At 52.3% G+C, this 137,102-nt stretch overlaps 5 protein-coding genes, 1 long non-coding RNA gene and 1 other non-coding gene across 17 annotated transcripts; 4 read left to right on the forward strand and 3 right to left on the reverse strand.

Moving 5' to 3' along the window:
• Positions 1–11,635: 11,635 nt before the first annotated feature.
• Positions 11,636–32,681, forward strand: CUNH1orf167 (chromosome unknown C1orf167 homolog). Its single transcript, XM_057305503.1, has 22 exons — positions 11,636–11,946; positions 12,036–12,142; positions 13,976–14,126; positions 15,150–16,360; positions 16,567–16,610; positions 17,092–17,299; positions 17,956–18,092; positions 19,399–19,493; positions 19,912–20,098; positions 21,827–22,002; positions 22,565–22,751; positions 24,372–24,531; positions 24,643–24,797; positions 25,528–25,967; positions 26,540–26,762; positions 27,680–28,062; positions 28,131–28,912; positions 30,762–30,849; positions 30,960–31,104; positions 31,326–31,461; positions 31,750–31,860; positions 32,332–32,681. The coding sequence occupies exons 3-22, from the start codon at positions 14,057–14,059 to the stop codon at positions 32,506–32,508; spliced, it is 5,115 nt and encodes a 1,704-aa protein (XP_057161486.1). The 5' UTR covers positions 11,636–11,946; positions 12,036–12,142; positions 13,976–14,056; the 3' UTR covers positions 32,509–32,681.
• On the reverse strand, positions 30,108–47,038 carry MTHFR (methylenetetrahydrofolate reductase). Of its 8 annotated transcripts, none has more exons than XM_026519835.4 (12): positions 46,973–47,038; positions 44,126–44,371; positions 42,182–42,420; positions 41,239–41,349; positions 38,599–38,792; positions 37,634–37,884; positions 37,225–37,359; positions 36,856–37,036; positions 36,405–36,587; positions 35,371–35,472; positions 34,348–34,467; positions 30,108–34,045 (listed from the first exon to the last, which is right to left on the reverse strand). In XM_026519835.4, the coding sequence occupies exons 2-12, from the start codon at positions 44,356–44,358 to the stop codon at positions 33,830–33,832; spliced, it is 1,965 nt and encodes a 654-aa protein (XP_026375620.1). In that variant the 5' UTR covers positions 44,359–44,371; positions 46,973–47,038; the 3' UTR covers positions 30,108–33,829. The 8 variants fall into 8 exon arrangements, with proteins under 8 accessions (XP_026375620.1, XP_048077721.1, XP_026375617.1 ...); XM_048221764.2 differs by having other exon boundaries at positions 42,116–42,420; XM_026519832.4 differs by lacking the exon at positions 46,973–47,038 and adding an exon at positions 44,646–45,971.
• Positions 47,039–47,139: 101 nt separating this feature from the next.
• On the forward strand, positions 47,140–76,875 carry CLCN6 (chloride voltage-gated channel 6). 3 transcript variants are annotated; one of them, XM_057305170.1, is made up of 23 exons: positions 47,140–47,440; positions 48,227–48,286; positions 52,390–52,455; positions 52,804–52,869; positions 55,170–55,236; positions 58,249–58,355; positions 58,934–59,060; positions 59,695–59,762; positions 60,981–61,039; positions 61,861–61,993; positions 62,611–62,724; positions 63,038–63,204; positions 63,750–63,876; positions 66,023–66,149; positions 66,422–66,575; positions 66,679–66,838; positions 66,928–67,034; positions 68,066–68,252; positions 69,103–69,260; positions 69,437–69,593; positions 71,260–71,367; positions 71,494–71,619; positions 71,807–71,995. In XM_057305170.1, the coding sequence occupies exons 1-23, from the start codon at positions 47,354–47,356 to the stop codon at positions 71,957–71,959; spliced, it is 2,685 nt and encodes an 894-aa protein (XP_057161153.1). In that variant the 5' UTR covers positions 47,140–47,353; the 3' UTR covers positions 71,960–71,995. The 3 variants fall into 3 exon arrangements, 2 of the variants coding, with proteins under 2 accessions (XP_057161153.1, XP_026375611.1); XM_026519826.4 differs by lacking the exon at positions 71,807–71,995 and adding an exon at positions 73,858–76,875 and having other exon boundaries at positions 47,150–47,440; XR_006411769.3 differs by lacking the exons at positions 71,494–71,619; positions 71,807–71,995 and having other exon boundaries at positions 47,150–47,440; positions 69,471–69,593; positions 71,260–71,359.
• Positions 76,876–79,205: 2,330 nt separating this feature from the next.
• Positions 79,206–81,038, reverse strand: NPPA (natriuretic peptide A). The gene is made up of 3 exons (XM_026520155.2): positions 80,783–81,038; positions 80,355–80,681; positions 79,206–79,513 (listed from the first exon to the last, which is right to left on the reverse strand). The coding sequence occupies exons 1-3, from the start codon at positions 80,900–80,902 to the stop codon at positions 79,502–79,504; spliced, it is 459 nt and encodes a 152-aa protein (XP_026375940.1). The 5' UTR covers positions 80,903–81,038; the 3' UTR covers positions 79,206–79,501.
• Positions 81,039–89,389: 8,351 nt separating this feature from the next.
• Positions 89,390–90,964, reverse strand: NPPB (natriuretic peptide B). The gene is made up of 3 exons (XM_057305364.1): positions 90,664–90,964; positions 90,173–90,428; positions 89,390–89,600 (listed from the first exon to the last, which is right to left on the reverse strand). The coding sequence occupies exons 1-3, from the start codon at positions 90,787–90,789 to the stop codon at positions 89,584–89,586; spliced, it is 399 nt and encodes a 132-aa protein (XP_057161347.1). The 5' UTR covers positions 90,790–90,964; the 3' UTR covers positions 89,390–89,583.
• Positions 90,965–129,772: 38,808 nt separating this feature from the next.
• On the forward strand, positions 129,773–129,889 carry LOC113270713 (U5 spliceosomal RNA). The gene has a single exon (XR_003321912.2). It is a non-coding gene; the product is annotated as a U5 spliceosomal RNA (small nuclear RNA).
• On the forward strand, positions 129,773–134,438 carry LOC130542300 (uncharacterized). Of its 2 annotated transcripts, XR_008956756.1 has the most exons (4): positions 129,773–129,982; positions 130,155–131,442; positions 133,527–133,712; positions 134,157–134,438. It is a non-coding gene; the product is annotated as an uncharacterized LOC130542300 (long non-coding RNA). The 2 variants fall into 2 exon arrangements; XR_008956755.1 differs by having other exon boundaries at positions 129,773–131,442.
• The last annotated feature ends 2,664 nt before the right edge of the window (positions 134,439–137,102 follow it).

Raw genomic sequence — 137,102 nt, forward strand, 5'->3', positions numbered from 1 at the left:
AATGAGGTCAGAAAGGCAGCAGGGACCAGGTAGCAAAGGGGTAGTAGGTCATTTTGAGGACTTGGCTTTTCCTGAGTGAGATGGGGGCCACTGGAGGGCTTTGGGCAGAATGGGACACGGTCTGACTCACACTCTAAAAGGACAATGTTGGTGGCTTGGGCTGGGAGGCAGAGATGGGGGTGGTGACAAGAAGCCGTGTTGAGCAGAACGCCATGCACCAATGGTCCGTTCCAGGGAGGGACATCAAGCAGTGCTGCCCACTGTCAGAATGATCAGAAGCACCAAGGAAAGCCATGCAGTCAGGCACTGGCTGGACCACGCTTTACTCACGCCGAGAAAAGACCAGACCCGCCTTGGTGGTGGGTGTCGGTCCCCCGTGGCCAGCAGTAACTGACGCAGGCCAGTTGGCTTACTCTCGCCTCTCTCCTGCCACAGCGGGAGGACACTCCCCTCCCTGCAGAGGACAGACACAGCAGAGGGGTTGGCCAGGTGCCGGGTGACACGCATGCATAAGCAGAACAAAAGAGCGAACCCTGGGCTTGAAACAAGGGAAGATATTCCCACACGAGGTGACAAGGTCAGCAGAGGCTGTTCGGGCTCTTTATCTCCTTCGTAAGGAAGTGTTCCAGCCTCAAGGCCCATTGTTACCCAGCCAGTGGGTTTGAAAGCAAGCAAGCGACTGCCTTGCGCAATAGGGTCGCTCTTGGATATGTTCTGAAGGCAAGGCGGCAGGATTCACTCGTGGACAGGATGTAAGAGAAAAACACGAATCCACGATTGCAAGGTTTGGGGCCTGAGCAGTCCGGGCTCTAGCTGCCACTGACATGGGAGGGAGGGCGGCAGGAAGGCCAGGTTCAAGGAAAGGCCAGAGGAGCCACACTGAGGAAATGGGGCTTCCCATCAGACCTTCTCACCACTGGGGGGCCACCTCTTGTAGACACTTGGAGGTACTCTGTATTTTAGCCTATAGTGTCTGCCGTTTCAGAAACCATCATCCACAGGAAGCAAATTCCCCTTGCCTCTGGTCTCCTGCCGGTGAGGGCTGAAGCCACTTGTCTAGTTCCCAAGTCTTGTGTTTCTTGTTTTCACAAAGCTGAGCCTCCCAGATGAGGGAGCCAGAGACAAGCCCTTGTCCCAGGAGAGGTCACTGTCTTCTCCTGTTGGCCAAAACTGGACCAGAGCCGGTCGTACCTGCAGGAGCCCCTGCCTTAGGCCCATCCTATGAGTCCCCAGAACATCCTGGAAATTCCAACTCTCCCAGCCTCCCTCCAAAACGGCCCTAGACCCAGCAAGCCTTGATAAATCCCTACTGCACCCTGTGACTGGCTACATAAGAGACAGGACAGTCTCTTAATCTCACTGTGACTCAGTTTTCTCATCTGGAAAGTGGTAACACTCATAGGGCCTGACTCAGGGATTAGTGAAGTCTGGCAATGTGTAACATCAGTGTTTCTCATTCCCTGTGTTACCGTGTTAATTATTCAGAGAGAGGGGGAGGGGGTGGTGAGTGTAGGGGAGGAAAGAGTTTTCCTCAGCCCTCTTAGGGTCTGAAAATGAAACTGACAAAGATTAGCAGGGGAAAAAAAGCCCTTACGTTTTCTCGAACTTTTGCATGTGTACGAGAACTTTCACAGAAAGAAGGCCTGGAGAAGTGACAAGAGCAGGGAGCTTTTATACCTTTCACACGAAGAAACAATAAATGTGTGAAAAATTGACAAGACAAAGGGGTCTGGGCTGGGGTAGTGAATGGTGAACAAGGAACCAGGAAGGTAAGAGCTAGTTTATCAAGGTTTATTTATACAGATTTCTTGGCTATCAGTTTCCTGTCTCTGGTGATAAGAATTATCCTCTTTTACTCCTGGTACAGGGAGGATACTTTTCACATAGGAGATTTAAAAGACCAGTTTCAGGAAAGGACAGGGGGTGCGGTCAGAGTGACTTTCTTCCTTTTGCCATTTTTTCAAACGCTCGGGTTGAGATGTTCAGTATGCCACAGTGCCAAAATTTGGGGGTAGCATGTCCTAAGCTCCATCGCCAGTCTGTCTGACCATCCACTCATGTATTCATTTATTATCAATTTTATAATAATTTATTGAGTGCTTTCTACAAGTTTTAAAAAATTGTCAGGAAGGAAAACAAAGGTTTTCCTCACTGGCCACAGCAGAACCCTGAGGGTCCAGTTCTCCAGGTAGTCGAGGGTTTGTGTTCATACCTATGAATCTAAAAACTATTGACAGATTCAACGGGTTATTATAAAACATTATCGTATCGAAGATCAACCCTCAGATTTGCAGACTTGAACTTGAAGGGAGCTTAGAGCACCCGCAGCCCAGCAGTTTGAGACATTCTTTATTTCAAACCCTTGGTTCAAAAGAAATCTTACCCAGGGTATAAAACAGAGCAGGTCTGACAGGGCATGCCACCACCGCCACCGCCACTCTGAGGTAGGGCCCCCAGGACACAATATGAAAATTCTCCTACATCCACCTTATTTCACAGCTCAGGACGCGGGCCCACAAAGAGGAGACGTGGCCAAGGGCACCTGGAGTCTTCTTGATTTTAGGGCCGGAATGTGATAATGTGGAGACTGGGATGCCAGGTAGCATGTAAAAGGAAATAAACAGAACTTCTACAAATGGACAGAGACTCAATGGATGGGTTAATTCATAGAATAGATACACCGGAAGACAGAATCAGTAGCCTCGAAGATAAAGTTGAAGGAATTACTCAGAATGGAGCAAAAAGCACAAAAGAAGAGAGGTTAAGAAACAAGGGATAGCATGAGAAGCCCCGATATAACTCTATTGGAGTTCTGAAGGAACCCATGGGAGAGAGGCAACATTCAAAGGAATAATGGCAGAGAATTTTCCAAAATGGAAAGACACCAAACCTCAGATTCAGGAAGCCAAACAATCCCCAAACAGAAGAAATCCACGTTTAGGGGCACCTGGGTGGCTCAGTCAGTTAAGCATCTACCTTTGGCTCAGGTCATGATCCTGGGGTCCTGGGATCGAGCCTCACATTGGGCTCCCTGCTCAGTGGGGAGTCTGCGACTCCCTCTCCCTCTCCCTCTGCAACCCCCCACCCCCGCTCATTCTCTCTCTCTCAAATAATATATAAAATCTTTTAAAAAAGAAGAAGACGAAATCCACATTTATAGTCATCATATTGGCACTTTGGTCAGCATTGCTTAATCTCTGGCACCTGGAACAGTACCAGCACCCAGAAAGTGCCTCATAACAAATACAGAACGAGGGATGCCTGGATGGCTTAATTGGTTGAGCGTCTGCCTTTGCCTCTGTTCATGATCCTGCGGTCCTGGGATCCAGTCCCTATTAGGCTCCTTACTCAGCAGGGAGCCTGCTTCTCCCTCTGCAGCTCCCCCTGCTTGTGCTCTCTCTCTCTCTCTCCCTCTCTCTCTCTCATTCTCTCTCTCTTTCTGACAAATAAATAAAATCTTAAAAAGCGAAACAAAACAAAAACAAATATAGAATGAATGGTGCAGACCACCACAGATGAACATTAAAACCCCCAAGGCAGGGGCGCCTGGCTGGCTCAGTCCGTGGAGCATGCTACTCCTGATCTCAAGGTCATGAGTTCGAGCCCCACGTTGGCCCCATGTTGGACCATCGAGATTACTTTTAAAAATTACTTTAAAAATAAAAATTCAAAAATCCCCAAAGCAAGCAGGTAGAAAAGATGTTGTCCTAAAAGAAATGACAATTACACTGGCAACTGAGGTCTCAACAGCAACAAAAGGAGTCAGAAGACAGGCGAATGATATCTTCAAAGTGGTGTGAAAAACAACCGGTGACCTACAATTGTGCGCTATGAGTTAGCTTTCAGGAATGAAGACGATAAAGGCCTATTCAGAGAAATGACAGCAGAGTTTATCACCAACAGACCTTTGCTACAGAAACATCTAAAGAATCTTCTCGTGGAAGAAGGACATTTTTCCATAAAGAACATCTGACACACCAAGGAAACAGTAAACGTGTGGTTTAATGTTCAAAACAACACTGGTACATTTCAGGGGGAGCTGGCCAGGCACAAATTGTTATAAAGTCCTTTTCTGTCTGGAAGGAGGGTAAACACTGGATTTAGACTTTGCCAAATTAATGTCTTGGAGAACCACTGAAAGAATAGAAATAGAATGTGTCATTTCCAAGATAGTGTTGGGTCTGTGAGGGGGGGAAGGGAGCCTTGATGCACTCTTTTGTTGTTGTTTGATCAATTCATATAAAGCCAAGAAAAGAGAAAAAAGAAACATGAAGTTGGACCATTGGCAAACACAAAAAGAAGATGGTTTTTATATATACATGCCATGATCATACTTTTGTAAGTGATTTTCTAGAAACTTCCAGCCCTATTGTGTTTCTAAAAGACACACCTAAAATATACAGACACAGGAAGGCTGAAAGTACAAGGATGAAAAAGTTAAACCACGCAAGGGTGCCCGGCTGGCTCAGTCCGTGGAGCACAGGACTCTTGATTTCTGCAACCTGAGTTCGATCCCACATTGAGTGTGGAGTTTACTTAAAAATAAATCTTAAAAAATAAATAAATAAATAAAAGTCAAAGCAGGCAAAGAGAGCTGGTGTAGCTAAATTAGTATCAGACCAACTTGCCTTTAAGGCATCAAGTAATACTTGCTGCACAGAGCACCAGGATCTAAATAACAAAATGTTCGATCCACCTGATTTAGGAGACCTCAGATACACAGACTCAGGAAGAAAGTAGTGATCACCCCCTCCTTCAAGAATTGCTTTAGACTTTAAGCGGCTCTTTGGCATTTATTCGTTAAGTGTTCACATCTAAGCTGTGAGAGAATAGAGAAGGTGTTACCACCCCCCGTTTGCAGATGAGAAGCCTGAAGGTCAGAGAAGCTAGGGATTTGCCTAAGGCACACAGCGGCAGAACGAGGGCCATCACAGGTCTTCCGACCCCAGGCCCCAGGTCTTTCCTCTCCCAGTTGCAAAGGGGAAAGCAGACCATCTGGACAGAGGGTGGAAAGGCTTGGCCGGGCTCCATGGGGAACAGCGTGAGCAAAGGCTTGGCAGCTGGGTAAAGCCTAGAGGGCACTGTGGCTGGGCCGAGCACGCCACATGGGAGGAGTGGGTAGGGGGTTTCAGGGGGACTCCACGGCGAGCTCCTCGCGTATCTCGCACGTGCAAGAAACTTGCACAAGGCCACGACGTGCTTCGCCACCGCATGCGCGGCAGGGCCGGGGCCTGGGCCGTCGCGGAGGACCGCACACTCGGGTGGACACCTCCGCCGGCGCCCGGCAGCCCACCGGCGGCCACGCTCGCGATTCCTGGAGCCACCGCGCGCACCTCCAGGCTCCGTGGCCGCTGGGCTGCGCGTTCTCTGCCGTCCCCCCACCCCACCCGCCTGGGTCGTTAGCCCTCGCCCGACGTCCCCTCCAGGTTCAAGCCCCACGGAGTGAAGAAGGACTCGAGGAAGACAGATGCCAGAGGACCGGCCCGGGAGGCCAGGAAAACTGACCACCGGTTCTTTGGGTGGGAAGAGGAGGGAGGCTGTGATGTCCTTAATTAGACAGGGATGGGGGTGTCATGGCCAGGGGGCAGACCAGATGGCCAGATGCGCCCAGGCACGGGGTGGGGGCACCGAAGGTAGGAAGGGATCCTGTGGGTTGAGCTGTCTCATGTCTCTTTTGGAAAGAGGTGGGGGGTGTGGGTGGGTCCTGGTCTGAGCATGCGCTGTGGAGCTGGTCCCCTTCCTCCCTTGGCCCCTCTGCAGCCACAGACCGGCTGCAGGCCTTGGGCTAGGGAGGTGGCCCCTCTAAGCTCCAGTTTCCTCATCTCTGAAACAGGGACCTGATGCTTAGGGCCACAGTGTAGGTTTGACAGGGTGTATCCTAAAGTCTGCACGGCGTTTACCGTGGTCCCGGGGCTCAACTGGCGCCGTGTTGAAGCCCTTGTTATAAGCCAGGTACTAGTCCCCGCGCTGCAAATACTAGAGGGGGAAAAAGACAGTGGCTCGTAGCCCCCAGAGGGATAGGAGCGAGCTATACTTTCTTTAGTCTGTTAGGCGGTGGCAAGTCATAGAGAAAAATCATGCGGGGTAAAGAGACGGCAGAGATGTGGGGTTCGCGAGCGAACAGTGAAGAAAGAATTCTTGAGATGTTTTCGGTGTAAAAATGTGGTTTTATTAATGCGCGGGGACAGGACCCATGGGCAGAAAATGCCGCCCTTGTGATTCTGAGCAGTGACTGCTTATATACTTGTAAGTTTGTGGAGGAAGTCGGGGTAGAGATCAGGGAAGTGTCTCAGGAATTCTGATACGCTGAGAGCAGGGTCTACAGGACCTTGAAGGTCTGGCTATTGTCAAGATAAGGTTGCTTTTCGTCTCTAGTAAAACATCAACACGACGCAGCCAAGTTCCTTGGAGAAGGTCACGCTCTGCCTGCTCCCGTGTTCAGCAGGGGCCGCGGGCTGTAGGATATAATTTAAGCCACATCTCTCTTGCTTTTGTTCTCCTCATCCTTCCCCCGCACCCCCCCCCCAACAATTTTGACCTTAAATCTGTAAGGTTGCTGAGGGAGGAGGGTCTTCTCTTCTGTAACTTCTTCCTGCTGAATAGGGGCGTAGAGATGTCCCTACCTTTGGGTCAACATTGGTCAGTTGGGGAACTTTTATATAGAGAGGACTTACCAAAGGCACAGTCAGCCAATCCAAGGAGACAACACGTACGAATCTCCCTGAGTAGAGAGGATCGTCTGTCGGCCGGAAGTTACGGCAGTGAAGGAGTCTGGGCACCAGGCAGGGGCACCAGAAAACAAAACAAAACAAAGGAAGATTAATATTAGTATATGAAAGAGAAGCCCAGTAAAAAAGGCCTTTGATAGTTGGCCAAAATTTTGCTCCAGTCCTTCATTGTGGTTTGAAGAGAAGTGTGAGTCCTTCCTCAGGTTCACAGGAAGAAGGCGTGTTAGCCGGCACTCTGGACTCCTGTGAGGAAGCTGCAGGTTTCATTCCCAATATGGGAGTCCATGAGGAATGGCCTTCTAAGTTTATGGCCGTGGGAGAACATAATACCACCCAGGAGGGGCCCTTCCACTGTGGACTTAAACCACCTGCTGCATTAGACTTGAAATCCTTGAAATAAACCATGTTCTCCTGGGGGGGTTGCTAGTAACTGTCAGACCAAGTGTAGGGAGGATATGGTCTGTGTATTATTCCTTTAGCTAGATATTTGAGGAAGCCAGAAGTATTCAGAAAATAGTATTAAAATCTAGTATCCACAAAGATGTTATTGAAACCCACTTTCTCTCTATAATCACCCTCATTTTTTATCAAAGACAGCCAAATCAAGACTAATTCATTTGAAAAAAAAGTCTCATTTTATTTTATTACATTATTATTATTATTATTATTATTATTATTATTTAGAGAGGTGGGGAGAGGCAGAAGGAGAGGGAGAGAGAGAATCTTAAGCAGGCTTCACACCTAGTGTGGAGCCCAACGTGGGGTTCGATCTCATGACCCTGAGATCATGACCTGAGCCAAAGTCAAGAGTCAGACGCTTAACTGAAGCGTGCCCCAGAAAGTCCAATTTTAACAAAACTGTCCTAATTATTTACATAAGCTCGGCAAGAATAGTGATTGATCACACAGATCTTCTAAAATCTGCTTTGCTGGAAGATTTATAAAGAATCTCAGTTGAACTTTCAGTAGCCTCTCCAGGCCAGAAGCCAAGCCAAGTGCTTCCCTTCAGACATGCCTGCAGTACCTGTAGATTTGGGTGAGTTCCTCTTCTCGAGGTCCCCAAATATCCTGAGGCTCCTGCACCTGCCAGGAAGTGACATCCTTTACTCACCTGGTGAGGCTGCTGGGATCTCTGTAAGCAAGGTATCAGGCCACCAGTTCCAAGGGGCTCTGTTGTCTCCATGTTTCATAAAGTCAACCCCAATTCCTTAAAGCTGTTTGGTCCTATCTGAGTCTATGCATGCCTCTCAAATACGACATTCCAGTCACAGCCTTGGGAAAATAACTGATGTTCCCAAGGGTGTCCTCTTACAAGAACAGGTTCTTAGTGAACTTCTGCAAATGATTAGGATTGCCATAGAAGAAAGAATGTTCACTGAGAGTTTCTGAATTTCAGAGGGTTCAGGTAGAGAGAAATGTTAAAAACTTCAAATTGTTCACGAAGCAATATTTTGTCATATTTCTGTAAGTCATGGATATCTCAAGAGAAAGTTCCCTTAACATTAGAGAACCAGCGATGTTTCAACCAAGAGTCACAAAAACGATAATCTTCTTCCTCAGTTCATTTAGTCCCATGTTACTAATTCTTGTTCAGTTTGAAGGCAGCTTTTTTAGTTAGTTCTGGAAATTCTTATCCATTTCAATTTTATGATTTTAAAGATATCAAAATCCTGTATCTGTCAGAAGCCCTTTTTTTAAAAATCTCTTTGAAGATGAAACACATTTCGTAAGAAAATAAGAACAATAACTATAAATGACAAAAGACTCAAAAATGGACATTGTTCAAGGTCTGATGAGAGTTCATTGTAATAGAGCTAACAAGGAAATTCTGTTATTTCTGTGACATCTAACGCTTCAATAATCAGAATATTAAGCGATGACCTTAGAACAGAACAGAACATCCCAAATAAACCAGCATAATTAGTCAAAGAGACTTCATTTACGACCTGAATCTCAGGGAAGTTGATGAAAACCTCAGAAAGTTATAGAGCCCACACGTAAATACGGCGACAGATCATGACAAAACTTAAAACTTAATCATTTATTTAACCAAGGTGGCAATAAGAGATTCCTTGGTAGAATAAAAGTTTTATATTTAATGCTGATAACTCTAAAGACTTGTCTTAATTAAACCAACAAACTTAAATTTAGTTTAAATGCTGAATATGTTGCTCCTGGGTCCACTTAAAAGTCAATCAGTTTGCTCCCCATTGCCAAGTTTTACCTGGGGCAGTGGTGGGGAAATTGGAAGGGGGTGCTGTAAGTCCAAGGGGGTGCTCTTTGCTCGCTGTTAGCGAGGGGAGGAGCCGGAGCCGGTGGGGTGGAGGCACTGAGGATGGTCTAGGAGCCCCCTCTGCAGGCCACAGCCAAGATGGTGCAGAAACAGGAAGGGTGGGAGGGGAGGGCAGAAGAGGTGAGATCCCTCCAGGAAGGCTGGAGGTGGGTAAAAGCCCACAGGGCAGAGAAAGAGGCTTCCCAGTCCTAAAGCCCATCAGCCTGGACATATAAAAAGACAGGTTTTCTTTCTACCAACAAGTGGAAATAGGCAGTCCCTGTTGGGCTGGAAAAGACAGGGAGCTTCCCCAAAACAAAAGGAATTTTGGCAGCTGCTTGGCAATACTCCTTCAGGTGCCCACCCCAAGGTAGACTAACCAGAGACAGTTGGCTCCAATTATCGTAGCCACGAGCCCAGGAAATGCATGAGGGGGAAGCCCCCACGTACAGCTGGAGTAGCTTGGGTCTATCAGGAGGAACAGAGAGAGTCAGCGTCCCCTTTGTCAGGGTGGCTGGTGTTTCCTCCAGCAGCCTGGGTTTATTCGGAGGAAGCCTGTTTAGACGATCATCATCCAATATATGGGGAGGGGGGTTTCTAGACTGCTTAGTGGCCAAACACATTCTACAAGAGGCCCTTAGGTTGGGATCCCGATTTAGGGCCATGAAGCACTGGACATAGGGTACCTGTGTCCACTTGCCCTGTTTCCTGCAGAAGAGATCTAACGGATAGAGCCTATTGAAGCTTAATGTCCCGTTAAGGAGCCATTTTTCCTCATCTCTTTGTTTTTGTTTTTAAGATTTTATTTATTTGAGAGAGAGAGAGAGAGAGAGAGCATGAGTGGGGGGAGGGGCAGAGGGACAAGCAGACTCTCCATTGAGCTCCTTCCTAGGACCCTGAGATCATGACCTGAGCCAACATCAGCTGCTTAACTGATTGAGCCACCCAGGCACCCCTCCTCATCTCCTAAGGAGTGCCGAGGCCATGCAATGTTACAGAAGACCAGTCCTTTCTTAAATCTTGCAATCCAAATCGTTTCCAGTGGGTAAAAGGCATTCCAAGGGCAAGTCCTTGGGCACTGAAAAAGAAGCCTAGAAGGTCCATTATCAAGAAAATCCTCCCTCGCCCCACTCCCGGGTGTCGTCCCACATAGGTATATTAGAGGCTCCTGGTGTCAAAGTGACCCAAGGTATCCCTCTAAGGAAATTGCTAAGACCACCACCCTGCCCTGTAGGAGAGATGCTGGTGTCCCCAACCCCTGCCCCCACTTCCCCCATTGCATCCTAGTCTACAAATGGGTTCCAATGAATGGATCAAAATTCCATGCCGTGCCTTGCCTTGCCATGCTATGCTATTGAAGAACCCACAGTTTTTAACCCGTGGAACACACTAGAAAAGTTTTACAAGGGGAAATTACCCAATGTCGTAATTTAAGTAGGTCATCAGGGTCTAAGCAATATTCCAACATATACAGTACTTACAGCCGGCTTCCCTAGGAAACGGTCCCAGCTGGGTTTTCGTTCAATCAGCCAGCTTCCGGAGGAGATCTCGCAGCCAGAGGTGGCTGGACCAGAGATGTGAAGGGGTCCCATTAGACCCGATGGGGAGGAAAGCTCACCTAGGAGTCTTAGGATCCGCAGCCTTGCTAGTCACTTAGGTGGCTGTCCTGTGCCCAAGACAACTTTGTATAAGAATAGGAGTAAAGAGGGGCACCTGGGTGACGCAGTCGGTTAAGCGTCCGACTCTTGGTTTCGGCTCAGGTGGTGATCTCAGGGTCATGAGATCAAGCCCCGAGTGGGGCTCTGTGCTCAGTGCAGAGCCTGCTTGAGATTCTCTCTCCCTCTGCTCCTCCCCCCAGCATGCGCATGCGTTCTCTCTCTCTCTCTCAAATAAATACATAAATCTTTAAAGAATAGGATAGAATTTTGGGGACATTTTTGGTGCAAAAATGATGGTTTTATTAAAGCGCAGGGACAGGCCCCATGGGCAGAAAATACTGCGCTCGTGGTCCCGAGGAGGGACTGGTTTTATACTTGTAGGTTTGTGGATGAAGTCGGGGTAGAGATCATGGAAGTTTCTCAGGAATTTTTGTCCACTGAGAGCAGGGTCTACAGGACCTTGGAGGTCTGGCTATTGTCAAAACAAGGTTGCTTTTTGTTTCTAGTAAAATATAACAAGACGCAGCCGTGAGTTCCTTGGGGAAGGTCACGCTCTGCCTGCCTCCCGTATTCAGCAGTGGGCTGCGGGCTGTAAGATGTAACTTGAGCCACATCTGTCTTGGCGTTTGTTCTCCTCATCAGGCAGCTGCTACAGTCGGGGAGAATGGTCAGGGAGGGCCTCACTGCCTTGGTTGAGGCCGGCCCTGAAGGAGAAAGGGAGAAAGAGTTCCAGGCAGAGGGGAGAGCGGGTGCAAAGGCCTTGAGGCGGGAACATGCAGAGCATTTTCAAAGGACAGCGAGGAGGCTGGTGGGTTTAGAGCAGAGAGAGCAAGAGGGACTGGGGGGTGAGGTCAGTAAGGTAACGAGAGCGGGGGCAGATAACGCAGGACAGGGGGTCAGCAAACGTTCTTAAAGGCCAGAGAGTAAATGTTTTAGGCTTTGAGGTCCGTAAGGTCTCTGTGGCAATTACTCCGCCATTGTATCAAGAAAGCAGCCAGAAACGAGCCGTAAATCGATAGAGGTGGCTGTGTTCCAAGAGAGCTTTACTTACATAACAGACAGGCTCCCTGCTATTGGGCCTTGAAGGCGAGAGCTCAGAAGAGGAGGAGCCAGCAGAGGTGACTGGGAAGGAGCTGGCAGGCAGGAGGGAGGGAAGGAAACCCAATCAAAACCCAAACTCTGCATACCAAATAAAACAAAGCGGAAAGACTGAGTCATTGCAAGGCTCTCCCCCTGCGAGCCAGGAAACTCAAGGCTTCGGGAGCAAGGAGTTCCGATGGCTCACAGAGTAAGGGTTTTTTATGGGATAAATACGGAAGTTATCTGACTTTTGGAGCTGATTGGTCTAGAGCTAATATCTTTCTTATTTGGATTCAGGGGACTTCAAGGGAACAAGAAAGTCCAGAGAGAGCGCCAACAGACGCTTGGTGGTCGGGGATTGGCTGGTGTCCTTGGCTGATTTCCGGGAAGAGCTGCAAATTCCTGTAAGGTTACGTTAAGTGTCCTTTATGCACCTGGGTTGGGCATCTCCACTCTATCCTTGACACAAGTGACTCCATTTTAGTTTGGTTCCACACCCGAGAAGGGGGCATCCTGGAGTTAGGGAAGAAAGGGCTCCCAGGAGGATGAGGTCCTCTCAGTAGGACCCTCGTCGTACTGCTGCTGCTGCCTCCAGAAGGCCCACGGCTGCGGGCTGGCCAGGTGTGTGGCATCTCGGGGATCACCTGGAGGAAAGCAGCTTTGGGCAGGTGGGGATGCGGGGAGCCGATTGCAGTCGGCAGAGGTGGAGAGGGGAGAGGAATTGGGATTTGGGTGTGGTGAGAGCAGGGGAGGTGATCTGGAACCAGGAGGCTCAAGAAGGGTGGCGATGGGTTTTTTGGTGGTTTTGCTTTCCGTCTTTTAAAGTTGGAAGAAATAACCACCTGCTTAAGTGCTCATAGGAATGATTCAGTAAAGAAGGGGGAAGTTTTGGTGGGGGAGGGGGTGGTTTCTGGAGCAAGGACATCAAAGCCTGTGTCCCGCCCCCCAAGCTCTGCACCCTGGTTCAGACCTGAGTCTGCTGTGGGGCAGTGGGGGTCATGGGTGCTTTTCCTGATTCATAGAATGGCACCCCAGAGGCCAGTGGTGGCCCTGGGTGCTGTCCTTGGGGACGCAAGATGGGATGGCCCCTAGAGTTCAGGGGAGGGTCAGGCTGGGAATGGGACTGCACGGGATGGGGGGAAGGGCTAGGGGGCTATGGCCTGGAAGCTGGCTGGTTACAGGAACACACGGCATTTCTCTTCTGATCGCCCTATTTTGTGAGTGCAACAGAAAGAAAAGTCCGCTGGAGGGGGTGAGGGGAGAAGAGGTGGTGGCAGGGGTTTGAGGACAGAGGAGAAAGTGTGAATTGGCATCTAGGAGGGAGGAGGAAGGGAACTAGACTCTGATTCTCCTGCAGCCTTTGCCCCCACTTGGGATGGAAGGTGGTCATTTGGAGTGAGCTCGTCAGTGCAGCAGTAGGGTGAAAACCACTTATCAGCGTTGTGCAGAGAGAGGAGGGGTGCGGGGCCAGGGTGGGGGTGTGCCAAGGGGTGCTTATATGCCAGATGGTTAAACTGTGGAAGGAGAGGTGAGACAGCAAGCAGCAAGGGACAGTCCGAGGGTGGCAGGGCCAGAGAACGGGGGGATAAACCATCGCGTTGGGTACTAGAGGATGGGGGTGGGCTCTGGAACTGAAGTTATGGAGTGGGTGCCGTTATTTAGGATGACCAAGCCTGGGGGCACCATGGGAGCAGGTGGCTGAGGTGGGACAAAGGGTAAGATGGTGGGAAAGGAAGAGAGATCAAGGACTCCGCACACCAGCAGTGAGAGGTGTCAGTCGTGTGGATGGTGAGATCGCCAAGAACTGTGGTGTGTGTTGGAGACTGCAACAGAGAGTCAGAGCTAAAACCTTCAAGGAACAAAGGGACAGGGCCTGGACTGGTTTTGGGGCCTGCCTGGAGCTTCGGGCTGGAGTGTTCTGGAGAGGGGAGAAGGTGGAAAGTGGGGACAGGAAGCAAAGAGGGCCCCCTCTCCCAGCCCAGTGGTCTGAGAGAGCCCCCACCTGAGTGGGCTGCCTGGGAAGCAGGGGCCACAGAGAGTTCTGTGGTCGGTGTTAGAAGGAGCAGGTGCTGGAGGACATGAGAGATTTTCAAAGGAAAGGGGATGGTATGGGAGCCTGACCAGGACAGCTGGGGTTGGGCCCCAGGGCAACCAAGGGGTGCTGGTGAAGGGTGTGGTGTGGACCAGGGCTGGGGTGTGGCCTGGTGGGAGTTGGGCATCCTGTCCTTGCCCTTCAGAACCCATCTGATCGAACAGGCCAGACTGCTGGCTGTGGTGTGGACCAAGGACGCTGTCGCCTTGGCTTTGCCCTGGAGCCCATGGAGCTGAGACCTGATGCCAGCCACAAGGAGAATGTGCCCCCCAGGCCTGTGACACCCCTGAGGCCAGGCAAGAGGCTTAATGGGTCTGGGTTGGATGTGGCAGGATCCCCTCTAGCTATTGGCCCAGAGCTCCTTTCCCATCAGGCCAGCCCAGGGCCTCACTAATTCCGGAGATTAGCTGGACAGGGCCAGCTGGGCCAGGACAAAGTCCTCCTAGCCTGGGCCTGAGGGGGAGTCAGGAAGTGAGGCCAGGAACAGGCGGACCAGGAGTGGGCCTGGCTGGGACCCCTGGCTGAGAAGGGACCGCCCCGCTCCCAGGGCGGTCTGTGCCGGGGTAGTGGCTCAGGCACTTGGGGGCTTCAAGAAGGTTAGAGAGCTGGTACAGCCAAGGACGGAAGCAGCCCCCAAACAAATTCAGATTCTGATTCACATGCCAGTTTCTCCAAGTTCTAGCTGTGTGACTGTGGGGCAAGTAGCCAAACCTCTCTGAGCTTTAGTTCCCATCTTCAAAGGTGCAAGTCTTCTGGTCCATTCCAGATGCCAGGTCCTCCCAGGCACTTCCCCAGCCCCCAGGAATCCTAGTCTCCCGCTGTGGAATGGCCTTGGGGGCTGGGGAGACTACACCCCACCCCGAGTCCCCCAGAGCCACTCCCTTGCTGCTGTTGGACGTGTTGGGTCTTCTTCTAACCTCCAGGGCTGTCCCCCATCACCTCTACCCAAGCCAGAGGTCAGTCATCCTTGACTCTTCTCTTCCCTTCACCCCACCTTCTGAGCCTCCACAGCAGATCCGAATCTGTCTCTGAATTCCCGCCCCAGTCCCTGCCTCCCCTGATCCCAGCCCTGTCCTCTCTCACCGGGGATTACCTCAACAGCCTCATTCCTGTCCCCCTGCTTCCCTCTGCCCTCCTCCCCGCCTGCGCCCCAGCCCTGCTCCCTGCAGCCAGGCACCAAGTCACACCACCCCTCAGTCCACTGGGGGAGTCCTGGCCCCTCCCACCCGAGGCCCTGTCTCTGACCAGCACCCCCCAATGCACCCGAACACTGACCTCCAGCTAATCCCCCAGGACACGACCATCTCTCCTCTCTTTAGAGCAGCGGAGATTCCTGAAGAGCCGAGGTGTCGGCCTGGGCAGCAGGCATGGCCAGTGGGTGCGCGCGTGCCAGGCGCAGAGCGGGAGGCCTGCCGCCGCCCCCTCCCCAGGGGCCGTGCTGCGCCGGGAGCCTTGCCAAGGAGTCCAGACCAACCTGGCTGGCCCGAGCCCCGGCCTGAGCGTCGTCCTGAAGGACACGACCGACCGGCAGATGAACTCAAGCTTGCAACAGCAGAGCAATGTTCAGCCCCCGGCTGACAGGCCACAGCGGAGGGCCCGAGAGTTCGCCATCCAGCAGAGTAACCTCCGCATGAGGGGGACCAGCTCGGCTGAGTGCAGAAGTCACAGCAGCCCCCGCCTCTGGCCCCACACAACACCTCAGGGAAGGCCTCGCCCCCGAGGATCGCTGGCTTGCCCATCCTCCAGCCTGAGCCAGTCCGGGCTGCTGGCTACAGACACCCCTGGCCCAGACGTCCAGCCTGCTGCAGGCTTTGGTCCTTTCAATGGGCACACGCAGCCAGGCTCCAGACCCTGGTGTGGCCTGGGGAGCTGGCCCTCGAGGTTCAGGGGGGAGCCCCTCACCCTGGAAGACCTGACTGTCCCTGTCCAGAGCCAGGCTCGGACCCCATCCCAACCTGCCATCCACCAGCTGCTGGCCTCCGTGCGACACCTGGAGCGTGCGGTCGCCCATCTCAGGTGCCAGGCATCCCAGGAACCCAGCAATGGCCAGGCACTCCCTGCCCACCCCCAGCCCAGCCAACCCGTTCTTGCTTCCTGGGATGGGAGGAAGAAACACCTGCCAGGTCTCCGGGAAACTGCGGATTTCCCAGAGACACAAGGGACACAGGCTGGCCTCTCAGACTTTCAGGCAAGCAGGAAGCCTGCGTCCCTGGAGACCACACTGGGGATCCTGACTGGGGATTTCCTTGACCCTAAGCAGGGCATCCGTCTGGCCAACCCCCTGAGGCAAGGAGAGAACTTCTCCCCGGGGCCAACATACCGCAGTGGGCAGAGGGGAGACCCCCAGACCTCTCGAGGGGCGGGCAGTAGGGAGGCCAGACTCTGCTCTTCGGTCCGCTCCCATGCTGCCCGGGGCGGTCAACCCAGGCGGGAAGGAGGGGAGGTGACTCTGCAGGAGCAGGTCAGCAAGGAGGAAGAGAGGACAACTTCCTGCCCACCTGACGCAGCCCCAGCAAGGAGCACTGTGCAGGTAGAGGCCAGAGGAGGCTGAGCGTGGGAGCTGGGGGACCCCAGGAGGGCTCCTCCCAGGAACTCTCATGGCCAGCTGGCTGCCACTACCCCGTTACACCCCCTTTCCAGGAAAGGGAGGCCTTGGGCAGGGAAGCTGGCCGGAGGGTGTCCCGTCCTGCTTGCTTCTCTGTCTGAGAACCGTGTCATGTCCTTTTGCTTTCCAAGGAGAAAGCCCGAAACGCAGTGAGCCTGGAGTCCAAGACAGCCCGGTGAGGCCATGGGCTGGGGGGTGGGGGCCGGCCACCCTCCTGGGACAGCTGCTCCCCCATTTGCCTGGGCCATTGGAGACCAGCCCCTGATGGAGGCCAGGCCCTGGTGGCAGATCCACGCAGGACTTCCAGGGGAGGGGACTTCCTTCATCCTGTCCCTGCTGGGGAATACGAGGGGCCTCCTGGGCCCCAAGGACAGGGACATGGAGACTGCTGTTGCTGCTGGTTGTCTCCACCTTCTAAGGCTGCCTGGCACTCTTGGCCATCAAGGGGGCATTCTGCCGCTCCAGGAGCACTCTTGTCTGGGATTTCCCAGGCTGGCCACCAACAGAGGGCAGTTCCTCCAGTCTGTAGCTGGTCTTCCTGCGGCAGCATGAGGCCCGGGGGCTGGACAGGTGGCGTGGGTGGTGCCCGGCCCCCAGCTGCTTCCTGGGGCCAAGGGGCCAGGTCCATCCCCTGATCAGATCTGGTCTGGCCCCAGCCGGCTGTGGCTGTCCAGATGTTTCAGAGCCTGGTGGCACTTGGTGCAGAAACGGCGAGCAGCGGCTGCAGCAGAGGCACTGGGCCCCCGGCAGCCGCTGCGCCGAAGCCTGTGGGCGCTTTGCCAGGCGCCACGGCACCAGGAGGCCCAGCTGGAGGCGGTGTGGAGGCGACACACTCAGGCCCTGCTGGCCCAGAGCTTCCAAAAGGTCAGGGGCCTCCCGGTTGGGCCACGGGGCAGTATGTCTGGGGAGGGGGGTCCTCTGGGGCCCCTGTTCTGTACCTCCTGAGTGAGCCACGGTAGAGCGGTGGAGGGCCACCTGGACACCTGAACCAGCTCTGCTCTGGTTCACGTCCCGTCTCCGCTCCTTTCTTTTTTCCACAATTCTTGCTGTGTGGCTTTGGGCAGGTTACTTAACCTCTCTGCGCCTTAGTCTCTTCAGCTCCTAAATGGGATAATAATAGTAGTACCTACCTCTCAGGTTGTTGGGAAGTGAAATTAACACATAGAAAGGACTTAGGACCCTACTTAGCACATAGCAAGCCTCTACCATACAAGCAATTGCTATCTTTTACTACTGGGTAGCCGGCCAGGACTGCCAGGACACGTCTGTGTTCTTCCCTCCTTGGGGAAGGGGTGCTCTGGGAGGGCCCAGCTCCAGGTTTTGCCTCCCAAGGAAAGCGCTGCGTCTTGGGCTCCTTCTCTCCAATCATTCATTCATTCCCAAAGGGGCTGGACAGTCTCCAGGTTAAGACCAAAGGCTTTGGAGTCAGACATTTCTGCCCCGCACCCCACCCTGGTGCCCCCTCTTGGGGCACATTTGAGGTTGCGGCTGACATCCTTCTTTTCCTCTCTCTTCCCCAGTGGAGAAACCGGACTCTGCAGCAGAAGCAGGAGCAGCCCCACATCCAGGCTGGGCCAGGACCCCCACCCTCTGGGGCAGGACAAGGCCAAGTTCCCTCAGGAAGGGAGCCAGTGGTGGACCCCACCAGGAGAAGCAGGTAGTCCGGGACACCCTAGTGGTCCATTGGTCAGTGTGGCCTGGGCAGTGCTGGTGGCCTCCCCTCCCCCGCTTCCTGCCTCGGTGTCCCCCCTCCCTGCTCCCCCCACAAGAGAATGAGGATGAAACCCGCAGATGTGGGCAAAGATTTGTGCCAGAGTATGTCCATGGCGGCATTATTTCTACTGCTTGTAAATACTTCAAAACGGCTTAAGTGAGAAAATTATGGTTTAATGGAGGAACATTTAGCTACCGTTCAAGACAATGTTCATCAAGACTTTAAAAATTCCCCCCCCCTTTTTTCTTTTTAGTTTTTCATTTCAATATCTGTATTGGTGTTATTCCTAATTTAAAACAGTAATGCGTGCTTGATTTGAAAAAACACTCCAAATTGTTGAATGTTTCACCCCCCTCCTGTATCCATCTTCCTAGAAGTAGTTTCATGGGTATTTGCATGGAAATTTTAGTGACAAGGAGAAATGGGTCTATGTTAGATGGGGGGGGGAGGCTAAAAAATGGCGTGTAAGGTATTTTTCATGCACGTGAAACGATACAGAAGGAAAAAGAGTGAAATATAGCACAATCACTTAGCACTACCGAGCCACTCAGAGATGGCTAAGACGGTTAAGTTTCATGTATTGTGTATTTCACCACTGCTCAGAATGAGAATCAATAAATATTTCATCTGTAAAACACGCTGAAATAAGCAGATAGTGCTTATCTCTGGAGCAGTGAAATGCAAGTTGACCATTTCCTCTCCATTCCCTCAATCATCCACTACAGCAAAGTACGGGTTTTGTTGCTATTTGTAAATGAAACAAATGTGTTCAAAATAATTATTCAAATGCCATTTGTTTGAATACATGTTTGCTGTAAGAATCCAAATAGTATTGAAGAGAATGAAACAGGGGCACCTGGGTGGCTCAGTCGTTAGGCATCTGCTTTCAGCTCAGGTCATGATCTTGGGGTCCTGGGATCAAGCCCCACATCGGGCTGCCTGCTTAGCAAGGAACCTGCTTCTCCCTCTCCCTCTGCCCCCCCCACGTTTGTGCGTGCTCTCTGTCAAATAAATAAATAAAATCTTAAAAAAGAAGAAGAAGAAGAAGAAGAGAATGAAACAAAAGCAGAAACTCCCCCCAGATCGCTTTGATAATCAGCCATGACATGGAGAGAACGGGCTGGGAGAGGGGCAGCTCAGCGCACCCTTGCACCTGCCATGGTGGCGGCCGGGTGGCCAGGTTGGGACTGTGCGCTCTCCCTCCGCCCAACCCGGGGCATCGCTTCTCTCTGGGCAACTTCACTTGCAGTCCAGGGAGTCCAAGGGAGGAGGCAGGAGCCTGGCCGAGACCAGCTGGAGACAATGGCGTAGAGCAGATGCTGCAGGCCTTACAACAACTGGCCGGTGAGCTGTGGGCCCCAGGAAAGCAGGGGAGAGGGAGCGGGGCTGGCCCGGAGCACCCTCACTGGGCAGGGCAGGGGGTCCTGAACGAATGAGTGCTTACTGAGAGTCTACTTGGACAGCTTCCCAGACACGATCTCATTTGAGTCTCATGGGACCTGGGCAAGGCTTTGTGCCCAGTTTACAGATGTGAAAGTGAGGCACAGAGAAATTAAGTGACCAGCTCGAGGGCACACAGCATGAGAGGCGCACATCCTGTATTCGTGTGCCATTGAGGCTAGCACAGGCCCTGCAGAAGCCTGAGCGTTTGAACCGGAAAGTCCCTCAGGCATCACTCACTTACAGGGAAACTGAGGCCCAGAGTCGGGGAACGACTGAGCCTCCCTACTCTCTCTTCTCACTCTCTCTCCTCACTCTACAGTCTTCCTCTTGTGGTGCCATCAGAAGGAATGGGCCAGGCAGGAGAAGGGGGTCCAGGGAGAGGTCTCCCAGGTCACACTGAGGACTCAGAGGAGGCAGAGGCCCCCCCAAGCCTGGCGCTCTCCTGCTGCAGACGCACCCAGGGAGGCATCGCTGGACACTCAGCAGCGGGGAGCCTGGCTCTGCAGGTAGGGAGAAGTGGAAGAAGGTGGGAGTGGGGACCCCCTTTCTTGAGGCAGAGAGATTTGGCCCTAAGCAGAGCTCGGTGCCGGCTGCCCCCCAGCCCCCATCCTGGCAGCACGGCAGTCACAGAGGCTGTGCGCCAGTACCGCCGGAGTGAAGCATTGTGAGGGCAAGGAACACAGACCCATCAGAGGGTTTCTCCCGTGTTAAATTTTATGATGGGACATTTACATCTTACACAAAAGTAGAGAAAATAGGTTCTAACCCCCAGTGTCCCCATCACCCAGCTTCAAGAAAATCACCTCCTGGGGGGCGCCTGGGTGGGACAGTCGAGTAAGCGTCTGACTCTTGGCTTCAGCTCAGGTCATGATCTCAGGGTCCTGGGGTCAGGCTCCGAGTCAGGCTCCGCGCTCAGCATGGAGTCAGCTTGAGATTCTCTCTCTCCCTCTCCCTCCGCCCCTCCTGCTCGTGCTTTCTCTCTTTCTCTTCCTAAAATAAATAAATAAAATCTTTAAAAAAAGAAAAAAAAAATCCCCTCTTGAAAACCTTGTTTCACCTGTATCCCAACTGCTCCCGCTACGTTGTTTTCAGGCAGGTCCCCCACATCCTACCGTTTCACCCGTAAATACTTCCGTAGCATCTCTAAAAATAGGGACTCTTTTCCACAGCATAACCACCGTGCCGTGATCACGCGTAAAAATGAACATTAATTCCTTAACACCAAGAAATATCTGGTCAGCCTTGACATTTCCAACTGTGTTATAGGAACACACTCTGTTACGGTTTGTTTGAACCGGGATCTAAACAAAGGCCTCCTGTTAAGGTTGGTCGATAAGTCGTTAAAGTCTCTTTGAGCTCTGGGGTTCCCTCTGGTTTTTTTCTTTGCAATTTATCTGCAGAGGAAACCAGGTTGCTGGTTAAGTAGAGTTTCCCCGGGTCTGCAGCCTGCAGCCTGCATCCCCCAGTGCAGTTTCTTTTTTTTTAAGATTTTTTTTTTTTTTGAGAGAGAGAAAGAGAAGGAGAGAGAGGGAGAAGCAGACTCCCACTGAGCAGAGAGCCCCACATGGGGCTCGATCCCGGGACCCTGGGATCATGACCTGATCCCACGGCAGACGCTTCACCGACTGAGCCACCCAGGTGCCCCCTGTGCAGTTTTCTAGGAGAACTTTGAGCGAAGGTTGCTGACCTTGACCATGGTTCCACGGAGATGTGAGGATGGGTGCTTGGCCCGTTGAGGGAGAGCCAGCAGGAGAGCACCAGGCGAGGGAACTGCCCAGGCAAATGCCCGTGACAGGGGAGTGTGGGAAACTCAAAGGACACCCTGGTAGCCTAGAGTGGGGGCCGGGGTGGGGGAGGGTTTAGGATGAAGATGGCAAGGCGTGCCAGGGCCAGATACACATGGCCTTGTAGGCAGTGCCGCGGAGTTGACATTGTCCTAAGCACAAGGGGGCGCCGCTGGCGGTTTTCAGCAGGGGAGTAAGAAGACTGCATTTGAAATGGGAAAAAGATCACCCTGGCCGCTGAGCAGCCACTGCCTGGAGGGGCCCCGAGTGGATGCGGGAGGCCAGGCAGGAGGCTGCTGAGGCCATCCGGGCACCCAGCGGTGAGGGCGTGGTGGCCGGAGCAGGGTCAGGGAGTGAAGTGGCTTGGCCAAGGCCTCCGCACAGCACGGGGCAGGTGGCTGTCGCTGTGGTCATTACTACTAGTACCAGCACCTTCTCTCGGTTCCCCAGGTGCTTTGGGGCCTGGCAGCAGTTCGTGCAAAGAGCGGCCCGGTACCGGGCCCGCCTGGCCCACTGCCGGGCAGGGACCCTGAGGACGTGTCTGCAACAGTGGGTGTGGATGAAGCGGCTCCGGGCCTCAGATGGAGCGAAGGTGACCCAGCTGGCCCTCTGCCGCCGGAAGGCGGGTGAGCAAGCGAGTGGCAGGCCGAGGGGCTCCCTTTCCCTCCCACCCCAGCACACAGTGTCACATAAGCTCCTTTTGTGGTGGGCCCCGGTGCAATTGATGGTTTTTTGTGATGGGTGGTGGTGGAACCCGGAGCATTCTGGGGGTGCAGTCTGATAGTCCAGGAGGGTCCAGGAGGGGTCCCTGGAGTGGACAGGCCTTGGCTGGGCCCCATCCTCACTCCGGGTCACGAGCTTCTCTAGGCAAAAGACTTTGCTCCATCTTCCACTAGGAGGGGACGTGGTCCCTGCTCTCGGAAGCTCCTGGTCTGGGGGATAACACACAGTCCTTGTTCCCCCAAAAAATATTTGCTAGGGGAAGATGGAATCTTTGAGGTGTCTCGGAGGGGAGGATTTGGAGGCAGTGGGTGGGGGCAGTGCCTGTGAGGGGAGTTCCTAAGGAGGGGTGAGGCAGGCTGAGGCAGCAGCACACACCGTCCGTGACTGCCATGGGTTCCACCGACGGCTTTGGGTGGAAGGAGCTCACTGGGGACATGGCTAATTCATCCTTTGCCTGCTTCTCAGGGAATGTGGCTCTCTGCAGCTCAGCCCCTGGAGTGGCCACAGCACATGGCCTGGGGGTAGTGGCTCGGGCCCAGGGGCGGCCCCCGGAGCAAGGCGGGGGCTCCCTTCAGAAAGCCTGCCGGACACTGGCCCTGCACCGGGCGCTGCTGCTCTGGAGGACACGGCTCTCCCAGCACCAGAGGGCTGAGTAGGTGTCCACGAGCCTGTGCGCTGGGGTTGGCCCCCGGGGGGTACGTCCAGGGTAGGCGTATGAGCAGTGCTCAGCTGGGAAGTGTCCCACGGGGGATGGGCCTGTCCTGCTCTTCCCTGAGGCTCCTGCGGGGACCCTGGCATGCTGAGGTCCCCAGCAGGTGCAGGGGAGGGGGGAGGTGGCCCTGGGACCTGGAGACAGTGATTGAGCAGAGAGAGAGCTGTGGGAGCCATGGGGTAGCCGGGGACACAAACACAGACCTCTACCAGGGGGGGCTGGAACCTGACAGGAGAGGCTGCTTGCTCCTCTCTGGGCTGGTGGGGAGCCCTTGGTGGCAGGAACCATGTCCGCCTCACCGCGGTCTGGCATGTTAGAGGCGATGAGAGATCCTGTAAGCGAGTGAGTGCCCCCGTCTGCCTCATTATACAGCTAGAGAAACTGAGGCTTGAAGCGTTGAGCAGCTGGCTCTAAATCACACTGTGAATTAGGAGCAAGAAGGTCCCTTTTGCTTTTCTACAAGACAGTCATTGCTGCGACTCAGAGTCCAGGCTGATGGCTGTGGTGGGGAGAGCGATGGAGGTCAGGAGGGGCCAGCTGAGCTGATGAGATGTCAAGTGGAATGTAAGCCAGCAGTTTTAGGGATAAGAATTCCATCACTGAAAGCCCCATACTAGGGCGCCTTGGTGGCTCAGTCGGTGGAGTGTCTGCCTTCAGCTCAGGTCATGATCTCGGGGTCCTAGGATCAAGCCCGCATTAGGCTTCTTGCTCAGTGGGGAGCCTGCTTCTCCCTCTGCCTCTGCCCCTCCTCCCCCACGCGTGCTCTTTCTCTCTCTCAAATAAATAAAATCTTAAAAAAAAAAAAGAAAGAAAGAAAAAGCCACATACCTAGGATCCATCATCCCATGCCGCTTGGTCCACTTGGACCCTCAGTCTCTTTTAATGAAACCCCTAAAACGCCTGGGAGAGTCAGTTCACCATGATCCCTCAGAATATAGCTCTCCTCCAGTCCATTCTCTAGCCTTTGGGCATCAGGGAACCGTCAGTATCTCCCAACGTAGCTGGGGCTGCCCTCGATCTAAAATAAGTATTTGGATCCCAAGTCTTCTGCTATTTGGACTTTGGAGAAATGACCCTCCACCAGGCCTCAGTTCCCCTATCTTTATAACCGAGCAGAGGCAGGAGTACTGATGTGGCCATACATGTGGTCTCCTGAGACTGGGGTCCTTGGGTCTGGGGCCCAGCTCCCCCTCCCATCAGGAGTGTGGCAAGGATCGGCCAGGTGACACAGGTGTAGACAGCAGTGGCCTCAGCCTTAGGTACTCTCAAGAGTCACTCTGGGAGCTCTGGAAAAGTTAGGAAGCCCAGGCCGCACCTAGACTGCTAAGTCAGATTCTCTGGGGATAGGACCCCAATGGGCATGAGTACGTCGCAGAGCCCCCGGGAGTTCCATATGTGGCCAGCTTGAGAGGCGATGCTCTAGCCCGGTGTTTGGCATGGGCAGCTCCCTTCCAGATGAGCTCTTTGGAAGAGACCCTGCTGGGGAAAGTACCTACTTGGCAGCCCTGCCAGCCAGGGGGTGAGGCTGGGGCCCAGGGACTCACCTGCCCCTTCCTGCAGCTCCTTCCTCCGGGGCACACGGCAGCAGCAGATTCGGGGTATCCTGAGGGCGTGGCACTTGAAGGCATGCGGTCCGAGCACCCCGTCAGACAGTGCCAGGACCACCTTGGCCCCGGAGCCGCTGCTGGGCTGCAGCCCGCCCCGAAGCTCACTAGAGAAGGTGAGGGGAAGGGGGTGGGAAGGGGCTAGGGAAGGTAGGGGGCAGGTGGGAGGAAAGAGTGGGGACGGGGCAGGGGCCTGGGGATCATGGACTCCATCCCTCCTTCCCCAGGCTTCCAGGGCCCCCGCCTTCTTGGATACCCTCCGGCTGAGCTTTCTGTGGGCATCTGGGCAGAGGCTGAAGGCACGGTGCCTTCTGCTCTGGCAGGTGCGGGCCCAGCGGTCCCAGGGTGCAGCAAGGTGGCACCGATGCACTCTTCAGAGGCGGTAGGGACCCCTCCCCATGCTGGGTGAGCCATGACGCCCACCGCTCCGTGGACATCCGGTTTCCCAGCCCCCTTCCCATTATTCCTTGACCTTCACAGCAGCATCCCGTTGGGGTCTGCAGCCCAGAGGGCTCCCATCTCACGCTCCAACCCGTTGGTACCCAGACTCAGGTTCTCTGGGCTTCTCCTGCCCTCCTAGCCTGCCCTGCTGACAGGGCGGGGGCTTGAGGCAGTCTACAGGATAATCGTTTCTCCCAGAGACTTCGCAGCTGTGGCTCATTCATTTATTCATCGGCAGCACAATACTTAAGCGTCGGTCTGCCTGGGTTCTAATCCCAGCCTTGCCCCTCACTAGCGATGTGATCTTGGGCAAGTTGCTTAACCTCTCTGTGTCTCCATCTCTCCATTTGTATGGGGATAATAACAGTAGTCACTCCATTGGGCATCAGCAAGGTAGGGGCACATAATCCCCTTGCTTAGTACCTGGCACATAATAAGCACTGAGTTCATAGCAATGTTTATCACTAGTGCCTGAGCTCAGGCCTTGGCACTGGGGTCTGAGATCCCATCTCATCCCTAACCTGTCACTGTGAGCATTCCAGCCCCCAGCAAGCCACGCTCCCCCTGCTGGAAACAGGGAGAAGAGCCCCCTCAGGCTGCTGAGGGCGGGGATGGCTGGGAGAGCCTGGGGTGGCAGGGACCATGCTTAGGGTGGACGCTCCCCTTCCTAGCATCCTCCTCGGTTGGAGCCACTGGGCCACAGCCCAAGGGGCCCAGAGAGAGCTGGCTGTTGGCTGGGCCTGGGACCGGAGCTGCAGGGCCACGCTGGGCTTGTGGCGGAGGCGGCTGGCGCAGGGGCGAGAGGTGGAGCAGTGGGTTCGGGCACGGCGCCGCACGCTGCTTCGAGGCGCCCTGCACCGCTGGCACTCCTGCTGGCAGAGTGAGTCAGGGCCTGGGTCCAGGTCACTGAGGGCGAGGGAAGGGCCAGGTCCATCAGGGAGACCCAGGGTTTTGTGTCCTTTAACACAGAGTCCAGGAATGGGACCCCCACAAAGCACACCGGACGGGGAGGGGGCAGAGCTGAACCCAGGGGCTTGGACATTGACCGTCCACTCCCTGGTGGTGTGGAACTTACACGAGCTACATAACCTTTCTGAGCCTCAGCTTACTCGTCTGTAAAATGGGGATCCCAGCAGCACCCTCCCTGTAGGGGATTGTGGGGAGTCTCTGAGACCATCCACGCAGTGTTGGCTCAGAACCCAGCTCCAGTAGGTGTTACTGTCATCATCATCTTCCACATCCTCATCCTCATTACCCTCACCTGGCCTTCAGGAGTCATGGGCATGAGCACTGAGTCACGGTGTCCGCAGAGCCCAGCATAGGAGGTGGGGATCACTGGGGGCCACTTTAGAGGCTTCCCACTACACCAACATAATGAGCTGGTGAGTGGGGACCTGTTCTGGAAAGTTCGTGTCCTGTCCAGTGGGGACAGCTACTTCTCCAGCCCAACTGCTGTCCAGTTGTGCTGACCCAGTGTTGCCAGACCTCATTTTCAAAGAAAAGCTGGAAATCTAGATTTTTTAATGTGAATTTTCCTGATTCCTAAATGTTTTCAAGAAATGAAAAATGAGTTGGGTTGGCCTGGTCATCACAGGACACTTGCAACCGAAGCATTTAAACCCAGATGGTTAGGGGGTCTCCTCTATCCCTGCTTGGGTTGAGCGCAAAGGGCTGGCTGAGGAGGGGCCCACAGTTACCCAGGGCGGAGAGACAAGGCTGGGGTGCACGCCCGGGGCCATCTCAGCCTCTCTCTGGCCACAGGGCAGCAGGCCCTGCATGCAAAGTACCAGAGGTGGGTACAGGTCCATCTCCAGGCCCTGAGGATCTCCGTGTTCTGGGACTGGCGGCAAGCAGCAGCTCGTCGGAGACGCCCAGTGGATCCCCCAGAGCAGCTTCTACTACACAGGTGGGTGGACCCGGGGGTGAACGATGAGGGTCATCCCTGCTGGGGAAAAAGCAGAGAGAGAGTCCAGGGGACCTAATGAGGAAGCCACAGAGCCGTGACCACCCGCCTTCCTTTACCTGCTTTGTTCGAGTGGTGGGGGGTGGCAAACCTTTAACCCTGCCTGATGCCCTGATTAGCCCCAGGTCTCCAACTCCTGGCCAGGTCAGTCCTTTGGTTTGAGAGGCACAGGAAGGATGGGGGAAGTCCACGCCTCCAACATCCACCATAACGTGTGTTCCAATGTCTTGTCCGTGTCTCGTTGGAGCGCAGGCAAGTTCTACTCTATACAGTTGCCAAGAGTGAAATCTTCATGTAAATAGAGATGTTCTAGTAAAACGTATATAGCTCATTCGTGCATAGTTAAAAGCAGTGGGGACAGAGGCTGCTTCCTCCCACCGCTCAGCTACAAACTCGCACATGTTCACGCTGTCCCCCCACGGGCGGCTGGCCACTGACGGCAGGGCGGAGATGCTGTGCTTTCACAGCTCAACAGTGGGCACAGTTTTTTTTGCCCCTCCCAGAGTGGAGGACACTATGCTCCCCTCACCCACCTCCTGCCCCCTAGTGGGCTGGTGAGAGGAGACCAGGCCTGGCTGCTCCCCCGGTGGCCGTGGGACTTGACCCCACACCTGCTATGTTCCCACGACCTCCTGGGGAGCCAGCACCTGCCCGCCTGAGTCCGTCTGCTTGTGTACAGGCTCTAACCACAGCCGGCACTTTGACCCGTTACACATCAGTTCCTATGTTCTGACGGCACAGGGCTGCGCATGCAAAACCACCTAGCACACTTTGTGGGGGATTTGGGGGCGCGATTTGGAATAAATGGGACTTTTGACTCCGAAAGCCAGGTGGGCCCCTCCTCTGCTTCTGTTTTTCAGCCGCTTTCAGGCCTGGTGTGGAGCTGTGAGAGACACAGGGGTGGTCCCGGCCACGGGAGCCGTTCAGGATGGCCCGAGAAAGGCTGTGGGGGCCACATTTGCCACAAGGCAGGATGTCCGAGCAGCCAAGGCCTGGGCACAAGAGCAGTGTGTGGCCCGGGCCTCCGTGGTCCGCTGGAGGAGCCACACGCAGGGGAGCCGGGCGGACAGGCAGCTGAGGAGGGCCCGGGCCCAGCAGGCCTTCATAGAGTGGCGAGCAGCTCTGGGCCGGCGCTGCAAGGCCCGCCAGCTGGCAGAAGAGAGACTGGCCCTGTGCCGGACACAGTGGATGCGCGAGTCCCGCCTACGCCGGGTCAGCAGAGCCCGTGCTGCCCAGAAGCTGAGTGCCAGGTGGGTGTCTGGGGCCGGAGGGCAGCCCCACATGCGGCTTGCAGCTCAGTCTGTTTCTGAGGCCTTGAGCTCGTTGTTGGCAGAGATCGAGGGTATTTGGTGGCTGGTGACAGGGCTCAGGAGGCTGGGGTCAGAAGGAGAGGCGATCCCAGCCACTGCAGCTCGTCCCGGGGTTCAAGTCCAGACCTGCACTTTCCAGCAGTGCGACCCCTCTCTGAGCAAGTCTTTGAAGGTCAAAGGAAGATAACAGGCCTGCCTTGGAGAGAGAACACAGGCGAGCACTCAAGCACTTGGCTCAGGGGCCAGAAACACAGCGGGTTCTCATCAAACAGTGCTCTCGTGAGGGAGGGCGAGGCAAAGCATAGCGGCAGGACTGCCTGCTCTCCGTCCCCTCAGCAGGACGCTTGCCGCTGGTGTGCTGTTCTACGGCTCTCTGGGCCTCTTTTGACCAGATTTCCCCGGGATGAGGGGAGGAGCACCGGAGTGGGCTTTGCCTGGAGGTCCCCGTCCAGCAGGGAACCGGCGGCGAGGGCTGGGAAGGGCTCCCTATGGCCCACCACCCATGCGGGCTCCTCCCTCTCTCCCAGGGTCCTAGAGGCCTGGGCGCAGTCAGCCGCCAGGGGCCGTGTCCAGCGAGCCGCCATCACCCCGTTCCAGCAGGCTGGGTCCAGACGCCTCCAGTGGACCCACTGGGCCCAGTGGCAGGCAGCGCTCCTCAGTATGCGGTTGGAACTGCAGGCGGAGGCCGGAGAAGCCCCCAAGGTTGATGTCAGGCAGTGGCCCAGGGTGGCCAGCAGAGGGCACCTCCTAGCGCTGACAGACACTCCAGCCCCGTGGAAGCAGGTGAGGCAGCCTAGGTGGGGGTGGGAGGTCCAAAAATGACCTGAGGGCCAGTGGCCTCAGAATCAGCTTGCTTCAGCCCACGGTGGCAAGTGTGGCTGGATGCTTATCTGGGGGGCCCATTGGCCTACGGACACTACCCCCACCAGGTTCTAGAACAGCCTCCTGGCTCTGGAAGACTGCCATCTTTGGGTCCATCAGCAAACGTTTACTGAGCACCTACCGAGTGCCAGCCCAGCACAGGCCCGCCACAGAGACAAGTGCCATGGACACAGTCTATTAGCAGACAGACACCCAGATGCATATGTATCCTGGTGCCGCCTAGGGTCGGGTACGTGGGGAGAGGAGCAACTGTTTGCCAAGTCCCTTTCATTTCTTACTGGAAAAATTAAACCTGCTCAGTACGGGAAAATCAGAAAGTATACACGAAATGTTTCCTTCATAACTCCCTCCACCCAAAGACAACCACCAGTCCTTCTCCAGACCAGAACAGTTAGCTCTGAGGCGCCTGGCTGGCTCAGTCGGTGGAGCACGTGACTCTTGATCTCAGGGTTGTAAGTTCAAGCCCCACGCTGGGGGTGGAGACTACTTAAAAATAAAATAAAAATCTTTAAAAGAAAAAAAAAAAGCAGTTAGTTCTGACACCCGCAAATGGTGACACGAGCTTGATGGCAAACAGGACTGAAGAGGCCACGATGAAAGCCAGGCACAAGAAGGGACACCACACAGCAGTCTAGGGACCTGTCCTTGAAGGGTACACAGCCTGAGTTACTGGCAGACCACACAGTGTTCCTAAAGATGAACTGGAATCATCCAGAATCCTGTTTCAGAATGCCAGGAAGCATCTAATAGATTCTGGAAACGTTCTTAGATAAAAAGATGAAATTTTGTTATTGTTGTTGTTAAAGATACTATTGAGAGAGTGCACGCAGGCAAAGCAGGGGAGGGGCAGAGAGGGGGACAGAGGGAGAGGGAGAGAATCCCAAGCCAACTCTACACAGCACAGAGCCCAAAGCACGGCTCAACCTCACACTCCTGAGATCATGACCTGGGCCGAAATCAAGAGTCAGACCTTTAACCGACTGAGCCCCTACGTTTTTTAAAACAGAATGGAAAGGACCTAGCTTTGGTTACTTGCAGGATCCATATTATTCACACACGGGGGGCTATGGCAACAGAGCATTCTGGGGAGTTGGTATTTTATTTCTAGATCTGTGTCACAAGACAATTTTATTTTTGGTCTGTTTAAAAATGTTAACATTCTATTCTTATCAGCAAAGGCAGGTGGGACCCCATGTACAGGGGAGGAGCAGAGGCATACTGAAACCATAAGTAAATGGCAGAAGGATAGCTAGGGTGCTTGGCTCCAGGCCCCCCCTTTCTACCACACGCACCCAGCCAGCCCTCCCCGAGCAACACAAGCTGGTACCCTGCCTCCTCACGCCACAGAGGCCCTTCGAGAGCCCCTGGTCTGCTGGAGAGCAGTAGCGGGCTCTGGAGTTGGAGGACTCCTGAGACAGGGGGCCTCAGGCAAGTAATTTCACTTTGTAAAGCTGAAGTGGGGAGAGTAATACCTCCTGGCAGGCACAGGTAAGCTCTTAGCAGGTGGTGGGCATTCTTCCTGAGTCTCCAGCCACGCTGGGGGGACCGGGGAGGAGGCAGTGGTGAGTGCTGACGGCCCTACTACTCCCAGGCACCTTCCCCGCCTCCTCCGGGAGCCTTGGGGCCACACAAGAGGCGGCGGCCCTGCTTCTGGTCAGGGGCAGGATGGGAATGACCCTGCCACGTTGCCTGGGATGCAGGGGGTCCAAGCCCATCCGGTTCAGGTTTTCCTCTCTGGCTGTTCCCTCAGACCCATGGCTACGGGACACTGCCCGGCCCAGGCCAGCACGACAGCCACGCGGGACAGAGGAAGCAGAGAGAAATGTCCTGGGCTCAGAGTAAGGAGACCTGCCCCTGGGGCGAGACATCTCACATTTGCCTGGAAATCCACTTCCAGCAAGTGGCAAATCCGTTTTACGTAGAGATTTTGTTAACCTCTTCTTTACAGGCGACAAAGGGCCCCCTCTCCGGTGGCAATGGCCTGGATGTGCCAGCAGGGTGCAAGGCCAGCCCCCTACAAGACCAGGAGGGGACTGCAGCTCTGAGGCTGGAGTCCTCAAAGGCCAAGGCGAGGCCGCTAAGAGAGGACTAGGGTAAGAGCTGCTGCACATGCGCCTGTGAGTCGGGTGCGCGGGGTGAGTGGGGCCTGGGGGCTGGGGGGCTGGTCTGAGCCAGGGCAGGAGCTGGGCCGGCTAGGGCCGGTGCCCAGTCCTGGAGGATCCCAGGGGATCTGTGGCTCTGCCCTTCATCCTGATCATAAGGGGTCCTGGTGCTCTTGGCTATCGGGGTGCATGCCAGGGCCTCTCCCCACCAGGAGGAAATACCTACAGCGCTGGCACCGTGAGGCGCTGCTCCGCCGGCTCCAGGGCTCCCAGCGCGCCAGGCGCCTGGCAGCTACGTGGCAGCACTGGGTAGACGCTCAGGGCGCCGAGCAGCTGGCAAGGACGCTGGTGAGTGGGGGCCGCCCCTCCCCAGCCTCAAGCTGACCTCGCAGCTCACCTTGTCCGCAACCCTAACCCCTCGAAACGGAGTCTCTCAAAGCATCTCGGTCTCTGTATGGACCAAGTCTGAAAGCTTGGGGCCAGGTGCAAGGACCTGCATTAACACACCTCAGGGGCCCCCTCCCTTGTCACAGCCCCTGCCTCCTGGGGCTGCAGAGCTGTAGGGGGAAGACGCAGCAGAAGGGCTGGGGGGCAGCAGCGGGCCGGCTTGGGGCCTCTCACCACTCACCCCCACAGCTGAGGCAGTGGCACCTGGAGCGGGCCTGGCGTGTGTGGCGGCGGCGGGTCCTGCGGCTGTGGGTGGCTCAGCGATCACAGCAACAAGAAGGAGCTCGGGTCCTTGCCCAGGTATGGGGGTGGCCCCCAGCCCCCAGCAGGTCTTCTCAAACCAGCGCCACACCTGGACACTTTTCAGCTGGGGCCCCTCCGTTTTCAGGGGAGGGGTCAGTTCCATTAGAGAAAACACAGCTTGGATCCTGATTTAGCTGGTGATCCTGTGCTCAGCCCAGTCCTACCCAGCCACTCGGTGTGGGAACGAGGCTTGGCCACAGCACGGCTGCCACTCACACTAGCCCATGTTGGGTATCGTTCCCTAAGTGCCCCTCCCTTATCCGCCCTACTCTGCGCATAGCTTTCCAGATCACAAGTCACATCTGTTCGGAGCCTATGCATTTGGCCTGGGGCAGAGCTGGCTGGCTGGCTGGCCGGCCCAGACAGAGGGAGGGGTCTCCCATTCCCTCTAGGGACAGAAGCAACTGGGCACCTAACCAGACCTAGGAGGAAGCCAAATAGCCTTTCCTTCCTCCTCCCTGATTCCAGGCCTTTGAAAAGTGGCGCCAGCACCTGGCAGCCAGGGGATGGAAGAGAGGAGCCACCAGCGGCCTGATACCCCTGAGCCAGGCAGGCATCAGGAACCCTGGGAGCAGGCTGGAAGCTGCTGGAACTCGTGTGTGTGGTGGACGTTGTGTGGAGCAGGGGACCCAGCTGCAGCTGTGACTTGTTCCCATGGAAAGAAAAACAATACTGGCCCCAGCCTCCTTGAGGAAGGAACCACGCCCCACCCATGAGGGCAGTGCAGGCCCAAGCCACCAGGCACTCACCCCACGGGCTGGTGACAGAGGGGCCGGCTCTCTGAGCTCTGAAGGACAATAAAACACCGTCCTTAGTCCTAGCTGCTTCTCTTGCTCAGTGTCTCCTAAGGGCTGCCCCTCTGCCTCGGTCAGCCACCCTGGGAAGGAAGGGAAGAGGGTACACCCATGACTCCCCTGCCTCTTCTACCATCAGGCTGCGCTTTGGACACCTACCCCCACCCTCCTTCTGCTGAGCCAGTGAAGACCAGCAGGCAGGGACCGGGACCAGGACAGGGAACAGCTTCTTTGCATCTAGCAGTCACTGTCCCTGGGCAGTGGGGCTCGAGCGCGGACAGCTTCGGGAACAGGCTGAGCAGAGGGGACGGAGCGGCTGGCAGTAAGAGTTCCCATCTAGAAAAACGAACCAGGAAGAAGTCAGCCCCGCTCGGTTGAGCCTTATCTTTGCCCTTGACATTAACAGGCAGGGTATCCCTCCATGGCCAGGGGGGAAAAAGGGCAGGCCAAGGGCTCCACCAAGTATAAGGGTTCAGATGCCTTTAACCTCTACGAGGCACCTTCCCTCCTAAACCACCAGAATACAGAAATAGTTCTTTCGAAAAGCAGCACAGTAGAAAGGGGAAAGCCCGGCTGGCCCTCAGGCAGATGGGAGCAAGAAATGCTTGCATCACCAGGTTTCAGGCCAAGGCCTGTCCGGAGGCCTGGCGGGCGGCCTGCCAAGCAGGTGGGCAGGGCAGGGGTCTGCCCCTCCAGCCACAAGTAGGACGTGCCAGCAGTCACCACCTCAGAGATGAGCTCTGCCAGTCTCTTCGGCAGCACAAGTGCCTGCCACCCCGGTTCACTTTGCTGTCCCCGCAGGTCCCAAGTGCAAGGTCACTGGCAGCCCCCAGGCCAGCTCTCAGGGGCTGCCCTGGTTCAAGGGCTCAGTCAGCAAGAACGGCCCCCTCTCCTTCTCAGGGAGGTGCAGAAGGGAGGTGCTCCTCGTTGAGAGCAGAGTCGAGGCTGATCACCCGACACCAGGCTCCCCTGGCGGAGGGGGGGCGGGGGCTGACTCCGGTCCGGCCAGAGCCCGCAAAAGCCTCACACCAGTCTAGCTGCCATCATCACGTGAGGAGTGGAGGCCGGGGCTCAGGGAGAAATGGAGGAGAGGGGTCCCCAGGAAAACCAGGACTGGGGAGGAGGAAGACAGGACACCTGTGGCTGCAAGCTAAGGACAGGAGGGTGCAGGATCACAGAGCCTCAGTCTCTCCCTCTGGCGCGGGCTGGTTGAGAAGTTCAAATGTGTCTTCGACCACCTGCCACAGGCAGTTTTCCAGCGGAAACTCATTGTCCACCAGGTTGACCAGGAAGTAGTTGTCGTGGATGTACTGGATGATCATGCGGGACGGCGACTCCTCCTCATACAGCTTGCCCCACTGCTCGATCCACAGCGCGAAGGCTTCGTCCTGCGCACGCACGCACGGGCACGCACACACAGAGGCAGGCAAAGTGAACAGAGCTGCCCTTGGGTCAGGGATTCGTGCTCAGCGCCCCAAGGGCCTCTAAGCTGCTCAACAGGACATTTCCAGGAATAGAACAAGGCCCACTGCCAAAGTCGCCTCCCATCCCCCAGCCCAGAAATCAACACCCTGAGTCAGAGTCAGGGCACTGCCCGGAAGGCGGAGCCCACCAGCCCTGGGGCCCCAATGACAAGGCCTGCCTAAGGTTTGCGGGGTGCTCAGGGCAGGCCCGCTCCTGGCCCCCTTACCTTCCAGAACATGAAGCTGACGGGATCGACCACGGTAGGCTGGACGATCTCTCGCCCAGGGAAGATGCCCCAGGTGACTGCGTTGGGCTGCAGCTCAGGGGCATTGGTGATGTTTTCACCCTGAGGGCAGGTGGGGGGCGGGGTCAAAGCAGACCTGGACTAGACACAGCAGTCCTTTCCTGGCCTGGGAACTCGCAGGGGTGGGGGTGGGGGTGGGGGTGGAGCAGGGCTTTGCTCCCTCCCCTCCACTGCCCCTCCTAGCCCAGCAACTCCATGAAAGGCCGAAAGGCTGGGGGCTGGGCACTTCCTTTCTCCTCCCGGTACTCCAAGCTCCACATCCCCCACATCACATCCCCCACATCCGGTGGCTCCTGCTGGCTTACTCTGTGATCTGTCCCCACGTGTCTGCCCAGCCAGGCCACTCTGCTACTCGGATTGCCACAGTGGCCTTGCATTCTAGTCTTACCTGGTCCTGTTATCCACACCACTGTCCACTGTGACCTGCCTATGACAAAACATGGAGCCAAGCCACCACTGCTGGGAAAAGCTCTCTCGCCTTTAGGGGAAAACCCAAATTCCCAGCAGGACAGTCAAAACTTTCCAACTTACTCTGAACCCACTTGGCAACGTCCCATAGGCTGGGCAGACAATGCCTTTGCACACCCTCCGCCCTTTCCCTGTGCCCTCTCCTTGTCCTCAAAGATTCCAACCACATGGGACCCCGCCAAGCCTTCCCTGACCTCCCAGATTAGACAGACGTCCCTTCCCTGGGTCCTCAGCATCCTATAGTAAATCTTACTGTTGAAAGTGCAACAGGATTTGTAATTACCCACGGACTGGGCCCCCTCCCTAGACCAGGGACCCTCTGAGCTGAGGGTAGGGGCCTGGCTCTGGGCATACGTTTCCACCATGCCTGACCAGGGCTGGGTGCTCAGCTCTTGCTAAGGGGGGAGGAAACACGGCACCTTCGGCCCAGGACTCTGGGCCTGCTGAGCACTGTCTAAAGCCCGGGAGCCGGCCTACCTTGACGTCCACGATGTGGTAATTAACCCGGAGCTCGTACTTCTTCAGCACCTGCAAAAGCGCCCCCACTGTCTCGCGGGAAGTGAAGAACTCCAAGTAGGCCTGTGGGAGGGGGAGAGGCACCGCCACATCAACCCCAGTCCTTGCATGCCCCTGCTCCTTGTGTGCCGTGACAATGGACGCTGGCCCTCCGGACCGCCCCGGGGAGGCACCCACGCAGACACGCATGGCAGGACTTGAGACACTGGGGCTAGTGTGGCCACGTGGATCGAATCATGAACTGAGAGCTGGCGAATGCAAGCAAGGGGGACGCGAACAGGTACATGGGATTTCTCGGTCTGGAGAGCTCTAAGGGGCATCGGCCACCCTTCTCCGAACCAGGGAAGGCTCCAAGGAGAAGCCACTTCGGAAGCTGGACCAGAGACCCCGTTTGGTAAGCCAAGACACAGGAGAGAGACCTGACACATCCCGGCCTCTCCACTCACTGGAGGCTGACACGGACACCGAGGGCTTCTCCAGCACCAACTGTCTGTCGGGGATGAGGCTGGGTTCCTAGCCCACAGGGGGAGCACTATTACCCCATTTCACAGATGAGGAAACTAAGTCCAGAGAAGTTGAGCAACGTGGCTGCACTGAAGGTAAAAAGCAGAGCTGGGACTCAAACCCAGGTCTTTCAAATTCCAGAGCCCACAAGCTATAGTTCTAGAATGTCGTTTTAACTCCAGCAGTCCTAGGAGAAAAGTGTCAACTTGGGGGCACCAATAGCAGTTCCATGTAGAGAATGCTTCCTACGTTCTTCCCATGTGCCAAGCATTTCACGTGCTTTGTCACATTTAGGCCCCAGAACGTGATGGGATCTATCCCCATTTTACAGAAGAAAGGTCTGTCTGACTAAAAACGTGAGCTCCTATCCAATCCGATCCTCTGCCCCTCAGAACAAAGAGACCCCAGGGAGGAAGGCTTCTCTGTCCCCATCCCCGGGGAACCCATGGGTGCCGGCCGAGGTGGGGCAGCCCTGTGTGTCCCTGCCGCACCTTCTGGAAGACATAGCCCCCACTGGGGCCCCAGCCCACAATGGGGTCAGAGGATGGCTTCCCATTGATGTTGGGCTGGGAGTTGATGGTGAGGATGCCCTGCCGGTTCACTCGCAGCAGCTCCTCCTTCATCAGGCTGGTCTCGGCCGCCAAGGGCTCGTCATTCCAGGGCAGGCAAGTCACCTGGGGGAGAGGGCAAGCCGGGCTGGGGTAGCCATCACACCGGGCACCCTGGGCTCCCTCCCTCTCCAGGGCTCTGCCTGTGCGTCCACCAGCCCTTCTAGGCACCCCAGGTAGGGACTTCACAACTCATCCTTCCCTTTGCTGAGGTGCCACATCCAGACAGAAAGAGGGGAGGCTTGGGGTGGTGTGAGTCACAGCCCCGAGGTCTGGCCCACAGGGAGACAGGGCGGGGGATATAACTGGGGACCCCCACCCCAGCACCACTCACCTTGTAGCCTTGCTGGTTGGGCTCTCCCGAGAGGTAGTGGGCAAAGACTTCAAAGACACTTTCTTCACTGGTCAGCTCCTCCCCCCACATCTTCAGTAGCTCTTCCCTCGGGGACTTACTCTTCAGGTAGAAGAGGTAGTAGTCCTTCAGCTCCCCGAAAGCTGGAGAGGAGGAATTGCCCCTGGCACAGGAGGTGCCCAGAGGGCAAGGCACACTCCTGACCTGGGGCTCCTGGCATCCACTCTCCCAGGGGGCATTCCTGTGACTCTTGTCCCATGCAAAAAAGCAGGCAAATAAGCAGGCAAACTCCCTCTGCCTCCCTCCCAAGAAACAGGATGCATTTGCAATGGGTTGCCTGCAGGTGCTCACCAGCGGCCATTAGGGAATTCATCCCACTCCTGCGTGCGGTAGATGTAACTCTTTGGTCTGGAGGCCCAGAAGATAGGACGTACATCTTCCTCCCGGCGCTTGGGGTGGGCACTGACAGCCCAGGGCAGGGGACGCCTAGGTGAGAATGGAGTAAGAATGAGTAAGGGACTGGCTAGAGGAACCAGAAAGGGCGGGGGTGGGGGGGGACACTGAGTTCTCTGACTGTGCATGGAGTTTCCACTGAGACAGAACCCTAAGGGTACGACTAGCCATAGCAGACATCCCTCTGTACCTCCGTGGTGGTCAGCACTGCTAGGGCGTACTCATTTTGTGACCTCTTTCTAACTTCCCTGCCCATCTTACTTTCCTCTGTGCCTCCCGGGCCCAAATTCAGGGCCAATGGCTTCACCTGGGGTCCTCAATCCACATGCCGAGACGCTTCAGCACCTCTGTAGTGGCCATCTCACGGTTGAGGGTGTAGAAATGGAGGCCTGGCACCAAGCCACTGGTCAAAAGCTGCTGGCACAGGCTCACAGCCTGCTCAATGCCATAGTTGCGGATGGCAGCATCATTGTCTTTGATTGGCTCAATCACATCCTTGATTTGCTGTGGCACCTCCAGCTTGGACAGTTTCACAAGCTGCCGAAGGGAGTGGTAGCCCTGTATGAGACACAAGAAGCTGTGAGGTGCCATCTCCCAGCCTGTCTCTCCCCTGAAATACTTACCACCCTTTCCATCCCCACCAGGCCTCCCGGCCAACGGCAGTGTGACACAGAGTGACTCGGGAGAGTCAGTCCAGATTGTAGGAGCACCCCTGCCTTGTCCTCCTTCTTCCACAGAGTCCAGCAGCTGCCTACAGCATTCCTGCCCTCAGGCTGAGCTAGCCCTTCTGCCCCTAGGTGCATTTATTGATAAGCCGGTGGGCATCAAGGCCAGTGGCTCCCAAGCTGCACTGCTCATCAGCACCACCTGTCAAACTTAAGAAATAATATGCAAGTTCCCAGGCCCCACCTCAGACCTATTAAATCAGAACCTCCAGACAGGGGATCTGGAAATCTATCTTTCAAAGAAGTTTTTCAAATGATTTTGATGACAGTCAAGTTTGGGAAACATTGATTTTACCAAGATTTATAATGAGAGTTATAATCCCTCTTAGCGACACTTGTTAGCAAGCCCCTCCAACAGACACTGTTGCTGTTTTGGGTGCGGGAGGGTGGATGAGAGGTGACCAAAGTGGGCTGGCCCGTTGCAAGGACTGGAGCATCTGTCCGAAGGGAAATCTACTGAGCATCAGAGATTGGCATTTCACCCCCAGGGCCCTGGCCTGTGCTAGGAGGGGGGTGAGGGAGTCCACGGCCCTCCTGGGACCCTCACCTGAATAGGAAAGATTCCGGGGAGGATGGGGCAGGTAATGCCTATCTCGCTGCAAGCCTTAACAAACTGGAAGAATGTGTCAGCCTCAAAGAAAAGCTGGGTGATGATGAAGTCGGCTCCTGCAGATACCTTCTCCTTCAAGTACTTCAGGTCGGCCTCAAAGCTCCCTGCGTCGGGGTGGCCTTTGGGGTAACCTGCCGACAGGGATGACAGTAGGGAGAGGCTGGCTCCCAAGTTCTCAAGGTGAGTGAGGAAGAGACCAGAAAGCTGGGAGCAGAGAGCTCGCTGCCTCAGAGGTTCTGGACTTGTCCCTTGCAATACCGCAGCACGGACAGTCCGAGACGGTGAGTGGCTGAGCTCAGGACGATGCACTTCTCACTCTGGACATGACCCTCAGTGAGAGGTGGCCTAGGGCCACCCGCCCAAGAGTTGGGGGCTTTGGCACCAAACTGCCCATGCTGTCCTGCCTCAGGTCTGTGGCAAGCAGCCGGGCAAATCAGGCCAGCACACTGCGGCCACAGAAAAGAGAAAATGCCACGTGGGCTCCTGGGCTGGAGTCTGGGCACTGGACTCAAAACCGTGCTTTTAATTTAACATGAAAATTACTCAGGGGTCCAAGAGAGTGAATATTAGGAACCACATTACCCAGGGAAGAACTGAAGAAGGTGGGGATGTTTCACCTGAAGGGGAGAATGGAGAGAACACCGAACTACTTCCAAAAGCCCAAAGGTCTGTCGCAGGGGAAAAAGGATTCACGTTCATGAAGTTCCATATGAGTCCTAGTCTGTGTTGCTTCAGATGACAGATAGGATCGGTCCCACTGGAATGAGCACCCCGCCACCCCACAAGTCACAAGCTCCTGGAGCGTGAAGCACTGGGGGCTGCTGGGATGACCACGTGCCGGGGAGGCCAAGGATGGGATTCCAGAACTGCCTGGCAGGCGGGACCGTGGGTCACCTGGGCTCCTTACTAGCTCCCTAAACCTTACGACTGCTTCCTTCCCTGAGCAACTGAACTCACGAGCAGCCATGTTTGCTGTCTGCAAAGGACGACCGTAGGCCTTCAGGAGGCTATAGCAGAGCGTTGGCTTCCTGAGCCTGAGCCCTGGGCAGGACCCCGAGCCGGGCTGCTGCGGAGCCAAGCTGCTTTGCTGTGATAAGGCCCTTCTGTTCTGCAGAAACCCCAAGTCATCAAAAATGAATATAAAAACTCTTGTCTCAGGGGGCGAACGGGTGGGAGGACCGAGCACCACCATTTCACTTTCAATAACGAGGCTATTTTTCCAGCAGGAATTTCAAAAACAAGGAGGTTTTAAGAGCTGAAACCGTAGCCCTAAAGCCTCAATATCACCAAACACATGTAGCGTTGGCTCACGTTTAGGTCTTGCCCTGTTTACTGTATTTTCTGTCACACCCAACGTGGTGTTTCTCGACCCCGATCGTCGTGCTCGTCCACTTTATGACAGGCTAAGCTCCAGACCCCTCAGCAGCTGCAAGCTCACAGCTCAGCCGGTCTCCGCGCACGACCCCCTAATGCCTACGGCACATGTGCACATTCCCCAATTTACTAACCAAATGGTGGCCCGTGTATGAACAGGCGGAAATGCTATGTCCCGAACTCCTCATCGGGGCCTCCCAGACTCACCTAAACGCCCCCATTGACTGGGATGTGTGGATATGCACATGGGAGCCTGGGACTAAGTTCGAAGCCACTGGCAACAACTAACTTCCCTGAGGCCACATGGATTAGTTTTTTAAACTCACGCCACTTTGACATGCTACTCCAGAATGCCGCCATGTTTGTTTTAATATAAGGATGATACGATTTCCCCAACAAAATTTTGAGAAAAATTGTCATGCCGAGATGACGGGTCATAGTAATCCCTGGACTTCTTGCGTCCCTGGTGCCTGCTGCCTCACCACACCCGAGCCCCGGCTGGAGAAGCTGAGGCCCGATCCCAGTGAGTGGAGTGGGAGGGAAGGCCACCCCATCCATTTTGAGGTGAACCTTGCCTCTTGCCTGTAGCCCCTGGAACTGGAGCTGAGCCGATCCAATGCTCTCTCCTGAGAATTTGGAACGGACGCTGAGGCCTGTCAGTCCGTCAGGACTACTGGCTGGAAGTGACCGTGTACACTCAGGAGCAGGCGGCTGGTCACGTGTGTGCAAAAGTGTGCGTATCAGGGCTCCTAGAAGCACGGAGCATGTGCGCAGTGGGAGGCAGAGATGGGGGGCCGTGTGGCTCCAGACAGAATGAGGGAGGCCTTGCTTTCTGACTGCTTCCTGGTCCAGGGCCTCGTGAGGTCAGGTACCATTTCCTGATGGGGGTTCTGAAATTCCCTGGCCCCCCTGTCTTAACAAATATCCTTTTTTTGTTTAAAAAAAGAATAGGGCTGGGAAGCAAGCTAAGAGAGAGAAAAACTTCAGGGCTGGCGGCAGCCTGGCAGGTGGCAGGTGACAGAACGGAAGCAGGGGCACAGTGTGATGCGCCTCTGAGCCTCCCTCCCCTGCCACAGGCGCGGGCCCACGGCACCCTGGGTCACCGGGTCCTGAACTGAATGCCAGTGGGCCCTCTGTGCCTCTCTGGGCATGTCACGCCTTCCCTTCCCTGTCCCCCTGTGCTGGGAAGGCCCAGCCACTCACCTGCCACACAGATGTCAAAGTAGTCCCCGAACTCGCTTCGGATGTGCCTCACCAAGTCTGCGGCATAGCTGAAGCCTCCCTCCTCCTCTTCCCACTGGTCACCCACGGGGTCTGCAGGGGTGGCAGAGGCCACGGTCACTGGCTCGCCCCCACGCTCCAGACGGCCTTTTTGTTCCTTCTCCTACCGTACCCCAGGGGCCACGGTCTCCTCAGAGATGGAGCCTTGATTTCCTCCAAGTGTGTGTCTCCTCCTCCCAGCGTGGCCCTTGGCAAACGGTGGCCGGGAAGACAGCAGCCATCCTGTCAAGCACTTACCGAGCACCAACTCCTCGGGCAACGTGCTGGCAGCGCTAAGCAGGGGACAGCTGCTGCTCTGCCGTTAGCCTGGAGCATCTGACGTCCCTTCCCAGTCTCAGTGTGTTCCGGCACCCTCACCCAACCCCACTGCTCACTCTCCCACCCTCTTGGAGCTCTTGCCTCCGGGGAGAATTTTCTATTCAACTCAAGGGAGTCCTTATGGGGAGCGCGAGGCCACAGAATCCCACCCACCCAGGTCCCTCTTCCCACACTCAGGTGCGTGATGACACCAGGTACCAGAGGCATGAGTAGCTGCCTGCCCCTGGGATCAATGCCAGAACCACGCTCTTTGATTGGGCCCAGAGCTGGGGCCGGCCAGCAATCGATGAAGCTGTGTGTAGCCAGGGCAGAGGCTAATCGGGCAAGGCTGCATTCCTGACTGAACTCCTATGCTGAGGTCAAGAGGTCAAGAAATGGCTCCCTCCGTGTGGTACCAACAGCGCTCACTACCCACAATGCCTCCTGACACTACTGGCTGGGAGGGGACGCTCAGCGGGGGACCCAGAGAAAAGTAAAGGACCGTTCCAGAAGACAGAGGGGCCTTGGAGGAAGGAAGATCCCAGACAGTAGAGGGCTGGCTCCACACCTCCCCTCAACGCCAAGATGTTCTTCAGGCCCAGCCGCCTGGCCTTCTGCAGGTAGCCTGTGATCTGCTCCCGGCTCTGACAGCAGCAGGTCATGTGCAGGATGGTCTCCAGGCCGCAGTAGTTCACGGCCGTGCTGGCGATCATCATGGAGGAGGTCTCCTTGTCTGAGCCGGGGTCCCCTGCTGGGTGCCAGGTCACATCTATGAAGAGGGGGCCACCTGCCCCCATCCGATCAAACCTGTAGGTAATTTCTTTCTGAAGAGGGGCTCCTGAGAGCACATCGCCCTTCACCACCTTCCCATGGGCTCTGGGAGGTAGGGAAACATCACAGGCGGGTCGTAATCAGACGACCTACATTCATATCCGGGCTTTGCTACTTATTAGCTGTGTGACCTTGGGAAAACTACTTAATCTGCCTGAGCCTCAGTTTCCTCATTTCAAAAATGTGCCAGAGAACAGTACCTACTTCATAATAATAACACTATGGAAATATTACAATAGATGGCTCCACAGCCCTGAGAACAGTGCTTGGTACGCACTGAACACTCAATCAATGTGAACTCCTGTTACGATGATGATTTTTTTTTAAGGATTTTATTTGAGAAAGAGAGAGAGAAAACTAAGGGGGGTGGAGGGACAGAGGGAGAGGGAGAAGCAGACTCCCCGCTAAGCGTGACCTGAGATCATGACCTGGGCCAGTATCAGACGCTTAACGGACTGGGCCCCCCAGGGGCCCCAATGATGATTATTATTGCAGAGATAACTGATATCAACAATGCAACCCTATGTGAGAGAGCAGCCCTGCAGCCTTTCCAAAGTGCTTGCACATGTATTATCTAGAGTAAGACATTTCGATGGTCAAAGGTACCGGGAACCCTCAGAGTGGCAAGCAGAGGCTCACTTTAGGAAGAGGAAAAAGAGGGTCAGCAGACACAAGTTTCTTTCATGTTACCCCCCCCCCCGTCCCCGCCCCCAGTGCAGCAGCCAGCAGCCTTTGAGAACACGGCCACAGTTCCTGAATGAGACTCAAGAGCCACAGGTGTGCACACGCACCTGTCTGACCAGCTATAACATGGTATTTAAACACCCTGTGCTGGGGCGCCTGGGTGGCACAGCGGTTAAGCATCTACCTTCGGCTCAGGTCATGATCCCAGGGTCCTGTAATCAAGCCCCACAGTGGGCTCCCTGCTCAGTGGGGAGCCTGCTTCTCCCTCTCCCTCTGCTGCTACCCTTGCTTCTGCTCCCCCTTCTGTCAAATAAATAAAATCTTCAAAATAAAATAAACACCCATGTGCCTTTAAACTTCAAAACTTTCAGAGCGATGCATGAAAAATACAAATAGTAAAACGTATAAACTTTTTAAAAAAGGAACTGCAATTCATAAGGCGCTAACGTGATTCATTTGGCATTTCTAGATTTCGAGAAGCATTTAAGTTGAATTCCTAACTTACTGAAAATGTTCTCCAAGCTGCTGTTTTATGACTTCCTAAACTGTATTCATGCGCCAGCCCCAAGTTCCGCCAAAGAATGCAGCCCGAGAGGACCAACACTTTTAACCCGTTGAAGAATGCGTCTAAAAATTCCAGATGTGGGGCACCTGGGGGGCTCAGTCGGTTAAGCATCTGCCTCCGGTTCAGGTCATGATCCTGGGGTCCTGGGATCGAGCCCTACATAAAGTCTGCTTCTCCTTTTCCCTGCCTCCCACTCATGCTCTCTCTCTCTCTCAAACAAAAAAATCTTAAAAAAAAAAAATCCCAGATGCCTGCAGGGACTTTTGCTGACAGCTGAGAAGTTGCGGCTCCAGTGGTCTACCCTGCTCTTTTCCACCCCCTCTGGCTGCCTTTTCCTGCCGGGTCAGAGTGCAGCCTGGCAGCAGGGCTGCGGCTTTGCCTCCCCCAGGAGCCCCCTCACTCTGACCCCACTCGCCAACTATATCAACTCACCTTGAGATGAGATTGACAGCTCCCTCAGCCGTCCGAGGAGGGAAGAATTCTAGGGAAAACCACTTGTCACCAGAGTCCATCCTCCGCCTCATCTTCTCCCTGAGTCTGTCGTGGCGCTCAGGGTCCAGCCCGGGTGTGGAACATCTCGAACTCTCCTTGGAGCTCTCACTGCCACTGCTGCTGCCCTCCGAACGGGGAGGGGGGCCGCCATCCCCTCTGGGTTCGTTCACCATGGCCCGGTTCCTGCTGCACAGAGTGGGGGCAGGAGTGTCTGAGGGCAGGCAGCCAAGTCCCGGAGTGGCAGGGTCAAGTGAGATGCGGTATTTCCAGCAGGAAGAAGGCCAGGGAGGGTAAAGGTGACAGTGCCCCCACCCAGTTGCTCCACATACCACAGCTGTGACTGTCTCTCGCTGCCTCCCTCAAAGCTTTGCCCTCCACAGCCGCCTGGCTCCAAACAAACCAACCCCCACCCCGCACAGAAACATGCTCCTTCAGCCCAGGGATCCTCGGTGTCAGCTACCTGATGGAGGGTGGCACTGAGAACCTCACCCTGCCGGCCTCCAAAGCCCACATTCCTAGGGAGGGGCCGCGGGGTCTGGCTGGGAGAACCTTGGGTGTTGGATGGTCCATTTCTGCCAGCAGGGACCCAGAGTGGGTGGGGAAGAAACAGGAGGAAACTTCCCCAGCGAGTGTGTTCCTCTGGGTAGAGGGAGCTGTGACAAGGGAAGAGCCCAGAGCTAGACGAGCTGGGGCCCTGCGCAAGGGGGCGGGGGCAAGGCTTCCAGGCGAGAGGGAGGGCTGAGGCTCTAGTTGCAGACGCCGGATGGAAGGAGGGGGATGTTGACGGGAGACTGCAGGGGTTGGTGGGTAGGAGGCCAACAGACGTTCAGGGTCACTGGATTACTCTCCAAAGAAGGCAGAGCCGCCTGGCCCTGCCTGGAACAGCTCCTGTTACTTGGAACAGTCTGGATGCAGGAGGGAAGGAGTGTAGGCATGACGAAGCAGCCGGATTTCTCCTGAGTTCATGCTACTCCAAAAAAGACCCGGTCGTGGGTTAGAACTTGACACTGGCTGGGTTCCACAAGTAACCGAACCCAAATTCAATCAAGGGCATGAATTTGTGTCCTACTCAGAACAAAAGCTGTCCCATCTGTGCCTGCCTTCCAGGCTGTTCTCCCTATACACACCACCCAGGTCAGTTAATTATAGCGACTGCACAGCCACCACATACGAAGCCCTGAGCCATGGCAACCACACGCAGGCCAGCAGAGGGCACGGACTCACTGGCCAGTTTGGTGGGGAAAACAAAACAAATACTTAAAAGCAAGACAGAACACAACTCTTGTACAGCAATGTGCAAACACACATTTTTAGTAGTGAAAATCCAATGTGTGGTGACATGGAGTATCAGAGGAACAACCAGGCGAAGTTCATCCCTTTCAGGGAACAGCCACTGCTAAGCCTGGGTTCTTAACTATTTTGGGGTCCTAGACTCCCAAGAAACCGATGAACTCCACTGCTCCTCTCCCCCGAAACACACAAGCGCACATAACTCCAAAGTGAAGGAGTTAAGACCAGAGTAAAAATATTTGTACCAATGATTTTTCTTCCTAGGGATGCCCATTTTCATCCTGACCTAAAACTCTAGCTTCTCAGCAGGGATGGCCATCGCGAGTAAGGAAAGGGAGAATACTGGGCGCCTGGGTGGCTCAGTCGGTTAAGCGTCTGTCTTTGGCTCAGGTCATGATCTCAGGGTCCTGGGATCGAGCCCCGACATCAGGCTCCCTGCTCGGTGAGGAGCCTACTTCTTCCTCTCCCTCTGCCTGCTGCTTCCCCTGCTTGTGCTATCTCTCAAATAAATAAATAAAATCTTAAAAAAAAAAAAAAAAGGAAAGGAAAGGGAGGATATCAAGATCAGCCTAACTGGCCTTTCTTCTGAATTCAGAGAGTGGTTCATTAACTGTCTGCTGGAACAAAACCAAAAGAGAGGGGGAGGAAGCCGAACTACCTACCTGCCCTTTCATTTATTTAATAAAGACTTATTGCATTCCTAGTTAAGTGCCAGGCGCGTGCCTTCTTCAACCTCCTTTCTCACATCGCTGCTTACCCATCTTAACCTGGACTCCCACAGCACCATAGGGCTGCAATCCTCTCCTACCCCTCAGTTCCCTGAGACCAGGGCCCAATATCCTGCCGGTGGCATCCCCCATGCCTGGCACACAGTCGTCACAGCCAGCACTCAGTGAGCGCCAATGGGTCAAGCGCTGTCACTCTGTTCTCAAAATAACCTTCTGCCATTTACCGACCACTTGCTTAATCTGTGCCCTGCACCGTGCAGTGCGCGAATACGAAACCCACCCCGCCCAGAAGGACCGGAGTGGACACCTGGGCGCAGCCCGATGCAGTGGGCGCCAGACACTGCGGTGCTCGGCTGGCAGGCCGGTTTAAAAGGCCAGAGCCGGAAAGACGCCTCTGGCATCCGGCTCGAAGACCACGAATCGAGTCACCGGGTCACTGGGTCAAGGTGGGGGCGGGGACGCGGGCCCAAACCCGGTCCCAAGGGGGCTGGGTCACCACCCCCGTCTCAGGGCCGCCTCCTCCCCGGGGTCCCCTCCGTCCAGGCCGGGGACTGAAAGTGAGTTTTCCCTTCAGGGCTGGAAGTCACCGGGGGGGTCGCACCCATTAGAGGTTACACCGGCCCCCCCCCACCCGAGGGATCGCGCGGAGAGGCGGAAGCCCACTACCTCTGAGAGGCGGGCCGCCCTCCCTCGCTCCCCGCCCCCGGGTGGGTGGTCCCCCCTTCCCGGATATCCCTCCCTGGCGACCCCACGTCTCGCCTCCACTCACCCTGCCGTCACGGGTGACTCAGAGCGCGCGCGCCCGCAGCAGCTGCTTGACCAGTGTGTGGGCGCGTGCGGGGGGCGGGGCGTGCGGGGGCGGGGCGCAGGTGTCAGGTTGCAGAGGGAGGCGGGACGAGAGGACGGAAATCATCCTTGCGGGCGACCGGAAGCTCCGTCCCCAACATGGCCGCGCCCAGAGGTCTGTTGGAAAGCTGGCCTTCCACCGTCATGTGACGCGGGCCCTCGCCCCACCCGTCTGCAGCCACTCCCTGTCTCCGTCCCTAGCTCCAGAGGACCACGTGACACTGTCGGGCCCAGTCACGTGAGGCGCGGATTCTGGGTGGGAGGGGGTTGGCGGAGGGTTCCAGAGTGGCAGTAAAGGAGGGAGATGGCGGGGTGCAGGGGGTCCCTGTGCTGCTGCTGCAGGTGGTGCTGCTGCTGCGGTGAGCGTGAGACCCGCACCCCCGAGGAGCTGGTAAGGAGCGGGCGGAGCCCTTCTGGGGAGGGGGCGGTTGCCAAGGGACGGCGAGAGGCGTTGCCGGGGGGTGGGGCCGGGCCGAGCTGGGGCCGCAGGTGGCAGCGGGTGGGGCCTGGGCACCGCAACCTAGGCTCTCAGAAGCATCTGCCGCGCTTCCCGTGCCCAAGTCCGGGGTCTTTTCTCATATCCCCTCCCTGGAATCTGAGGGAGAATCCAGGCCCGCTCCAGTTAATCCCATCCATGTTTTCTTTTATTTCCATGTGAAAGGAGTTTTGAATGAAACGAGCGTTTTCAGAATGAGCCCCTTCACTGGACTTTGTGCTTATCAAGCAGCTGGTTTAGTTTCTCCAGCCCTTTCTCACTGTATCCCTCACCTTTTCTGGGTCATTGATAATCCAGCTTCCCTCTGCAAAGCACCCTGGGAAAACTTGAGTTGCTGTGTCCCAGAGTTGACAGGTCCCTTCTGTTTTCACATTCGGTACATTGTCCAATGGAAGCTGAATGTTTTTCCCCTTTATGTGGCATGGGAGATCTTTGAGGTGTCCTGAAGACAAGAGTGGATATTTGGTGAACGTATCAGTAGAAACGAAGGGCTCAGCTGGATGACTATAGCCACCGACATCAGCCCCATCCCAAAAGTGTTTGAGATCTTATTCCCATTTGATAATAGTTCCAGATGATTTGGAAATTAGCAACAAATTTCAATAAATACTTCTGTCTCTTTCTACTTTTAACCATTTAAGTATTTAACCGTTTAACCATTCTGTGGATCTATTTTTCTAGACCATCCTTGGAGAAACACAGGAGGAGGAGGATGAGATCCTTCCAAGGAAAGACTATGAGGTGAGATTCTTAGTTGCTGCCTGGGTTGACAAAGGCAATGAGTGAGCTGGTCACTTCAGACAGAAGCATTAGATTCTAACGAGAGATGCTCTTTGTCTCTCCCACGGGGCGAATGGGTAAGAGGTAATTTCCCTTTCTGAAATGGACTGTTTAACAAGCCCTTTTCTCACCATGACCCCAAAACAAGGTCTGGTCTGTCTCCATGTGTTCATAGATCTGTGGCACCTTAACCTAGACAGAGCATGTTTACCATTAAACTATTTGGTTTTACAACCAGAGACCCAGAGTGAAAGCCACTGATTGCGCGCTCCTAACAGGTGTGGGACAGGAGACCTTCCTTCTCTTCTTAGAGAACTTAGTTTTCAGATGATTGTTTCCTGCCCAAGCAGCTTTTCTCTGAAGTGCTCTTGATTGTAGTTCTAGTTCAAGTATGGGATTTTAAGAGTGTGTCTGTGTGTTTACTAAGGCCAGTGCTGCTGGAGTAAAACCAAACAAGTTTGTTTTTTTGTCATTTAATCAGTTCCTGATAATGTTTCCTTGATTTTTGAAATAACAAAAACAAGCCATCCGTTCTGATAGAGAATTCTTAAGCCGTTTACAAAAAGAAGTTAGGAAAAAACCCATAACCCCACTGATTAAAAGATAACTGTGAACCTCACTGAGTATCCTTTTCCATGCTTACATTCCTGCTTTTTTGAAATAACACAAGTGAGATTCTGCTACATATACTATTTTAACATGTTTTCTCCTCAACTTGAAAGCAATCTTTGTATTGCTAAATACATTTCTATAATATCTTTTTAAATAGAGGAATACTCTTTTATTATGCCACAGTTTATTTAATCTGATTTTTCTGTATGGTGAACTAGTCTTGACTATCCTTTCTTCTTCATCCGTAATGAGCAATTCCAAGAAGTGTGATTAATTTTGTATGCCTAATGCTTTTTTGAAAATGTCATGTACAGGGGCGCCTGCCTTTTTGGGTCATGATGCCAGGGTCCTGGGATCAGCCCCATATGGGGCTCCTTGCTCAGCAGGGAACCTGCTTCTTCCTCTCCTTCTGCCTCCTCCCTCCTGCTCATGGTCATGCTGTGTCTCTCTCAAATAAATAAATAAAACCTTTAAAAAAAAAAAGTCACATAGACTTTTAAAATTCAGTATTTTAGGGCAATAACATACTCAGACTAATTTTCTTTTTTAATATATTGTCTTTTGCTGTAGAATTTGGTGGAACTATTAGCATTTATTACCATAACATGGAATTTTTTTAAAACTTTCATTAGAGAGAAATTCAAACATGAAGAATGGACAGAATAGTATATTGAAACTCCCTGTACTCATCAGTTTTAACAGTCATTCAACTCATGGCCAACCTTGTTTCATCTGGCTCCCATCCCCTTCCCATATTATTTTGAAGAAAATTCTACACATCACATCATTTCACCCATAAATAATTCAACGTGCATCGCTAGAGGATGAGGATTTTTTTTTAGCACACTACAATACCATTTTCATACCTAAGAAATGAACAATAATGCCTTGATATTAAATACCCAGTGTTCAGATTTTCCAGTTGTCTTATAAATGTCATATGATTTTTTAAATGTCCTATGATATTTTAATAGTTTGTTTGAATCCAGTTCCCAGTGAGGTCCTCACATTGCATTTGTTTATCTTTTAAATTTTTCTTAAACTTTTTTTTTTTTTTAAGTAATCTCTACCCCCAGCATGGGGCTCAAACTCACAACCCCAAGGTCAAGAGTTGCAAGCTCTACCAACTGAGCTCATAATAATAAGGTGCCCCCTTAAACATTTTTTTTAATCTGTAGATTCCTCCTTCGTCTTTTTTTCCCCTTGCAGTTTACTTGACAGAATAATTTTTATGATTCGGCAATTTGCCTATCGCGCCACCATGGTATAGCTTAATATGCTAAACTGATGGGAATGCTTTTAACGAATCAAAATCAAAAAAAGCATGGTATCTGTTGATGTATTTCCCCATATTTCTAAAATATTTGTCTCCTTGCACATAGCTGAGAGGTTTGCAAGAATTAGTATAAGAAGCCCCATATTGTCCTGTCACCTTACACTCCCTCGTTGAGCCCAGTAATGTCACCCTGACTGTGTGACCGTGACTGGAGCTTTCTGGCAGCCTTCATCTACTCCCTGGAGCTCACCATGGCTTCTTTGCGCCATTGACCTTGCTGTTCCCAAGACTCCTTCTCTCCTTTTACTAAATTCCACTTGTATTTGTAATGCATTTGTTTTCATCTGGTATGCATGTTTATGTAAATTTCACGGGTTAATGTCGTACGTGAGTCATGAATATTTCTCAATTAACTATTTTCAAGTGTGAGTTTCTTTAGAACGTTTGCTTTGTATAAGCAAATTTAGCTAGATGCTTACTCTGAAAAGTCTGCTCAGATTTTACTAGGGATCAACTAGAAAACACTTCTGTTGAAAATCTTTCTAAAATGTGTTTTCTCCTTCCTGCCCTACTAAGAGTTCACTGTACCTACTTGACTGTTCTATAAGTCGGGGGTCTTACAAGATGTTAGAATCCCTGGTTTGACATCCCTTCTCATTCTAGATGGTTTGAATAACAATAACCCTCTATCTGTGGGATGGGGCTGTTAACCGTGATGTTTTCATGCGGGTCACAGAGCCTGTGTTGCTCTTTTGAATTAGAAAAAGGCATCCCTCAGAGCAGAGGACCTATAATAAAGGGCCTCTCCCTCTGGGCCACAGCGATTCCCCTAGATCAAGGCCTATTGAGGGTGCTGCTCCTGCGAGCACTGAGGTGCCCCTCCTGGTTGAACTTGGGCTTCCTTTCAGCCCCACTTACCCCTGTGGCCACACGCCATTTGGCTCATAACCTTGGGCAGCAGCCCTGCAGGACACCTATACAAATTTTATTTTTTTATAAAGTTGTTAGCGCCCCGAACCAAAGAGCAGATATACAGCAGAAATAAAAGGAAGTTAGTCATCACAAAGGAGAAGTAAACTATCTGGTTTTGGTACATGTTTACAAAGTGTAAAATTCAATTTTAAAAAAAGAAAAGATAGATGTTATGGTGTTAGGCACCCCATTCTTTTACTTAATAATTTTTGCACATTTTCCGCATCTGTCTCTGTGGACCTATCATAATTATCTTATTATATAGTCTCCCATATTTGGATGTTTGATCATTGATTTAATAAGTTGCCTGCTGATGCCCCAGGACCCTTTTAAAAAAGGGATTTGGACTTCAGGTATAAATACAGATGGAAACATCGTCACATGTCACACCTGTGTTTGGCTGACTGCTGACTCTGGCACGGAGCGTGGCCATCGGGCCAGTGCCTAATTTGTTCACCAGCTGATGTGTGGGTAGCAACAGGTTTAGGAAGGCGAGAACACAACAGCAGACCATTTTCCTTTGTTGCCAGACTGCTGCTTCTCTTAGACAACAGAAGAAATAAAATGAGTTGCTGTGGCGTGTTTCTCGAGATGTCTCTGGTGCAAAGGCCGACTTTTTGCAGAGTAGCTGTGTTCTGTGAAGGCAAGTTGAAGGAACCCTGCTGTAGATGTAGTTTTAGGAGCTGTGTCAAATCTCTGCCTCTTCCTAACATGAACTGAACGTTGCTTTTCAAAATAATCTTCACGTTGGTTTGTCTTGTGAATAACGTCTTTCTCATAGAAGCTAACTACAGAAGATACTTACAATTAACCAGTTTTCTAAATTAATTTTGTTCCGGTTAATTGAAACTTTTATTCATGTAGTAGGATAAGATGGGTCACGCTGGTGGTAGCCAAAGGTCTTTTCAGGTTTTGCAGAAGCAGGAAGTTCAAAGCTCGGTTATTGAAAGCTTTTCCCCAAGCGTGAACCTCCAGCAGCCAGCCGCAGAAACATTCTTGTGCCCCAGGCACAGGCTCCCTCAACCGAGGCAGGTCAGAAGGTCCGAGACTCTGCATTTCTAACCTGCGCCTCCCCGGGGGCTCCAGGTCCGCCGCCCTGCCCACCCACACTTCGAGTAGCAGGAACCGGAAGCTTTATCCCTTTCCACGTTTCGGTACTTGTTCCTATATGATTGTGACCTTTTTACTCACGTTTCTCTTTCAGAGTTTGGATTATGATCGCTGTATCAATGACCCTTACCTGGAAGTTTTGGAGACCATGGACAATAAGGTGAGTCCCTTATTGACCTCTTGGCACTGAATCGATCTTACAGCGGCTTCTTTTTCCCATCGAAATGCTCCTGTAGATAGCCTTACCCCCTGGCTTTTACCCCTTTCGGGAGATATCAGCGTATATTCCACCGCAGAGTTTGGCTGCGGTGCACCGCTGCCGGTGCACCTGGCCCAGGCTCTTAGAGCTCATCCTTCTGGCATCCTAAAGCACCTGCCATACTAGACACCACTACCATGCTTGCTGTCTCTGTGGAATTTAGCCTAAAACTGGCTGGCCCAGATGTGCTCCTTCCCTGCTGCCAACAAGACCATATAACAAACTGAGTCTCTTTCCCTGTGTGAACAGAAGGGTCGCAGGTACGAGGCGGTGAAGTGGATGGTGGTGTTTGCCATTGGAGTCTGCACTGGGCTGGTGAGCAGGCGGGGCGTGGGGCACGGGGGGGTGCGGTGGGGGCATCGGGGGGTCAGAGGGCAAGTGATTTGTTTGCCATGCTAACAGAGACTGCCTTTTCTTTTTCCTTTCTTTTTTTCCCCCAAATAATAATCCTGACACTGTTTTTCACACCTTCTTGCTTTCTCTTGATGAAATGAACCCTATAACACTGTACTCTTTAAAGCACTCAAAGCCTTGGTCAGAACCGAGCTCTTATGATACGGTATGGTCCTGTCAGGTGGACAGCATAGTTGGGGGAGCACTTCATGGAAATTTGAGGTCACTCTGTAGGGAAAAAGCAAAATAGTGCAACAAAACCAACCAATTACAGCCTTTCCTTCAGTTTGGCATGCCGGTAAGCAGGACGCCATCAATCTCAGTGAATTTACTGTGCTGTCTCGGGCTTCTTTCCGGCGTACTGCTTGTGTTGTCTAGAAGGTAGGGTCGGTGGCTGTGGATAGAGGAATATGCCTGAACGCACGGCGTTCTGGGGTCAGCTGCTCACAGACGAATCACAGGCAAGGAAAGATTATGAAACCCTGCCAAATTGTGTGGTAGCACAAGGCCTGGAATCCTAACTGCTGACCTAACCACACTTACAGCTGGGGAAGAGAAACTGGAAAAGTCAGCAGACGGTCAAAATGATACATGTCACATCTGATTTTCTGTCATTACAGTGTTCAAATAGGCTGTCTTCGTCCGTTTGGGCTACTGTAATAAAAATATCATACACTTGCCAGTTGCTTAAACAACAGATGTTTATTTTTCCCAGTCTCGGAAGCCAGAAACTCAAGATCAAGGTGCCAGCAGATTTGTGTCTGGTGAGGGCCTGCTTCCTGGCTCCTGGCTGTGTCCTCACAGGGCAGAAGGGGGCAAGAGCTCTCAGGGGGTCTTTCATAAAGCCAATGATCTTACTCGTAAGGGCTCCACGCTCAGGACTTAATCACCTCCCAAAAGGCCCCACCTCCTAATGCCATTCTAACCTAGGGGTTAGAATCTCAACAGATGAATTTCGGGGGGGGGGTACGCAAACCTTCAGCGTGTAATAGGTTATATATATTTCTAAGCAGTGGCCCGTTTCTCTCACTGGAACGGATTACGGGTCTCGTTCTTGACCCTGCATGATATACCCATGAAATGTAAGCACGCATTTAGTATAATCTAGCCACAAAGGCTGACCAGTTTTTATTTTCCTGGCATTTGTCAAATGTTTACTGTAGTAAATTCAGAGGTCAAGGAACATTTTACTAGTTAAGACAAATGGCATTCAGAAGGCCTCTTTGGTAACGTTCTCGGGTGGGGGGATCTTGGGTTGATTTTACTGTTCTATTGCAGTTTCAGAGTGTCTGTTTTGCTATGTATGTTTCTGGTTGCAAATTTCCCTGTAGTAACCATAAGCGTGAGCCATTTACTTGTTAGTGTTTCTGCTGCTTTCCTATCACACTCCTTTGAACTGCCATTTATCAATGCTAGCAACTTCACCAGTCCCCTCATGCTGCTGGAAGGCAGACTTGCCTTTTTAACTTAGCAACCAGCTCCTCTTGCAACTGGCTCTCTTATCCTTCCATCTGTCACAACCTATTGCTTCAGTGTTTAAAAGCCTCGGGGCATTGGCTTGAGGGACGGCCAGAGTTAAAGGCCTGAAGCCTTTGATCCTGAATCCACCAAATCACAAGGCTTCCCAGCTCTCCGTGAAGCCCAGAGCAAAGACTTGGGGCTTAAAGTGGACTGGTGGAATATGAGTGGTTTTCTCTTACTTACCAGGGTAACCATTGGCTGCAAATCAAAACTGTAATATAAAGTATAAATAGTAATAACAAACATGTAAAAGCCATATACATCTGAGTAAATGTTTTTCAAAGTAATATCTTCAGCTATGTGCTTATTCAGCTAAGTAACACTGAAGATATTATCGGAGTTCTTCTGAAACTGTCTCCAGAAAATGCCAAGCAGCCCCTCACACGATTCCGGGTGATTTCTCTAGTCACCAGACAGTCTTCCTTGGTTTCACATCTTTAGCCTTTCCCTTTGTTTTACGCTCCTTCTCTCAGCTTAGCTGTGCCCCCTTCCTTTGTCCTCTGGAGGGGTGGTGGGGCCAGGCTGGCAGGGAATCTCCTGGTGTGTCAGAGTGACTAGCAGGAAACCCTTTCACTTGTTGCCTCTTGGTGACGTGGGTGCATATGCCAACCGAGAAAGGCCGGGGGGGCTCACAGCTTTTGAGCGAAGTGCCTGGGCCACAGTGGGGAAAAGCTGTGTGACGCTTTGCTTGCTCTTCACAGGTGGGTCTCTTTGTGGACTTCTTCGTACGCCTCTTCACCCAGCTCAAGTTTGGAGTGGTACAGACGTGTATCCTTTTCGTGGTTCTTGGTGTTCCCAGATGTCAGCAGTTTCTGACCCTGCTTTCTTGTCTGGAGAATAGGAGACATGATCTAGTGAAGAGCTATTTATTAACCACTTGGCTTAAGTTTTTAATTATCATTGCAGGATATAACAGGAAGAGTTTAAGAGAGAGAGACTTGTATTCAGGTTGATAAGACACAGATACCACAAAGATGCCTCTTCTTTCCACTCAGCTATAAATTCATTATAGTTCTAATCAAAACTCCAGTAGAGTTTTTCGTGGAACCGGAAAATTCTCTTCCTAAATTTGTTGGGAAGAGTAAAGGGCCAAAAGTAGTTGAGACAGTTTTGAAGAAGCATGGCACTTGCCCTACTCAATGTCATAATTGAAGATATAGCCATTGAAACCATGTCATACTGGTACAGGAATTCCCATTTAGGCCAGTGGAAGATAACAGAGGAGCAAAAATTGGCCTGTACATACAGAGAAGTAGGGTGAATGACAGAATTAATGATAAAAGTCAGTGAGGAAGAGATGGACATAATAAAAGATGCTGGGACATTGGTTATCCATCTGGAAAAATATAGATTTCTATTTTGTACTATAAATTAATTCATAATGGATTGGAGATGTAAATAGGCAAAACAAAACTCTAAGAGACTATGTGATGTCAGGAGTAGGGAATAGTTTCTTAAAACTCCAGGAGGCACAAAGTGAAAGGGAATAAATAGATCAAAAAACTTGACCATGTCAAAGTACGTTTATTTTTCATACAAACAAACAACAAAAAGAACCCCTAAACCACAACAGTAAAACACCACAGAGAAATGGAAAACAAGTCCACAGCCCGGGAGAGGTTACTCACTGTGCATTTAAGAGACAGATAATTAGTATCTAGAACACTGGAAGAACTGCAGCTGAGTAAGAAAAAAGCCCAGACAGCCCAATCAAGAAACGAGCAGAGGATGTGAACAGGCAATTCTCAGAAGAGGAAAACGGAATGGTCAATAAACCATTAGAAAAAGGGGCCCCTCTCACCACTAACCAAGGAGATGCAAATTAGATAGATAGCAAGGTACGCCTCCCCTGATCCCAAGTCCCTTTCTCATGCAGGCCTTGGACATGTACAAAGATGTTCATACAGCTTTGCGATTGCAAAAAGGTGAAATCACACCAAATAGGAGAATGGAAAAATTGTAATGTGTTCATACAGTATAATTTTGTGCAGAAGTTACAATGAATGGACCAGAGCTGTGTATATCAGCATGGTTAATTCTCAGAAACTTGAAGGAGAAAAAAGGGAAGTGTAGAATATGCATAAAGTACAATCCCATTATTTTAGTTTTAGAAACACATACAACAAATGGCTACGTCAAAAATACACAGGGAATGGGGCGCCCAGCTGGCTCAGTTGGTAGAGCGTACAACTCTTGATCTCGGGGTTCTGGTTTCAAGCCCCACATTGGGTATAGAGATTACATAAAAATCTTAAAAAAAAAAAAAAAAAATCCAAAAAAAAATACAGTAATTTCAGGTTAGTGGTTTTTCCAGGGGAGAGAGAGACTAACATTTTAATTTTTAAAAGCGGGAGCAAATATGGCATAATGTCAAATTTATTAAAGCAAGGGATTGGGGTGAGGGAGGGGGTTTGTTACTTAAAAATGTTTGAAGTTTGATTTGAAATGTAGGGGTCCAGGAGCAAATGGTCAGAAAGGATTCCTGAGACATTTTCAGTGCAAAAAATGGGGTTTTATTAAAGCACAGGGGCAGGGCCCATGGGCAAAAGAGCTGTACCGGGATTGTGAGGAGTGGCTGAGGATATACTTTTAAATTGGGAGGGGTTAGGGATAGCGTTAAGGAATTTGGAAAGTAAGGTTCACAGGACCTTGAGGGTCTAGCTGCTGTTAAGAGAAGGTTATTTAGGGGCGCCTGGGTGGCACAGCGGCTAGGCGCCTGCCTTCGGCTCAGGGCGTGATCCCGGCGTTCTGGGATCGAGCCCCATGTCAGGCTCCTCCGCTGTGAGCCTGCTTCTTCCTCTCCCACTCCCCCTGCTTGTGTTCCCTCTCTCGCTGGCTGTCTCTGTCTCTGTCAAATAAATAAATAAAATCTTTAAAAAAAAAAAAAAAGGTTATTTAGTACTGTCTAGTAAAACCTTAGTCTTGAGAACCTTCAGTGGATATCAGTGGGCCATATGCTTGGAGGATGATTGCTAACCTGTATCTTTTGGTGGGAGGGTAGAGATAGAGGAAGTTTCCAAGGGGATTTTCATATGTTAAAGAGGACTTAGAGGATCCTAGAGGTGCGGCTATGTCAAGCTAAGGTTGCTTTTCGCCTCTAGCAAAGCATCAACATTGAGGCAGTTGAGCTGCTTGAGGAAGGCCACTCAATACATTGACAAGTATTTGTCAATGAGCTGCAAGTTGTAAGGATATTTAATTTTTTCTACGTTTCTTTTGCCTCTGTTCTCCACATCCGTATTTCATAATTTAAAAATAATTCCTAGGCACCTGGCTGGCTCAGCCTGTGGAGCATACAACTCTTGATCTCGGGGTTGTGAGTTTGAGCCCCACATTGGGTGTGTAGAGATTATTTAAAAATTTAAAAATATTTAAAAAAAATAAATCTTTTAAGTGGTTCCTTATATAGAAGACCTCTCAGACAGGTTTTTGGGTTATTTTTTTAAGATTTATGTGAGAGGGTGGGGGAGGGAGGCCCGGGGGAGGGAGAGAGACTCAAGCAGACTCCCCGCTGACCATGGAGGTGATGTGGGTCTCGATCTCACAACCCTGAGATCATGACCTGAGCCGAAATCAAGAGTCATGACTGACGCTCAACTGACTGAGCCACCCAGGCACCTATCAGACAGGTTTTTTCTTAAATTTACGTAGGGAGTGTAGGAAGATGTACGGTAAGCAGCCAACATGTTTTAGAAGAAGAGACGCTGCACCGTTTCCTACCGGTGATGGTAGGAATGCCCCCCACTGGCGAGCACGTTTTCCTTAACCCCGGTTCTGTAGCGGTGGAGGAGTGCAGCCAGAAAGGCTGCCTTGCCCTGTCCCTCCTTGAGCTCTTGGGTTTCAACTTGACCTTTGTCTTCTTGGCAAGCATTCTTGTGCTGATCGAGGTGAGGTGGTGTGGGTGTTGCCTTTTGGCTGATGAGGTTTGGATTTCCCCATCTGCACTTCTGGAATGTCTGGAAACGGAATTAGACTTGGGATATAGATTCCTGCAGAAAGCAGCCTCTCCCACACTTAGAGCTGTTTCTGAAAGTAAAGGTTTCTGCCTCTGGTGAGATGACGGAGGAAAAGTCCAGATGAGGAGGGTGGTTCTCAACCTCGGCAGCACATTAGAATCACCTAGGCAACTTTAAAGAGGACTTTATAATTTTAAAATACTTTAAAACTGACTTAAAAATGGCTGCCACCCAGCTCGAGGGAATGAGATCAGAGTCTCCGGAAGTGGAGCGCCCGCATTGGTAGATGCGTGGCCCCCGGGTGACCCCAAATCACCAGGACTTGATAGGAACGCGGCTGAGTCAGAAACGCAGGGTGGGGCCCAGCATCTGTCTTCATAGGCCCACCAGGTGATGCTGACACTGTTAAGGAGGAAGGCCCGCAACCCCCCTCGTCAGCGGGGTTGTGGCGCGTAAGCCACAGAGTCGGTGGATTTCGGGTTCACGGGCATCCTTCTCTCCCCCGGCAGCCAGTGGCAGCAGGTTCCGGGATACCCGAAATCAAATGCTATCTGAATGGTGTGAAGGTGCCCGGAATTGTCCGTCTCCGGACGCTGCTCTGCAAAGTCTTCGGAGTGCTGTTCAGTGTGGCTGGAGGTGAGGGGGGTCTTTCTGACTTTTAGCCTTCCAGGTATTCCAAGGGGTGAAGGTGACAAGAAGCACTGCATATGTAAATTAAGTAGATTTGGATTTGAAGGGCCTGCCCTCAAACAGATCTCTGCAGTGTTTGTTGATGGGTTATTTTTTAAACGTAGATACTGAGTTACCCATCAGAGATACAGGACTAGCACACATTTAGTTTTGAAGTGGAATGATCGTTTAGTTTGTGGAGTTGGTTTTCAGCAAAGTCAGCAAGCTTTTTGTGTAAACAGCCAGACTGTGAAAATTTTAGGCCTGATGGGTCAAGAGGCAAAATGGGAGATAACGATGTAGGTACTTAAACATATATGACCACTTGAAATACATCCATGTGGGATCGTAAAAACCATTCTTAGTTCTCGGGCTATAGAAACAGGCATCGAGCCTGTCTTGGCCCACAGGCCATAGTTTTCTGACTGGTCATATTAAGGTGTATTTTTTCTGATGTGATGAGAATTGGACTCTGTTTCTTACAAAGTCATGTAATCATCTCTGCTGTACAGTTGTCGAAAGGTCTACCTAGCAAAGGTCTTCTAAGCAAGAGAGCTTTCTGTGCTGACTGATGGTCTCCCCCTTTTCCACCTGCTCCCAGGGCTCTTTGTGGGGAAGGAAGGCCCCATGATCCACAGTGGAGCAGTGGTGGGAGCCGGCCTCCCCCAGGTAAGAGCTGATGGGCTGGGAGGATACGTCCCTCAGAGTGGGCCCTTGGTCGAGGCCGTGTCCATGGTTGAGCTTGTAACACATCCATTGGGAGCACCTAACATGGCCTTGGAAGCTGATGGCCATTTGGGTTGATGTGAAACTGTTCCGTCACTCAGCAGAGAGGGTAACTGGCACCCCCAGGTTTTAACAAGGCCCTTCTGAGTACTCGGAGCAGCGATGGGACATAGAGAAAGTCTGTTCAAATGAAGTCCCCTGGTGCTCCCACAGCCAGTGCTGAGCTCTTGCCCATCAGGCCGTCGATAGATCACTTCCTCGTGGCCACACCCCACGGGGCTGGAAGCACCGACCAAGGCGGTTCCGGGCCCAGGTCCGTGGCAAGGCCATTTGCAGGAGCGCAGGAGTACTCGCTGCTGCTGTTTGCCGATGTGCTCTCTGCGCCAGACTCTGTGTCCCAGCTTCGTTCGTCTTTAAAGCCACCTCACGGGTTTGGCTGTCCTCGTCCTCCCCGTCCTCAGTTGAGGAAGCCGAGGCTTAGAACTGTCCCAGGACACCAGAGGCCCCCTTCTAAAAGGTTTCCCAGACTCCCTGGCTGCAAGTTCGAGACGTCTCTTTGAACCGCCCCTTGTGGACGGCTAGCTCGGTTAGCTCTCGTGCGCTGAGGGGAGCAAGTCACTGTGGCTGCGGGTTGTCGGTGCAAAGGAGAGAAGACTCTTTCCTCCAGAGCCCATCCGTTGGTCCCTCTCTTGTTACTGTGTCCCCTCCTTCACATCAGGCACCTGGCCTCCCGGAAGTGAGCCGAGAGGAAGAAGGAGGCCAGGCGAGGCCGTGGCAGCAGCGTGAGAACTTGCTGCGCTCACTGGAAGCTGGCCGTTGGGGCCCCTTCTGTCCCGACATGCCCTGAGCAGAGCCCACTCCATCTTCTGTGGCAGCTTTCAGTTCCTCCCTCCACCCGCGGTTTCCCTTTTCTCTGTCTGACTTGTTGATATGTACCAAACGTGATTTCCAAAGATCCTAGAAATCTGAGGGGCAGGAATAGAAGTTCCTTCCAGAAGTAACATCTTTTTTTCCCTCACGTTGCAGTTTTGGCCTCTTCCTTCTTGCAACACATCTGCCTGGATGTGCTCAGGCAAAGGGGACTTTCTGGTGCCCGGGGTTCCTACAGCTCTGGCCCCTGTGGGGCCGCCCCTCCCCTCACTGTGTTTTCTCTTCCTCTAGTTTCAGAGCATCTCCTTACGGAAGATCCAGTTTAACTTCCCCTATTTCCGAAGTGACAGGTACGGAAACCGAACCCAGTTCATTGTTCATTTGCTGACACTCAGACCCCACTCCCGTCACCGTAGCTGGCTCGTGGGCTGCCCTGCTGGGCAGGCTTCGTGCGGAACCCAACTGTCAGAATGGCGGGGGGTTGGAATGCTTCTGAAAATAAGCATGAAGGCCAGGCTGGCATCATGGCTTCTATTTTGTCATGACATAAGGCATAGAACCATCTCAGGCAATGAAGAAGATGGTCCGGTATTGAAAACGACCAGGGAAGTCCACAAGCGTATGATCAAGAATGTGTTTTATATTCCAAAGTGATGTACTTGGTCCGCCACCTTTCTGGGTTGGAAGGTGCTCTTCTGGGTCCTTTTTCGCCCTGTGGGATTCATGTGGGTGACTGACGTGCACACCCCGCTTGCTCGGCCTTCGGAATCGGGGGCCCAGGTTCAGAGTCGTCTACCTTGTCCTGTTGGGATTCCTGCGGGTCACAGTTACCCGCTCCTGGCACTTTCACTGCTGCCGTGGCTTCTGGGAGAAAGATCTGGTGAGAGTGCGGCTCAGCAGTGACTGACGAAGTCTGTGCTCTGCCTGCTGAGCTGGTGGCTGAGAGCCCACGTTCAGAGCAGACTGATGTCAGGGAGCCCCTCCGACTACCGAGAGTGTTTGGCCCTTCGGGAAACTGTCTGTGCTGGGGAGTCTTACCAGACACCTGCCCGTCGTAAGCCCTGACTGTTCGTGGGTCACAAGTACGATGTTGGTGGACAAGGAAGTGAACAACTGCCTTTTGGGGCCTGAGGATTGTTTTTTAAGTAAGTCACCTCTGTTCTCCCCTCAGAGACAAGCGGGACTTTGTATCAGCAGGGGCGGCTGCCGGAGTTGCTGCAGCTTTCGGGGCCCCCATCGGGGGTACCCTGTTCAGTCTGGAAGAGGGCTCGTCCTTCTGGAACCAGGGGCTCACGTGGAAAGTGGTAAGGAGGACTTTTAATGAAAGCGACTCCTACACTTAGCCACCCCCTCGCCCCCAAACTAAACTGGACATCTCTGACTCGGTACGGTCACCTGTCATTTGATGAGACCGAGAGGATTGACTTTCTCAGAAATTCCTTTGCTCTAGACCTGTAACCTCCAAACGGTTGACTTTTCTGTACTTTTCATATCAAGGCCCCCCATCTGCACATCAAACCGCCATTGTCCTCTCCTGAACCATCTGGCCTGAAAACAGGAGACCGGCTGGAGTCAGAGGCAGGCAGTGGCAGAGGCTGGACTTGAACCCGACCTGGCCGCCTCTCTAGACTAGCGTGTTCCTCCTCTTGTGGTTACTGTTCCTTTTTGGGCACACGGACTAGTCCACAAGAGGCTCTGAGTAAAGAGGCTCTCGCAGTAGGCCGTTGAATGCAGACTTCTCACAGCCCGACTGACAGTTTTCGCACCTGCGGAGTGCTCGGTGCAGTGGTTACCAGGGCTCTGTGTCCAGACCTGGAGGTGCGGGTTTCTGCAGGAGGCCGTGGGTTTTCTGAGGCCGCTCCTGGGAGAAGGTAGGACTTGTGACCCCTGAGTGCTCTCATCTTTGTCCCCTGTCTCCTAGCTCTTCTGTTCCATGTCTGCCACCTTCACCCTCAACTTCTTTCGTTCTGGGATTCAGTTTGGAAGTTGGGGTTCCTTCCAGCTGCCCGGATTGCTGAACTTTGGCGAGTTTAAGGTATGTTTCGTCCTTTCTTCCACAGGTTTTTTGGGGTCTTGGGGGTTTGTTTTTTACTTGACCCATGAAAATTGTTTTTAAGTACCAGAGAGCAGTGGTCAGAAGGGTAGGCAGAGCTTCTAGTGGGGTCTCTCTGGCCCGTGAGTGTCCTGTGCGTGCTCAGTGCTCCGTGTGGGCAGGCTTCCGGCTCTGCATTGGCTCTTGTAGATGGAAAGCAGACTTGCCTCTTATTTCTGTCTTCTCTGCTTCTGGCCCTTCCTGTTCTCATGGGCACTCTGGTTTTTCTCTCTCCCTCCCTTGCCCCTTCTCTCAGTGCTCTGACTCTGATAAAAAATGTCATCTCTGGACAGCTATGGATTTGGGTTTCTTCGTCGTGATGGGGGTCATTGGGGGCCTCCTGGGAGCCACGTTCAACTGTCTGAACAAGAGGCTTGCAAAGTACCGCATGCGAAACGTGCACCCGAAACCTAAGCTCGTCAGGTACCGGCTCGCCTCCCCCAGCCTGCCGTGGCTCCCTGAGCTTCGTGTGGACCAGGCCGTCTCTCCCGAGGAAGGCGCTTGTGGGAACGGACTCTACTTCCCACGCCGGCTTTGATTTCCTGTCTAAGACTAAAAACGGAGACAGGGTCGTAGATCTCTATTTGTCAGACGGGCCGAAAGGCTGAGTCTGAGCTTAATTGACATCCGAGGTGCTGGTCGCCTCCCAGCCATGAGGACACATGACAAAGTCAGAAGGGTCGATGAGACTCTCTGCCCGGGACCTAAAATGCAAGGCCATTTTGTTCCTCAGAGAGAGGTGCTGTGGATGTAGCAGCCCACGTTCCTGGCTCCCCACGGTTGACGTACAAATTGCTAGAATGGAGCAAAGTCGCTGACAAAGTCTGCACGTGTCCTGCCTGACTCGGGGCTGCTGTGCATGCTCTTTGGGGAGATGAGGGTTGGAGGGAGAGAGGGTTGTGTTGTTTAGTGTCTGAGGCCGGGGTGTCTTTTTTAGCTTGTCGTAACCTCCATGCTTTGCTTCCTAGAGTCTTAGAGAGCCTCCTGGTGTCTGTGGTAACCACCGTGGTGGTGTTTATGGCCTCGATGGTGTTGGGAGAATGCCGACAGATGTCTGCTTCGAGTCAAATCGGTAATGACTCATTCCAGCTCCAGGTAACCCCTGTGCACCTGCTGCCTTTGTCCTATCCCCACAGAGAGGAAGAATCCAGAACTGTGTGACTTGTCTCTGCTTAGGGCTAGTAGATGTTGTGTTCGTTGCTCTACACCTGTGTCCGATTGCTAAGAGAGAGAGGAATCTGTAGGAGCCTTTTCACTGAAGAGAGTGTGTGCATGCTCTTTTTCACTTTTATGAAGAGTCATGGCCATCATAGAGGGGAGCTCCTCTCTCTCTCTCTCTGTTGAACAAAATTCACTGGAGACAAGCTCAGGAAGCTTCTGGCATCTCCTGGTTCTTACTGGGTTTAGGCCATTTACTACCTTATGTTCTTGTTCCATTTCTCCTTCTCTCTTCTTAGGAAGATGTAGTATTTTCTAGAACCTTTCCCTGAAAGAGCAGGGGCAGTGAGGGAGGCATTGGAGCTTACTCTGCCCTGCAGTTTTTTGGTCCAAGCAGTTTTTGGTCCAAGCCGGTGGGTCTGAGAGCCGCATGTGGTCAGCCAGATGCATGGTTCTGGCCTCTGGGGTAGAGGCCCGGGGTGTTCCCTAAGTACCCAGTCTTCTTGTTACCCCTGAGTAGCCGCTCACATCCCTCAGGGCCTTGTTGGGGGCTTTGTCTTGGATGGCTGCCCCTTTGGCGTCCCCAGGAACGTCCACGAACAGCAGTGTGTAGATCAGGGCTGGGCGAACTGCGGCCCGTGGGCCAGGTCTGACCTTTGGCATCTGCTTGTTTCTGTGTAGCCCCAAGCTAAGAATGGTGTTCACCTTTGTAAGAGTGTTTAAGAAAAAAAGGAAGAACGTGCAACAGAGACTCTACGTGGCCTACAAAGTCTAAAATAGTTACTGTGTGGCCCTTTTAGAAAAAATTCACCAACCCCTGTTACTCATTATCCCGAGGCTACCTCGTTACCAGACCAGTATTTTCCAAACGTGTTCTGCGGAACATGGATACCTTCGATTCACAAACAAATAGAAAAGAATCCTGTGGTCTAACGGGTCAGCCGGAATTAAGCGAGCTGCTCTAATACAGGATTACCGAGGGCGCTGAAAGTTCCATCTGTGTTACGGGTGTTTGGGTGTTTGTCGTGTGCCCGCCGTTCCACGAAGCACCTCGCGGACATGACTTCATTGAGTCCTTGCCACCGCCATGTTCGCTGGTATTATTATCCCCATTTCACAGGGGAGAAAACAGACAAAGAGAGGTCTTTTTTTTTTTTTAAGATTTTATATATTTATTTGAGAGAGAGTCAGAGAGTGAGAGAGAGCAGAGAGAAAGGGAGAAGCAGGCTCCCCACTGAGCAGGGAGCCCGATGCGGGACTCGATCCCAGGACCCTGGGGTCACGCCCTGAGCCAAAGGCAGATGCTTCACCAGCTGAGCCCCCAGGCACCCCACAAAGTGAGGTCTTGACCCGATCTCTCAGCTGGTGGTATACACCGTGAGGTCAGCCTCACTCGCATTTCACAGGTGAGGCTGAGAAGCTTCACGGGAGGCGCCGCTCCCACACTCGCTGGAGGGGGGCAGCGTCAGAGGCAGGTCCGTCTGATGCTGGAGCCTCTGCTCGGCCTTCAGCTGGGTCTCTGATCTCCAGTAAGGGCTGCGAAGCGTCTCAGCACATTCACCTGCAGGACTCTCTCCAGGGAGCCCTTGGATCTACATAGCTGGGACATACCGCATGTGTGGATCATTCCGACATCGCCTCACACCCGAGCCACGCACATTTCTGTTTGGCAGCTCCTCCCTGCCAGGTTCCACCAGCAGGGGGCACTGCCCTGCTTCCCTCGGCCGTCCTCACCCACACGTCGCAGTGCAGGGGGCTCTCGGGCCAGGCTTCCAGCAGTATCACTCAGAAGATGAGCCTGGCGAGAGGGTGCAGAGCTGGATGCATGGTGAATTTCACCGTCATAACTCACGAGCCCTCGCCCCGGTTCTTTCCTTCTCAAAGCAAGGGAATACAGTATCACGATTGGCTGCTCTGGGCTAGAGAGCGATTTTTTTGTGATCTGTTTCATTCCCGGAGAAAGGTTGCAAGCCAGACTTTCTCCACCTTACCGGAGACCTCCTGCTCTAAGAGTTGAGCGCCCTGGTCAGGTTTACTGACGTCGTAATGACCTCGTACTGATTTTCTGATTGCTGTGTCTTAGGTTACATCAGAAGATGTCAACTCAAGCATCAAGACCTTTTTTTGTCCCAATGAGACCTACAACGACATGGCCACGCTCTTCTTCAATCCCCAGGAGTCTGCCATTCTTCAGCTTTTCCATCAGGATAGTGAGTATCTGTGAGCCCGCCTGTTCTTGGGTGATTGATTTTTTTTCTGCAGGGAACAGATGATGATTCCTCTGTCCCTTCTGTTGGCCCACGGACACAACCTCAATTCTGTGCAAAATAGGGCCTTTTCTTTGTACTAGCAGCCCAGACAAGGCCGGAGTCTGCCTCCAGTGAACTGGTTGGGGTGTGGAAGGACCTGGAAGGGGCCAGGGCAGCCCGGCAGGCCTTGGTGGTGTCTGGTGGTGGGACTCAGGTCGGTTCTTGCCTCGCAGGTACTTTTAGTCCCATCACTCTGGCCTTGTTCTTCGCACTCTATTTCTTGCTTTCATGTTGGACCTACGGCATTTCGGTGCCAAGTGGCCTTTTTGTGCCCTCCCTGCTGTGTGGAGCTGCTTTTGGACGTTTAGTGGCCAATGTGCTCAAAAGGTGAGTGTGTGCGTATCCGTGCGTGAGCACGCCCGGGTGTGCATGGGCACAAGTGTGCGAACTTGTGATTCCAAGCCGTGGTCTCGGCTTCTTTCTTGCCCAGCTACATCGGCTTGGGCCACATCTACTCGGGGACCTTCGCCCTGATCGGTGCCGCAGCTTTCCTGGGCGGGGTCGTCCGCATGACCATCAGTCTCACGGTCATCCTCATCGAATCTACCAACGAGATTACTTACGGGCTGCCCATTATGATCACTCTGATGGTGAGTGCTGCCCTTCCAGGCCTGTCTCCGGTACAGGGCCAAGTTCACACCCCAGCCGCCTCTTTTCAAGTCTTTGTTTTGTGTTTCAGGTGGCCAAATGGACAGGGGACTTCTTCAACAAGGGCATTTATGATATCCACGTGGGCTTGCGAGGTGTGCCGCTCCTGGAATGGGAGACGGAGGCGGAAATGGACAAGTAAGACCGTGTCTTCTTTCTCTTCTGTTCTAGTTTCAGAGTTACGATCTCGGGCCTGAGGGGTGTGTGCATCAGGGTGGGAAGTGGTGATTAAGATTCTGGGGTGGGCGTCCAGTGAACCAGTAGATAACTACCGGAAGGAGCTGGGTGTGGTGGGGAGCTGGGAGGGCGGAGGCCGGCGGCTGCTACATGGTTTGGTGCGGCTCCCAGCGCCTTCTGGTTCCGCGTGAAAGGAGGTCTGGGGTCAGGTCTGTGTTATGACTGCATGTTTCCGCTAAGGGCCTGCTAAGCCCCGTGAGTGAGAACCAGCCTGCCTCACACATGCCCCATGAAATGTCATGCTGTCAGTGGCGATTATTCTGGGCATAATCGCCAGTTTATCCATCCGCCCGCAGATGGTTTGGGCCTCCTGTGTCCAGGGACCCCACAAGGCCCTTATGGTCCAACAGAGGGACCAACAAACTTCTGTAAAGGGGCGGATGGTAAATATTTGCAGCTTTGCAGGCCACGTGGTCTCCGTTACAACTCCTGTGCTCCGTCACTGCCGTGTGGATGGAGCCAGAGCCGGAGAACATATGTAAATCAGCGGGAGAGGCCACATTTGACCTGGGCCCTGGGGTTGCCACCTGCTTTAAAGGGACAGCCCAAACTTTTTTTTTTTTTTTTTTTTTTTTTTTAATTCTAGTAGTACCATCAGTAATTCAGTGGTGATACGAGGGATGTACCATGGAGGGCTGAGGAGGGGATGGCTAACCACCCGGGCAAATAGATGGCGTTTGTGGTGAGGGGACTTCTTGTATTGAGCTGAGGAAAGGCCCACCAATTCGGCAGAGCAGGGAGGGGTGTTCCAGGCATGGGGAAGGGCTTTTGCCCAAGGAGAGAAGTACAGAGGAACGTGTGTGTTCAAAGAACCGCAGAGCTGGCTCAGAAGAGGGAGCTCGGTGGCCCGGACCATGCGGGAGAGCCAGGACTCGCTCCCGGGATACTGCGGGCTCTCTCATGAGGCGGGACGCCTTTCCTTCCTCCCCCAGACTGAGAGCCAGTGACATCATGGAGCCCAACCTGACCTATGTCTACCCGCACACCCGCATCCAGTCTCTGGTCAGCATCCTGCGCACCACGGTCCACCACGCCTTCCCAGTGGTCACGGAGAACCGGGGTAACGAGAAGGAGTTCATGAAGGGCAACCAGCTCATCAGTAACAACATCAAATTCAAGGTACAGCAGCCCGAGGAACGGTGGGCAAGAAATAAGCAGTTCCTTGACGTACACGCTGACGCAGTGCCTGCCACGCCCTGTCGGTGGGGGCGCTGGTTGGCTCTCAGGGAGAATCTGCCTCTTCGTTATGTGCGGCAGTGAGTGTAGACGGGATAGCGAGTGTGGACTTTATTTGGCCGTCAGGATATGTGTCCATTCTCACTCCAGCAAGCGTGCAGATGGATTTTTTTGTTTTAATCAACATGATTTATGGCATGTAAGTGGTATCGGGAGGTTTCTAGAGTTGCCTGTGACAGAAACGGACTTTGGCCTACTTAAGACAGAAAGGGAAAGCTGCTGGAAGCTGCAGGACTGACAGGAGAGCTGGAGGACCAGAGCGGCCCGCCGGGCATGCAGGCGGCTGACAGACACCCTGAAGGGTGTTAGGGGGCGTGGGGGCCAGCCCTGCTCCTGAGTTGAAATGCCGGCAGAGGGAGAGCCCCTCACTCCGGCCATGAGCCCCTGTGGCTCTGGGGGGCGGGGCACGTACATTGTCAGTCCCACCATGACATGACGGCGGAGAGGGATTCCCCCTGGAGAGTTGAGGTGCTGTCCCCAAATCAAAGGAGTAGAGAAGTTGGGCTGGCAGAAACCGCAGGATCTACAGGCCCTGAGGCTCAGAGAGACTCCCTTCAACCCCAAGCCTGGAGCCATTGCAAAGATGCCTTAAATTTCCTGTGTCGGCATATACTTGACCCCACTGTCACCCGAATCCTTAAGCTGCGTAGATGCCGTGGTGGTGTGCCCGTGGCCAGCAATCCGTGGCCTGCCCGGTAGAAACTTCTGTCCCCATCACCCTCTGCACGCACAGAAATCCAGCATCCTGACGCGGGCTGGTGAGCAGCGCCGACGGAGCCAGTCCATGAAATCGTATCCGTCGAGTGAGCTGCGAAACGTATGTGATGAGCACCTGCCCTCCGAGGAGCCGGCCGAGAAGGAGGACCTCCTGCAGCAGATGCTGGAGCGAAGGTGAGAGCACGGCCCCCCGCACACCCGCCTGCAGGGCTCACGAGGGGCCAGCAGGCTGCTCGTAAGCAGCTCCTGAGCTTCCGGGGGGTCTGGGGAGCTGCTTGGGGCCGTGGGGGGAAAGCAAGAGGCAATCCTGCTGAGGGTATGCTAGGCAGCGTCTGGTTTTTATGTAACAGATACACTCCCTACCCCAACCTATACCCTGACCAGTCCCCGAGCGAAGACTGGACCATGGAGGAGCGCTTCCGCCCTCTGACCTTCCACGGCCTGATCCTGCGGTCACAGCTTGTCACTCTGCTCGTCCGAGGGGTTTGTTACTCGGAAAGTCAATCAGTGAGTCTCTCTGCTCTGCACCGGGGTTCTGGAAGGCACGAGGGTGGTAGGAGCGCAGTCCCTGTGCCTCGGTGGGGACAAGAGCCAGTACTTGGGGAGTCCGTGTGCCAGTGGGCGGCTGTCCAGGGGTGCGTGCAGCCCTCGGCCCCCTCTGCTGCGCTTTGTGCCTCTCGGGGACAGTACGGTGGGGGGACGCCCCAGTCACCCTCCCCTTAGTATGTGTACTGCTTGTCAAGTGTCGTTTTCGCCTGGAGACTTTTAATGTAGTTTCTACACTTTGATTTCTGGTATAAGTGAACTTTTTTACTTTTTTTTTTTTGTTTTGTTTAATGCTGCTTTTCCCGTTAATTCCCTTTTCTTTTTCTTTCATTTGGTATTTGTGGAGATAAGCAGGGATGGTTGGGGTGTGTTGTTCAAAGTTGTTCAAAGATGCCCTGAAGACCCACTCATCCCCACATACTTCGCCCCCTTTAGAGGGAACTTGAAAAGGTGGCCCAAAGGCCTACTTTCCAAACGGACTCTCTGGCTCAGCTCTGGCCCACGGAGGCCAGCCCTGCGGTCACTCGTGGTCCTGCTGGCCTGTGGAAGAGCAGCCAGCATGGGGCGGACAAAGGGGCCACAGGTGAAGTGGCCGGGCCTGGAGGTGTGGTCTTTGGTGAGGACAGCCTGACTGTTCGTGGGTCGAGGCGGTGTGTGGGGCACAGGAGGGGTGAAGTGGGCTGGGTTGCAGAGGCCTTGCCTGAAGGCAGAGAGCAGCTGGAGCTGGCCTCATGAAGCGCTGGGACCTGGGTGCCACTGGGCAGGCAGTGGGCAGGGAACACAGTGTGCGGAGAGTGGAGTCGTGGGGAGAGCGATCGGGGCTGAGCAATGACCGGCACCTGCGGCCACTGTGCCCGGCCTGAGAGCCAGTGAGGGCTGAGGGGAAATCCAGAAGACTCGGGATGCAGGGATGGTAATAAAGCTGCTGTGTCCAGTTAATTGCCACAAACTGGGGGGCTACAAACAACAGAAGTCTGTTCTTTTCACGGTTTTCAAGGTCCAAGTCCACACGCCAGCAGGGCCTTGCTCTCTCCAGAGGCTCCAGGGGAGAATCGCTCCGTGCCTTCCTCGTTTGTGGAGGCCGCCAGCCATCCCTGGCACTCCTTGACCATAGACAGGTCCCTCCAGTCTCTGCCTCTGTTGTCACATGGTCTTCTCCCTGTGTCCTCTCCTCTTCTTAGAAGGACACCAGTCACTGGACTTCGGGCCCACCCTAGTGCAGCCTGACCTCATCTGAACTTACTTATATCTGCAAAGACCCTGTTTCCTGTATGGCCACGTGCACAGCGGGAGTTAGGACTCAGACATGTCTTTTGAGGGACACACGTCAACCCATGAGACCTATTAGCTCTTCTCCCATTTAGACTCCGGCACAAGCCATCTCCATTTTATAGACGAGGAGAAACAGGTTCAGAGAGATTAGGAGACTCGCCGAGGGGGGCACAGTGAGGCCTGGCTGGGAACTGGCTTCAGACCAGGGCGTCTCACAGCAGAGCCCCCGGTTCTGTACCGTCTTGCGCCGGGTGAGGCCGTGGCCGGTGGTGTGGACGTAGAGAGGGAGGGGCTCCGAGTGTGCCGCCGCGGGTTGCCGTGCTGGGTGCAAGGACCTGTCTGGTTGGGGTTGCAGAGTGCCAGCCAGCCGCGCCTTTCCTACGCCGAGATGGCTGAGGATTACCCACGGTACCCCGACATCCACGACCTGGACCTGACGCTGCTGAACCCTCGCATGATTGTGGTGAGCGGGGCTGTGCCTTGGGGGCGGGGCCCCCACAGAGGAGCCGGCCGCTGCTCGTCCGCGTGTTCGCGACTCATCCTGGGTAGGGCGCAAGCGGCCACCGGTGACGTGTTGTCTTCTCTGCAGGACGTCACCCCGTACATGAACCCTTCGCCCTTCACCGTTTCACCTAACACCCACGTCTCCCAAGTCTTCAACCTGTTCAGAACGATGGGCCTGCGGCACCTGCCCGTGGTGAACGCCGTGGGAGAGGTGAGTCCGACTTCCGGCTGTGCCGGCAGCCTCGCCTGCCTTCTGGACCCTGTCCCCACTGCGTGCGAGTCAGGGGTTCTCAACCAGCAGGGTTTCTCGGACTAAAACCTCTTCCTCAGGCCTTGGAGGACCCGTCCCCCTCTCCCTCCTGCATGTTTCTGACACACACTCTCCGCTCGGCCGGCAGGTATCGCCAGGGTCACGATGCTGCGGGAGAGCACAGGGCAATCGTCCCCAGTGTTCCTCTTCTTCACCCTCCTCTTCACCGTCTGTCAGGCCGGCGCCTCCTGGAGGAGGGGTCCGCTCCCCACCCGTTCTGGGCATTTATGACATTAAATGAAAGAATTTCAAGGAAAATGCTTAAAGAGTTTTGAAAGATACAACTAGTAATCAGCGCTGGCAGTCTTTCCTGTTTTTTTTTTTCTTAGAACTCCATTGTTTTCCTCGTTATACACTTATTATTTGGTTGTTAAAAAAAAGAAGAAGAAGAAAATATAGAGAAGCAGAATACAAACAAAAAATAAATGCCCACCTCTTATTTCTGCAGAGGTAGCCATGCCGTCTTCTCAGTGTAGCTCCTTTGTCTTTTTTCCCTTTGCATCGACAAGCAGAGATTTTACGTACCCAGTCTTAATGAGAGTGTTACGGCTACGTATGCTGTTTAATACCCTCGCGGTTTGCGTCATCTGTAGGAAAGGCCTTTCCGTGGCAGGAAGCGTTCGCTTACGGTATTTTAGCGGGCTCGGCGTCCCACTGGACGGCTCTCCACTCACTTACCCAGCCGTCCTCTGTTGGGGGACGTGTAGTTAAACGTCACTGCCGTGATCACCCTCTTGAGGCCTTTGACGTTTGTCTCCAAGTCGCCCTCCGGGAAGTGAAACTTCTGTAGACAGGGTCCTCCGGCAGAACACAGGCCCGGCCCAGCCTGCTCTTCTGTGGGCATAGTTGCAGTGCGTGAAACTGTTCCTTGAAACACAAGCGCAGTGGTGGTTCTAACACAGTTTCCAGTGCGAAGCACCTGTGTCAGTGAGACGTGAGCAGCGGCGGCTGCAGCAGCCGTGAATGCTCTGATTGTCCGCAAGCTGGCGAGACGTCCCACAGCGGACCTCCCTTCTGACCCCTTCTACCTGGAGATGGCATCAGACCCCGCACGTTAACGGCTCAGCCCGACAGGACTGCCCCCCCGCCACCACTTAAGATGCCATTCAAAAGTCCAAATTGGCACCTGTGTTTCTGGCCAGTTGGCTGTACATTGAAGGTTCCCGTGATCTGCTCCTAGAGCTCAGGAGGACAGTTTACTCACCAGATGATCGGCGGACCATGAAAGGATGTGACCCAGGAACGGCAGGATGGAAGAGAGGCAGGGGGCAGGAGTGTGGGACGGGGTGCCAGGCTTCCACGCCCTCTCGGGCACACTACCCTCCTGGCACCTTCCGTGTCGCCGGAGTGGAGGCTGTCCACACCCCGTAGTTCAGGAACTTCGTCAGTGGCTTCCTCACAAACACGCACGTGATTGATCGCGTCATGGCCCCGTTGGTGATTGATTCAGCCTCTGGCCTTGCCCGCCCACAGATGAGGGTTGGGCGATGGGCCCTCCCCCCTTAGGGGCTTTCTAAAAGTTTATCATTCACACAAACTCAGGTATAGTTGGGGCTCGTTGTGAATGGTAGAGGGCACCTTTCTTACTCATCACTTAATTCCAAGAGTTCTTAGAGTTTTGTGCCAGGAACTAGGATGCAGACCAAGTACGTATTTCCTGTTACAATCACTATCACAAGGACTCAGGTGGTGCCGAGAGATGGTATTTACGAGCCGCAGCGGGGTCTCGCGGTCTCGGCCGCTCAGGAGCCGGCGTTGGGCCGTGTCTCTCGCACGCATGCGTGAAGCAGGCGGCGGCTCATGGGAACTGAGAAGGCCCGTGAGCTTGTGCCCTGTTGAAAAAAGACATTCAAATTCAGAGTTCAGCTGGCCCAACTAAAATCTCCCTTGGAGCTGAATTTGTCCCGTTGGCCTCCAAGTGATGAGCCCTCATTACCTGTCGATCTCCTTGTCACCTGGAAACTGGGTAGCCTTGAAGTGCGCAGCGTGACCAGCTTGCCGCGTCTGTCCCGGCGCGCTGTGGGTGGGGCTTCTGTCGCCTCTGCTTACGGTGACGCACAGGGCCAGCCGCGTCTGCTCCCGTCCCTGCCCCGGTGGGTTTGCTCTGCAGGTGACGGGGTCTTTTTCTCCCTGTCCTAGATCGTTGGGATCATCACTCGACACAACCTGACCTACGAGTGTCTGCAGGCCCGGCTGCGGCAGCACTACCAGACCGTCTGACGGCTCAGGCGGCCGCGCTGCCACGCGCCAGCCCGCCCTGTCCCAGAGCTGCCCCCGGGGGGGGGGGGGGCAGCTGGGGCTGTTCCAGGACACGGAAGATTCCCACTCACCCACTCGCTCGGAAAGCCGCCAATCATCGAACACCTCGCCAGTCAGCGATCCTGGGGATGGTGTCCAACTGCGCGCGAGAGCCTGGGCTTGTCTGACTTTCTCAGCAAGTATCTTCCCGTTTCCTGCTCCCCGCTCTCCTGCCGTCCAGCATGGGCCCCTGCCCCAGGTCCCTCCACCCCACACGTGCCAGGACCGGAGGGAGCATCAGGCCTCAGCCACCGGGGAGTGACACCCAGAGCAGTTTTCCTGCTGCCTCCTGCCACTTTCCTAGGGAACCCAGCTGTTGCCTTAAACTGTAACGGGAGGGGCTTTGGCCAAGGCAAGCGCTGGGGTGAAGGCCAGTTGCAAAATTAAGTGAGTTACCAAATTGAGGGACTGAGGCATGGAGCTTACCCGTGTTCCAGGGGGGCTTCCTGCGTTGGGACTCTTGACAGGCGCACCAGTTCATTTGAAGGGGAACACGGCCTCCTGGGGGGGCTGCTGCCCTGGGCCCGCCCCCGTGGTCACGGCCACCTCAGAAGCGCCGCCCTCCCAGAAGCACAAGTCCCATGGGTCGTCCCGGAGGGTGAAGTCTGACGAGACTGTCCGACTTAACTGCCGCCCTAGCTTTTAGCATTTCGGCTTCTCTCCTGGTGACTCCGTGGTCCGTCCCTCGTCCCTCCCCTCAGCACCGAGTTACTGACTTCCTGTGAGTTCTTACACTGTCTTCCTGGTGAGGCAGCCACAGCCCAGGTGTCTCCCCCCTCTGCACCCCCCCCAGTTAGCTAAAAGCAGGGCACCCCATGATAAAACTGCTTAGCCCAACTCTGGGGAATGGTACTGTTACCTCTGAGACAGATAGAAGCCAGTCTTGAACGAGTGAGCCCTGCAGGAATGTCCTGTGGCCGAGAGGCCGGGTTCAGACAGAGCAGATGGCTTATTCCAGGAGGAGGGCCTGTGCCCGTCACACCCCTGTCTCACACACACACACACACACACACACACACACACACACACACCCCCGCTGCTAGCTGTCGCCAGTCCACTGAGGGACCCGGACATGGAAACTGTGCTGGGGGGGAGGGACACCTGCCAGCACGTGCCCCAAGGCCTGAGCAAGAACTCTGGGAAGGAAGCCTCTCTGTCTCTCCGTGACGGCATGTCTCTCCAGGCTGGGGGGCCCCTCTCTGACCAGGCCCCCAAAGTGAACACTTGGTGTCGGGTATTTGCACTTCACTTTCCTCTCAACCTCTGTGCTTGCCCCCTGCTTGCATCCACACCCTGGCCTGTCTCCTGCAGCCCTGTGGCAGACATGCTTGGGGACTCAAGATGCCTTTCATTTGCATACAAGTTTGTGTTGGGTTTTTTTGTGTGTAAACTGTGGCAGTTGCCCCAGAGCTCGCCCTCTGCCTGGGGCTGACTCCCGTTGCCAGGACTGCCATGCAGCCTGGGGGTGGGCGCCTTTCTCAGCGTGGCCGGCTCAGGTCCTGTGCTCAGCCCGCTCTGCTCCCCTAAGTGAGGGGGCTGCCTCACCATCTTTCCCATCTGTCTGTGCCCCCCACCCGCACTCCATCCTTCCCATTTTCTTATCTTTTTGACCAAAAATACTCTGACTTCTAAATGTTTCAGCTTCCTTGGATGCATTTGACCTGTGAAATGTGGATGGGACCCCCAAGAAGTAGTAGGGAAACCACAAGGACCAGAAAGGCAAGCCCTTCTAAAGACGGTGGTGTTCGGCCCACTGCCACTTTATTTTAAGGCAGCATTCAGAGCTTGGCCACGTTATTTCTTCCTTTTATGAAGAGGGAAACCGGCTGCCCAAGTCAGGAGAACGTCAGGACTGCCCATCACAGAAGCTGATGAATCCCCTCTTCCCATTCGTCAGTGAAATTGGCAGAACTAAGGTCCTGCGGGGGGATCCTCTGGCCTCCAGGGCTCTGGGGTCACCAGCTGCCTGGCTCAAGGCCGTCCCGGGTGAATGTGTTGGGAATTTATCCCTCACGCACATCCAGTCCCCCCTTCGTTCCCACTGGAATAGCCCAGAGGTAGCTGACAGAACGCACGCGCCTCCCTCCGCATGAACTGACTGCACGGCCGCGAGGTCCCAAACTCCGGCCCCTCTGGAAAGGCACATTGCTTCTTGTCCTCCGTGGGTGTCTGCCCTTACCAGATAAGCCCAAAGACAACCACTGCCCCACTTGTAACAAATAACTGGAAGCCTCACTCCTCTGATAGTTGGAAACCCACGTTGTCCACATCCCACCTATTATCAGCCCCTTTGCCCCTTGGTGGTAACGGTACGTCCACACACACAAGCCACAGGGGGCTCTGCGGCTGGCTAGAGACGGTTTTCTGTGTGCCTGCTGTCTCCCACTGGATGGTTCACGTTCCCCAGCTGAGGAGCCGGGCAGGTAGGGAGCCAGAGTCCCTCCCAATTGTGGGACCTTGGCACTTGGGAAGGATTTGCTCATGACCTTGTTTAATGAACGGTTCCTGGCTGGGATGGACGCTTGCTTGCTTGACCCAACCAACTGTAGGACATTTCTGATGCAAAATTGTGTACTGACACAGCTGTCAGAAAGAAAGCCTCTGGAAAGGCCAGAGGCACCGTCCCAGGCCCCGTAGCATCGATGTGCAGTATTACCCACGGCTCCCAACCGTGGCAGGCTTCCTTCTTTCTGTTCGCACTGTTGGTTTAGATAGTAATACTAGCTAATTCTGTTGTGTACATACATTGTGTTTTTTTTAATTTGTAAAATTATATTTTTATTTGAACTTTTGGAACTTGGAAGTTCTCATTGTAACCGTAACATGTCAGAATAAAATGTCTTCATCTGTCTCCTTTAACCTCTTGTCTCCACGGTGCTTGCTGTAGAGTGATAATGTGGTTTTCATTTTACTCTTTCTACTATGTAAAAATCACAAAGCCAGAGAATAGATTTACGGTCTCAAGAGGTCTCCTTCTAAAGCTTTGCCAGCAAGACTTCATTCCCAGGGATCCACTTGCTACCGAGTCCTTAGCAAAAATCATAAAGTTCCCAGTCTTCTGTCCCTTCAAATCAACGCCGTGCAATCTTGTTTACCGATGCTTTCCTCCTGTAAAAACCTACCTATTTTCTCAGCTGCGACTACCCATAGTAGCAGACAGGATCCATGTGTATTCTGACAGTGCATGTTTAAGAATTTGCCCCTGTAACAGGTTCCCCAGTGTCCAACCAGAAGTACAATCGGTGCTGAGGCTGTAGACATTTGGGGCTGCCTTCTGCTGCCGTCCGTCGCTGCTCTCTGTTTTGCCAGAAACAGGATTTTCTTGGTCTCCGGTTGATCCGCCTCAAGTTGCCATTCCACCAGCACTAGGAACTGTGTCCGTCAGTGCTGTCCCCTCCACCTGTCCCCAGGTTTACTGAGCTCCAGGGACACTTTCTGTGAATTCAGCACTGTTTCGTTTGGGGAAGACCCACCGTGTCACAGTGACCCCTTGGGAGTCTGCCCAGTTCCCCACACTGCCCACCTAGCAGCTCCCACTCCCCAGACCTCAGGAGCCAAGTTTGGACAGACACTTTTTCCTGTCTCTGCTCCCGTCCTTATTAGTCCTTCTCTGCTTCTTGGTTTTCCACCCTTCTGTGTTCAAAGTGCACATGAAGAAGATTTTTGTTGGAAGTGGTTAGATTAGAGGTCTTTCCCCCACTCCACTCCCTAACCATCAACTCACTTCTGGCCTCCCCCTCCCCTTGCAAAGAGTGAATGACTACTTCGTTCCCCCTTTTCCTAATTCCTGTACAAGACCAAGACAATTGGGCTGACATTATAGAGCATGGATTATGCCACGTGCTGCAGTGGTGCTGAACAGGCATTGACCTTCAAGGAGTTTACAATCCAGAGACAGAGACATGACTACCTACCAAGGCAAATTGTGTTGTATTATAATAGTTAAACACAAAATGCTGGCGGTGCAGAGCTCAGTTTGTACCAGGCACGTGGTATCGGGGAAGGCTTCAGGGACGAAGCAACATTCTCCATGAGCCTTGAATGTGTAGAATGTTCTTGGGAGCACTGGATAAATGGCATTACAAGAGGAAGGGACAGGGTAAATAAAGGCCAGAGAAGTGAAGGTGTAGGTGGCCAGAGGGGAAGGGGGGTTGGAGGAATGTCATAGATTCTGACGTGGAGAGGGGGCTATGTAGATTCAAGCATGGCTCCCTGTTGTGGGTAAACTTGGTGCCTGGTATTCTCTGGTTTTCAGAAGCAGGTATAAAGAAATGGCATCTTCTCCAGCGCCGACCCCCCCCCCAGTCTAAACACGTAGGACCAAAATTAGAGAAATTTAGAGAAAGCTGGTGGCTAATTTTAATTATGTCTAAGTACCCAAGGGCACCTAAATGTGCAGTTTGTCAACAAAGCAAATGTCTCTTTCTTCGCTTTGCTCAGCTTTTAAACCCAAATACTGTGCCTACTCTTCTCTAAACTTCAAAGTGCAGTTCACTCAACTGCAGTCACTAACTCTCAAAATGTATCAGAGAAAATTTTGTTAGTGCCCTCACTTTATAAATGAAAAAATACTTGGTGTACAAAATTGTCTATGGAGTACAAGCTACATTAGATTGCCACCCGGAAAAAAGCCCAGATGTTTGTTTTTTTTTTTCAATAAGTAAGTGCCTTGAATTGGAGCAAAGCTGAAAAATAAATGCCCTTTCCGTCTCCTGGGGCGTTTTTGGGATCTGTGATGAGGCCGGAGTGAGGGAAGAGATTGTGAACTGCAATTTGAACCCCACCCTCCACCAAGAAAAAGTTGGGGGTGAGAGGTGGGGAGGGAATAAAAGGAGAAAGAATTTGTCCAAACCCACAGAATGTGCAACACCAAGGCCGCCGCTAATATCAACTGTGGACTCTGGGCGGTAACAATGTGTCAGTGCAGGCTCATCGTCTGTAACACGGCAACGCAGCGCTTGTGGGGGGGGGCACGTTGCTGGTGAGGGAGGCTCTGCATCTGTGCAGGCAGGGAGTCTACTGGAAATCTCTGTGCTTTCTGCTTGATTTGGCTGTGAACCCAAAACTGCAGCCCAAAATAAATCTTATTATGTTTAAAAGGAAGAAGAAAGAAACAGCCTTCTCTCTGAGAAAAGGGAAACCAGGTTATCAGGCTGGGAAAAGAAAGAAATCACACCAACCAAGCCTTTGGCTTCTGTCCATGGTGCTGAAGTTTATTCAGTTTCAAACCGCTTTCAGTAACAGGTGTCTATCCTAAAATTTAATGCATGGGATGGGAGAGGTAGGGAAGCCACAGTTAAACCACTTTATCTACATTCAGCATAAAATGTGAGGAACGTTGACAAGAGGCTGCAGCTTGAATACGGTGCTCTTCACGGCTCAACTTGATAGCAATGAGATGGGACAAAGTTGAGTGAGAGACCCCAAGGGATGAGGGTCTCTTGAAATCTGCCCAGGGCCTGGCCCGCCTTTTCCTCCCTGGCCATTATCTTCGGTACTACAAAGAGAACAGAGACAAATTTGGCTTGGTGACCTGGCCCTATTGGAAAAGTCAATTTCACAGGACTGTGCTCACCTCCCACCAGCCCCCACTCTGGCCTGACAACACTAGGCATTTCATGAACTGGGGCACAATTTGCTCCTTAGAAGTCACAAGTCAACCGTGGTCATTTTCTTTTCTTCTTTCTTTCTTTCTTTCTTTCTTTCTTTCTTTCTTTCTTTCTTTCTTTTCTTTCTTTCCTTCCTTCCTTCCTTCCTTCCTTCCTTCCTTCCTTCTTTTTTAAGATTTATTGATTGATTTATCTTGAGCGAGATCGAGCAGGTATGCACATGCACAGGTGAGTGGGGGGAAGGGACACAGGGAGAGAATCTCAAGCAAACTCCCCACTGAGTGTGGAACTCAACATGGGGCTCGATTCCACAACCTATGAGATCATGACCTGAGCTGAAACCAAGAGTCGGACACTCCACTGACTGAGCCACCCAGGCACCCCAATCCTGGTCATTATCATTTAATCCTTTGGGATCTGACAGTTCTGGGGAGCAACATGAATTCCTAATCAGCACAATGAAGGGGACTTGGCCCCATGAACATTTTAAGTTCCCAATGCTTGTGGCAGTGAGGTTTTCTTTTTCCTTAGCATTTCCTTGCCAGCCTGTAGCTAAGGATGACGTCACTTGCCCAAGTTAAGGCAAACATTTCAAAGGGAGTAAACTCCTACTCTGGTCTCTTTACTTCAGGAGGCATGCCCTGGTGGTGTTCTTTGACAAGGTTTGAGTCTCAGTGAAACCACAGCTTCCTTCCTCCCCATCCCGTATCCATTCCCAGCTCCTCTTACCCGGAAGCTGTTGCAGCCCAGTCCACTCTGGGCTCCAATCCTGTCCATCCTGCCTCCGAAGCAGCTGGACCTCCGCAGGCTCCGAGGGGCAGCAAGCAGTGCCCTCAGCTTGCTTTTCAGGAGGGCAGATCTATCGGAGGCATCCCAGGGGCCCCGCCCAAGGGCACCCCCATCTCTCTGGGCTGGGTTGACCTCCCCCGTCCAGGGAGGCACCTCAGGGAGGGGGCTGAGAGCCGCCCCAGCTTCCTCATTCTGCTCACTTAGTACTTGTGGCGGCACGACCTCATCTTCTAAAGGCATCTTGTCCTCCAAGTGGTCCAGCAAATTCTTTACAAAAGGAACACACAGGGAAAGGGAGAGGTCTCACTCACTGGCACAGTGTCACAAAGCCCCCTGGTCCCACACTGTGGCCCCTGTCCTGGCCCTACCTTGAAATCCATCAGGTCTGCGTTGGACACAGAGCCATACGCAGGGTTAGCTCCCATTTGCCCCAGGAGTTGAAATGCCAGGAAGAGGAGGAAACTTGCGGTGATGGTGGGGGAGTCCATGCTGGCGTCGCTCAAGGAGTGACCTGGGGCTTGTTGCCTCTCTGTCCTCTTGTTTCCCTCTCTCAGCCTCTGTCCGCCTCTGTCTCCCAGCTGCCCTGCGTCTCCTCTTTTTATAGCCCCCCGGCTCTCCAAGAGCGCAAGAGAGACGGAACCCTCCCCATTCTGTCACTTGCAGCGATAAAGCAGCTGAATGAGGACCAGCAGAAGATGGCCTTTTAAAGCTATCAGTCCAGCAGAGCCTGCCACCGCCCCCCCCACCTTGAGCAGTCCCAACAGCCCCGGACCCTCAGCTGCAAGAGCCACATTCTTGTTGATTTGCCTCAAGAGGTCCCCACTTCAAAGGTGTGAGAAGAGCAAAAAAGAGTCCTTGGTTATCTTACAGCGATGCCTGGGGCTTCTTTCTCCCCAGCAACCGGACCCATGCAGGGAGGCAGAGGGTGACGCTTGGCCGGCGCCCAGCTCCCCCAGTTGGTTTTCAGCTCAGCTGTCAGGGGCTCCAAATAAGGGCGGGTGGGGAGGAAGTGGCAGGCAGCCCGCGGCTCAGGACAAATTAGTCCAGATGCTCAAGCTGGCCTCACACCTGACTCATCACCCGTGAGGGCAGACCTCTCCCTCCAACCGGGCTGCCCTCCCTCCTGGCAGTCACTCTCAGCAGTCAGGTGAAGAGAGAGTTATTTTTTAGAGCATTAAGTCAGTCGGGAACCAAATGTGATGAATGTCCCAAGAATTCAGCTCCCAGACATAAACACCAAGGAAAGTTTTGGGAACACAACCATCCCTCTGCCAAGCTCCTCCTCCTTCCCTTCTGCGGTGTAGAGGGAGGTAAGTACTTAGAGGTGTAGAGGGAGGTGAGTACTTAGAGATGCCAACATTTTCATTCTGTCACCTTGTTGTTTGTAGAAACTCAGACTCTGAATTTGAAGCTTCTAATGCCCCCAACCCTCCCGGGAAAGCTCCCTTGGAGAGTTGGCTGATGGAGTTGGGGGTAAGAGACTGTGGCACACAGTTTCCCTTAACGCCTTCCAGGTAACTTCTGTGAGGCCAGGGGAGTGATGAGCCACTGAGGCCTCCATTTTCCTGGCCCCCAGGAAGAAATAACAGGCAGCAAGGCTGTCCACATTTAACGCGTGGCCCCCGTACGCTAAGCATCGCACTCCACATTAGCCAGCTATTTGACGCAGCATGTACTAGGGGGCAACCACTGCATTCAAAGGATCAAGAGACCTGCATTGCAGCCCCAAACAAACCAAGTTACACACTTCATCATTTGCAAAAACCTGCTCTACCCACCTCTCCAGGTTGTCAGGTGAGCGACTGATGGGTGAACGTGTTGTGAAATGTTATCTAGTTGCAGGATGGTACTCGTGGTTGCCTTTATTGACCAGCTGTAATGTGCCAGATGCTCTACCGAGAGCTCTGTGTGCATTACCTAACTGTCATCACCTCCCCCACGAGGTGGGTGGTTTCACTCCCATTCACAGAGGGGCAGAACTGAGACAGAGGTTATATCGCTTGCCCAAGGTCGCTGGGCTCCTAAGCAGCAGAGCCAGGACTTGAATCCCAGGTCTGACACTGATGCCCATATTCCTAACCATCCCACAGATGCTGCTGCTGCCACTTAGCGTGACAGTCCCTTACGAGCCCTTTCCGTGCAGTTCCTGATCGAACACACCCCTGCCCCTACTCTTGCGGGTGGCCTCTGAGCAGCTCCTTCACCTTCCCCTTTCCTGGGGGCTGTAGTTTTGGTGCTTGGCAAGTGTGTGTGTGTGTGTGTGTGTGTGTGTGTGTGTGTGGACTGCCTCAAGGAAAGGGTCATCCAAGCCCCATGACCTGTTGACACACCTGAAGTGTTTCGATGTACCCACGGGACTCAGGAAATGCATGGGGAATGCCCAGCTCTGCCCTCACCAAACCTCTCCCTGGCTGCGCCCACTCCCTGGCTGGTCAGGTGGAGAGCGGGAGGGCAGGAAGTTTGGGTGGTACGTGGCCAGAGGTCACGAGAGGCATCCGGGGTGATTTTATTCTAAGACAGGAGGAGAGAGGAGCCCCCGCCAGTAACCTTATCTGGGTCCGCCGAACTCAACTTGAAATCCAAAGTGGGTGCAACCCTGAATTGGAGCTCTGGGGGCAAAACCCCTCGTATCCTGACGAGTCCCTGGAATGTGCTCACAGCTTAATCGCTCAGTTGGCAGGGTTATTATTAGCAAAGAGGATTCAGTGAGCAGCCACACTGGGGGACCCGATGCTCCTTGCTGTGTGCGTCACGCAGCCTGTCTCCCGGAGATGCCCTTTCAGACAGGCCTTTAATGTGGGCGGCGACTTCCGGAGGGCATCGTGGCAGGTGGCCTTGGCCGTGGCTCAGCCCCGGAGGGTCTGTGCTGCCCCTCTGTCCTGAGCCACTTCTGAAGTCTGTCGGTGGTCCCAGGAGAAGCAGAAATGCTGTTCAAGGGTCCAGAAAGAGAATTTTGGACTTTCCCCAGCTTCTTTTATTCACGTCACTGTTTCTCTTCCAGACTGAAACCTGAGCGGGGTGTTGGTGTCAACTGAGTTTCTTCTATGAGCCAGAGGGTTTTGTTTTGTTTGGGTTGGGTTTCGGGTTTTTTTTCTTTTGTTTTGTTTTGTGTTTGTTTGTGGAAGGGAAGCGGCAAGAAAAAGAATATTGAGTTTTGCTGCCCAGAGGACTTCACATCGACCCAACATCACCTCCCACCCTGACAAGGCTTAGTAGGAACACGAACCTCAAATACACTTATTACCCCAATCCTAGCAAAGCCTTTGATTTGTGCCTGAAACAGAAAATGGCTTGGTGTAAAGTTTCCTTTCCTATCCATGTCCCTGCTCAACCTGGAGGGGGGGAGGGGGCGGCGTGTGGAGGAGTCGATCTTTAATGCAGTGTTTAGAAGCCAGCCTGGAGGAGTGAGACAGAAGAAAAGCAAAAGGCACAGAAAACCAGATCCACCCCCCACCCCCATCTCTCCCACTAGCCAAAAAGTCAAAAGCCTTTATTTCCTGATCACTGGAAAGAAGTTGTCTTAGTCATATGTTGGAATGAGCATCGCAGATGGGTGGTAGAATCCAGAACTGCGGCGTCTCTTGTTTCCATCTCAGAGTTTCCGTTTTAGGATCCTCCATGGGGATGCTGGGGGTGGCTTCGGGAGCCGCGAGGTCCCAGCAATGTAACACAAGTGTAACACAAAACTGATGTGAGATACCCATCGTGTCTGTGGTGTGATTCTCTCAGACACAAATGGTCTAACGCAGAAGTCCCAGTTGGGAGAAATCAGTAAGACCCCGACGCACATTTAGGGATGGCTGTTTACGACTTTGAAAATAATGTTCTGTTTCTTTGGTACAACATGGAAGTCCCTGGCCCTGGAAGTTGGCGGCAGGTTTCCTAGGAAACAAGGCCCAAGGCAAAAGTTCAGTTGCTAAAGCTTTATAGAGGGGTTCAGTTCAGGGGAAGCAAGAGCGAGGGGGAAAAGAGAAATGAGACAATGTATTATTTAACTATGGCTGTGTAACAAATGACCCCAAACCTTAGCAACTTGAAACAACACGCATCCTTTACGGAATAGTTTCCATGGGTCAGGAATCTGGCTCTACATAGCTGGGCGCCCCTTGCTCAGGGCTCGTGGATGCCACAATTAAATGTTGGCTGGGGCTTCAGGCAGCTCAAGGCTTGGCTAGAGGATCTGCTTTCAAGTTCATTCCTGTGTCTACTGACAGACCTCAGCAACTTGATGACCGTTGGCTGGAGGTGTCAGTTCCTCACCACGTGGGCCTCTCCAGAGAAATGTAACTGACTTCCTCTGGTCGAGAGAGAGATTATGTAAACTCTTTGTAACCTTGTCTTGGAAGTGGCATCCCAAAGGCATGGATACAAGGAGATAGGGGTATTGGGATCCCTTCAGAATCTGCCCCCCACAGGGTAAGGGAAAAGGAAGAGCAAACAGAAGGTGATATGCTCCCGAGCTGGCCACAGCTTTGCAAAAACACCTTAGTGGTTGGTGGGTCATGCTGGACACCCCCAGAGAGCTTGCAGTAGTCTGTGAGGAAAGAGTAGGGTGAGGGTACTGTGTTCGATCCCTAGGGCGGCTCTAAAAAAGAGCCACAAAGTGAGGGGCTTAAAGCAACAGAAGGATATTATCTCACAGTTCCAGAAGTCTGGAATCGAGGTGTCAGCGAGGCCACGCTCCCTCTGAGCCCTGTAAGGGGGGAGACTTCCTTGCCTCCTCTGGCTTCTGGCACCTGCCAGCACTCGTTGGCCTCCTTGCCTTGTAGATACAGCACCTCAATCTCAGCCTCTGTCGTCACATTCCTGTCTTCCCTCTCTGTGTTTCTCTCTCCTCTTTGTATAGGACACCAGTCATACTGGATTAGGAGCCCACCTTACTCCAGTCTGACCTCATCTTAACTCATGCCATCTACAATGAGCCTATTTCCCGATAAGGTCACATGCTGAGGCTCTCGGGGTTTAGGACTTCAACATATTTTTTGGGTAGACAGAATTCAATCCATAACAGACACACTGTCTGTGGACTCCTTTCTAACTCCTGTCTCTCACTGGTCCAAATGCCAAGCCCACCCTCACCCCAGCCCTGCCCCAAGGCCATGAACTCCCCTTCCCTTCTGGGCTGTATTACCCAGCTCCTTCAGGTAGTACTTGGGGAAACTTGAGATTCCATCCACTCACCAACTGCCTTGGCAATCTCTCCTTGCCAGTTGACCCTGCCTGTTGGGGGATGGGGATTGCTGGTACCTGGAGGTGGAGAGGGGGGTCAGATGGCAACTATGAGAACCACGTCAGCTATTGCTGGTGCAGGCGATGCAGACATTGCTGCATTTTCTGGGAAGCCAGAGACACAAGCCAAGTATGAGGCAGTGCACTTGTCAGCTGCAGGACTCCACTCTTGTGCTATTCCAGCACCAAGCCAGAGATGACACACCCTGACTTTAGAAAAAAATTTTCTGAATGATTGAATCAATGAGTTTGCCTTCAGTCCCTCTCCTACCCACCCACCCCTCCAAGGTACATACCTGAGTGCCCACCACCGTTCCTTGCCCTCCCTGGGGTCTTCACGGGGAGGAGGAGTCACCCTCCAGCCAAAACATGAAGGTTCAGGTCTCTCCCCTGATGCAGGAAAAAGCAGATGAGGGAGCCTGGAGTGGAGAGGCCAGTTAGAAAGCTGGTGAGCAGACGTCAGCATGAGTGGTGAGGGCATAAACTAGGAATGGAAGCAAAGGATTGTGTGTAGGAGAGGCTAGGAACAAGGTGGAGTGGACACCGTGCCCGCCTGGGTGGTCCAGCCAGAGAACAGAGTCAAGGAAGATTCCAAGGGCTCTAATCATTGAAGGTGGAGCCCCAGGAGAAGCTTTAATCATTTGGGAGTGTCTTAGTTTAGGTTCTCTTGAACCTGAGAGAAGGATCTAAGCGTAAGTAGTTTACTTTGGACACAATCCCAAGAAACATCGGCAGGAGAATGAGGAAGTGATCAGGGAAAGAAGGAAGTCAGTGACCACCAGGGCCAAGCAGAGCTCAATCCCCCTTCCCTTCAGAGAACTCTGAAAACAGGTGTAAGATGCGTGCCCCCTGAATCATGGGTGCTGGAATCTTTAAGTGCCACCCACTGCCAGATGTTGGTTGAGTGTGACTCCTGGTTGATGTCAATTTCCCAGCACTTTCTGCCTGCCCCGAGTGGAGCCCAGTGGACTTTGGCTGCCAGAGAAAGTCACTGGGCAGAAAAGCGCAGTGCCCCTGGAAAGAAGCAGGCAGAGGCAGGAGACTAGCCATGTGAGAATGGGAGCCAGTGACCCAGGGCAGGTGTGGAGTTTGATTGTAGAAATATTCCAGAACATCCAGGCAGGTGCACGGGGCTGGCTCCTGACCCGATGGGAGAAATGGGCCACCTAGTGAAACAGGACTCATTGTTAAAGCTAAGGGAGTGCATGAAAAGTCCTCCCGAGGCTGGGATGGAAGGCTGAGAGCTACCACATGAGCAAAGACGGCCAAGTTTGTGATTTTGTTTAGATCTGGCTCTGCAAGAGGAGAAATACATTCTTTTTTCTTGCCACAGATTCTTAGAAGGGTCAAAGCTGCCATAAGAGGGATGGAGAAGGGCTCAGCATTCCTTGAGAATATCACAGGTGCAGAGTCGGTGCCATGAAAGAAAGCATTTAGCCCCACTGCTGTCCTGGCTTCCGTAACCTCCACACTTGGCACCCAGCAAAGCTCATCCACCCTCTACTGAAATTCTCTCCAGCTCTGAGGCCTTGGGTCAGGCCTCCTGAGCTCTTTTTTCACCCATCCTTCTGGGAAGATTATAGCGACGAACATCTATGGAGAGACATAGTCTGGCAGCTTCATTGGACGACGTTGATAATGGGGAAGTCAGGAAGGTTAAGGCCATGGCTATAGCTATGTTGGGGAACGTTTGAAGGAGCTAGGGTCACAGGTTAGGGAGGGCGGGGTCTCAAGGGCATCTGTAGACAGTGCATGTGTGCCATGCTTCCCACAAACACGGAACACGTGGGGAGCTCAATGAGATGTGGCTCCGTGGGGTACACCAGGCTACCCATGCCCATTCTCCAGCAGACACATTTGGCTCCCTTGCAGTTCTACCTGGGGTCCTCTTTCCTAGGCTTTTGCTTGGGGAAAAGGTCCAAGAAACAGGTGTATCCTACATATAGACTCTACCACCTGAGCCCTACGTAGAGACAAGCCAGACTCACCAGGAAGAATTCTGGAGTGCTGGCTGGATGTGGGGAGTGGCTGCTCTGGGAGAGGTCTGCCTTCATCGCCTGAGCAGAGGGGAGAGGTTGCCAACAGGCAGTGGCACCAAATGTTGAACTGAGTGATGCCATTAGGAGGGCAATTCTCCCTCCCACCAGCAAGCCTGATTCACTGACTTAGGAGTGGCTGGGTAGTGTAGTGGTTAGGGATCTGGGTGCTGAGCCAGACTGTGTGGGCTTGAACCCTGGCTCCGTCACTTGCTAACTGCATGATCTTGAGCAAGTTACATCACCTCCCTATGCCTCAGTTTCCCCTTCTGTTAAAATGAAGGATAAAAGTTCTTCATAGATTTGTTGCAAGGACTATACGAGTGAACAGAACTGTACCTGGTGTCTAATGAGGCCCTTATCAAAGTTCACTACATTGATTCCTCACTAGGCAAAGACGGCTCACAGTTTAATTAGAAAGGAACTCACTCCTAAACCTCATTTAAAAAACCTTAACTGATGTCATTGGCTATCCACAACCTCCAGCCCACACTGAGTTGAAATGAGAAATAACACAAAGCCCATACCACTTGTGGTTCCCCTCCCTCGAAGAAATGTTGGCTGAGAACAGCAGAAAGGTTGGGAGAGTGAAGTTCAAGGCCAGGAGCGCAGGGAGAGAGCACAGGCTTGAAAGCCACTCATTACTCACATCTCAGGGCTGGCATTCATGGCCACATGCTGCCGGGTAGGAGGCTTTGGGTCTCGGTTGTCTCATCCATCAAATGGGGATAAGAATAGATCTGTTCCTTCTGCAGAGCTAGGATCATAAAAGGCATTCTGGGCAAAAGGGACTGCATCAGCTGAGGCCTGGAAGCCTAAAAGCAGGGGAGTTTGGCCCGGGATGCCTGGATGCAGGAGGCATGGGAAGGGGGGGCCCAAAGAGTACAGGGCAGTGACCCCCATAGGACTCCCTGCTGAATAAGGCAACACAGCAGGATTCAGGAGATTGTCTCCTTTTCTGGAGTAGCATGAGAGGTTTCTCTCTCTGAAGCAGAGAGGAAGTGAAGATGTGGAGCCCCCGGAAGAGGGACACCCTAAAATGCTGGGCCTTTTGCCAGGCACTTCCAAACTTCTGGGCTTGGGAAATGAAAATGCCATTAAACTCTGAGTTTTAAAGGCCTTCCCAAGATGACATCAGGAATTGAAGGTTGGAAGCTGAGGTTTGGGGCAGAATGAAGAGCTCTCCCCCATTTAGAGATGTATACAAGCCAGTGTCTCTCCTTCCCTCTCTCTCTCTCTCTTTCTCCCCCCCCCCACCCCCCTGGTCTCACACACGTGCACACACACACACACACACACACACACACACGCTGCCCCTAATCTCTGAGATTTCAGACCTCCTGGAAACAGCCATCACCAGGGAGAACGCCTCCAATGGCAGAATTCCAGGCAGAGGGAAAACAAGTAAGCAAACACTGACAACACACCCTCGTTGCACGAATGTATCAGGGCCCATTTCCACTCCCAGGGAGCAACTGCCAGCTATGAAAAGCAGTTTCTGCAAAGTGTCTTGAGTGCCTGAGGTATTTATAGACATTTCAGGGCATGAAAAACCCTTCAAGAGAAGGAAGGCGCCCCTACTCCTGCTTGACCAGCTCCAATGCCATGTCCCCGCCCCACCAATAAGACACTTTTGGAACCTTCAAGAAAACAAGGGTTTGGGTTTTTTGGTTCTTGTTTTTTAAATGATGTATTACTTTTAGTGCACCGGGACAAATCAGTTTCAAAAGAAGCTATAATGTTGACTTTATTTCACCATGGAAAATCTGTGCTTGGAGGTAAGAATCATCTTATATAAAACGATCGAAATAAATAAATAAATACAAATAAATAAGAATTGCTTCAAAGGGGCTCAAGGGGCTGTTGAAGAATCAGATGCAGATGTCTGCAGCCAGGACTTCCACTTAATACCTTCTCAGCACTGTGGGAGGAGAGAAAGGGTGATGATGGCATCAGGTGGGAGACTGAGGCAGGATCTGAGCTTCCCCGCCCCAGGGGCCATCCCTGCCACCACCCTCCATCCTCAGCCCATCTGGATGTTTGAGGTTTGGGAATAATCCCTCTCTCTGGATGTTAGTCTCCTCATCTGTAAACTGGGAATCATCCTCTCCCTGGTGATCCCAACCTCCGCCTTTTTGGCTATAGACATGTTAGGGGAAACCTGGAGGAAAAATGTTTAGGACTCTTTCTGCTCCAAGGAAAGGCTTCCAGACAATGACTGGATTCCATCCTAAGGTGATTCTGCCCCTTTTGGTAAGAGAGGCAGGAGGTGGCTAGAAGGTGGGGTAGGGAATCATGGACAATGATGTCCACATTTAATATTTCCAGAAAAGCACTCCTTGGCCCTAAGGACTGTCAGCAAGAGAGAGTAATGTCCAAGTGTCCTTTTCTCAGAGCGTGGTCCCTGGAGACAACAAACCCAGAAGTGGTTCCAAAGGTGGAACCCACGGGAATGGGAAAGGGTGAGCCAAGTGTAGCAGGGAGGGGGCTTACCATTGCAGCCCAGGCCACTGAGGGAGCCGATCCGGTCCAGCCTCCGGCCAAAGCACCCTGACTTGCGCATCATCTTGGGGCTGCGTAGTCTTCTCAGGGCCTGGAGGACATTGTCACTGGGCGCAAGGGCCCCTGCAGGGGGTTTCTCCCTGGCCTCCCATGCTTCTGTGGGGCTATGGTCCTGCTGGAGGGGTCCCAGGGCCATCTGCTCTGCCTGCAGCTCTGAAACTGTGTCCCTCAGACGGTCCAGCAGCTCCTGCAACAGGTAAGGATAGCCTGAGCGTCAGGAACCCACACCTGGGCAGAACTGCACTCAATGGCACCCAAGTGAACCAACCGCCTTGGGTATGGAGTCCTGGCACCCAATCTCGTCACTTTCTGATTCCCTTATCACTAATTCCCAAGAGATACTGAGACCTCTTGGGACAGTAGCTAAGGCCCGGTGAACTGCTGCTACCCACAGCGGCCTTAACGCAGGCTACAGTGCTCACCTGCATTGCTGACAGTTCCAAGGCGGGGCTGGGGCTGCCCAGCGGGTGGGAGCGACCTCCTAGTGGCGACAGATGCAAGAACAGGAGGAGCAGGAGGGCCCGGGGCAGCGCCGTCTGGGGGTCCATGTCGCTGGAGAGAAGTGGGGAAAGAGATTGTCGCTGCGGCTGCTGCGCTGCGTCCCAGGCCACGTCTCACCTCTTCGTGGCACGCGGGCGCTCTCCTGGATCCCTCCGCAACGTCGGCCTTTTATTCCGCTCCTGGGGTTATCTCTGATTTATCGGCCGCATTCCGGCCAGCTGAGCTCAGGGCGGGGGAATGCACCCCTCCGCGCCTGCGACCATACTCGCCGGGGGTGGAGGCTGGGGATAGCAGGCCTTGTATAGAAATGGGCCTGGCCCGGGTGGGGCGGGAGCGCGCCGGGGACATCAACAGGTCCTTCGTCTCCCGCTTCCTCCTTTCCTGCAACACTCCTAGGGCCTTTCCTCCCCACCCCCAACCATTCCTGGAGAGGGCAGAGACAACTCCAGCGCTCCGTGGCCCGATGCAAGTGCGGGGCGCACGGGGTGACTCAGAGCGAGAACAGCCCCAGGCGACACCCCACCACCGCAGCGCGTCTTCCCACCCCTTGCCTGCCTGTAACTCGGCACAAGCTTGGCTCTCCGCACTCTTCCCGGAGCCCTGACCGCTGTCCGTGGTGCTGATCGTTCTGAGCAAACCCAGCGCCAAGAGGTCTTGCTCTCCTCAACTCAGGTCTAGCCAGAAAGACAGGCATGCAGTAGGGACGTCTGAGACCCCTCCCCACCCTCTCACAACTGCCTGTATTAGGATTCGCATTCTCCAATGTCATCTGATTAAAAGCCTGGGCATGACAAGGAACTTCTGGAATGCTAACACTGCTTCCATCCCTTAAACGGTAGAGCTTGATTTGGCTGGAATTTAGAGAGGCAAGGCCCAGAGATGAAGTCACCCAGGAATGCCGTCTATCAAATCTCCTCCAGGTGCCAACACCTCCTCTCCCCCACCAAACCAACATAGGATGGAAAAAGCAAAGATGACGGGAAGATGGCTATCTATTTGGTGGGACACTAGAAGTCTGAGGAGTGCCCCTCCCCAACGCCTTCTTCATCTGACCATCCATGACCTAATTTCCATTAGCAGATGGTCTGGACCTCCTGTCTGTGATTACAAATGAGGCTGCAAAGAAAAATGGCCCTGGAAAGAGACACTGCAGATTAAATCCCCCCTAAAGCATGCATGACTGATGTCACCACCCCTTCCAGATGCCTTGTGTTGACAAGCAGCAGGATGAGAGAATAAGATATGGGTGATAAAGAAAAGTCAGCAAGGGGCAGAAGGTGTGACCTCAAAGCAAATATTACCTTAAGAAAATAGCATCTCCTGATATGTGAGAAAAATACTGTTACTGTTTTTCATTTTTCAAACAAGGAAACTGAGCTCAGAGGAATTAATCTGCTTTCTTAGTTAACTAGTGGTAAAGCTTGGGTCGCAACCCAAGCAGTCTGACTCCAGACCCGACGCTCTTAATCACTGCAAGGGTGATTGCAAGGGGTTCCTACTAAAGAAAAAATTAGATTAATCCACTGTCATCTCTGAAGGTACAGAAAGCTGTCTGTGTGTGTACACACACATGTGCCACAGAAAGAATATCCAAAGATTAAGTGTCAACGAAAGAGACAAGAAAATCCAATCCAGTGCAGAGCTGAGTCAGAGGATTAGAGGCTGCTGAGAATGTAGAGTCCCTAAAGCTGGATGGCAGAAGTGTTGGGAGCAAGACAGAGTCCATCAACCAGCATCTGTTAAATGACTCCGCATGTAACCTGAGCCTTGCTTTGCTCTTCTGCAAAATGGACATATGTTACCTCCTTCCAATGGCTACAAGGGAGAAAATGATGTCTGTGAAAGCTCATGGCATTATGGAAAGAAACAAAGAATTAGGGATATAATTGCACTGAAGGAGATTGTGATCTCACTACGGAGACAGTCAGGCCAGGGGAAATAATTAAGCGCTAGGCATTCTGACAGAGCCTCCACTTGCCCCAGCAGAGGGGATTGTGGAAAAGATTCTAGGGAAGACACAGGACTGGATACATCCTCCAGGACCTTCTGTCCAGTAAAGAACAATATAGTATCAATTAATTCTCACACCAGATCGTCCCCACAAACATTTCTTAAGTGCCCACTGTATGCCACGCACTTTCCACTCCTATTAAATGGAGCTAATCATACCATCAATGTCACAACATTCCTGCACAAGGATTAAATAACATGGCATATCTGGTAGGCTGCATAATGTTCCCTCAAAGATGTCCATGTCTTAATCCCCAGAACCTGTGAATATGTTACCTGCCATGGCAAAGGGGGTTTTGCACCTGTGGTTAAAGATCTGGGGGTGGAAAGATTATCCTGGATTATGGGGGATGGCTAATGTAATCACAAGTGTCCTTATAAGAGGGAAGCAGAAGGATCAGAGTCAGAGAGAGAAAATGGAAGGATGGAAACAGAGATCAGAGATAAGAGAAGAGTCGACACTGCTGCTGGCATCTATGAAGATGGAGAAAGAGACCATGAGCCAAGGAGTGAAACTGGCTTCCAGAAGCTAGAAAAAGCAAAGAAATGGATTCTTCCCTAGAGCCTTCAGAAGGAACACAAGCCTGACTGCCAGCACCTTGAGTTTAGCCCTTTGAAGAAAACATATTTCTGATCCCAGAACTATATGGAAATCAGTTTATATTATTTTAAGGCACTAAGTTTGCAGTACTTTGTTTCAGTAGTAATATGAAATTAATACAGTATATGTAAAATGCTAAGCATAGCGCCTGATACTTAAAAAGCCCTCAGTAAATGTGGTTGTGGTGGCAGTATTGGTTCTTACCAGGGTCAAACCTTAGGTGCTAGGTGTTGGATACTGAGAAAGAAATAAACCCCTTAATTCATTCAACAAACCATTATCAAAGGTCTGGGCTCACAATGGTCTGGAGTCCAGACTCTGGAATTAGACTGCTTGCATTCAACACCACCTCAACCTTTTGCTACATATGTGATCTCGGGCAAGTTACTTCACCTCTCTTCATGTTTTCTCATGTCTGCATCACAGAGTTGTCATGAGGAGGGTATGGGACCATGCGGGTAAAACTAAGCTTCTGCTAGGAGGTGGGAACACAGTGGACAAGACAAACTCTGCTCTTGGGGAGCTCACGGTGCAGGGAGAAAGGCACAGTCACAGACCCCCCAGGATGATGTGGTGACCGATACGGGTGAGTTCTGGGTGCTCTGTAAGCACAGCAGGAACACTCAGTTGAGGGGGAAGCTTTCTGGAGAAGGTAGTACTGAGCTAAGGCTTTGAAGGGTAAGAATGAATGAGCCATGAGAAGGAGGACGAGGGCATTCTGGGCAGAGGTGGGGGCTGCTTCACGGATCAACCACCACCTCTAGCATCTTGGTCTGTTCCGGCTACTATAACACAAGAGCACAGACTGTGGTTTACACACCACAGAAATGTATTTCTCACAATTCTGGAGGCTAGGAAGTCCAAGATCAAGGTGCTGGAAGACTCGGCGCCTGGGGAGAGCGCCCTTACTGGTTCATAAGCAGCTCTTTCCTCTGCAACCTCACATGGCAGAAGGGACAAGGGTGCTCTCTGAATTCTCTTTTCTAGGGGCACTAATCCCATTGTGAGGGCTCCACCCCCATGACCTAATCACCTCCCAATGGTCCTACCTCCTAATACCCTCACATTGGGGAAATAGGTTTCAACATATGAATTTGTGGGGAGGCAACACAGACATTTGTTCTATAGCTTCTAGGCTCTTGGTAGAAGGAAGAAGAGGCAGAAAAGCAAAGGTTTGGGACAAGTGTGCTGAGCTACGACTCCCCTCTGACTCTGACCTGCAGCCCTGGGCAGCCATAGGGGGCAGCATGAGAGCACTGACCATTAGGGAAAGGGGAAGGAGGTAGCAGGGAGCACTGCCTAGGGAGTCAGCAGGTAATAAGTATCACCCACTGCTATCTCATGGTATGGCTTTATGCAAGTCATTTCTCTGCTCTGGGACTCTGTTTCCCCTTATGTAGAATGAAGGAATTCGACGAGGATTTCTCATGGGCACAGAGGCCCTGTAAGAATCAGCTGTCCCTAGTTCATGGTTAGGTCTGCTCACTGGCTTCCAGCCCCCACTAGTACGTCTATCTTCTATGACTCATAGACTTTCTCAAAAGCCAGAAAACACCTACAGAAGGGCCATCAGATCCTTCACAGCCGTGACATCAATGCAGGGGCAGGCATGTGTGTGTGTGTGTGTGTGTGTGTGTGTGTGTGTGTGTGCGTGCACGTGCGTTGGGGGTGCTTTAGAAACCAGCATGAGTGTGCAGCTCTTCTCTGCCCTTTAAATGAATCCCCAAACTGATGGTTATCAGAGGGAGGGCTGAGCTTCCTAGACTGGAAGGAAATAGTTATTAACTCTTCCCATCCTGTGTCCAGCCTCACAAGCAATATCTGAAGCCTATGAGTGTAATGGAGGGGTTGCCTCTTATTTCTATAACCTCATAAGGAAAACGAAATCTGAACGGGTCAGATGCCTTCCCACCAACTCTAGAAAGGCCTATATTCATTTTGTCCCTCTAGTCAACATCCTGGTGGCTTCCATGGAGCTCTTGGACCCATAAATGCCTGAAGTTAATCTACTTTGGCCTTTGTAGTTAGGCGAGCTGATAAATCTGCTCCCCTACCTTTTTTGCCTAGACCAATTGAAGTTAAATTTCTGTCACTTCCATCCCAAAGCTCCCTAAATGACCCAGTCTCCAAAAGAAACTGCACACCTTTTTCTTGGAAATGTTTCTTAAGAATAAGACATCACAGCCCTTAGTAAAAGCCCAAGGTCTGGAGCCTTTGCAGACAAAAGTGCTGAACGCTGTCTAATTTTTTTTCCGGTTTACCGCAGCACTTTATTTCTGTCCCACAATGATGCATTGTTGGGGCCAAATGTTCTCACATGACAGTAGAAAACCAAAATTTGTCATCTCTTAAAGAATTGAGAATCACAGACAAAAACCTTACATAAATTAAAAGGGAGAATAAATGTATAGGGGTAAATGCAAACCGTTTTTCAACTCAAGGCAAGTAATGACTCATTGTATTCTTTCTGCCAGGAAAACATCAGTTGAGAAAGGAAAACAGAGAGGGGGCACTTGCGTGGCTCAATCAGTTAAGCGTCCAGCTCTTGGTTTTGGCTCAGGTCATGATCCCAGGGTCTTGGATCAAGCTCCCCCCCGCCCCCGCCACCATGGGCTCCCTGCTCAACAGGAAGTCTGCTTCTCTCTCTCTCTCCCTCTGCCCCTCCTCCCTGCTCATTCTCTCTCTCTCTCTCAAATAAATAAATAAAATCTTCATAAGAAAATAAAATAGTGTACAATTCAACAGCTTTTATTATATTCACACATACATGCAACTGTCATCATAGACAATTTTAGAACATTTTCATCACCTCAAAGAAACCCCAGGCCCTTTTGCCATTATCCCTTAGCCCCCATCACCAGCCCTAGGCAACCACTAATCTTTCTACCTCCATAGATTTGCCTATTCTGGATATTTCATATAAATTGGGGTCATAAATGTGTAATCTTTTGTGTCTGGCTTCTTACACTCAGCATGTTTTCAAGGTCCATCATGTAGCGTGGATGAGAATTTCATTCCTTCTTATAGCCAAATAATATTCTATTGTGTGGACATACTGTATTTTGTTTATCCATTCATCCACCTTTTGAGTTACTTTCATTTTAGGCTATTATGAATAATACCACGATGAACATTCATGCACAAGTTTTTGCGAGGACACGCATTTTCCTCTCTCTTGGCTGTATACCTAGGAGTAAAATGGATGGGTCATATAGGAACTCTATGTTCACTCATTTGAGGAATTTGTATATATAATATTTATATATATCTATATAAGTTTTAATATAGTTCTCAATGTTGCCAAAGAGCCATCATTCATCTTTTTAAATGTCATTTTGTAATCCACTGAATTTAATTTTTTTTTAGATTTTTTTTTTTAATTTGAGAGGGAGAGTGAGAGAGAACATGAGGGGGGAGGAGGGACAGAGGGAGAAGCAGACTCCCTGCTCAGCATGGGGCTTGATCACAGGACCCTAAGGTCATGACCTGAGCTGAAGGCAGTTGCTTGATCGACTGAGCCACACAGGCATCCCTGAATTTACTATTCTTAACATAATTATTTTCTAGTTTGATAGAGAGTGCCTACACTTCTTTTTTGTTAGTTAAATAATGCTGCTATAGGGGCGCCTGGCTGGCTCAGTGGGAAGAGCATGCAACTCTTGATCTCAGGGTCATGAGTTCAAGCCCCACATTGGGTATAAAGATTACTAAAAAAATAAATAAACTTTAAAAAAATAATGTTGCTATAAAAGTTTTTACACTGTATACTTTTCGTCCTTTTAGATGTGGGTTCCTCAACCTCCACCCTATAGACATTTGAGGCCAGACCACTCTTTGTTGGGGTCAGGGGAGCTGTCCCACGTACTGTAGGATTCTTAGCAGCATCCCTGGTCCCCACCCAGGACATCCCAGTAGCATCCCTCTCACCCAAATTGTGAAGACCAAAGGTGTCTCCAGACATTGCCTAATGTCCTCTGGGGGGAAAGCTGTACCTGGTTTCTTTAGATATTTCACTCAGGATACATGCCCAAGAACGATTTACTTAATTGAAGGCATGAGCATATTCAGGGGTCTCAATGCCGATAAGTGGCTGCCCCCCACGCCCAACAGGACTATAGCTGCTGACAGCCTTTGTCCCAAGGGTCAGGAGAGTGGAGTCAGGGAGGCTCACAGAAGTGGGTGGGGTGTCTGCAAAAGAGGGGACCTTACACGCAGGGAAAGAGTGGCTTCTTACTGCTGCTCGCACACCTGCAGGGGACGCTGTTCACACCACAGTCCCTGGAAGGGCTGCACAGTGCACATTCCCAGGCAGGTGCTATTCTCCTCCAGTACGATGTGAACTCAGCAGCCTCTAACTCAGTGGGGGCCACTCTGAAGAGCAAGCTCCCAGTGGCTTAGATCCTGCTGGCTCTGAAAATGGAGAAGGGGAGGGAGGGAGAGCGGGAAACAGAGAAAGAGCTCAGGAGAGAGGGAGGGAGCCGCCCAAACCCAGAGGGTCACACTCATGAATGGCCTGGAGTGGGGGCACACGTGAGGCCGAGATCATGAATGGCCGCCCCTGAACATCCACATGAGGGATATTAATAGAGCTGTTGGAGGAGAGGACACTCTGTGCTTGGGGAGGGTCAGGCAGGAGAGGACAGGGTGTGCAGGAAGTGGCTCCGTGACATTCCCACCGTGGGAAGTGGGGGAGGCGCTGGCAGGGCGCCAAAAGCTTCTGGCTGGCTTTTCTCCCCTGACATTCCTCCCTAGAGAAGGGGGCTGTCCCCAGGCGGACTCAGAGTTCCAGGCCCTCCGAAGCTAGCTGCGTCCTCCGGGACATGTTTGGGGACCTGTCCCCGTGGTTGGAGCCATGTTCCCTCATTTAAAAGGGAATGGTGTGAGGGACTGGAAAAGTAGTGAGGCTGTGACAGGAAAATCAGACATGGGCATCATTCTAGGTTAAACAGTGTCCCCCCAAAGTTCATGTCCACCAGGAACCTCAGAGTACAACTTTATTTGGAAATAGGATCTTCTCAGATATAATTGGTTCAGATGAGATCATACTGGAATAGGATGGGCCCTAAATCCAACATGACTGGTCTCCTTATAAGAAGAGAAGAGACACAGATACAGACAGACAGGGGGGCAGAGCTGGGAGCAGTTTGTCTACAAGCCCAGGGTTTCTAGCAGACACCAGAAGCAGGAAGAGGCCAGGAGACATCCTCCCCTAAAGCCTTCAGAGACAGCACGGCCCTGCCAGAACCTTAATCTCAGACTTCAGCTTCCAGAACCGGGAGAGAATCAATTTCTGTTGTTTTAAGCCGCACGGTTTGCGGGGCTGTGTGGTGGCAGACACAGGAAAGAACCCACGAGCATCTTGTATTTACAAGCGGTCTTCGGTCTGGGCTCCTGCATCCTTAGACTTACGCCAAGGGCTCTGGGGGACTTAGCCTTTAATGGGGCAACACTGTGGAGCAAGGTAGGGTTCAGTTTCTGGGGGTCAGCCTGCCTGCATCGAATTTCAGTCCCACCTCTTCCCACTGTGGCAGATGGCCACGAGATCTCCCACGTGATGTGCTCTTCTTACGATGGGACTTTAACCCTCCTTGCCATTGAAAGGGGATCCACGTTCCCTCCTCTCGAACCCAGGCAGGCCCGTGATTATGGTCGAAGAACACTGACATTGCAGGCTGGGTCGTGGAAGGTGAAGCAGCTTCTGAAACCCTGAAGCCACATGAAGAGAGGAAAATGCCTGGCCAGCCCCACCTGCTCCAGCTCCAGCCACCGTCTGTCCACAGCAGGATCAAGGACCCTGCATGGGAACCACACAAGCCCTTCCCAAACTCTTGACCCACAGAAACCATAAGAGACAATAAAACGATTGCTGTCGCTTTAAGCCCCTAAGTTTGGGGTGATTTGTTACGTAGCAACTGATAACCAAATGTTAGCTGAATACTTGGGCAAGCTACTTTAGCCTCCCTTTGCCTTGTCTGTCATAACAGCACCTACCTCACAGGGTGGTTGAAAGACTAAATGAAATAATATATGTAAGGGGCGCCTGAGTGCCTCAGTCAGTTGGGTGTCTGCCTTCGGCTCGGGTCGTGATCCTGGGCTGCTGGGATGGAGTCCCACATCGGGCTCCCTGCTCATCAAGGAGTCTGCTTCTCCCACTCAGCCTCCCCCTGCTCATGCTGTCTCTCACTATCTCTCTCTCAAATAAATAAATAAATCTTAGAAATTAAAAAATTAAAAAAATAGTAATATATGTAAGACGTTTATCACAGGACCTGCACAAAGCACACACTCAATTCAAATGAGCAATCACGCCCATTATTTTTAGAATTACTGTATATAACACATAGTTATTATATGTAACTGGCACCGAAAAATCAGTTGTACCCATTTTGGAGGGCAGGAAAATTGAGCCTCCAGCCCCAGTCGAGACTTCAGAGATTGCAGCCCCTGCTGACACCCTGATGAGGGTGTCATGGCACATGAGGGGCCCTGTGCCAGAAACACCAGGCTCAGCCACCCCAGATTCCTCATCTACAGAACCTGTGGGCTCATCAATGCCTATTCTTTTAAGTCATTAATTTAGGGCTACTTTGTTACGCGGCAAGAGATAACTAACACAGGTATAATATAATACAGGTAGATGTTATAGTCTCTATTCTACAGATGTGGAAAGTAAGGAATTCATTCATCCCTTCAACAACAGTTTACGGAGTGTCTACTATATGCAGCACTGTCTACACCCTGGGACCAAACAGGAACCAAGGGATACAGGACTTCCCTCCTCACAGACCACAAGACGTGAGCACGTTAAGTCATTTGGTCTCAACTCATAGCAAACGGGCACAACCAAAGATCGACTTCCATCCGTCTGTCTCTAATTCTGTGACCCCAACTCCCAGAGCTTCCCCCTGCCACGCACAAAGTGGTTCTTTGGAGGTTGACCTGCTCACCTCTCACTGCCCACCCCCGACGTGGAGGCCAGAGAGACGACTCCCCATGGAGGTGCGGATCCATCCAGGGGTGCCACCTGGGAACAGGGCAGACAGGCCTGCACCCACATTGCTCCGTGGAGGGTCTGGGAAGGGGGGTCAGGCACTTGTCACCCGAGAGGAAACTCTGGTGAGGGAGGAGAGTGACAAGAATGTCCCCAGGGTGGGAGCACTTAGGGAAAAAAGCCGACCAACAGTCTTTCCTTCTAGAACCACACAGACCCCTGGTCACCTTAAGTCCCAGCTGTGCAGAGGTGGCCACTGGTGCCCTGAGAGCAGAGCTCATAGGGCCCAAACCCTTCTGTGGGTGTAAGCGCTACTTTTCGTGTCCCCTGGGCTGGCCTCTGGGACCAGGACAGCTCAGATGCTCTCAGCATCAAAAATACACAAATGAATGAGGAGGACTTGGAAAATTGTCCACTGCCAACCCCCACATTTAAAGAGAAAGAGAATCTGAGGCCAGAGAGGTAAAGCTATCATTCCAGGTTATGAGGCCAGCTCCTTCCTCCCTCCCTTCCTCCCTCCTTCTTTCCCTCCTTCCTGTGCTCAGACAGATACACCAGGAGCCCTCTAAGAAGCCCTGGGAGCCAAGCTACTGTTATTGAGCACCTACCAGGGGCCGTGAATGGTTCTACGCACTGTAGGGTATCATCATCTCCTTTACAGCGAGGAAGAAGTGAGCAGAGCCTGGACCCGAGTCAACGCTCTGTAAACACTGGCTCTTGTTTCTATTATCCTGGGATACAGAAAGGGCGGACGCCTTGCCCAAAGGCGCTGGTGGGTGAGTGGTGGCAACCGTGTCTGCTGTTACCCACCACTCAGTCCTTGGGGGCCTCTGGGACGAGTGAGCACGACAGGCCTGAAGGACAGGCCTGAAGGACAGGCCGGGATGGCGGGAACTGCACATGCTGCTGGGCTGGCAGAAGACCCTGCCCTTTGAGTGAGCTTGGCTGGCGGGGGGCGGGGGGAGCCTGCGGCGGACATGGGTGCAGCCCCTCCCCACCCACCCAGCTCTCTCTGGAGGCGCTGGCCAGGGAAAGGCCAAGGCCCTGTCCCCAGACACCTAGGCCACAGTAGACAGAAGCCTCGGGCTTTGGCCAACGTGGACCCGGCATTCTAGAGTCCAGGGAAGAGCGATCCAGGCAGAAGGACTGGAGAGGCCAGGGCTTGCGGAGGGAAAGGCTGATGTGTTTGAGGAACGGCAGAAAGCCAGCGGCTGGAGCAGCGAGGCGAAAAAGGCTAATTAAAGGCTCCAAAAGGTGTCCACAGCCTAATCCCTGCGCCCGTGGCTCCTTCCGGGGGCCCCAAAGGACTTCGAGGATGTGACTACATGGAGGGTCTTGAGGTAGGCAGATTAGATTGGACCATCCAGATGGGCCCCAAATGCAGTCACAGGTGCCTTTTCAGAGGGAGGCCGAGGGAGAGATTTGGCCCACGCAGAATGGGAGGAGGCTCCGTGACCTCGCAGGTGGAGGCTGGAGACCCGCGGCCTCAAGCCAGGAGCTGGAAGACGCAGGGTGTGGACTCTCCCCAGGGCCCCCCCCCCCCCCCACCTCGCCGTTAGCCCAGTGATCGGGATTTCGGACTTCTGGGCCCCAGAACTGTGTTTTCTGAGCCAGAGCGTCTTTGGTCATTTCTTCCCGTAGCTGCAGGACAGCAGCAGGACAGACAGGGACAGCTGGCAGCAGAAGCGGGAGGGAGCCAGGATTTTGATCCTGGTGCAGCTTCCCCACTCTCCCCCAACCTTTCTCCCGGCTCACCTCCTCCTTTCTCCAGCAAGGCACCCCAGTGCCCCCACCCCTTTTAAAATAACTTGTTGCAGCAAGCAGACATCAGCTTTGAAATTGCAAACACATGCTACAATCTTTGAAGGCAACTGGGAAAAAAGCAAGGCTCGTCCTCTTCTGTCTCCTCCCCACCATCCCGTCCTCTCCGCAAATGTCCCTGCAAAGTGCACCTGCACCCCGTGCTGGGAACCCCGAGCAGAAGCTGCGCCCCACCAGCTCCCGGCTGTCAGCGCCCTCGGCCCGCGGGATGGCTGCAAACTCTGTCACTCTAACAGCTGATAAAGCCCCAGGACCTGCTCCTCTGGAGCCTGGGCCTCTGGGCCTGATAAGTCCAGCCTGTCAGCGGGTTTGTCCACACCTGCTCCTGGCCCAGCCTCCCTGGCCCCACCCCTGCTCTGGGCTTCCTGCTGCCTGTTCACAGCCAAGCCCTGGCCACCGTGCCTAGGCCAGGCCACAGTCACCTTGAAGTGACCCCAGACAGCCAGGCTGGCTGTAGCAGGATTGGGAAGGATGGTTCATTCAGGACATGGAGTGGGTTCACGGTGCTAAAGATTTTCTCCCCCAAGTGCAGGCCAACCCCCTGTTTCCAGAATCTTCCTTGGTTGGGGGCGGGGCGGGGGGGGGAGGGCAGTGGATAGAGAGAGGTGGGCGCAGGATTCCAAACGCAGCAGCATCAGGGCCTTTCCTAAGGCAGCCAGCTGAACCAGCAGGGTCTTGACCCCCGGAAGACATGTGGCAGTGTCCAAGCCATCACTGGTTGTCATAACTTGGGGGGGGGGGCTGCCCACGTCTATGGGTAGCAGCCAGGGAAACTGCTAAACAGACAGCCCCCACGACAGAGAATGATCTGGCCCAAAATGTCAACAGTGCCCAGCTTGAGAAACCCCAGCTGGACAACAGAGGAGTAAGCCTGGCCGTGGGGCTTCCAGATCCCTCACCCAGAGATGCTAAAGCCAAGTCCAGCACCATCTGGGAGCCTGGGCATGGGCCAGAGCCAGGGCAGGGCCCTGCCCTCAGGCATCAAATGCCCCTGGAAAGGCCAGATGACGCCAGCATCTCCCCGAGGTACTTCCTGTCCCTGCCTCCTCTTGGCCGAGCTCATCCCAGGAACGCCATGGGAAGTAACAGCTGCTATGTTCCTGAGCGCCAGCTAGCAGCTGGGCAGTGCACCAGCATTTTCCTTCCTTTTTTTTTTTTTTAAGATTTTATTTATTTATTTATTTATTTATTGGAGAGAGAAAGAGAGAGAGCACAAGCAGGGGGAGGGGCAGAGGGAGAAGCAGGCTTCCTGCTGAGCAGGGGGTCCATGTGTGGCTCGATCCCAAGACCCCGGGATCATGACCTGAGCCAAAGGCAGACGCTTAACCCACTGAGCCACCCAGACACCCCAGCATTTTTCTTCCTTGTGGTGTTTTTACACAGCAATGTGGGGAGGAAAGGATTGCTTCCAACCTCATTTCATGAACAAGGAAACTGAGGCTCGGAGTGGTTAACTGACTTACCCAAGGTCACTGCCATGGTCATGGTGGAGAACCAAACCCAGGACTTCAGAATTGCCTTATTTGGAGACAAAGTCTTTGAGAGAGATAATCAAGTTTAAGTGAGGTCATTAGCGTGGGTCCTAAAATCCAATATAATTGGTATCCTTATAAACGGGAAATTTGGGCAGGTGCCCTAGCATTTAACAGGTCCCTTGAAGTGAGGCTTCAGCTTCCAGAAGCTTCATTTGGTTGCTGCTCATAACACCTAAAATAATGCTACTAAATAATAATAATAATAATGCTAAGTAATAATAAATAATAAATCAGTGTAAGTAAGCGCCATCCCAAGGTGTGGTGGGGTTTTTTTTGTTTTGTTTTTTGTTTTATTTTGTTTTGTTACTGTAGAGAATAATTCGTCAGGACCACACAGGTAGTAGGAGCACATGGATGAGTAATTAGGAGTAGAACCCCGGGCTCTCGAGGTCCAAATGACAGACTTGGGTTCAAATCCCGGTTCTACCACCCACCAGCTGTGTGATCTTAGGCAAATCACTCCAGAGCTGCCCGCCTCGGGTTTTCCAATCCCATGAAATGGGTACAACAATAGTGCCCACCTGACGGGGTTTTCCCGAAGACTAAGTGAGATGACGCACAATCCTCGGTACATCGCGTTCCCCCAATACCCAGGTGTTCTGGCGACCACGATTATCACAATTATGATGGCTTCGTCCTACTGTTCCAGGAAGAGTGGCTTTCCCCTTTGAACTTCCGCTCTGGGTTTCTCAGAGCTGGGCTCACGAGATGTTGGGGAGTCCAGAGAGGGGTGCTGGGGGACCACCCGACACGCTTCCCCTCACCCAGCTGAGCGAGTCATGTGGGCGGTCGCATGCGGAGCACGAGGCATTGTCAGCAGCTCTGCCACATTCCGGCGATTCCTTAGCCCCGTGTGGGAACAAGGGTGGTGTGCAAAAGTGTGCAAGCGTGACGAGTGCCTGAGCTGCCATCACACGGGATGGCTTTGCCCCACTTGGGATGGCCTCCACCCTGCACGTGGTGGCCCAGCAGGCACCGCTAGCTGAGCCTGGGACGACTGCCACCAAGCCACCAGATGCACCTGCCGTCCCGGTAGGAGAGCTAGAGAAACCTCTCAGAAGAGGTGGAAGGGTGGCCAAGGACTGGTGCCTCCAAAAGATCCTCCCGGGCCTGCTGCAGATCCGTCCACCGATCCATTTCTTCTATCCCTGTCCATGGATTGCTCGGCCACACACCAGCACATGCATGTACATCGAGGACTTCGCATTTTCTGCTTTGTTGCTTAAATCATTAAGCAATTGTGCCTTAAGTATACGATCCTAGAGACAATTCTATCCGGACAAACGGAACTAATAGATAGACCTCCTAGCATCATCACGTCACAAAGTCCAAACCAGGATGCTTTAGAGCATGAAATGGGTTAGTGTGAAGAACCAGGTGGTGGACACAAGCCAGGACTCCCCAGACAAGCACATCTTAGACGGAGTCATGAAAGTGACCCAGCTAAAGCTGAGCTGGATACGACTGGACAATTGAACACACCTTTTCTGAGAGTTTCCCGTGTTTTCTAAGCGGGCCTGGCGGTAGGAGTCACCTCAGGCTGGGTTCACCTCCTCCGTCCTCGAATCTGAGAGACTCCCGGGGGAACCCAGTGTGCCAGGCTTTGGGGAAGATGTGCATGTCATTTTCCTCATGGTTTTCTCCTACTTTCGCTTAGAAAATTCCAGCAGTCTCCCCGAGCGTTGATCGAAGACCCACTTGCTTATCTGCTCTATTCTGTGAGAGTTCAGGAACCCAGGCTACAGGGCGAGGACGGGGGGCCGAAAGCCCACCTGGGCAGGCCAGTAAGCAAGGAGTCCCCACTGCGGGAAGCACTGTGGACACTGCCCCCAGACCCTCTCCCAGCTGCACCCCCCACCACCCCCGAGTCACCACTCTGGCCTCCCTTGGGGGCCCAGTCCTTCTTCGCCCTAGCAACCCATCTCCAGAGGGACATAGCCAGCTACCTGCCGGGGTCTCTAGGCCCCTGTTGCCCAAGAGCGACCAGGGCACTGCCCTCTAGGCCCCCCCTCAGCAAGATTCAACATGTGTTTTCCAGCACCTACTGTGGGCCAAGCTCCGGGCCTGCACAGGGAGCAGTGTGCCCAGAAAGACTTCCCCCGATGTCGGCCTGGGCAGCCTTTCTGAGGAAGTGCTGCTGAGGGTGAGGGAATGGGGTTCGGCTGGCCAGGGTGGACAGGAGAGGGAGAGCAGGGAGGCAGGCTCCATCAAAGGAACGTGGCAGGTTGGAGAACAGAAGAGATTGCTATCGGGCTGGGTTGTGGGGCAAGAGGGAGCAGGCTGGACCTTGTGGGGCCTTCAAGACTATAGCTCATGGGCCATGAGCAGGAGTTAAAGAAATTCCCACTTGTGTGGTGACAGGATCCCATGGGCCACCCTCCCTGCCGTGGAAAACACCTTGGGGCTGGGGAAAGGGAAATGACTGAGTCCTGGACCCCAGGCCAGGGCGCTGGAGAGGGAGAGAGGAGCCGGCTCAGAGTGGTGGGGCGGAGGGCTCCTGGCACCCCATCCAGGAAGTGGCTTCATAGGACTTTACCAGCTTCCTGTGAGGCCAGATCCCTGAGGGCTGGGGTGAGGCGTGGGGGCTGAGGAGGAGACAGGGGAAGGAAGTCCAGGGCTATGGGGCTTCCCTGACCCTGGGTGCTGGAGCAGAGGCCTGGGCCCTCCTAGCTGGAACCCCAGGCCCCTCTTGGGCTCACCCTCCCAGCTAGGCCCCTGCAGCACCAGGCTCCAAGATGGCTGGCTCTCCTGAGTACCCCTCCCCACCCCTTACACACCCAGAATGCAGCAGAAAGCACAGGAGACAAAGGGACAGTCAAAAAAGGAAAAAAAACAGCTGGGAAGGTCAGACAGCACCGGGAATGGGCAGCTCTGCCCCCTCGCCTCCGTGCTCACTTGGCGCAGACAGGAAGCAGTTGGAACCAGCTCCAGAATTTGGCAGGCGGGGCCACTGGGGGGAGAGGTGCCCATGACCACTAGCCATTGGGCGGCCCCATTGGTCCCGCAGGCTGACCTCATTGCCCAGGCCCGTAGGAGTGCTTCCTGGGGTCACATTCCGCGCTGAAGAGCCCCTCTCCAAGGCCTTGGTTGGCGCCAATGTCTTTTTAGGAACCAAGGGTCTAATTTTAGTGTCCCGGCCTTCGACACCTTCTCGAAATAGCTCCCTGTTTTCCCTCTTGTCCCTGCCCCTTCCTTGGAGAAGGTGAACCCCCTGCGTCCCTGTGATCCGGGGTGGTAAGCACAGGCCCAAAGCCTTGTATGGGTTTCATTGGAGGGACCCATGCCCCCTGCTGCGTGTTTCATGTGACCTGACCCAGGGGACCGGCCTCTAGAGAGGGCAGCTCACAGCGCCCACTGGGCCGGGGGTGCCACAGCAGCCAGAGCTCACTCCTGCCCCCCTTCCTGTCCCTGCCGTGCTCAGGTGTGACCCAAACTCAGGTCCCCACCATCCTAGAAATTAAGCCTGCCCCACTTCCCCCACCCAGCCTCTCCCTGTAGGGAGTGTGGGTAAGCTAACCCTTTGACCCAGGGGAGCCTCTATCGTCCTTTTAATAGGGTCTGCCATTCTCGTATTAATAACAATTATTACTATTATTTCCCGAGCACTTCACTGTGGTGCCAAGTGCTCACATGTATGATTCCATTTATCCTCTCCGCCACCCTGTGAGGTGGACGCGTTATTGTCCCCTGGATTGTGGGGCCGCCAAGGGGTAGAATTGGGATTTGAACTCAGGACGTCTGACCCCCAGCCTCTGCTTCCCTGTTCACATGGGGTCACGACACAGACATCCTCCTTGGATCCTCAAAACAGCCCTGTCTCCACTGCCTTTGTCCCAGCCCCCGGGCCTGAGCACTCGACTCAGATTCTTTTAGGTTTTCCAAGCCAGCAGGCCGGAGGGGTCCTCCTGCTGGCCCGAGGTCACACAGCAAACTAGCGCTGGAGGAAGACGGCTAGCCCCACGGTTCTAAGATTCAGGCCGCGTTCCAGGAAGGAGGTGGAAGCTCTCCATGGGGGACAGTCGTGCATCGGTGTGTCCCTAGACCCAGAAGGTGGTCCCAGGACACAGGCAGGTGTATGCATCTAGGCCGGGGAAGGCTCGGCCAGCTGCCCTTTCCTGAACAGGTCCGTGTGCTCAGAGGCAGAAGAGCTTTCTAAAGAGGCACCAGCGGGCTGAGTGACTGGCGGCTGGGAAGCATGATTCAGCAGGCTTCGGTCCTGCAGGGAGTAGACGCATCGCAAAGCAGGAAACCAGAGTGGGCCTTCCTGGGCCTCCCCTCACAGCAACCAGAGCCCAAAGGCCACGTCCAGGGGCTCCCCAGAGAGACTGGGAGTAGTGGGAGCTCCTTCCTGGGGCCCCGAGTCCCAGCTCCTGCCACAGGTTCCTGGGCTGTGTGCAGACCAGTGTGGAGTGGGGGGAAGACAGAGGAGGGGGAGCCCACAGTGCACTGAGTCAGATGGGACAGGCTGCTCCACCCAGCCAGAGCAGAGCACATCAGGGCCTCGGGAAGCTCCTTCCAACCCCCAAAGCGTCTAGATTCATCCAAGCAGCCTTGACTGTCAGGACAGGAAAAGGCAATATAGGGGTGCCTGGGTGGCTCATTCGTTAAGTGTCTGCCTTCAGCTCGGGGCCTGATCCCAGGGTCCTGGGATCGAGCCCCGCATCAGGCTCCCTGCTCCGCGGGGAGCCTGCTTCTTCCTCTCCCACTCCCCCTGCTTGTGTTCCCTCTCTTGCTGGCTGTCTCTCTCTCTCTGTCAAATAATAAATAAAATCTTAAAAAAAAAAAGGGGGGGGGAAGGCAATATAGATAAAAGTAGATAACGAGCCACTCTTCTGGGGCACCTGGGGGGCTCAGTCGGTGAAGCGTCTGCTTTCGGCTCAGGTCATGATCCCAGGGTCCTGAGTAGGGAGCCTGCTTCTCCTTCTCCCTCTGCCCCTCCCCCCAACTTCTTGTGCTCTCTCTCTTTCTTTCACTCTCTAAAAAAAAAAAAAAGACCAGAGGGACTGATGGTATTTCCCGTGTAAATGATGCAGTTCTTGCAAACCCATCTAGCCAGGCCGGACCAGATGGGCAGCGGAAGGACCAAAGCCAGCCAGATGACAAACAGCATCTGACCTTTGACTTCGGTGCTGGGGACACAACAGGGCGTGGAGGGCTGTGGGGACCTGGAGAACCTTGTTCAGAGGGAGAGCTCAGTGTCCCCGAGTACTCTGATAAAACAGGTGTTATCAGATGCAGTGGTAAATTCAAGATCTTCCGTAAAAATCTGATTTTTTAATCTTGGCCAAACATTTATTTCAACATCCTTCCTGACTGCTGAGTTTCTAACAAAACAGGTCTGCAGGTGGTATTCCACTGTGGGGAGCGCCGGGGACGCAGCATGGGCTGTGAGCTTATGCGTTTCCTGTTTACAAAGCACATGGTCTTGTGTAATGGTCACCTTGGCCCTGTAAGCCGACCGGGTAGGTCGGCTGCGTCCATCTGACAGATTAGGAAAACCGAGGCCTGGGTGAGTAAAGCACTTTGCAAACGTCACACAGCCGTGGCAGAGCACAGATTTAAAATCGGATCGCTCTGATTCCAAAAGGGTGCTCTTTCTGCTCAGAGAGGTCAAGGCTGTGTGGTGAGGGAAGGAGTGGGACAGTGGGAGCCACTGTCCGCACTTCTGAACCCGGAGAGCTGACCCTACCCTGTTACCTGAACTCCCAGTTCCAGGCGCTCAGCACCCCAGAAAAGCTAAGCATGGAGATAAGCCTGCGGAGGTGCTGATGGGGCATGTGACACAAAGATTTTGCAGCTCTGAAGGCAGCCTCACCCTCCCTGGGTCTGGCTGGTGGAATGCAGAAAAGAAGGGTCAGGTGATGGACAGGGCGTCAGTGATGGGCACATGCCAGTGTCAATCCCAGGAGCTCCAGGCTGAGACCCGTCCTACCTCCAAGGCCACCTTCCCCATCAGGAGGCTTCCTGGGTCTCCCCAACCCTGACTTCTCACCCCCCAGAGGGTCCTCACATCACTGGGGCTTGCCTGACTCTTGGGGTTCCAAAGCTCCGAGACTGAAGATCCCCTGTGGGGGAAGGACAGCACGGATACCTGCCACTGGACTCACCCATCCCATGGGGCAGGAGCAAACTGGTTTGCTGCAGACCCTGCCTTGCTGGAAACCAGCCAGTTGCTGGTGCCGAAAGGAGGCCCAAGAGAAGCCACTTAGGACCAAAGACACACCTCCCCCACCAGCTCAGCCCACTGATACAGGCGACTTCCCCCGTGCTGGTGGCTCTGCACAGCCCCTGATATTCTCCTGCCCCTGCTCAGAAACATGCGGCCAAGCACCCACCAGTTTGCTGGTGGGGCCAGTCCCAGCCTGTCCAGGAAAACGAAACCAAAATCCCCCACCTGTAGGACTCAGTTTTGTTGTTTTTTAAAAATCTCTGATCTTTTCTGTTTTAACGTCACATATAGACATTACAAAATGTTCGTCTTGCCAAGCTTTTTCTAGAAAAGCAAGTATTGCTAAAGTAGAATTTTCCCTCCAGCCGTTATTGTAAAAGAAGCAAGGATGATTGGAAAATCAGGATGATGTGCCCCAGCTCGGTCCCCCAAAGAGGGGACAGATAGCAGTGTGACCGTAAGTGCACTTGATGAAGCAGTTTCCAGGATGTTCTTGCTCAGGGAACAGTGTGGAGTAAGAAAGAAACACAGCCCCGTGCAGGGCTCGGACTGCTGACAGGCCGCCAACTCCAGGCATGTGAATGGGGAGGGAAACAGCACTGGCTGACCACCTATTACAATCCGGTGTTTTTACACACTGACCTATTAAGTCTGATGCGAACCTGAGCATTAGGCATTGTTACTCCATTTTACTGATGAGTAAAACTGAGGTTAAGAGAGATGAAACAACTTGCCCAAGGTCACACAGCCCTCAACAGGCAGAGCTGGGATTCAAACTCAGGTCTGTGTTGCTTCAAGTTCTATGCCCTTTCCAATGCACCAAGCATGACTCTCAGGGGAGACAGAATGAGGTTGGCTTTGACCACTGTGCGGCTGATCCCAGACTAGAGGGGACGGGCCCTCCTGCACTGCCTAGGAACACCCACACAAGGACCAAGATTTCTTAGGAGAGTTCCCCTGCCTCACCTGCTTGCATGGGGTAGGGGGTGGGGAAGACCCCAGCCTGGCCTCTGGCTGAGCCACAGCCCATCTCTTCCTCCCAAGTTTGACCCACCTGCTCCTTCCCGAAGCGAGGACGGAGCGGGCAGCGCCACCCAGGTGAGAAGAGAGCCTTCAGCTCCACCTGCTGGACATACAGTAGCAGCATCTACTCTATCCCCCGGTAAGTCCTCCACGGCCACTGGGGGTTGGGGGCGGGGCTGGGATATGATGGAGAGCAGGGAGGTGGCCAGGCTCCCTCTCGGGGGATTAACTCCTATATTTGACCTTATAAACAGGTGTGGGCATTCCTCCTGCCACAAACAGAAAGTTAATAATTGGAAGGTTCAAACTAGGAGCCTGACAAGGACAAACAGATGGAAGGAAGGAAGGAAGGAAGGAAGGAAGGAAGGAAGGAAGGAAAGAAGGGAGGGAGGGAGGGAGGGAGGGAGGGAGGGAGGGAGGAAGGAAGGAAGGAAGGAAGGAAGGAAGGAAGGAAGAAGGGAGGGAGGGAGGGAGGGAAGGAGGGAGGGAGGAAGTAAGTGGGGGGAGGGAGGGAGGGAGGGGGAAGAAGGAAGGAAGGATTGGACAGACAGATGGATGGATGGATGGATAGATAGAGGTGTGTCTGCAGCTGAGGGCCAGGCTAGGAGGAAGGCTGGCTAGTCACTATAGCATAGAAACAAAGCAATTTTCTATTTTCTTTCTTTCTTTCTTTCTTTCTTTCTTTCTTTCTTTCTTTCTTTTTCTTCCTTTTCCTTCCTTCCTTCCTTCCTTCCTTCCTTCCTTCCTTCCTTCCTTCCTTCCTTCCTTCCTTCCATAGGCTCCACACCCAACGTGGGGCTTGAACTCACAACCCCAGGATCAAGAGCCACATGCCCCACCGACTGAGCCAAGCAGGCACCCCAACAGGTGATTTTCTGCAATTTTCTGAACAATGCCCTGGCTGTTTGAGTCCAAAGAGGAAGATTAGAAGGGCCAGCTGGGGCCTAATGTCATCCCTATTTCTGATCAGCCAGAAAATTCCATAATAATCATGAGCATTAGTGAGCTGCCACTATAAACCTCCCCCACCTTCCCCTCTCGCAGCCTAACTGCCCACCCAGCCTCTGCTGAGGGGGCCTGGGTTTCCATCAGCCCGGGGAACCTGGAACGAGGGGGCAGCTCAGCCCTAGGGAGGGAAAGGTGGAGATCCAGGGTTGTTCCCACAGCTAACATCTATCAAGCATACACTTTCTGCCAAATCCTGTGCCCAGCACCCTACACACATGGTCTTGTTGACCCTGGTTGTGACCAGTGAGGGAGGGAGGGTGAGAGGCTTTAAACCCAGAGGGAGGCACCAGCATCCACAGCCCTCCGTCCGGATGGAAATCCCCAGGACCCAGTCCTGCTGACCGCCTTCTGCTGCTTGGGCCGTAAAGGGAGGAACATCAGTGAGCGGTTGAGTGGGCAGCCTCTGGGGTCAGACTGCCTGGGTCATCATCTATCAGCAGTGTGATCTTGAACAAGTTACTTAACCTCTCTGAGCCCCACTTTCCCTACCTGTGAGATAGGATTGTAACAACACCTACCTGAGGCTCTTGGGCTCCCAGCTGGCACAGCCAACGTCAATTCTGTCTCATAACTGTGCCATATGGCTGTTAACACTGATTTTAATTATAAAAAATGTCAGACAGGGGCGCCTGGGCGGCTCAGTCGGTTAAGCGTCCGCCTTTGGCTCAGGTCATGACCCTGGGGTCCTGCAATCGAGCCCCGCATCAGGCTCCCTGCTTGGTGGGGAGCCTGCTTCTCCCTCTCCCTCTGCTTGTGCTCCCTCTCTCTCTCTCTCTGTCCAATACATAAATAAAATCTTTAAAAAAAAGTCAAACATCATAAAAGCCAAAAAAACAGTATAAGAGCCCTCATAAACCTATCATCATTTTGCCATATTCGTTTCACCTCATCTTTTTGTTGTTGGTAAAGCATTATACACATAGGAAAGCATTCTTACTGAAATAAACATACGCAAAATATACAGCTTAATGAGTTTTTGCAGTGAATCAGACAGGTCAAACCACAGCACATTCCCGGCACCCCCCATCCCGCCCCAGAAGCCATCGTCACAGCCCCTCCCCAGCCAAGGGTAACCACCCTTCTGCCTTGTGTCTTCGTTGATTACTTTTGCCTGTTCGGGGAACTCACATACGTGGGATCACTCAGGACGTGCGCTCGTGCCTGTCGCCTTCTCGACATCAAGTCCGTCAGGTCCGTCCACAGTCACGTGCGTCGTGACCCTACCTTTCTCACTGTTTGTATCTATGAACGTACCATGTATCTATTCTAATGTTGGACCATTTGGATCGTCTTCTGTTATAATTCTGCCATGGACATTCCTGTCCGTGTCTTTTGGTACATACACACACACACACACACACACACACACACACACACGCTTGTGGTTATGCACCTGTGAGCGGCCATAATAGATCATGGGGTATGTGGGCGTTCAGCTCCAGAGGAACAAGTATTTCCATGCATTTTGTCAAAAATGACCAATGGACACACTCTCCTGCAGCCTTTTAGAGTTCCAGTTGCTGCACATTCGTCTCATCAACACTTGGTATTGTCAGCTTTTCGACATTTCATCCATTCCCGTACGTGCGTAACGATATTTCATTGTGGTTTTAATTTGTGTACCCCTGATGACTAATAACGTTGAACACTTTTCAGGTGCTTATTGGCCATTTGAATATCCTCTTCGGTGAAGGGTCTATGCAAATTTTTCCTGGTTTTCTAGTAGATTGTCATTTTCTTATTGATTGGTAGGAGTTCTTTGTATATTCTGGGTAGAAATCCCTTGTCCCGTATACATGCTGCAAATACCTTTTCCCCCTCTGGTGATCTTACCTTTTAATTCTCTTTTAATTCTCTTCATGGGGACTTCTCAGGCCTTCGTTTTAATGTAGTCCAGTTTATTAGTCTTTTCCTTCATGGAAAAGTGTTTTTAGACTCCTCTTTAAGAAATCTTTCAAGGGGCGCCTGGGTGGCACAGCGGTTAAGCATCTGCCTTCAGCTCAGGGCGTGATCCCGGCGTTCTGGGATCGAGCCCCACATCAGGCTCCTGCGCTAGGAGCCTGCTTCTTCCTCTCCCACTCCCCCTGCTTGTGTTCCCTCTCTCGCTGGCTGTCTCTATCTGTCAAATAAATAAATAAAATCTTTAAAAAGAAAAAGAAAGAAATCTTTCAAGGTCATGCGGTGCTCTCCTAGTTTACCTTTTAGAACACTTTTTGTTTCACCCTTCACATTTGGGAATTGGTCTGTGTGTGTGATATAAGTAAGATAGGTGTCTCCATTTGGACACTCATTGACAGAGATAGAAATGGGATACACCCATTTCTTAAAAAAATACATGAGTTGTCTAGTATGGGTGTGGTTGCTGTACGTCACGAGACCCTATATGTGTGGTTCTATTTCTGGACTATTGTGTTTCATTTGTCTATTCATCTGTCCTTGGACCAATACCATACTGCTTCAGTTACTGGAGGCTATTCAAGGCTTTAGTACGCACAGCTTTATTTTAGCCAAGACCGTATGTCCTCGCCAACATTTGGAGAAGGATTTTTTAATTTTAGCTATTCTAGAGAGTGTGAAGTAGCATTTCATTATGGTTTTGTTTTTCTTTTTTTTTTTTTTCAGCAGGCTCCACCCCCAGCATGGAGCCCAGTGCGGGGCTTGAACTCACAACCCTGAGATCAAGACCTGAGCTGAGATCAAGAGTCGGCCACTTAACCAACTGAGCCAGCCAGGCACCCCTCACTGTGGTTTTAATCTCTATTTTGCTAATGCGGAATGATGTTGAGCACCTTTTATGTGTTTATTGGGCATTCTTATATCTTCTAGGAGTGGGGAGGGAGTGTCCTTTCAGATCTTCTTTTTTTTTATTTTTATTTTTAAGATTTTATTTATTTATTTGACAGAGATAGAGACGGCCAGCGAGAGAGGGAACACAAGCAGGGGGAGTGGGAGAGGAAGAAGCAGGCTTCCAGCGGAGGAGCCTGATGTGGGGCTCGATCCCAGAACGCCGGGATCACGCCCTGAGCTGAAGGCAGACGCTTAACGACTGAGCCACCCAGGTGCCCCCCATTCAGATCTTCTGCCCAGTTTTTATTAGCTCCTGTTTTTATTGATGGACTTAAAGATTTCCTTATATATTCTGCATACAAGTCCTTTGTATGCAGATGTGTGTATTGGGAATGTTCTCTCCTTGTCTGTGGCTTGCTTTTTCATTTCCACTGACTTAATGAGCAGAAATTTTTACTGTTAGTGGAATGCAAATGATCTACTTATTTTTATATGCAATGCTTTTTTGCTGTTCACTCTAAGTAAATTTCACCTACCCCACAGTCATGAAGATATTCTCTTATGTTTCCTTCTAGAAGCTCTATGATCATAGCTTTTATGTTTAGGTTTATGACCCATCTTCATCCCTACTTTGGGGTTAATTTGCACTTCTTTTTCCAGCTTCATAAAAGTGGAAGCTTAGAATATTTATTTTTTAAATCTTTCATTTGAAGCTATAAACTCCCTTCTGAGGACATTAGCCACATCCCACTATTTTTTATGTGTTAGCTTTTATTATCATTGAGCTTAAAATAGCTCCTAGGGGCGCCTGGGTGGCACAGCGGTTAAGCGTCTGCCTTCGGCTCAGGGCGTGATCCCAGCGTTCTGGGATCGAGCCCCACATCAGACTCCTCCACTATGAGCCTGCTTCTTCCTCTCCCACTCCCCCTGCTTGTGTTCCCTCTCTCGCTGGCTGTTCCTATCTCTGTCAAATAAATAAATAAAATCTTAAAAATAAAATAAAATAAAATAAAATAGCTCCTAATTTCCCTTTTGATTTCTCCTTGGACCACAGATTAATTTAGAGGGGTGTTGTTTAATTATCAAATGTTTAGGGCTTTTCTAGATAACCTATGTTTTTTGATTTCTAATTTAATTCTCTCCTGGTCAGACAACATGCTCTGTAAGATTTTAGTGTTCTCTCTTTGATTCTGTCACTTTGTGCCTCATTACACCTTGAAACTCTGCAAATAATCATTTAGGATTGTTATGTCTCCCCAGTGCATTGACCCTTTCAGCATCACAGAATGTCCCTATTTATCTCTGGCAATATTCTAACATCTACATTGTCTGAAATTAATACCACGACACAAGCCTTATAATGCTTACTGGTGCATAATTTTTCATCCTTTTAGCTTCGACCTATTTGCGTCTTTATATTTCAAGCGTATTGCCTGTAGCAGCATATCCTTGAGTCTAGCCATTGGGTAACCTCTGGCCTTGAATTCATGTAGATTTAACGTAGTTACTTATATTGTTGGGTTTAAGTCCATCATCTTGCTATGTGTTTTGTATTTATCCTCTCTTCTTTGTTCCTCTTTTACTGAATTATTTTAAGCTAATCAGATAATTTGATATTCCATCTTATTCCTCTTACTAGTTTTTTTAAGCTATAACTTTTTTTTTAAAGATTTTATTTATTCATTTGACAGAGAGAGACAGCCAGCGAGAGAGGGAACACAAGCAGGGGGAGTGGGAGAGGAAGAAGCAGGCTCCTAGCGGAGGAGCCTGATGTGGGACTCGATCCCAGAACGCTGGGATCACGCCCTGAGCCGAAGGCAGACGCTTAACGACTGCGCCACCCAGGCGCCCCTAAGCTATACCTTTTTATATTGCTCTAAGGATTATAATATGCATCATTAACTTCCCAGAGTGTACCTAGAATCAATATTTTACCACTTCAGGGAAAAGGTAAATACTTTAAAACAGCATAATTCCGTTTAACCTCCTTCTTTCTTAATGTTGTATATTTCACTTCTATGTTACAAACTCCCAAATACAAGCCATTACTTTTGTTTTAAACGGTTGCCTTTTAATGAAATTTTAAAAAGCGTCCCCTCTAGCAGAACAAGCTGAGAGTCTCTCCAGGGGCCAGATGGGGTGGGCATCTAGATGGAGGAACAGTGCTGGGCAGAAGGAAAGGAAGTGGAAGTCCTGCTGCTATGCTGTGCACAAAATGTGGCCCATGGACCAGCAGCGTCACCTGGGAGCATGATAGAAATGCAGAATCTGGGAGCGTCTGGGTGACTCAGTGGGTTAAGTGTCTGCCTTTGGCCCAGGTCACGATCCTGGGGTCCTGGGATCAAGTTCCACATCAGGTTCCCTGCTCAGCCAAGAGCCTGCTTCTCCCTCTCCCTCTGCCCCTCCCCTGCTTGTGCTCTCCCTCACACGCTCTCTTTCTCTTTCAAATAAATAAAATCTTAGAAGAGAGAAAGAAAGAAAGAAAGAAAGAAAGAAAGAAAGAAAGAAAGAAAGAAAGAAAGAAAGAAAGAAAGAAAGAAAGAGAAAGAAAGAAAGAAAGAAAGAAAGAAAGAAAGAAAGAAAGAAAGAAAGAATCTGAGCCCAATCCAGGAATTACTGAATCAGATCGTGAGCCAGCTCCCCAGGCGGTCTGCATCCACGTGAAAGTGTGAAAGTTGGAGACGCACTGCGGTAGAATCCTCCCCGTGGCCCAGGGTTAGAGTATGCTTTGCAGTGACAGTGCCCCCTCCCCACTCTAATGTCAAAAGGAGCTTCCCTTCCTCCCCACTCTCTGCCCCTTTCTTGGTAGCAGTTGCTTTCAGCCCAACGTCCTCCTGGGCCAACCCTACCCAACCTCCCTACTTGCCGACCAGGGACTGGGTGCCCCGAGGGCCTTGAATCTGGGCTTGGGCTGTTCTGGACTCTGCCATGCTTGTTCCTGATGAGCCCATATGTTTTCATCTACCCTTTGCCTTGACAGAGGGAGAGACTCCATGCTGACCAACTCATTTACTGACCATTCCATCCACTTCTGGGAGAAGTATCTGTCGGCTTCCTTCTGTTTTTTTTTTTTTTTTCAAGTTTATTAATTTAAGCAATCTCTACACCCAACCCCAAAATAAGAGCTGCATGCTCTACCAACCGAGCCAACCAGGTGCCCCTAGAAAATGTCTGCTTCCTGAGAGAAGGGACAAGGAGGAAGAAGAGGAGGTGCATAGAGCCTCCCAGAGTTTTCCCAAGAAAGAGGCCACAAAAGGAGGGGCAGGCTTTGCGGTTAGAGTGATCCAGAGGATATAAACCTTGGACAGCTGCCAGGGGCTCACCATCTCAGAGTGCAGAACAAGGTCTGGGGTGATAATGGGCTTTATCAGCAAGGTGTCAGCTGCAAACACTGCTCCTGAGTTCCCACTGTGTGGGGGGCATATGCTCGGTTCCCAGGAGCCAAGATGAAAAAGACATGGCCTCTGTCTCCCTCTCTGGAGAGACAGAACACAGCAGGAAAATCCCAAGAATGCCAGGAGGCAGATGCCCAATCCAAACATGGGTGGAGAAAAAGAACACCTCCGCTGGAGTGCCAAGGATGGCTTCCTGGAGGAGGAGGCATGTGTGCTGGGCCTCAGGGGAAGGGTTGAATTTACATAGGAGAGAGGCAAGGGATGGACACCAGGAGAACGGAGAGCAGAAGGGAGCAGTCAGGACCCTGGAGCATCAGGCTGGTCTGGAGAAGAGCAAAGAGTGCCATACATAAGCAGTTGATGAGGAGAGGTGAACCATTAAGGCTGGGTTTGCTGGGTGTGTTTGCAGAAGCCCTGGAGGGCAAAGTGGAGCTCGGGAGGTACTTTGCTAGTACAGACGAGAACAGGTAGACCAGGTGAGAAGACCAATGGGCACTGTCCCTTGAGTTTAAAGTCTGACTCTCCAGAGAGGGGGACAGGCCCACGCAGCTTGCGGAGGGGGGAGTTTGAGAGCAGGTTGGGTGGGGGAGAACTGAGCAGAGGTCCTCGGAGTGGAAGGGGGCAGATCGAGTCAGAGAAAGCCTCCCCGGGAACCACAGTCACACCTGCCATTTACTGAGGGACTCGGCTGGGCGCTTTGGGTTACTTTTCTCACGTAATCCCCACATCAGGTCTGTGAAACAGGCGTTTTCATCCCAGATAAGACTGAGGCTCAGAGAAGAGAAATAGCTGCGAAGAGCACACAGCACACGACAAAGTGATTTATTCTACTGCTGAAATCTAAGGGCTGCGGCGAGCAGGCGAGGACGACGGACGGGTGGCGACAGAGGGCAGGTGGGGAGCCCTCGGGAAGGGTGGCGGGGCTGCGCGGCAGGAACAGAGCTGTGGCACGGCCGGCTTAGGTCCGAGCAAAGGGCTGCAGGCCTCGGAGCAGCGGGGGGTGTCCCCTGCGCCTCAGGAAGGCCGCCTGCCCACGTTCCCCACCGCTCCCGCGCGCCCTCGCGCCCCGTCCCACCCGAGTGGGTCTCGCCTCCGCTCCAACCTTGCGGGTGGCCGGTGGCGCACGGCGGCCACCAGGTCCGGGGCCATTTCGGAGACCTCGTAGGCGAGTGACTCCCGTTTGGCTCAAGCAGGCCGCTCACCACACGTACGCGCCGCCTACCGTCTCACCTGCGGGTGTGCAGCGCTTGGCTCCAGAGACGGAGCTGCGGCTTTGGTCCCCAGCCCCGCCCCGGCCCCTGGCCCCGCCTCAAGCCCCGCCTCTAGACCCAGAACCAGCCCCACCCACCCCATCCCGCGGTCAGGTTTAGGCCCCGCCCCTAGGCCCCAGCCCCGCCCAGGTCCCTGCCCCTTTCCGTCCGCAGGCCTCTCCCCCGGCGCACTCCCGGCCCCGCCCCTTTCTCTTGGCAGGTGTCTTAGGACCAGACGAGGGGATCGAAGCGCATGTACTGGTTGTCGAGCATCTGCACCAGCTGCAGCAGTGTGCAGACGGCCGACGATGTCAGGGAAGAAGATGGTCACGGGAGGGAGGAAGGGACAAGAGGCTGGACACGACCTCACAGGCCCAACTCCCTTCTCAAACGGGGAGCCTGAGACTCAACGAGGAACAGGAACGTCTGCCCTAGGCTATCCGGCAAACTTCAGGCAGGCCTGGAACTGAAAACCGCACTTCCAGACTCCCATTCCAGTGCTCCGCTGGATTGAGCTGTGGCTAGAGAGCCTAAGAGGAGCGACTTTGTGCGTTGTGCCCCCCAGGGACTTAGAGGCTGAAGAAGCAAACGTGAAAACTTTTGGATTATTGTTCAGCTTTCAGTTTTATGTGAATGTGGAAAAGTTTCGGCATTTATTCACCTGTGTCAACCTTTGCAGCAGGGGCTCTGAGGCTGGAGACAATTCATGGCGGTGGGTAAATACAAGGAAACTGAGCCTCAGTTTCCTTCTCTGTAAATGGAACATGACAGAAGTGCCTCCCCCAAAGAGCTGTATTGAAGATTAAGATAATCTGTATAGGGACGCCTGGGTGGCTCAGTCGTTAAGCGTCTGCTTCGGTTCAGGTCATGATCCCAGAGTCCTGGGATGGAGCCCCACGTTGGGCTCCCTGCTCAGGGGGAAGGCTGCTTCTCCTTCTCCCACTTCCCCGGCTTGGGTTCCCTCTGTCGCTGCCTCTCTCTCTGTCAAATAAATAAATAAAATATTTTTTTTAAAAAAAGATAATCTGTATAAGACACTTGACGGAAGTCTGGCATTCACTAAGCACTCAATGGATGCCTATTATCATTATTATTCACGTAGGGTCCTACGAGGGAGGCTCAAAGCAACTTGCACTTCTTACAGGTTCTATTTTTTTTATTTTTATTTTATTTTGCAGAAGATGAGCAGACTGCTCCATACTCATGGAGGTGGGTGGGAGGTGGGAGCATGACCGTTTACAAGGCAGAACCGCATCCTTCACCTCAGGTGACCCTCGGGATAACCTGGTAATTAGGCCAGAGACATTGTAAGTTCTTTCTGGTAGAATGTCAGCTCTGTGAAGGCAGGGGCTATGCAACCAATTTTTGCGTCCGTATATACCATGCAGTCATCTCAGATCAAGATATGCAATGTTTCCAGCACCCCAGAATGTTCCCTTGGGCCCCTTCCCAGTCAATACGGCCCCAGTAGTAACCACTATTCTGACCTCTATTGCTTGACATGCATTGGTGGGCACTGGTGTTTTTAAAAAGCTTCCAGAGAGTCTCTAATGTGCAGCCAGGGTTGGGACCCAATCACGTGCAGGCAGACATCTACTGGATGCTTACTGAGAGCCTGGCATTGCTCGACACTTTTCACAGGTTAACTCATTTAACCTTCACTCAACCCTGTGAAGTGGGTTCGGTGCTTTGTCCTATTCTCCAGATGAGAAAACTGAGGCGGGGGATTTGAATTTGTGCCCGGTGTGGAGATGTTCATCACCTGTGCCATCTGAGCCTGGATCTGGGCTCACTCCCCACTGCTCATGTCTCCCTGTGTGTCCGTGGCCTCTCCCGCTCCTGGATCTCGGCCACCACGTGCTTTCGCCTGCATGCCACAGAGCTGCAACACCCCCGTGGCAGCCAGCCACCGCTCCCACCGCAATACCTCGGTACTCAGAGGCCCTGGGTGCAAGCCTGGGCCCAGGGGCTCATCTTCCCAAAGGAAACCAGAATGATAGGATGTAGGAGGCTGGCCGCCAGCAGTAGGCTGACCTTCAGGCTGACAGCGGAGAGTACCACCTTGGCCTTGCTGCCCAGCCCCACAGAGCCATACTCCCACCAGTGCTGACAATGGAAAGACTGGAAGGAGCAAGAAGACGAGGCTGCCTCCGGACAGGGGGATAGATTTGACATCTGCCCGCCCGCCTGCCTGCCCGCCCGCAAGCGTGAAGTTGCTCAGAAACCACCCAAGCATAGCCCAGGTAGGTGGCACCGTGTTCCCGCTTGTCACCCCATGTGGGGGCAGCAGCCCAGCCTGGAGGAGGAGCCTCACGGCCACCACCGCAGCCAAATCAGAGTTGGTCTTCAGAGTTGGGAGGGATTCCTTGGGGTCTTCCAGGAGCCAAAGCAGCTAAGAGATGATGCCTGAGACCACAAGCTGGGCTCAGAGCCTGACTCCAAGGGCACATGGGGGCTCTGTGCCGCCTTCTCCGCACAGAGCTCACAGACTAAGCCCGGTTCCTTCTCACTCCAGGCATGGCGGGCACGCACCCTGCCCTGCTCCGCCAGACAGAGGGCCTTCCATCCTGCTGGACAGCAGCCTGTCCCGAGAACCAGGATCGGTGTCAGCAGCGCCCTGGTTCCCAGCAGCAGTAGGTTCATAGATCATATCAACTGTACCTCTCTGATGCGGGAACTTGCTGGTGGGGGATGCGCAGGTGGGACGGGGATTGTTTGCGGAAACCGCTCTAAAAAATAAAGTTGATTAATTTTTAAAAATCTAATGAATAATATCACAGCAATAAATTTGAGAATGTAGACAACAGGGATGTACTTCTCGAAAACTATAACATGTCAAAACTGGCATAAGAAAAGTTAATCATCTGAAGTAGATCAATAGCCAATAAAGAAATTGATATGATGGGGCGCCTGGGTGGCACAGCGGTTAAGCGTCTGCCTTCGGCTCAGGGCGTGATCCCGGGGTTCTGGGATCGAGCCCCACATCAGGCTCCTCCGCTATGAGCCTGCTTCTTCCTCTCCCACTCCCCCTGCTTGTGTTCCCTCTCTCTCTGGCTGTCTCTATCTCTGTCGAATAAATAAAAATAAAATCTTTAAAAAAAAAAAGAAATTGATATGATAATCAAAACACTTAGAGCCCCAAAGCCCCAAGCCAGAATGGTTAGGCATACATTCTACCAAACTTTCAGGGAATAATTATATCTTATCTTCTACCAGCAGCTCCAACCATTTGGAAAAATATAAAATTGGATCCATACCTTACACCATATATCAGAATAAACTTCAAACACATCAGAGAACTAAATGGGGAAAAAAAGAAACCATATAAGGAAAATGAGTGAATTCTTCCTATAATCTGCGTGAGGAAACCCCTTCCAACTATGACTCAAAGTCTAAAAAAAAATAAATAATAATTTAACTCCAATAAAAAATACTTTTGGGTGTGCCTGGGTGGTTCAGTTGGTTAAGCGTCCGATTCTTGATTTCAGCTTTGGTCATGATCTCAGGGTCGTGAGATCGAGCTCCACATTGGGCTCTGCGCTGGGTGTGGAGCCTGCTTAAGATTCTCTCTCTCTTTCTCCCCCCTCTGCCTGACCTCCCCACCCTCCCTGCTCACACTCGCTCTCTCTTTCTCTCTTAAAAAAATTAATAAAAATAAAAAAGTTTTGCTTGGCAAAAATGAAAAATAGGGAGAAAATGTTATTATCTGGCAGATAAAGGGCTGATATCCTTAATAAAGAGTTCTTTAACGTGAAGGGGGGAACCTTCCCTTTGCAACGTGCAGCTGCAAGATGGTAGTGCAAGTTTCTAAGCAAAATTGAGAGGAAAAAAAAAACCCTAGAAGCCCAATAGAAAATAGGCAAGGACACAAACTTAAAATGCACACAAATGGGCTTAAATATATGGAAAGGTGCTTAACTTTTCTTAATAAGAAAGAGCAGTGAGGGGCTCTGGGTGGCTCAGTTGGTTAAGCGCCAGCTCTTGGTTTCAGCTCAGGTCATGATCTCAGGGTTGTGGGACTGAGCCCCACCTCCAGCTCCTCACTCAGCGGGGAGTTGGCTTGAGATTGTCTCCCTCTGCTCCTCCCCCCTCTGCACTCTCTCATTCTCTCTCTCTCTCTCTCTCTCTCAAATAAATAAAATAAATCTACAAAAAAAAAAAAAAAGACACATACCCTCTGAAACATCAGGAAAAAAGGATTCCTGCTGTCCCCATATATCAGTTTTCCATTGCTGCGCTAACCAATGACCACAAACGTAGTGGTTTAAAACAACACAGATTTATTCTCTCACCATTCTGGGATCAGACATCTATAAGCTGTTTCACTGGGCTAACGTCAAGCCGTTGGTGCGGCTGGTTTCTTTGGAGGCGAAGCTGAGCCCTTGCCTTTTCCTTCTCCTAGTGGCCCCCTGTGTTCCTTGGCTCAGGTCCCCTTCCTCCATCTTCCAAGCGCACCACTTCAATCTCTGCTACTGTGTTCTCCTGTTCTGTGGCCAAATCTCATAAGGACCATCTCAATACCCTTAACATAATCACATCTGCAGAGTCCCTTTTGCGGTACAAGGTATATGAAGATTAATAAAGGGGAAAACCTGTTTAGAATGGCGGAGGGCGGCCAGCAGGGGGAGCTCTCGCGCCCTCCTGCTCCTCAATTGCAGACACCACAGGAAGAAAGGAACCTTGGGAGTCCAAACCACCTTAGCTGCCACTTTACTACCCGAGCTGGAACAAGAAAGGTTTCCTTTTGCCCTGGCAACAGCCCAGCCAATGAGAGACTGTCACAACTCAGCCAATGAGAAGCCACTATACTTCCAGCTCCCAGTTTACTCCAATAGACTTTTTTAGAACTTTTTTTCCAACTGTGAGGTTCTCTTCTTTGTTCTCCAGACTTGCTTATGGTGTTGCCATACCTTGCTTGTCCAGATTGCAATTGTCTGCTATTCCCTAATAAACCCATTTTTGCTGCTATAATAACTGGCAGCTTTATTTTTAAGGCGAACAGGTGACAGTTTCCAGGGATCAGAACCTGGATATCTTGGGCACCATTACTCAGTCTGCCACACCCTCGTACTGTTCACACAAGACCTGAAATCAGGGTACAGGGATTGGAAGATGTAATTGGGTCGCCAACTGCCTGCCTTGACCTGTTTGCCCTGTTTTACTTGGGCACTGTGGTGTACGCAAAAGATTCAGCAGATAAAATACATAACCTGGAACTAGATCTACAGATTGCAACACAAATCGATCTTGAGAACATAATGTTGCATGAAGAAGGCGAGCTGCAGAAGAATTAAAATATAAACATTACTTTAAAAAGTACAACATCAAGGGCGCCTGGGTGGCGCAGTCCTTAAGCGTCTGCATTCAGCTCAGGGCGTGATCCCAGGGTCCTGGAATCGAGCCCGGCATCGGGCTCCCTGATTCATTGGGAGCCTACTTCTTCCTCTCCCACTCCCCCTGCTTGTGTTCCCTCTCTCCCTGGCTGTCTCTCTCTCTCTGTCAAATAAATAAATAAAATCTAAAGAAAAAAATTTAAATAAAAAATATAAAAAGCACAACATCAATGTGCATGAGAGCAAGTGAGACGGGAGCTACAACTGCAGGATTCAGCCTATATATATATATCTATCTATATCTATATCTATATCTATATCTATATCTATATCTATATCTATCTATCTATCTATCTATCTATCTATCTATCTATATATATATATATATATATCAAGAGTCTGATGGTCGGGGTGCCTGGGTGGCTCAGTCGGTTGAGCCTCTGCTTTCAGCTCAGGTCATGATCTCAGGGTCCTGGGATTGAGCCCCACATCAGGCTCCCTGCAGGGAGCCTCCTTCTCCCTTTCTCCTGAGCTTGTGCTTTCTCTCTTGCTATCTCTCTCTCTCTCTCTCAAATAAATAAAATCTTAAAAAAAAAAAAAAAGACTCTGACACTCAACCGACTGGGCTACCCAGGCCCCCAGGTTTTGTTTATTAAAAACAGACCTAAAGCACATTCAGAGAAATGGTGACACCTCTCAGATCGCGGTGTGAAGTGCATGTTTGTTATACTTTTCTGTGGAATTAGAAATATTTCGTTATGGTTCTTTTTTTTTATTTTTTATTTTTTTATTTTTTTTTTAAGATTTTATTTATTTATTCATTCGACAGAGAGAGAGACAGAGAGAGAGGGAACACAAGCAGGGGGAGTGGGAGAGGAAGAAGCAGGCTCATAGCGGAGGAGCCTGATGTGGGGCTCGATCCCAGAACCCCGGGATCACGCCCTGAGCCGAAGGCAGACGCTTAACCGCTGTGCCACCCAGGCGCCCCTATTTTTTATTTTTAATTAGGCTCCACGCCCATCGCAGAGCCCAACGTGGGGCTTGAATTCATGGCGGTGAGATCAAGACCCAAGCTTAGATCAAGGGTCAGATGTTTACTGACTGAGCCACTCAGGTGAACCCTGATGGTTCTTTTTTAATAAATAAAAGAAGCAAGGAAGTGGAGACAAAAAGAAAAATAAGAACTCTTTTGCTATAGACCTTAGTTTCACCAAATGAAAAATGCACGTTCAAGACTTGGATGCTTGAATTTGTCTCAAGATTTGTGAAGCATGGTCTAATTACTTAAGCCATTTAGAAAAAGGCTTAGTGTGAAAATTAATTGAATATTGTCCTGGTTGATGTAAATGCATTGACAGTAAACATTAGCAAGCTTCTTTCTTTCTTTTTTTTTTTTTTAAGATTTATTTATTTATTGAAAGAGAGAGAGCACAAGGGTTGGGGAGGGGCAGAGGGAAAGGGAGAGAAGCAGACTCCCCGCTGTGCACAGAGCCTGGGGCTCTATCTCGGGACTCTGGGATCAGGACGTGAGCCAAAACCGAGAGTCGGATGCTCAACCAACCGAGGCACCCAGGTGCCCCTAAGCTTCTTTCTAAACATAAAGCTCAAGGGGCGCCTGGGTGGCTCAGTCAGTTGAGTGTTCCACTTTGGCTCAGGTCATGATCTCAGGGTCCTGGGGCAAGTGACGCTTGCATCAGGCTCCTTGCTCAGCCCTGCATCAGGCTCCTTGCTCACCCCTCTCCTCCGCTCTGCCTGCCACTCCCCCTGCTTGTGCTCTCTCTCTCTCTCTGACAAATAAATAAATAAAATCTTTTAAAAAATAAATTAAATAAATAAAATGAATGGGTTGACTTGCTCTCTTGTGGCTTCAGGGGGGGGGTGGTTTTTTTTTTTTTTAATCATTGTGGTAAAATACATGTAACTAAATTTGCCATTGTAGCCATTTTTAAGTGTACAATTCAGTGGCATTAAACACACTCACAAGGCCATACAAACATCATCACTTTTTCCAAAATTTTTCATCATCCCAAACAGAAACTCTGTACCTGCTACCCAATAATTCCTTATCCCCCCCCCCACTTATGCAAGCCCCTGGTACCCTCTGATCCCTTTTCTCCCTCTATAAATTCTCCTGCTCTCAATAGTTCACGGAAGTGGGATCATACGATATGTCCTTTTGTATCTGGCTTCTTTCACTTAGCCTCTTTTCAGGGTTCTTCCCTCTTCTGCCATGATCAGAATTTCCTTCTTTTTAAAGCTGAATAATATTGGATGGAGGCACCACACTTTCTTTACCCATTCACCTGTGGATGGACACTTGGGTCATTTTCACCTTTCGGCAACTGTGAAATATTATTACTATGAGCATGGGCGTACAAGTATCCAAGTCCCTGTTTCCAAATCTTTTGGATGTATACTTAGGAGAGCAATTGCTGGGTCGTAAACTCACGCTGCATTTAGTTTTTTTAAGATTTTATTTTGAAGTAAGCTGTATGCCCAGCATGGGGCTCAAACTGAGGTCAAGCGTCACTCGCCCCACTGACTGAGCCCGCCAGGCACTTCTGTAGTTTACTTTCCAAGGAACCTCCAAGTTTTCCCACAGCCCCTGCACCATGTAACATTCCCACCAACAGTGCACAAGGTTCCAATTTCTCCGCATCCTCGCCAACACCTGTCTTTTTCCTTTATTATTACTATCGCTATCCTAGTAGGTGCAAAGCGGCATAAATTGTTTTAATAAAGTGATTTCTGACGGATTTTTTTTTCTGAAAGGTTTTTTTTTCTGAAAGGTTTTTTTTGTTTTTTGTTTTTTTTCTTTGTTGTGGTTGATTATTATCTTCCACAAGAGGAAGGGGTGATGGGGTCTGGGGTGTTTTCCTGTCTCCAGCCTCTCCTCTCTTTCATGCTGGGAAATGAGGAAGCCTGTGCGTCTCCAGGTCTCCAGGTCTCCGCTGGCAGGGAGGGGAGACAGGTGCTGCTGAGGGGGTCTGAGTGGGAGGGGCAGCGTCTTTGTGGGGTGAGGCACAAAACCCAAGTGGAGGGTCGGCCTTGGATGGGAGGGGGGACAGAAGAAGGGGGCGGATACCCCTCCGGTTTGTAGGTTTCGGGTGGGAGGACAAAGGCTTCCGTTGGCTCAGTGAAATTCCTGGGGAAAGCTCAGGGTTGGAGACTGACAGTCAGGAAGAGGAGCATAGAGGGAGAAAGTCTAAAAGGCACTCCCAGGATATCCAAGAAAGAGAAAGGCCTCCTTTGGCCTCACACCCCTCCCAGCTGTCCCTGTGGAGGCCCCACTCTCCCCCCCAACCCCTCTCTCCCTCCCTCATCAGCTCCCTGTAGCTGGGAGCTTCCAGCACCCCCACTCCTCTGAATTGCCTCTGTCCAAGGTCACTGACCTCCCTGCCGTGACACCCACTGGCCTTTGCCACTCCCGCCGTACTTGACCTGCGGTGGACACTTACCACAGCCGACCGCTCCCTTCTTCTGTCCTTGACTTCCATGCAGCCCCGACTCCTGGTTTTCCTGCTGCCTCCCCTTTCCAGGTCTTCCTAACCCCTTTCACATGTTCCTGCTGCTCCCACCCCTCCTTCATGCCACCAACCCCCAAAGACCCACCTAGACTTCTTGACTCTCTTCACTTCCCCTGTCCCCAGGCGTTGGCCCCCCAGGCTGGTCACTGTGTATTTCTCTCTGGCTTTAATGCTCAGCTTCCTTTTCTTTCTTTCTTTCTTTCTTTCTTTCTTTCTTTCTTTCTTTCTTTCTTTCTTTCTCCCTCCCTCCCTCCCTCCCTCCCTCCCTCCCTCCCTCTCTCTCTCTCTCTCTCTCTCTCTCTCTCTTTCTTTCTTTCTTTCTTTCTTTTTCTTCCTCCCTTCCCTTCCCTCCCCTCCCCTCCCTTCCCTTCCCTTCCCTTCCCTTCCCTTCCCTTCCCTTCCCTTCCCTCTGATTTTATCTTTTAAGTACTCTCTACACCCAAGGTGGGGCTTGAACTCATGACTGCCAGATCAAGAGTTGCAGGCTTCACTGACTGAGCCAGCCAGGTGGCCCTAATGCTCACCTCCCTAATTCACCTCCCCAAAACTCTTTGTCTCTACAGTCGTCACATGAGCCAGAACGATTGTCCCACAGCGGTTGTCTGCCTAGCCTGCATCAGAGTCACCTGGGGGACTCGCACAATCCCGCCTTGCAGGGCCCCACCCCCAGGGTTTCAGATCCAGTAGGTCTGGTGAGGGACCCAAGAATTTGGGACTCTGGCAGGTACCCAGGTGACACTGACCTGCTGGTCTGGGGACCACGCAGAGGGAAACTTCACCTTAAAACACTCATCTGATCATGCTCGTCTCTTTTAAAACTCTTGCGTGCCTCACCGTTGCCCTCAAGGTAAACCCAAGCTCATATCTTGGCAATGACCGCCGTCTGGCGCTCGTCCTCTCTGCACTGCCGAGAAAGCCTTCACCGCCCTACTTCTATGGTTGTAATGCTCTGCGCAGATGGCACAGAGTGCTCACCATACACACCTGGGTCCCCCATCACATACATGCTCCTTGAGGATGAAATGCTGGGGACACCGCTCCATCCCTAGAGCCCAGCACAGGGTTTAACACAATGCTCAGCAGATTGTTGTTGAATGAATGAGTGAATGAATGAATGTAAATATTTTCAAGTGTTATTTTATTTTTATTATTTTATTTAAGTGCAAAAGACATTTTTACTTTGAGTCAAATCTTATAAAACAGAGTCAGACTCCTGGTCGGACCAAACTCAAATCTATAATCCCGAAAATCTGGCCTCCGCTCTGCCCCCTGGCGATAGTCCCAGTCCCAGCAGGAAAACGAATGTATTATTTAAGGCATTTCCAGGAACCGGGGGCGTGACGACGGAGACTCATTTGCATACCCAAAATGCATTGCACACCGGACAATTTCTGACTTAGAAATAACTAGATTTCCCTTTTTCCTGTGAATTAGTTTCCCCCCCCCGAATAAGGATGCTCTCACAGAATTGTCCGGGATAAAGACAGAAATCACTAGTTTTTTTTCCCCCTAGCAAAGAGTCACCATCACTGAATTCGGGGTAACAGTTACCCGAGGAATGTGTGCGGGGTTTGGCAGGTATACTCTGGTTTCTCTTCAGATCGCATAAATCTTTCGCCTTTTACTAAAGATTTCCGTGGAGAGGAACAATTCTGAGTTTTTAACCAATTTTTTGAGGCCTTGTGTTCAACAAGGCTATTATTGTTGTTTAATAACAGACTGATTAGTTTTGGTTGTTAACTTTCTGTTTTATGGGATTTCACTTACTGGAAAAACGATGGTTATAATCTGTAAGTGTTTTCTCAATATTTTTTGTTCGGATTTGGTACGCCGAGATCGCATTTGGTATTTACACGTGTTTTCTTAAGTACGTGTAAAATGTATTCAAGAGCACCTGCGAAGTAAGGTCCCAGAAAAAGGGGTTGGTGTAACAGCTTGACACTTGTTTTTCTATTCCGGCAGAGGATCTGAGAAACCAGACAGCCCCGGACCTTCCGTGCAAATTTGAGCTTCACCTTCCGAGAAGAACTCAGCTGTAGAAAACTAGAACCTCATCGAAAGCCTTTTGTACTCAAAACGTTGACGGGTTGGAAGCCGCCACCAAGCACCGACTTGCTTCTGCTCCCGGGGCTCGCGCGTAGTCTGGCGCAGATGTTTGCTCAACAGAGAACGTCCAGTTAACCTGGTTTTGCCCAGACTTTGGATAAAACTTTTTTTCTAAAAAGATGATTGGGGCGTACCTATTCACACACACCTTTTAGGGAGGTAAATGCCTGGCAAGGCGCAGCACCTTCCTGATTCTGGCTTTGAGCATTGCATTTACTGTAAGCTTCTAAAAATAACTTCAAACAACTGAAGCGTAATTGGCTGCTTTTTCTATGACATATTTATAAGTATTGCTGTTGGTTTGGTTTTGTTTTCCTGATGAGTTCATTAACACCAGAGCTGGAGCATTTGTGAAAAATCGGAATGAGAACGACTTTTAATGATGGTCGTAATGGATTTGATAAAACTCAGGAGGAAGTTAATTTTTTAACCAATCCCACTGGCCGGAACTTAGCTTTGTGAGCCGGCATTCCTGTGGGGTAGGCTGGGAAATGTAGTCTTTCCCCTAGGCAGCCATGAGCCCTGCTAATGGTGTGAGATTCCAGGAGGGAGGGAGTGAATCCTGGAGAAGAAAACTAGCAGTGTTTGAACCAGCAAAGGAGGGAGGGAATCCATCCCAAAGTTCCCTCCTTGAGTGTCTCCACCTCCTAGGCCTGCTCTCCCTTGCTTGTGGCTGTGGGATAACCCCTTCCTAGGCCCTTTTGATGCCCCCCCTTTTAAGATTTATTTATTTATTAGAGAGAGGAGGGAAGGGGTAGAGGAAAAGGGAGAGAGAGTCACAAGCAGACTCCACACTGAGCACGGAGCCCAATGCAGGGCTCAGTCTCATGACCCTGAGATCATGACCTGAGCCAAAACCAAGAGTAGGTGACTTAACCGACTGAGCCACCCAGGTGCACCTTGATGTCCCTTTGTGTAGATGATCATGGCCCAGGCTCAGGGTGCCTGAGGCAGCTGCCCTCAGTCCAGCCCTGCTCTGCTGGTCCCCCATTTGTCACCAGGGAGCCTCTTGACCCGCTGAACTCAGAACTGACCTCCTGAACTCAGGAAACTCCAAGAAGCTTCCGCCTGTCAATTTCATCTTTTAGAAACTAACAAGTTGCGGAAACAGGAAAAGAAATGTCTGGGAACCATACCTGTCCAGGTGAGTCAGAAAGTGCCCACAGGTACCTCGGCTTCATTATAATATTACAATGCCTCTCTAAAGATTCATCCCATTCATCCCAAACTCTAATAAAAGGACCCTGCTTCCCCCTGCTTGGGGAGTCACAGCTTTGGAAACTACTCCTTGAGATCTCCTTATTTGTAGAAATGAAGTGACCTTGCGAGGCAGGCCGGCACTCAGTGTGGTCTGAGTCTACAGCTCACCAAGGAGCGGGCTCACGTTGTCCGGGGCCATATTCAAGCCCTGGGAGGGTCATTTTCCTTTCTTTCTCCCCAGCAAACTGCTCCTCACTTGCCGGCTGGGGTCAGTCAGAATTAAATGCTGGCAGCCAGTGCCATCTCTGGGCTCTGAGGGCAGGGGTTTTAAACTTGTTGGCAAAAACAACCCAGTGTAATGAGCACCCCAAGCACCCAGATTATAGTCTCCAAATGTCATTCCCTGGTCCAAGGAAGGGGGTTCCTTGGAGAAATGGAGAGTGCAGGTGTGAGCCGGGAAATAGGCCCACCTTGCAGAGGCTCCTGAAAGCCAAAGATGATATTGATGAACCATCAAGAAGATTCATAGAGTCAAAGGATCAAGACATCTCCAATCTAGTTAAATCTATGAGTTCATACAAATACTAAATCTGAACTAACTGGTCACTGTGCTGATTGACTTTTGGTGTCCGCTTGACTGGGCTAAGAGATGCCCCCAGAGCTGGTAAAATGTCATTTCTGGGTGCGTCTGTGAGGGTGTTTCTGGAAGAGGTTAGTGTCTGAATCAATGGACTGAGTAGGTTGTCCTTCCCAAGTGGGTGGGCCTCACCCAATCCGTTGAGGGCCTGAGTAGAACGCAAAGGTAGAGGAAGGGCAAATGGGCTCTTTTCTGCTAGAGCTGGGACACATCTGCCTTTGGACATCAGCTCCTGGTTCTTGACCCCAATTTCCACTTAGACACCGCCGGCTTTCCTGGGTCTTCATCTGCAGATGACAGATCATGGGACTCCTCAGCCTCCATAATTTCAAGAGCCAATTCCCATCATAAGCCTTCTCTCCTATCTATTTATCTCCCATTTGGCCTATTTGTGTGTGTTAAACATGAGCCATAATTTTAAAGTTTTAAATATATATATATATTTTTTTTTTAATTTAAGATTTTATTTTTAAGGGACACCTGGGTGGCTCAGTCGGTGAAGTGTCTGCCTTTGGCTGGGGTCATGATCCCAGAGTGCTGGGATCGAGCCCCACATCGGGCTCCCTGCTCAGTGGGGAGCCTGCTTCTCCCTCTCTCTCTGCTGCTCCCCCGGCTTGTGCTTTCTCTCTCTCAAATAAATAAATAAATAAATAAATAAAATCTTTAAGAAAAAGAAAACAGTGGGGTTGTATATAGTTAGTAAAAAAAAAATTGCCTTAAAAAAAAAGATTTTGGGGCTCCTGGGTGGCTCAGTTGTTGAGCGTCTGCCTTCCGCTCAGGGCGTGATCCCGAAGTTCTGGGATCGAGCCCCGCATCAGGCTCTTCTGCTGGGAGCCTGCTTCTTTCTCTCCCACTCCCCCTGCTTGTGTTCCCTTTCTCGCTGGCTGTCTCTCTCTCTCTGTTAAAATAAATAAATAAATAAATCTTAAAAAAAAAAAAAGATTTTATTTTTAAGTAATCTCTACACCCAATATGGGGCCTGAACTTACAACCCTAAGATCAAGTCATATGCTCCACTGAGTGAGCCAGGCGCCCCTAAATATATATATATATTTTTTTATTTTAAATATATATTTAATATATGTTATTAACATATATTATAATATATAAAATATATAAATCTAAAATATAATATATATTAAAATATTTAATATATATTTTTTAAGATTTTATTTATTTAAGAAAGAGAGAGAGAGCATGGGGGGAAGGGGCAAAGGGAGAAGCAGACTCCCCACTGAGCGGGGAGCCTGACTCGGGGGATCCCAGGACCTCAGGATCATGACCTGAGTGGAAAGCAGATGCTTAATCGACTGAGCCATCCAAGTGCCCCGCCCCTAAATATGTGTTTAAAACAAATTTGTGAGTGGTAGCATGTGCTTCTTCATTAATAGATTACATACTAGGATCAAGTGGCACGTCTAATGATTTCCATAATTTCAAAGTCACCATCAACATGACCAGTATTTCAAGATCTCTGCAGCAACCGTAACGGGACATGAACGCTATGATTTCTATTTGTGACAACGACCTAAATGCCAAAGTTAATCATGGGAGGAGATGCTAAATTTCGGTTAGAGGTTAGTGAAAATAAAGATGAATTTCCAATCCGCGTTGGCAGCCCCTCTGAATTCGGTCCGTGGGTTGAGGAGCTCTGGGCTGCATTCTTTTGCCTCCAGGTATTCAGTGTGGGTAGAAGATTTTTGAATTTATCAAAGCACATTTACACACAGTCATTTATTTAGTGGGACTTCCTGACCAGCTTATGAGGTTGGAAGGTGCTATTAGACCCATTTTACGGGTGGGAACCTGCAGTGTAAACGCTTACCTCACTTGTTTGAGGTTGCATGATGATAATGACCGAGCTGCAAATGGAACCAGGTCCCCTAACTCCCAGCCCACTGCTGACTCTTTTATACCCAGTTCCCTTCCCCAAAAATGCTCTTTAATTACCTTTTCATGAAGTTTTTGTTTTTGTGTTTTTTAAATTTATTTTTTAAAGGTTTTATTTCTTTATTTGACAGAGAGAGAGCACAGCAGAGGGAGAGGGAGAAGCAGACTCCCGGCTGAGCAGGGAGCCCCGATGTGGGGCTAGATCTCAGGACCCTGGATCATGACCTGAGCTGAAGGCAGACGCTTAATCGACTGAGCCACCCAGGCGCCCCATCACAAAGTTTTATTTTGAGAGAATCCACAGCCTTTCTCCTGAGCTCACCATCCTGTTTTGTCACCTCTCAGGACACCCACAGAACGGTCACATTGATCTCTAAGGTGGTTGGGCATCCAGGAGCTATGATTTACCTGTGAGCAGAGGTGATTATTACCCTGTCAATGGGAGAGCTTCAATCCTGCAAGGTGACCTCCCTTTGAGCTTTGACAAGTCACTCTCTTTCACCCAGTCTCAGTTTCTACTTTTCTGAAACAGGGTGATAAACTGTCCTCCCTTGGTTTTGGGGGAAGTTGTAAAGATTGGCTAAAATCATAACAATAAGGAGGGGGGAGGACGTGCTATGTCCATGGGAGGAATTGTCACCTGTGATGTTGTCATTGCCATGAGTTAGGACTGAGCCTACCCTCCCCTTGCCTTTAGAAGTCAAAGATATGGATCATGGGGGAGGGGGGAGAAAAGAAGTTAAAGATCAATTACCCCAATAAATATCGATAAAAAGTAAGATCCATAAACCCCAACTCTCTAACCTTGTCACGCATTGTGCCTCACCTCGCACACGGGAGAGGACGAGGGTGCTCGCTGGGGTCCCTCTTATTAGGGCACTAATCCTATTCGGGAGGGGCCTCCACCTGCATGACCTAGTCACCTCCCACAGGGCCCCCTCCAAACACCACCACACTGGGGGGTAGCATTTCAACATGTCAAGTTTGGGGGGGACACATTCAGCCCAAAACAATGCCCTTGGGAGAGTCCAATTCCCTTTTGGAAAAACCCTCCCCCAGAGGAGCTGCGGGCCTCGTGGTCGGAGTCCTAGTCTGGGGAAGGAGCTCGTGCTCGGGTAGCTGATTTGGGGCGAGGTCCCAGGGGCCAGGAGCGGGAGACTGCGGTAGGGTCAAACGAGGGGAGGGAAACCCAATCAAGGGAGCTTATGGCCTTCCCCCCCACTGGGAGCCGTGAGGCCAACCGCCTGCCAGCCTTCTGGGCTGCACAGCGTGCGTCCCAGAGCTGTCCATCCAGGGACAGACGCATTTGTCCACTGGCTCCGTCTCCCGCAGGTGAAGGGCTCCCCGAGAAGTGTTAGCCTTCGCCTGCTTGGAGGCCCCGCACACACCAGTGGGGGCGGCTTCCAGAAGGGAAGACAGAAGCTACACAAGGTACTCTGCATCCGTGCAGAGCTGCTGGCTGCCGCTGCCAGTGAGAAGTGGGCTGAGAGGAGGGGAGAGGGGGCGGGGAACGGTTGTGGAGAGGATGGGACCGCCCGTGACCTCAGAGGCTCCTCACCACCTCCCTGGATGTGGGGTCTAAGAGCCTTTCCTGCTCCCCAGGCTGCTCCAAGGACCCCACCCTGCATTGGTGACGGAGCTCGAGTCTGCGGCGGGGGAAGTCCTCAAGAAGTTTTAAGGTGCAGGTGGGCGGGTGCAGGGATACCCTTGGCTGGCCACGCCCAGAAAAGCCTCACAGGTAAGTTTCCTTCTTTTTTTCTTTTTAAGATTTTAAATTTTTATTTCTTTGTCAGGGAGAGAGAGAGCACGCGCACAAGCAGGGGGAGCGGCAGGCAGAGGGGCAGGCAGAGGGAGAAGCAGGCTCCCGCCTGAGCAGGGAGCCCGATGCGGGGCTCGATCCCAGGACCTGGAGATCATGACCTGAGCTGAAGGCAGCCACTTCACCGACGGAACCACCCAGGTGCCCCCACTGTCCTTCTTATTGCTCCTGCCATCTACCCACCTGCAGTGGCCTGCCTCGTCGGTCCCTCCCCGCTCTCTGGGAACGGGGACCAGGTTCAGGTGACACCTGGGAAGCTTCCGAGGGGCTTGCACACCCGCGGGGCCCACGGTGCAGGTTAGGGTTCCTCGGTAAAGCCTCCGTGCATCCCTCCTGAGAGGCGTTACTGGACGGCGTGGGCGCCCCACTGGGCTGAGTGCCCCGCCTGCCCTGAGCTGAGGCCGCCTGCATTCCCTCCCTGTGAGGGTGGCCCATGTTCCCGGCAGACAGCTGTCATTCTTGGGGCGGGCTGCTGATGCCTTCGCTAAGGGGAGCAAAGGTTGCTCACGGGAGGAAGCTGCCGGGGTGGGGGAGGTGGATGGAGCTGCACCGCAGCCTGGCACCGAGGCCTCCACGGCCTCCACAGCCTGGTGGCCTCCCCGCCCCAGGTGGCTTCCTCTACTCTCTAACCTGATCTTCTCCCGTGGACAGACCCCAGCACGCAGTGAGCACCCGATGCCCTTGCTCACAAGTCCTTTACTGCGATTCTAGGCCGTCAGGCAGTATTTCTCGGCAGGGGGGCCTTGGGTTTATTTTTCCCGTTTCTGGAGCCTCCAGCAGGCGGGGTCCCAAGCTAAGCAGGGGGGTGGGACTGTGAAGTGCGGCCCTTGTCCAGCAGCTTCGTTTCACGTACGACTGCAGGGCACGCCACACCCTAAACCACACACCCAACGGCACCCCCAAGGTTCCTGCTCCCCTATATGGGTAGGCCTGCCAATGACTCTTGGGTGGGCGAGGAGGGCACCTCTCAGCTCTTGGCTGCCCAGAGCGGAAGCAGGAGGGGTGTGGAGCCAGGGCGACTCAGGGTCAAGCTGGACATGTCTGTTTGCGCTCTCTCCCGGCCCACGGTTTTGGGCAACATTTAGCTGGTGGCGAGGTGACCAGGCTTCCCTGGTGAGCGGGGCTGCGGCACCCGAGACACTGAGACCGACACTGCAACGGTGGCCTCAGCGACCCAGTGAGTCCCCCAGGGGAGCGGTGAGGGGGCGGCCTCCACATCTTCTGAAAAGAATTAGATGCGGGAAAACAATTACAGCAG

The sequence above is a fragment of the Ursus arctos genome, unplaced genomic scaffold (genome assembly GCF_023065955.2).
Source record: "Ursus arctos isolate Adak ecotype North America unplaced genomic scaffold, UrsArc2.0 scaffold_32, whole genome shotgun sequence".
In the NCBI taxonomy this organism is placed as follows: Eukaryota; Metazoa; Chordata; class Mammalia; order Carnivora; family Ursidae; genus Ursus; species Ursus arctos.

Coding starts and splice junctions, on each gene's coding strand:
- CUNH1orf167 (XM_057305503.1), top strand. CDS start 14,057: ATGGAGCTGAGACCTGATGCCAGCCACAAGGAGAATGTGCCCCCCAGG. Junction 24,532..24,642: donor CCCGAAGCTCACTAGAGAAG/GTGAGGGGAAGG, acceptor CTCCTTCCCCAG/GCTTCCAGGGCCCCCGCCTT. Junction 31,105..31,325: donor GCCGCTAAGAGAGGACTAGG/GTAAGAGCTGCT, acceptor TCTCCCCACCAG/GAGGAAATACCTACAGCGCT.
- NPPA (XM_026520155.2), bottom strand. CDS start 80,902: ATGGACTCCCCCACCATCACCGCAAGTTTCCTCCTCTTCCTGGCATTT. Junction 80,682..80,782: donor CAGACCTGATGGATTTCAAG/GTAGGGCCAGGA, acceptor CCTTTTGTAAAG/AATTTGCTGGACCACTTGGA.
- CLCN6 (XM_057305170.1), top strand. CDS start 47,354: ATGGCGGGGTGCAGGGGGTCCCTGTGCTGCTGCTGCAGGTGGTGCTGC. Junction 59,763..60,980: donor TGGGAGCCGGCCTCCCCCAG/GTAAGAGCTGAT, acceptor CTCTTCCTCTAG/TTTCAGAGCATCTCCTTACG. Junction 71,368..71,493: donor TGAACCCTCGCATGATTGTG/GTGAGCGGGGCT, acceptor TCTTCTCTGCAG/GACGTCACCCCGTACATGAA.
- MTHFR (XM_048221763.2), bottom strand. CDS start 44,755: ATGGACCATCCAACACCCAAGGTTCTCCCAGCCAGACCCCGCGGCCCC. Junction 38,793..41,238: donor CTTTGACATCTGTGTGGCAG/GTGAGTGGCTGG, acceptor CCCTGTCGGCAG/GTTACCCCAAAGGCCACCCC. Junction 36,588..36,855: donor CCAACCAGCAAGGCTACAAG/GTGAGTGGTGCT, acceptor CCTCTCCCCCAG/GTGACTTGCCTGCCCTGGAA.
- NPPB (XM_057305364.1), bottom strand. CDS start 90,789: ATGGACCCCCAGACGGCGCTGCCCCGGGCCCTCCTGCTCCTCCTGTTC. Junction 90,429..90,663: donor TGGAACTGTCAGCAATGCAG/GTGAGCACTGTA, acceptor TACCTGTTGCAG/GAGCTGCTGGACCGTCTGAG.